Source organism: Phodopus roborovskii, unplaced genomic scaffold (assembly GCF_943737965.1).
Source record: "Phodopus roborovskii unplaced genomic scaffold, PHOROB, whole genome shotgun sequence".
Lineage (NCBI taxonomy): Eukaryota > Metazoa > Chordata > Mammalia > Rodentia > Cricetidae > Phodopus > Phodopus roborovskii.
Window position 1 is genome coordinate 20,216,407 of NW_026126514.1, and position 144,179 is coordinate 20,360,585.

The 144,179-nt window shown below is 42.9% G+C and overlaps 1 protein-coding gene across 1 annotated transcript; it reads right to left on the reverse strand.

Moving 5' to 3' along the window:
* Nucleotides 1–1,042: 1,042 nt before the first annotated feature.
* Rtn1 (reticulon 1) lies at nucleotides 1,043–99,881 on the reverse strand. The gene is made up of 8 exons (XM_051195978.1): nucleotides 99,116–99,881; nucleotides 91,175–91,933; nucleotides 13,141–13,348; nucleotides 9,833–9,971; nucleotides 8,143–8,212; nucleotides 7,501–7,547; nucleotides 7,355–7,413; nucleotides 1,043–1,289 (listed from the first exon to the last, which is right to left on the reverse strand). The coding sequence occupies exons 1-8, from the start codon at nucleotides 99,660–99,662 to the stop codon at nucleotides 1,247–1,249; spliced, it is 1,872 nt and encodes a 623-aa protein (XP_051051935.1). The 5' UTR covers nucleotides 99,663–99,881; the 3' UTR covers nucleotides 1,043–1,246.
* Nucleotides 99,882–144,179: the final 44,298 nt, after the last annotated feature.

Consider the following 144,179-nt stretch of genomic DNA (forward strand, 5'->3'; position numbering starts at 1 on the left):
ATTATGAAACTGTTGACTGATGACTCGGGCTTCTTATTGGCTAGCTTGTCTTGATTACGAACCCATTTCTATTAATCTAAGTATTTCCACATGGTCTTATCTTACTGGAGAAGGGTCCAGCACACCCTACCTTCCCAGTGTCATGTGTGGCATCTGCTGACTGCCTACAGTTCCCAGAATTTTCCTCGTATCCTAGTCCCACCTATCTCATGCCTCTATTGGTCACAGTGTTTCATTCGTCAACCAATAAGAAACACATGTACACAGAAGGACATCTCCCATCAGGAACAGGAACTGTGAACTTTGACAGACTGCAGGGTCTCACAGTGTGACCCAAGCTGGGGCTGGACCTTGTAGTTCTGGGGATGGGAGCTGGCCTCAGCCTTCCCTGCGCCGCCTCAAGAAACTTCCTCTTTATGCCTTTTCTAGCTTTTGCATTTCCCGGCAAGATCACCACAAGACGGGGAGGAATGTCTACATTTAGTAACATTTATTGATGCATTCAGTATCAAGTACATAAGTGCAAATATCCCAAGTCCATGATTAAGTCCATTAGGAACTACAGAGAAAGTAATACAAATTGTAATAAAGAACATGCTGGCACTTGTAGTTACCATACATGTAAATCAGCAGAGCCATCCCATACAATAAAAGTACTGTGTATTCATTTTGGATTTATTCTCAATGTAATCGTTTTACATATACAAAACCGATTACCATATGTACGGTCAACTGTTTTATATATATATATTTTAATGTGTGTGTTGGAAAAAATGCTAAAACATTGGCCTACAATTCTATATAGTATTATTAAAGATGAATCCAACCAGCAACCCAAGGACATAATAAGCGATTGCCACTATTGTGTCAGCGCACTTGTCAAGAAAGGCCTAGCCACAGGGACAGTAAAGCTACGGAAGCAACGCAGAGCTACGGAAGCAACGCAGAGAGGAGACCATCAAGGAAGGAAGGAGATCGTGGGCTCTCACCATCATGCACTTTTCTTTTTAAGGAACAGAAAATTAAAAAACACATCTAAACACACTTTTGTCTATACTTTAGTGCTTGACACAAGGGACTCAAATATCCTAAGAGTACAGGAAGAGCCTGAAAACACCAGTTTCGAAGTTTGCCTCTAAGATTATGGTACTGGGAAGGGGAAACAATCAATTTGCAGTAACGAGTAAGAGAGCTGTTACCACTCCAGACACTCCCATTTACATTCAGCTTCTCCGGCGATCTCCATCTACTCAGTGTGCCTTTTGGCACCAGGGATTTTAGCCTGGATCCTAAAAAGGCAAAACCAAAGGGTTATGTTGCAAACGGTATCCACGAAATCATTTTAAGTATTCAGCATGTGGCTTCACTAGCTGTGGACCAGATAGCAAGATTATTCTAGAAAACATGGTTTTATATGCAAATGGTGGATGATACCCAGGAAAGAGAGATGCAATTCTTTAGCACAACTTTTTAGTAGATGGGATGGCCAAGTGGACTTCTTCACTAGAAGTTGTGACCAAGTCTTCTGTGGAGACAGAAGACTTCCGTAGGTGACCACTGATGAACTCTATCACAGCCTCTCCACAGAAGGAAGCTGGGATAAACTCACCACTGGTTACTTAAACGTGGGCACTTCTGAAAGAGGAGGATCTAATGACTATACCAGGGAGATGAGAATAAACCGAGGCGGTTCCTGACAATGGAATCTCCACCCACAGTGTGACAAAAATCCCCGGAAGTGGAATCAAGTCTGGGTCCTAGTCCTACTGCTCATTTATCAAGTGAAACTTCTTCACAGCTCGGAGAGCCAGCTATGTGTGCATGTCCATCTGCCCATCTGCCTGTCTGTGTATATACAGGCGTGCGCATGCTCACCTCTCTCTCTCTCTCTCTCTCTCTCTCTCTCTCTCTCTCTCTCTCTCTCACACACACACACACACACACACACACACACACACACACACGGGTGCATTCTTCAGTTAAGCCCCCCCTCCCTTGTCTGCTGAGTCAGGATCTGTCACTGGCCTGAGGCCCTGCTGATAAATTGAGCTGGGCGGTGAATCCCATGATCTGCCTGGATTCCTCTGTCTCATTAGTATTGGAATTATAAATTCTCACTACCACGCCTGATTTTTTTTTAGGTAGGTTCTTATGCTTGAGTAGGAAATAATTTACTGATAAAGGAGCTACTTCCCTAGAAAATTATCTTTAACATGTGGGTCACCAGATATTGCCAAGGCTCCTAAGACCCTGTAACACAACCATGGTATATATGTTATCATTTTAGAATGTCATCACTCTAGAAGGTTTTTTATTTATTAATCTGAAGCCTTATGAGTTCTGTTCACAGACTAGAATTGCCATCTGCCTCTGCACTAGGCAACCTTCAACATTCTAGAATTTAGTGTTCTACAGAGGGATGAGGTAATTTTGTGGAATTTCATTCTCATCAGTGTTAAAGAGAGTGAAATAAACAAGGAGACACAAAGTTCATTCAGGTGGTGACAAATGTTATAGAACAATGCAAGACAATGTGGTAGGAAGTGAGGGGGAGCTCTGGGGAAGTGGGTGGAGCCCACTTTAGAAGTACTGAGCTGAGAAACAAATGCCCAAAACAGGCAGGAGCCAACAGGCCAAGATCTGGCTGTTTCAGGCAAAGACAGCAGCGAATACAGAGGCCCGAAAGGGCTTAGATGTTGAGGGGTACAGGTCTGAAAAGCTGGCAGTAATGGTGTTAGAATTTAGGGGCTATGGTAAGGGTTTAGATTCTACTCTAGGTAACGGGAAGCCACAGGCAAACCAGGCAGGGGTTGTTGCCACCTGATTCATATTTTCAAAAGAATCGTAATGGTTACTGTGTGGGAAACAACGGGAGAGATGAAAGTAGAAGCAATTATGGAGGGAGAGAAAGTTACAGAAATACAGGTGCTGGATGGTAATGGCCAGGATCACAAGGTAGACATGAAGCAGACAGGTGAACAGTCTGAGATTGAATTTGGAGACGGGGCTGCAAGGATCTGTTGGTATACCGGATGCTGTATGGGCAGGGTGAAGAGGGAGAATAAGGAAGACTGCCTGGTTTATGGTCTGAGCAACGATGAGCATGATAATATGGCCACGTGAATCTTAAATGTCTATGGGACATGTAAGAGGGAAACATCTAATAAGCAGATGGATTGAAGTGAGTGTCTGGGATGAAGACACGGTATAGAGCCTGTACTGGCTGGTTTGTGTCAATTTGACACAAGCTAGAATCATCAGAGAAGCAGCAGCCTCAGTTGAGGAACTGTCTCCATGAGATTCAGCTGTAAGGCATTTTCTCAATTAGTAATCAATGAGGGAGGGCCCAGCCCATCGTGGGTGGTGCTGTTCCTGAGCTGATGGTCCTGGGTTCTATAAGAAAGCAGGCTGAGCAAGCTAGAGGAAGCAAGCCAGTAAGCAACGCCCCTCCATGGCCTCTGCATCAGCTCCTGCCACTAGATCCCGCCCTCTTCCACTGGTGATGAACAGCTTTGCTGAAGTGTAAGCTTAATAAACCCTTCCTCCCCAACTTGCTTGTTGGTCATGGTATTTCATCACAGCAATAGAAACCCTAACCAAGACAGAGCCCTAGACCTGGAGACATTTTTGAAGCTATAGGACCAGATGAGATGTGGGTGGGAAGAGGAGGAGCTGGGGAAAACAAACGATAGTGGCCAACTGATTTCTGCTTGGATACATAGATGACTCTGAGGAAAAATCACTGTTCCATAAGACACTGATGTCCTTGCTAAACAGCTTTAATTATTGCTACTTCCCCTCCTGTTTTACATGAATTCAAGAGCTGGAATTTCCACTCACTGTTCCAGAAAAAAGGAAGAAAGACAGACAGGCAACAGACAGAAAGCAGATTCCTTCACAGAACCAGACTTCCAGATTCTTGAAGATGGTTATCGTATCCTTTCAAGGGCCATCATCTGTAGTGAGTGATGTTGGGTCTCCACTGGTCATTACTGCCAGACTGTCAATACCTTGGTACCCTGCTCATCTTTGTGGCATTACTGCAGTGTGATGGTGCATCTTTTAAAATGGTCAATTTACCACACATGAGACGGTGTGGTTACTCAAGAGGCTGAGGCAAAGCAGAGGGTTGCATGTTCAAGGTCAGCCCCTGCAATTTAGACAGTGTTTGTCTCAAAACCAAAAATACGAAGGAGTGGGGCTGGCGCTCAATGGTAGGGCACTTACATGAGTGGGGTCCTGGGATCAAGTCTCAGCGTGTGAGCAGAGGCCAGGCCTGAAATCGGTTGAACTCAGACGTGGAGTGATGGGGAGAATAGTGGCCACAGTCTCTTTAGATGTGGGGTTCAATCTTGCATCAGTAGCATCTAAACTTGCATTCATTTTAAAAAGATGCCTCAGCACATCACTAAGCCATACTTGGTCAATCCCCAAAGCTCATTCCTACACCTGCAACCTTCATTTCAGCTCATCTACACACACGCTGTTCTCTATTTGTAATGTAGGCTTTGGGAAAATCTGAACACTGAACTCTCTAGCTTGTTTTAATTTTCTCACTCTAGTTTAGCATTTAAGCCCAGTCAAGATCTCTGGGTTCATTTTAAATCTTGAGCTAGCCCTCTTCCAAATTTGCTTTTACTCCAAACTTCACGTGTTTGGCAGACATCTTTGATTCGTCTCTACACAGACGTGAGAAATAATGAGGCTGAAGGTGATAGAATCCTGTATCACATTACTTTATTTCAGGCAGATATGTGATAGATTAATAAGAATCCTTTGCCACTACCATTTACAGCCCCTTATAAAGTCACAGTCAGGTGGTTACAGCCCAGGTGGCTATAAACGCCTGCAACTTTATGTCCAAAATCCCTGGGTATTATTAAATAAATCCATGACTAGAGCTCCCTGAACTCTGAAATTAAACATGAGGTGTCCTAGTTTCCGAATGAGAACAAATGTCCAATTTCGAGGGAAATGCAGGCACTGAGCAAGTTGTCACTAAATGGAGAAACGCTATGGTGTCCTCTAACCACAGTTGTTCTGATTTCATAGTCAAGTTTTCTTATGTCCTTATGTTAAAAAAAAAATGAAGCCAAATAGTAAAAATGAAAATACGAAAACACCCTATCCATTCTCATGAGTGACATGTTGTTTTCATAGCTTTGATTTCCAACGATAATTTAACAATTATACTATATATGTATATTACATATATTACATTCAATTTCCTGCCATTTCCCTTCCCTTATTCCAGTTCTCCAGTGTCCAATTGGTTTGTTTGAACTGTGATAGCCTCTGAGTTGACAGCCACATATTTAGTCACCCCCCCTCCAATTCTCTCACTAGACTGTCACAAAGTGATTTCACACAAGGCAATTCTGATGACGTCAGCCCACGACTTGGCAGCACCAAGGGCCATTTTGTGTGGAGCTGAGGTCAGAGTGCACACCACGGCTTCAGCCTTTCTGTTTGTTTTCTTTCCAGGCAACCTTGCCACTCACTTACACTGCAGGCACAGTGGTCAACTCACTTCCGGAGCATTTCTATGAGCATAGATCAGTTCTTCTTACAGTGTGTTTCTCTCTCTGATCCCCTGGACAAATGCTAATCCACACGTCCTGGTCCATGTCAAATGGCATCCTACCTTAGTGATGTTCCATTATCTACTCTCAGAAGGAACCACATTTCCTCACTGTTCTGACACTAGAATTTCATACAGTTCTCTCATGGGGCTTAAATTTTCTCATAATTACTTCTTTATAATTTCATTTGTACCAATAGGCTGGGAACTCCTGTCAAGTTGGACTAAATCATCTTCATGCCTCTGTGTCACCATCCAAAACAAGTAACATTCTCTTTAGAACCAAGTATCCACCCCCACCCTCTCCCCCTACCCTCATCCCGACCTCCATCCCTACTGCCACCAACAAAAGTAATAGATGTGATTTCCTCAAGGTCCCTTAAATGAATAGTGTGTAATTTCGGCTCAAAACTTCTAGTTCCAGTTTCCAAATTCCCATTCCGGATTTCTGGTTCTTAAACATGGTTCCAGCTTCCCAAGTGTTGCCTGGGGACTTCATTGACATGTAAATTATAGGTCATCAAGCCCAGAAATTTTAATGCTATAGGTTTCTGAGTCTCCGCCTTTGAACTGAGTCTAAGCTGAAGTGCTACCACTTTCGATGCTAAGCCATTCCGTCATTTCTTCACATAAAGCAATGACTGGTTCTTTCTTATCTGTTGATTTTCGTTAAGCTGGCTACATGTGGGTTCTGGGTGATGTTTTCAGGCTTTGTGAAATGTGCTGAGAAGTGCTTACATATCAAAACTGAGCGTGGAACGGGACAGAGCTCTGTATGACTTTAAGGGGAAGAGTATAATGGCACAGTGGAGGTCAAATTATCCCATGCTTCAGGAGAAAACAGCAGCTGCACACAGGGCAGTATGTAGAAGTGACTGTGCTGCTGACCTGAGATACAGGGCAGGCAGTATGTAGAAGTGGGTGCTTCTTTACGGTTTGTTACCCTACAGTCTAAGACCATCTGAAATGCCTAAGACTAACTAACCATCACCTAGATTCAGCCACATAACTATTTGATTACTAAATGGAGTTGATGTTGACAAAGTCTGTTCCTTTCATAGCATACATCTGTAGCCGATAGTCCAAAAAAAAAAAAAAAAAAAAAAAAAAAAAAATCCTGACTATCAATGACACACAATTACACAATTATCACTATAGGTGGTAACAAACCTAAAAACACAACTGACCATGTGTTAGCTGTGGACACATAAGCCTGATAATCTTTATCGCTAAATGTCTTAGAGGCAGCTCTGTAAAGCTGGGTCTGCTAGAGGCAGAAGGCTAAAAAAAGCAGCGGTATGAACCAAACTTGTGGTATTAAAAAGTATATAAAAATATACAAATTATTCATGCACTCTAAGGTTTTCAAAGCAATTTTACTGGTTTAAAATTACTAGTATTCACTATTCAAAAAACTGAAGGTATTCATGGTTTCAGTGAGACTGTTCATGTAACATTTTCTGAATCAGACTTCCTTCTTGTCTCCATTGTGTTTTTTAACATGGGTCAGCCCATGGGGATAGTTTAATATTACCTAAGTTGTTAAAATATATTCATTATGGTACCTGAAATAAATCACTGACAGTTTTATTTAATTGAGGGCTTGAAAATTATACTTATTTTTGAAATATGAGATGAGGATGAATGTCTCACTCAAAGGAGTAGACTATAACAACCTATTACTTTGTTTCCTCTAAATTACATCTAACAAATCCACTCCTATGCCTGCTTCGGACCGTGACTCCTTTTAGTGAACTCCACTATGGAACTTACTTTGCCACGACAGTGTTTATGTGAGTCCTCACAAGTCCCAGATATTGGTCAATCTGTGCCTACAAAGAAGAAGAAATCATGAGTACACCCAGACACCATGAGGTCAAAATTTCCCATGAATGTCTGACCCCCCCCATAAAACTCACCTGGTGTTTAACATACACCACAGGTAGAGTAAACATCGAAACCACAGCTAGGGTAAAAAATACATATATACGCCATGAGAATTCAGAGAACTATCAACAGGAACAAGCTTATAAACACATTTTTCATAGTATTGAGACTAGCATTATTTTTTTGGGGGAAAATAGCACCATAGATAAAAAGATAACAGGGCTCTGCTTAGGAAAAACAAAAGAAGGCAGAGCCCTCTGCAGCTCTATCATTATTCCTAGGATGAAGGTGCAATGTACCCTTTCAAGATGACAATTGATTCACCCGCAATGTATATATACCAAAAGGCAATTTAGTGATGTGGCTGGGGGAAGAAACACATTAAAAAAAATGCATTATTAGCCTGATCCCAGCACTCAGGAGTTTGAGGCCAGCCTGGTGTACATAATGAGTGCCAGAACAACCAGGGCCACACTGAGAAATCCTGTCTTGAAGAACAAAACAAAGCAACAACAAAAAATCCACAGTTACCTGAACTACAGTTCAAAGGGAGCTAGATACTCTTCATGTGAGGCATCTGATATTCATTCCCAGCCAGCTACTAAGGCGCTGTAAGCCGACAGCCTCATACAGAAGTACCATGTCTGCAGTGTGTGGGCATAGGAAGCACTTACCCATAAGCAGCAGGGTCAGGCCATTGAAGAGCGCGCCAACGTAAGTCAGGAGCCACATGAGGACTGCAAACTTGATAATGAAAGGATGGTCAGAGAGTCCACCACCATCCCTCCCAGATGGGATCCATCTTTCTGGAGTTAGGATCTTAATAGTTTTAGTTTGTATTCCAATTCCCCCCACCAAAGACTAGAATGAGAGGCAACAGGAAATGGATTCCTGGGAAATGATTTTGACAGGAAATGAAAGTATAGTAAGGTATCCAAAGCTCACCATCCTGGTCCCTTGGAGACCTTGAATCATGCTGTCATAAAATTTCAGTGACCCAATGAAATCATAGGCTAAGTTAAGCATTTGGCACGCTGTAGCTCTAGGCCTGTATTTATAAGGGTTTTGTTTTGGTTTTTGTTTGTTTGTTTCATTTTAAATGGCCACTCTAAATAGTAAAAGTGTTTAATCTGTGAATTTATAGTAAGTTTCATTTCCAGTGTCCATCAATAAAGTTTTATTGGTACACAGTCATAGCCCTTCATTGATGGATTGTCTTTTGCTGCTTTTGTGCTGCAATGCCAAAGTTGGGTACGGATAATACAGCCTGAAGCACCTGATACTCTTTGACCTTTACAGACGAGGCTTGCCGACCTCTGTTCTGGCCCACTATTACATTACAGTACAGTCAGCAATTGTGATCACCTGACATGTCTCTAAGTATCTACAGCCAGTTCCTGCTCCAGGGTTGCTGGTCAGGCCCTTATCTCCCACTGTTCCCCCTGACTCACTGAACAATTACTAGGCAACCCCTGGCACAAGACCTCAGATACAGCGTGTAAACAAACCCTTTAAGGACAGAACACTCATGATCACCTCCCCTCCTGACCCCACTCTGCTGGTGGGCTTGCTCAGTCTTGTTTCGATGATTTGGGTTTTATCAGGAAGTCACAGGGGTCCAAGCAGCCTGTTCTAAGAAACCCACTAGATCAGTGGTTCTCAACCTATGAGTTGTGACCCCCAAAAGGCCATTGGAAAACAAAGGTATTTACAATTCATAACAGTAGCAAAATTACAGTTATGAAGTAGAAATGAAAACTTTATGGGTTGGGGTCACCACAATATGAGGAACTATATTAAAGGGTTGATGCCTTATAAAGATGGAGTGAGACTACCTGGAATAAAGCCCCCCTCCCTGTGTGTGTGTGTGTGTGTGTGTGTGTGTGTGTGTGTGTGTGTGTGTATCTGTGTGTCTTTGTGTCTATGTGTCCCAGAGCCTCCCCATGCTCTGTTCTTGGCATGGGTCTTCCCTCCAGATACTCAACCTGAGGAGTTCTTGAGGACATACTACCAACATCCTAGCACCCTCCAGAGTACACATGTTCTTCACATCCCTAAAATTGGTCAATTAGGAGATGGGTTGAGGTTGTGGTTTAAGAATCTATGTCCTCCTGTGTAACATGGCTAGAACTGTGTGACCTGGGGCTGATCCTAATGGTGCAACCCCAATAAGCATCTAAATGTCTCCAAGCCACAGTTTTGTCATCTTTGAAATGAGGGGACCAGCTTGGACACAACCGGAGGCTCTCAGATTCTAGACTAATCAGCGATTGCTTTGTAGCCTCTGAATTATAGCTGCCTATTGTATTCTTCCTTTGGGGAGAACTTCTAAGACTATAAGGCAAGGAACAGAAGCAGTCATACTTTTAAGGAATCCACCAGGTCCTGGACAAGGAAAAGCCTCCGTAGCTCTTTGAGCGTGCTGTTCACGTACAGCTGCAGGCAGTCAGTGTACTTCTGGATCTGCTCCTGGGACAGGGTGATCTCCAGCTCCAGGTAGGCCCTGTAAACAAACCATCCCAGGGGAATGCCTTTAGAGGGTTGAACACCGGCTGATGCATAACAAGGCCAAGAAAGTGCTTGTCACATTGGGAGGCTCATGGCTGGGTCACCTCCACGCAGCTGTTGGCTGTGGGACACCATGCACACTCATTTCCCAAACACTGGGAGTGCAGAAGTCCTGACTGGGGGATTTGTGACTCTATACACAAAACACAGCATTAAAGAGTGAGCTCATAATTCACAGAAACCAGGAAGGACCAAGAAATACTGATAAGCAGTGGACGCCATTACTGATTTCTCCACACATGAGGACAAAGGGATGAGTGTGTTTCTTAGATTCCGGAGCATCTGAAAACCCTAGCTGCCAAATTGTTCCTTGACAAACTCTAAGAATTCCTGTTTTAAGTCTGGAACTGACCGCGGTTTCTCTAGAGAGCAATGGTAACTTCGGTGGCCTAGACCATATTAAACTCGTCAGTCCTAGTGAAAGATGTTATTTATTTTTTTCAAGACAGGGCTTATCCGTATTGCTTTGGAACCTTTCCTGGAACTAGCTCTGTAGACCAGGCTGGCCTCAAACTCACAGAGGTCTGCCCGCCTCTGCCTCCCGAGTGCTGGAAGTAAAGGCATGCACCACCAATGCCAGGCAAAAGATGTTCTTAGTAATGAGATTTTTTCCCCCCTCATTTGTTCATGTAGTTAGATTTAACTCATGAATGTTAAATAAAATAAAATATAGAATATATTTTATAAAATACATAAGCTTTTTCTGGTTGGCCACACTCCTCCACTGAGCTCTGGTGCCACCCCCATCTGAAGGCAGCTGTGGACTTCCTGCCTAGCCTGGAGTTCTTAAAGGCATAAGATGAACAGAGATGAAGAGCCATGTAGGTTTTGTCTTGAGTTGTTGGGAGTGTTACAGACTAAAGGCTGTATTCCTCTAGAGATCCATGTTGAAATACCCTCTCTTAATGTTAGCCTTATCAGTCAGATACTTTAGAAGGTGATTATTCAAAAGGGCAGAACCTTTATGAATGAGACTGGTGCTTTTAAGAACCCTTAAACCCTCTTTATTGGAGTCCCAAAGAGTGCTTTCACTATCTTCATGCCTTGTATGGATTCAACAAACAAGACAGTGGTCTATAATTCAACCACAGGGCACTCTGATTACAGATTTTGCACAACTGGCAGAGATGCATTTTTTAAATCATTTACTTCAATGAATTATGGTACATGGTGATAACAACCTAAACTAATTTTGGCAATTTACATTTAAATGTTATGGCTTTTCTCCCCTCAGAAAACGTACATACTGACTTGTCCAGATAGTGTGTTGTGATTAAAAATACACTGAGTCAGGGGTTGCTTTGCTGATACAAGTGATTAGACTGAAGGAGTTTTAAGCTTTAAATTTGCCTCCTAAAGAACAATAGTCCAACTGTGGATAGCTTTAGACTATTGTTCCTGTAACTGGGTATCAGAAGAAAGAAGTCAAATGGGACTTAAGTGCCCCATATTTCAGCCTTGGGGGTGAACATGGAAGCTCTAGAGACAATGAAGTTCTAGAACAATGGATACAGAAGAATCCTGGAATGCTAAGGACAGAGGCTGGGGCAGATGAGAAGGAAAAGATGAAGACTTTGTCCATATGCCAGGGTCACTCAGACCTGGGTTGTGTATGTCTTGCTAGAAACAAAGACAAGCCACTTCTGCACTCTCTCACCCGTTGGGATGGGAACACGTGAAATCAAGCTACAGCCAAGATGGCCCGATAACTCAGCATCAGAAAGCCACCAGGTACGAGTGTGTATACTGCCATGTGTTTGCACTGGGGTCAGGACCAAGGTGCTGAGAGGGAAGTTCTGACAGGCAGCCCCTACATTCAGTCCTCTAGGTGAGGCACAGTAAGGGTACATGCTGAGGTGGCACTGGCGAACTCTGGAGATTGACCCAGAGCCACCCTGTGGCATCATCTTCCTGTCTCACTCAGCACTGCCCCTCAATTACATGAAATGAGGACACATGTAGCAGAGTGCAGGGCCAGTTAGAAGGTGTGTGTGACATGCACACTGAATTCTGTAGGCAACCAGGCTTACCATCTGAAATTGGGAGTGATTTACTATGATAGAGTTGGTTAGATGCCACTGGCTGGGCTATCACTGCTCTCTGCCATTCTCTGTATGTCTACACAGTTCATAGATTGCTCTAGAAGGGGTGGGGAGGGGAGGCTAAAGAGATGGCTCAGCAGTTAAGAACACTTTACTGCTGTGCCTGGGGATCAGAGTTCAATTCCTAGCACCCATAACCAACTGTAACTCCACTCCAGGGAATCCATGCCTCTGGCCTCTGCATGCTTGTGTGTATATGTGTGTACATATATGTCCACACACATGCATACACAATTAAAATAAAACATATTAAACAGATAAAGCCAAAACTTTCCTCCTTTGCAATATTCATTCTAACCCATTTTCCAGCATATGGCTGCAGGGTAGCATTTGGTGAGAGTGCTTGCACCCCTCAGAAGGTTGGGCCTCTAAATAAAACCCCAACACCTGCCATTCTACAGTACTAACTGGCCACCTGATCTTGCATGTGTCACTTCTTAGAATCTCGGTGTTTGCATCTGTAAACAGGGATTTTAGTGCCTGCCCTGCCTTCCTTATGGAGGTGGTTGGATTAAGTAATTGTTGAAATTCTCTTTAAATGGAAAAACAAAAATGATGACGTGCGACCAGAGAGATAACTCAGAGGTTAAGAGGTTAAGCATTGTTCTTTCAGAGAACCTGGGTTCAATTCCCAGCACCCACATGGTGGCCACAACCTTCCATAACCCTAGTTCCAGAGGACCCAACAGGCACCCACGTGGTGCACATATAAGCATGCAAACCATTTCACACACACAAAATAAAATAAGTAAATCTAAAAAAAAAAAGTTTTAAAGCATTACACATAGATAATGGGTTGTAATTACTTTTGTAACCCAGTAGTGTTGCTATAAGAATGAGTTTGTTACAGAAACCCACAAGCAACCTTAGGGGTTCAGGAGAGAACTCTAGAAGTTTCCTGGAGTTCCAGGGAAACATGTTCCAGAACACCTATGAGCAGCAACGAGGCAGAGAGAGAGCCCAGAGAGGCAGGGTGAGGGCTGGTCAACCTGGGACACTCACTTGAAAGGGTGACCCTCATCTGTCTTCTGCACAGCTTGTAGAACAGACTTGTAGATGCGGAAGCTGATGGTGGCTGAGAGGGCGGCCAGGGCCAAGTAGGCAACAACGCTCACAACGCTGAACTGGGTCAGGGAGAAGAGTAGCAGCAGGAAGCTCCCGAACACAATCCCCGTCTGCTTGATGTCCCGCCAGTACAGAAGGTCAATAGCTGTGGAAGGGAACACAGACACATACCACTCAACTCCAGCAGAGCCCAGGCAAGCTGAGGGCTAGTCTGCTGCTGCTGGGGTTGCAGCCTCCCACCCGGCATTTAGATTTCTAGAGAGCAATGAGTAGAGGGATGGTGACATCAGGGACACCGACTGATACTCCATTTTGGTTTGGACAAGTCCCCAATGCTAAGGAGCGTTCACACATTCACAGCCATGACTCTAGGGAGCAAGCTTATCGCTATGGTTGAGTCTCTGTGGGCGTTGCTACCCATAGTGCCTGGGATTTTGTGACTTTGAAACAGACTTGAAAGCACAGAGGACCCTGGGGAGGGCCTGTTCTTCCCTCTCATCACACTGATTTCACAGATAACTGGATGCCCTGTTGTCAATAGTTGGTCTCAACGGTGGCCTACAGATGCATAAGCGGCTTAAGTGCCCTGGCCACTGGGGACAGGCAGCAAGGGAATGGAGCTTGGGAAGGAAGGTGATGCCTTTGGAAGGAAAGTCAATGTGACCTCAGCCAATGCCATTTGCACCTGGCACATCGCTGTGGGACAAACCTGAAGTTGTCATCCATGTGCTAGGGATTGCACCCAGGGCCTCGTGCATGTGGGTGAGGCATTTGACCTAACCACTGAGCTATCTCAAACCTCTTGAAGTTTTTATTTTATCATAATAATTATTATCATAGGGCTGTCCTGACAGCCCCAGCTGACATTTGAATTAAACTCTCACAAACTCCTTGTTGTGGTTTGAGTGAGAAAGGTCATCATATGCTCATATGTTTGAATCCTGGGGTCCCAGTTGGTGGGATGTTTGGGAAGGATTAGGAGGTGTGGCCTTGTTGGAGGGGGTGCTTTGATGTTCAAAAGCCCATGCCATTCCCAGTGTCTCCCTCCCTGCCTCCTGCCTGTAGACAGAAACGCTAAGTTTTCAGCTGCTGCTCCAGAACCACGCCTGCCTGCTGCCTTGCTCCCCATCATGATGGCCACAGACTCTACCTCTGGAACCATGACCCTCATGTCTACACATAAAACCCATTTATGTTTCACATATGATATGCATACACAGCATGAAGGTCATTTTAGACATTTTAAAGCATTTCCGTGCAGGCTACAGAGTTTCTGGCGTGGAACTTGCCATGTGTGGCAGCGTTTCGGCATCTTGAGTTGTGTATGTTAGAGATGGACTGGAAGAGTAGCACGCCACTTCTGTTGATGATCAGAGGCCAATGAGGAGATGTGGGAACAGTGTACAGAAATGTGCCAAACCCTCTTCCCAGCAGATTTGTCTCAGAGGGGCTGCAAGGCAAGAGGCTCTTTCTCAGGGCCTCAGGGGCCCCCAACAGTGTGAGGCTGAAGAAAATGTCCTCCCCACCAATTGCTTTGCACCATCACTAGGGCCCCTCAATGGCTTCAAATCAAACTTACCAGCAGACAACCATTTGTCTGAAAAAAAGCATGAGTCCCTTTCTCTTGTGACACCTATCTGATACAAGAAGTAGAGAAAGAAAAGCTCACAAGCAAGCTTGGGAATTAAACAGAGGTTTTGATTTCCCTTTTAAAAAGAGCGCCGGGGCCACAGGTTGGTTCCAGAAGTCACCATTGTGCTAAAGCCTCTTTCTGCTTCAATCAGCCATCACACTTTTTGTCCCCAAAGTCTAGTCACCATTTTCTTCTTCTTCTTCCTTTTTTTTTTTTTTTTTTTTTTTTAATGTCAAGATGCCAGAACTAAGAGCTGCATGGGAAGATTTAATTTTCCTTAGCCATGAAATTCACACAATCCAACCAAATAATTTTCCCTTTAGAAGAGTACCAAGGTATAATATCTTTAGCTTTGGGAAGAAATGATCTGTGAGCTCCTGCAGCTCCCGAGAGCAGCTGACAGAGGGAGAGAAGGCAAGATCTCCCTTGGTCTGGCTCCTCTTGACAGGCCCAGGGGCATTAAGCTCAAGTTTGGCAGGGGTCTAGACCATCAGGCTGAAGGCCTTAGAGTGTGGGGAGCATCCATCAGGTCTCTTCATTGCGTTAGTCCCCAACAAGGAAGAGCTGAACACTCCTGGCTTTGTACTGGGAGATGGGACCATGGTGATACATGAGGTATGAGAATAGGGAACGATCTCACAGTTACAAATACATACAAATGAGAATCTATTCTGTTTAGGGACGGCACCACCTCATGTGCAGGCACACTTTGTAAGGAAGTCTAGGTTTTCCTGGAATACTCTTGAGTCCTGGGAAAGGTGGTTTACACCCAGCCCTGTGACTTGTGAAGGAATATGGGAAACTCTGCAAGTAGTTTTCAGACTAGAAAGAGATAGGCCTGGCCACTCCCACTTGAATCCCTACTGAATGAGTCACTGAACACCTGTCAATACAGGTCCCCTTAGAGAAGCTGTGAGTGGCTGGTACCCAGTCTGGGGCAATCATGGAAGAATCTGTGCATGGAGAGGTTGACTGAGCCCATGTGTTAAATGAAGGCATCAGCCAGCAAGTCTGCCCATCAACTCAAGGTTATGAGAAGCTTCCATTTAGGACATCAACAGAGGAAGTCAGGTAAAGGGTGGGCTGTGGATTCTGAGTTCTTTGTGTCAGTATTATCCTTGCGGATACTCTAAAATGTTCAGAGTGTTTCCATGTATTGTTTCATTTGAGCCTTACCAAAAAAAAAAAAAAAAAAAAAAAAAAAAAAACATTATATAGGCAGTATATCAAGTTGAACATGTCTTCTCAGTATGTAAAAAAGGTAGAGCCAACCCTTAAATTTAATGCGTTAGTTGCTTTTCCCCATTTTCTATCAAATGGCCCCCTCAATCCATGCAAAATCAATTTTGGGCCATAGGATTATATTTTAAACTGATGTCACAACTAGCTATTTAACTGGATTGCTTTTGTTTCAGTAAACTCAAGTCCTTACCAATAGTTTGTTGGTTACTGATTTGTGTAATAAGCATAGGGATCAAGCGATTACAAGATGTTCTTTCTCTATTTTAAGGGTGTGAAGGTCTAGCTGGGATGACTGGACAGTCACTTGAACTCAATGCCGGTCTATCTGTACAAGTTACAAGTAGATTCTGAGGTTGTTCTAGTCTTAGGGTGGGTGAAGGGAGAAGTGGGGGTGCTTTAAATTTGGGGCACAGTTTGTTAAGGGCATGGGGTGGATAAAGTGAAACATTATGCAGGGTTAGTTAACAAGAGTGGGGGCTTAGTGAGAGAAGGGAGGGGCTACGGATGATAAGTTAGCATCGCTGATAAAAAAAGGAATATTGTGGTGATTTGGGGGTGAAGATGTTTGTTTTCAAACCCCTAGATTTTGACATAGGACCTGGAGGTAGAGCCACAGCCTAGGGCATGATGTGAGACAGGAATCGCAGAAAAGTATGACAATGTACACACGGCTAATTTTTAAGCTTAGAAGTTAAATGCTTCTTTTAGGTTCTGTCACAGTGGTCTCAAGTTGAAATGGCGTTTCATGTCACCTATGTAGGGCAATTCAGGTGTCTATGCACAGCAGGGAGTTGGAAACTTTTTAGACAAGCAGCCCTGAAACGTGATAAACAGGATAAAGTGTTGACACTTGGGTACATCCGTAATGGAACACAATGGTTGAAGCCCTGAGAGTGGAGGGAAGCTGTGTGAAGCTGGAGGCTAAGGGGCACATATGAAGTGTAGCTATAAGAGCCCAGGGACTGGAAGAGGTAGACACAGTAGTGTAGATTTCAGCATCTATGAAGACAGAAGCTCCCCAACATTCCAAGGAGCATGTTGCAAACGCAAGGCAAGTGAAGACTAGGAAAGTCTAGTGGGCCACTTGACTCTGTGCACGTACTGCGTGTGGTACTGCAAATGGGGGCCCGTGCCGGCAGTAATGGGGTAGAGTAGTTAGGGGCTAGGGAAACGGAAATTCAGGGAAACAAGAAAAATGGCCACCTGTGGAGTAGAAGCTACTCAACCTACAGGGTGAGGGGAAAGCTGTGACTGTAGTGAAAACAGATGGGTGATGGTCTTTGAAACGAGAAGACGGGTGGCCGAACAAGGACTCACAGAAGAGGGGATTGAACCAGTCTTAGCTTCTCTCCTCAAGAAAAGAAGAAAGGGATGAGAGAGGCTTTTGGAAAAGAGACAGATACAGGCAGATATGTTGAAGTGACTTGAAAATGAACTCAGATTCTACACGGAAAGTGGTTAGTGGGTCTTCCTGAGTCTCAGGAGGTTAGGGGTATGGCTGGATGGCAGCAGGAAAGTTTGAAGCCTGTTTAATGCAAAACAATCGTGACAAGCCACACATGGCTACTGAGCACTTGAGTGTGGCTGATTCCAAGTGGGGCAGATGTTCTGCAAGTGTGAACTAAAATGCAGGGATCTAGACTGCCTTAGCTTTTAAAAGAGAAGGATGTAAAATAGATTGTTAATGACTTTTGTATTGACTATGCTATAAAGCTAATGGTTTTGGATATGTTGGGTTAAATGAAAGACAGTACCAAAATTAATATTGCCTACTTTTTTTTTTTTAACTTTTTAATGTTGCTACCAGAAAATTTAAGTTTTTACATGTGGCTTACATGATATTTCTGTTGGGTGGTGGTTGTTCTGCAGTACAGCGGGGACTCCAAAAGGGACAAATAGAAGGGTCACCAAAAAGCAGAGGGGCTTTGATGAAAGTCAAGGACTCAAGTTGATGGCAGAAACATGGTTCTATTTTGGGCGCTATGGTCTGCAGATATTGAGCTGACCTGCGGCTGTGAACTGACATCCAGTACGCAGTGTGAGGGGACTCAGATCCAGCTGGTCAGAAGTGAAGATGACAGTACCTGGACTCAGGCTTACAGTGGGAGACAGATGGGCTGGGAGAGTGCCAATAGCCATGTGTGGTCAGAGTGTAGACAAACAGTTCAGTGCCCCAAGGATGAGTGAAATGGGTGGGAGGCAATGAAGCTGTGATTTCAGAAGAGAAGCTATGTGGTCCACATTCCGAATGCCAACTTTTCAGGCTCATCTTATGGGAATGATGTGGATTTGTTAGCAAGCTCTATGGTGCCTGCTATGGTTTGAATATAGCTTGTCCCCCTCTGGAATTCACTTCAGAACTGAATCCCCATTGTGAAGTTTAAGAGGATGGAAAACTTAATCCAACTAAGGGATTTAGAAGTGGAGGCACAGAGAAGGGTTAGGATTAAAGTGAATAAAATCCTCAGAGTGGAGGCCCCAGGTTGAGCACAGAGGAGAGAGAGAGATCTGGACACACATACACAAGTGCGTTTCCAGTCTCTTGTCACTAGATGCCCTGTAGCACCTCAAGGCTCTGCCAGCAAGAAGGCTATCACCAGGTACAGGTACTGTGGACCTGGAGAACTGTACACCAAAATAAGTGTTCCTTTACAAGTTACCAAGACCATGCTACTGTGTTATAAAAACACAAAATGGAACCAGACCACAGTGGAACCAGAACACTAGGCCCTCGAATAAAGTTTCCTTAGTAATCCTACAACTGTAGCAAATGACCTCAAGTGCCTTGGATATAGCAAAGCAGACAGTTTCCCTCTAAAATTCTTCTTATGCAGAAAAACCGTGGAGACGTTAAACAGTGGAGTACTGAGCATGCTCATGCGGACAGGTACGTCACTGCATCACTTTGACAATTCTAATAATTACAGTCGCTTTGCTAAAAAGCCAAGCAGCAACACATCGGATTTGAAAGGGCGCATCAGTGGGTTCTATCAGTCTGATAAATGGGCTGGCCTTGATGGTCTCATCTTAGTCCTCAAACCACAGGTATGAGTGCACAGCTGCCTGGGACTAAAGACAGTCACAGATGAACTAAGAGATCTGGAGGTTCTCCGTATCAAACATTAAATCAGTGTGCCAGTCTCCTCTAGCATCTCACTACAACCAGAAAAGGCAACAAGAGTAGTGGTCCAAGTTTAGAACTGCTGAAAACTAAACACTATGTCAATTCTCTAGAAAGAAAGCCCTTCACTGTGACTCGAATGCTCTTGGTTTGGAAACTCTTTTAGATGCCTTCAGTTATATGACCCAATAGCAGCTGTGGTATCCAGAAAGTTTATTAAAAATGTATAAACGAAGAAGACAGTAGTGCAGCCATGCATATTTTATTTATAAAACAAAATGTGGCACAAGGAAATATAAAATGGCAATAAATTAAACAGTTGTCTGCATCATCGATCCCCTTTCTCTCTCTCTCTCTTTCCCGAGACAAGGTCTCTTGTAGCCAAGGCTCATCTTAGCTCACTATGTAGGTAAGGCTGATCTTGAACTCATTATGTAGGGAAGGCTGGTCCTGGATACCTGTTCCTTCTACCTTTGCATCCCAATGCTGGGATTAAAGGCATGCACTATCATGCCTAGCTACCTACTTAGTCCAGAAAAGATTACAGGCACTATTGTATAGGCACCAAGTTAATGCTACTTTAAATAAGGCCAAGTAGAAAAATGTAAGAAAATTAAAAAAAAAAAAAAAAGTCCTGTTGGTACAAATATCAGCATCTCAAACAGAAAATCACAGACAAATAATATATTAATGGTTATGAACTGTAGCCAACCTACAGTGCTTTGACTGCAGTGACCAACTACCTCATGGGAACTAATTGAAGGCTACACAAGCCCAGATTCTCTCCAATTCTTTCCAATGACTGGAGAATCTGTTTCTGAGTGATTTTCATGAGGCCAACAAAATATCACTACAGAGTGCTGACAGGAAGACACCAGCATGACTTGTTCTGCTATATCCCCATTTTACATTAAACAGGAGAACCATAATAGAAGTGTAGCAGAATGCTTTAAACACTCTAACTCCAAGACCTTCAAAGACGATGCCTTTTAGTGGGATAAACCGGAATTTCATTTACCAAGATCGAGTCTCCCACACAGTGGAACATCAGTCCAGGAGTCCTACACCCAGCTGGGAAGCTTCTGGCAGAACTCCTGATGCCATTTTCCAGGTCATACCACCTAACACAGCCAATCTGGCTGGCAAGTAAAAAAAATGCCAACACTATTTCTAGATGTTTCAGTAACCCTGTGGATGTTTTGAAAGGGAATGTGCAAGAAGCTTGGGATTTCCTACACCCAATAAAGGGGTCTGGGATTTAATCCCCTCTCTAAATGAGTTTTGGAGGAATAAAGGAAAATAAAGGATTTGTTGTCAAAGCCGCAGCCAGCAGCAGCGTCTGGCACCTTTCTTCCCTGAATGAAGATGGCTGGAGTGCATTGGCTATTTCTCATGTTAGAGGGAAGAGTCCTAGAGGCTTAGGCAAGCCTTGCAAGTCTTCCCTGTGCTGTGGAGTGATTCCGACTCCTGTCTTCAAGCTCTGACCAGCATTCCTGCTCTCTCCTTCCTGTGAGGGAAGTTTGGTAACAGCTAGGAATCAGAGTCACTCCAGCATCTTCTCTCACAGAAGAAAGGTGCCAGACGTTGCTGCTGGCTGTGGCTTTGGCAATCAAATCCTGGGCATCACTCTCTGGACAGGCCCCAGCAGGATGTACACATAAAAGACAAGTCAGTCAGAGTCACTTTCTTCTAAACTTTGAGTTAAGTCAAGGCCTCATGGGCAGGAGTCTCCCCACAAACTGCTGCAGGAAGGAAATGACTACATGAAGTGAAATGGTGAATGAGCCCTTGGGAGCACACTCTGAGGCAGTGGGTACTGAGGGTCTTCATCTACTTTTCCTTCCAGCTCTTTGACTGGATCAAAATACAAAGCTTTGTTCATCTGGTATTTTGGGCACCAATCATAACCATAATTAGCAACAAGATCTTAAGTCTGTCACATGCTGGCTTAAAGTTTGCCATTGCAGTGGACTTGAAAAGAACGGCGGAGGAGGGAGACAGTTGAAGTTTCTGTCCTGATTTCTAGAGCGAGTACTTGACTTCATTTGACCAAAACACAACAGCAAAAATGTTTCTTGAACTACAAAAGATGTAGGAAGAGGAATGGTTTCTCATCATATCTGGTCCCATTTGTTAAATTAGCATGCTCTTGCAAATGTGAGCTATCACTAGATTTGAGGTTTGCCAACCTGCAGTTTGGTGAATAGATTTTTGAAGGACAGAGGTAAAATATGATCACATCTGGCATGTGGTTACTGCAGAATGGGAAGCACTGCTATGCGTTTTTATAATTAAACCTTAATATGTTCATATTTTTTCATTTGTTCAGGATTAACACCAGGGTGGATGGCAAACATGAGGACAACAGAATTCCTTCCCCTGACCCATTTGGTAGCATACAGAAATGAGGAAGAATTTAAGAATTTTATTGCATACAGAAATGAGGAAGAATTTAAGAATTTTATTCAATGAAGCAATAAAACAGCTTTGTTCTGATTTAATGCGGATATACCTATTTTAGGAAAACAGAACTCTCTTTTGCTAGGTTCCATAACTACAGTTTTCTTACCTGAAATAAGTGCTATAAATTTATAACACAATTGGCTGGGCTGGTGGTGGCACAGACTTTAATCCCAGCACTCAGAAGGCAGAGGCAGGTGGATCTTTGTGAGTTCAGGGTCTACAGAGTGAGTTCCAGGACAGACTCTAAAAGCTACACGGAGAAACCCTGTCTCAAAAAAAAAAAAAAAAAAAAAAAAAAAAAAAAAATTGTAGCACAATTATAATTACTCTGTAAATAAGATTTTTTAAGCAGTCACCCAGTCAGATAATATCTTTATTTATTTACTTTATTTTGAGATACATTATCTCTTTGTGCTGGCCGAGAAGTCACTCTGGAGCCCTGGGTAGCTCCAAAGTCATGGAAATTCTTCCTCAGTCTTCTGAGTGCTAGGATTACAAGTGTGAGCCACCATGTTGGACCCAGAATATATGTTTCACAGAATCATCGATATCAAGCTTTTACATTGTGAGCTTAATTATAAGGAAGCCACATTTTCCCACATGGCTCCTGTAGTTTCAAAGGAACTGAAGAGCAGTGATATGGAAGGAATGCATGGGTGTGTGCCTTAGTCCAGGAGGGACAGGAATTTGTCCTGCTTTTTCTCATCAGTGACCTGATATTCTGAAAACCATACATTCTAGATCTAACTTAGGTTTTTTGGTTTGTTTGGGGTTTTTTTTTTTCCCTCTGCTGGGTTCTGTGGGTTTTAAATTTTAATGATATTATACACTAATTTAAAACATGACTCCATATTTATGTTCCAGAAAGTGTTAGCTAGTCCAAAGGTGCAGAATATCATTTCAGACATAAAACGGGTAGTGAGTGTGGGATGATGGAGCAGAGGAGGGGGGTGAGGAGGGAGAGAGACTTTCTAAAAATGAAGAAGGCCAGCTGGCTGGGGTGAGGATTTCACCCACAACCTCTATTATGTATACTTCCCAGGGTGCTGTGATCATAGAATAGGGCTGCTGCTTTATGAAGTAAGTATTAACTCAGGAAAATCTGAGAGAACAGATTCGAAGGCGTGGATGTAGGTCAGTATCTTTGCCAGTCCTTCTTACCCAAAGTGTTTATTTCTAAAATAAATATTGTGGAAAGTAAAATAGATACTGTAGTAAGTCCATCTATCTAGCTTAAATTGAAAAACATAATTAAAATCATCCTAACTTAGTAAATTTAATCTCAATTTTAGGAATAGCTCATGCTGTAGAACTACACCTGAAGTTCAAAACTCTTTCAGTCCTATTTAGTCCTTATGTTAAATCATTTTAAATTGTTTCTGAGCTGGGCATGGTGGGGCACACCTTTAGTCCCAGTACTTGGGAGGCAGAGGCAGGAGGATCTCTGTGAGTTCCAGGCCTGCCTCATCTATAAGTGAGTTCCAAGACAGTCAGAGCTACCCAGAGAAACCTGGTCTCGAAAAACAAAATGAAGCAAAAGAAAAAAAAAATTATTCTTGAGACCTTTACATCTCATTTTATAAAAACTCTTTTCCTTGCATGCCCAGCCATTTGCTTCATTTTTATGATGTACAAACCTGCAAGTATATACAGAGACAGACAGCATTTATTAGACAATGCTCAGCAAGTATTCACACCGATCAACTCTGTGGTAGGAACTGGGGTGATTTGTGTCTTTTATGGAACTTCTCTTTATAAAAATTCATAGGGTGCATGCATCACTGTTAGGGAAGCCAAAAAAAAAAAAAAAAAAAAAAAAAAATCCATTTCTACCTCAAACTCTGAGATATAGAGAAGATACACCCTTAAAAGTTTCTCTTGACAATGACAGAGACACTTCGATAAAGAAAACAGTGGATTTGATGGCCTAGACAGGACACATTTGAAATACTACCTGTGTACTGGAAGTTTTCCTTCACTAAGGAAAGTCCCAGCTCCCCAGGTGAACAGGTGTTCCCACAGGAGCTCATTAGCATCTGCACTGGGGAGGCGTTTGCTATATAATGTTATGCTGTAATATTTGGCACACACTAATAATGAGTCTAAGTAAAATGCTGGTTTGGCTAAGAGGCAAGACTGGTCCGTCTCTGTATGCAAATGTGAAACTGTCTCTACCAAAGTCATTTATTTACTCACTTAGAAGTGTGTGCAAGTGTGGACGCACAGGCCCACAGGGGAGCGTGCATATGTGTACTGGTGTGGAGGCTGGAGGTCAGCCTCTGCTCTCATTCCTCGGGAGCTAGCCATCTCACTTTCTGACACAAGGTCTTTCTCTGGGGCGTGAGGCTCGTGGAGTAGGTTAGGTTGGCTGGACAGTGATCTTAGGGACCCGCCCTGCTCCGCCTCCCCGGTGCCAGGGTTACAAGCTAACGCTGAGCTTTTTAACACAAATTCTGGGGATCCCCTCAGGACCGCATGTTTACACAGCCAAGTATTTTATCAATTGGATTATTTCTCTAGCTCTCAAATGCAATTAAAAAAAAAAAAGGCCATTTCTTTCATTTCCTGAGGCTAAAATGCATATGTTTGACATGTATTATGGAATGCCTGGGTGTTTAATAAATGTTTTGGCTAGTATCATTCAGCTCAGACAACTGTGGAACATTTTCAGAGAGCACTGAAGGCTACGGCAGAATTTCCAAACTACTTCATTTTGAACGAATAAATAAATACTTGATCAAAAGTTTGCATTCTGGTGGAGTCATAATTCGATAAAGCAGGAGTTGGGCCTTAGCACCAAGCCTGGAAAGGATGCACCCAGCCACCCACCACACTAGGACGCATGCTGCCCATTAGATTTGTTGAGCGCAGAGAAATCCATACAAAAGGGGTGGGGTCTTTCAAGAACAGGCATAGTCCAATGGGTGACTGTTTCTCTTAAGTCTTTGTCTCTCTGACATGGGATCATTAGATTTAAATTGTGTTGTTGAATACTAATGTAGGGCAAATTACCAATCCTCTCAGCCTTAATCTCTAAATTCTCGGCCCCATACAATGAGAGGAATGCCATGGTAGCTTAGGATCAAGTGCATCACTGGAGATTAGGACAACCACTGACAAGCTGCTAATGTTTACAAGAATTTAGAATGATCCATCAGTGATGGTGGTGATGAGGACAATATTGTAAGTGGGACATGAGCCCTGCATTACGGCTCGGTGTTGCTTTGTCGATACAGTAGCACCTCTATGAAAATATCTCAGAGAGGTAGATGGGAGTTCACGGTCTGTCGTCACAGCATCAGTAAGGGAGGCGGTGAGTGTTGGGAGGGGAAGAGCCCTGGATGTCACACTGGGAATCACTTTTTACTACAGCATTTACCACCCCTAATGAGATCTTAGGCACGCCTCCTTCACGTCTCTGAGTCCCCCACCATGCAAGAGTCAACTGGAAATTTGGAAGGAGATACTTGGCAAAATGAAAACTTGTAAATATGAGAGCTGTTCGCCATGGTCCAGATAACTCATCTTGACAAATCACCGAGGAAAGCACCATCTACCTCCAAGGCAGATGGCAGAACAGTGGGGAGCAGGGCTTGGGTTGTCCCTTGCTGTGCACCTGACAGAATCGGCATCTATCATCTGCTAAATGAAAATGTGAAACAAACGTCCATGCACAGGATTTGAGAGCATTGAACAAAAGCAGTGAAATGGCCTCAGAAATATTAAGATCGTTGTAAATGATAAAGTTAGCTCTATTAACTGAACCTATATCCTTTAAATTTTAGAGTTTGCTTGTTTGTTGTTTTGTTTTATATTTTGAGAGTGGGGTCTCACAGGCTGGCCTTGAACTCACTGTTTGAGCAAGGCTTCCTTGAACTCCTGATCCTCAGCTCAAGGATTACAGGTGTGTACCACCATGCCAGATTTAGCCTCTTTTCTGTGACGTTTTTGTGGGGGAGGGGGATTATGTTCTTTTGTTTGTAATACAGTGTTGCTCTACAATCCAGGGTAGCTTTGTACTAGCTTCCTGTCTCAGCATCTTTGATGCTGGTATTATAGGCATGAGCTACAATTAATTGCTGTGTTTAGCTGAAATCATATAACACACAACACACACACACACACACACACACACACACACACACACACACACACCTAACCCATGCACTCTAGTTTTATGATACATTTCAGGTGAAAAACTCTGATGTAATTTGAAGCTGAAAATTTTAACTGCAGGGGAAGCCCAAATTTCACATATGTCCTATGTAGGGAAAGCAGCCCAATATTTCCAGAGGACCTTTTCAGCTGTGTTCTACTGACTTCTCACCGTGCTGGAGCCACTCCTAGGTCACACCCATACCATTTGTGTAGTGGGCTTCTGCTGGCCTAAGAGCTGGGCACCCTAAGAATTACTATACGCTAATGGCTTTGACCCTGTGCACATATTAAACTCATTCAAGGAGTGTTTTTTAAAAACCATGATGCTAAGCTCTCAGGGTGGGGCCCAGCATCCTTAGTGTTTCCTAAAGCATTCCAGGGAATTCTAAGTTGCAACCAGGGATTAGAACAATTTGCCTTAAATGATAAGGGAACTGAAGTGAGCCGATATTTCAAATCTCCTGCAGTTTTAGTTTATGATCAAAGGTTTCACAGGAAGGGAAAGGGAGGACAACAAAGCAGTGATTCATTCTTACCTGGGCTCTTCAGGATCACTGAACTACCTAGTGAGCTAGTAGTCAGTTTTCAAGATAATGGCTTTGTTCTATTTGAGAAAAAGAAATCAATGACTCTAATGACAATCAAAGGTCGCTGGGTACAAAGGCTCTTCAGCAATCCTGAATTAATCTTCACAAGATGCTGAGGAGCTATATGGTTGGAAATGGACACAATTGCCTTCAGTGTGCAAATTATTGCATTTCACGCTAATTCCACTTTAAAACTTAAACCAATGCAAAACCCATAGCACCATGATGCTATAATGCTCAGTATCTACATAAATAAAACACAAAACCTGCCATCTTTCCATATCCACTTCTGTTAAAAGTAGAAGACACTGAGAATTAAAGCCTCATCACCCGGCCTCATGTCCATCTAAACTTGCTATTCCTATGAAGACACAGTTGTAGAGTGTGTGCATCCAACTGATGGATCTCCTCACATGGGTCCAGAGGCAACGTTACAAAGCATTTTCACAGTCACCTTCTCTACTCAACACATGCCATTCCAGGTAGCTGTCATCATTTTCTGAAAGTATACCCCTTGACTGAGCATTTCTTACTTACTGGCTTTCAAATTTATAGCTAACCTACTTGCTTTTGACAATCATATTTCTAATAGGCCCACATGATTTGAAGTAGACTCTGTAATTATGCCATTGCCACCCAATTCAACAAACAAGGACCAAAGCAGGGGTGCTTCTAATTCTGACATCTGTAGTTTTGCAGTTCCTTAAAAATAAAAGAGATTAAAAAAAAATCTGAAGCATTAAAGATTAAAGGAATAGTCTTCCCCCCCCCCCCGTGATGTATTATAAGGAGAAGATACTAGGTTAAAAGATAAAAAGAGCTACCACTCCGAGTGTTCTTGGTCCCTTAGGATGCTGCAAACCCTTGCAGGTTCCACCCAACGCATCTTCTTCGGAACTGTATTTATTAAATATCAAAAGACACTGCATCTGACCAACACCCCAACTTTACCTCACACAATTCATTCTTGCAAATCCTCCCTCCTCCTCAAGCAAGGTGAGGGACAAAGTCTTAATGTAACAAAGGAGAGATGGATGTGTGAAATATGAGGCTGAATAAAAATGGCTGAAAAGCAAGCCAGGCTGGAGGGCGGCCACACCCAGTGCTAATATGGACCGTTTCTAAACAACTCAGACCAGAGGGCAGCCACCACTGCTTTGTTATTTCCCTCCATTTATTGCACCGAAAAACCATTGTTAATAAATAAACAGCATAGGTTATTCCAAAGACAGTCACAAACACAGAAATATTTCAAAATGAACCACTCACATAAGTGGCTACGCCATCATATTTTCAGAAATTGGAGAGCTGGTCTGCATTTCCAGTCTCCTTTGTGTGATCACAAATAACAAGCCTGAAATGGGTGTGTCCCTCTCTCCTAAGGATGCCCTCTCAGTTAATGGCTCTGATCTCCACCTTTGGGCAGAAATAAATGTGCTTGGATGCAGGAACAATAAGGAAGCACTTTAACTCCGCCGCTGAGAGATTAAACAAGTCCTGAATGATCAGGCCAAAAAAGCTCCCGGAGGAGGCAAATGATGCATTATTTACAATACCACAATACACAGGAAAACAAAGGGGTGAACTCGGGGGGGGGGTGACAAAGGCGGCGGCGGGGAGGGGGGGGGATACCAAATATCATCCATGTCGATTTTGCAAGAACAGGTTTACTCCCCCCCAGCAGAAAGCTCCTGGGTAAAGCATGCATGGGTCCCACAGGTGAAATGATGCACAATGGCCGAGTCCGGATCGCGGTTCCGCGTGCGCCGCAGGCATGCACTACCGAAATAAAGAGAATACCCTGACTTTTCCAGTTGCTCCACACACAGTCCATCTTGGTGGAATCGGCAGTGGCCTGCATGGTGCGGGCTTGGCGGGCTCGCCGTGGTCAGAACTCCGTGTTGCTGCCCGGCTGCTGCGGTGGGCTCCGGTGGCCGCGCGGCTGCAGACTGAAGCGTCCCCAGGCGCGCGCGTAAAGGGCGGGCGGGCGCGCGCGCGCGAACGCCGCAAAGCGCAGTAGCGAATCAGCGCGATCCCGGAGCAGCCGGCGTGCGCGCGGATGCAGAGGCTCAACCGGATTGCGATTCTGGGCAGCCTTGGGGGAGCTGCCCTCCCCCCCCCCCCCAACGGTGGAGCGGTGATGAGGCGCGCGCGCAAGCTAGATATGAAGGAAAGGGTGCGGAAGAAGGGAAGAAGGGAGGAAGGAAAGGAACACACTTGTGGAGACCAGGACTATTCCTGACCAGCTGGTGCATATTCTAGAAATTTCTTAGAAACAAGGAACCTGTTGGCCAAGACATGTGGCAGTACATAGGCCAAGCTTACAGCATAATGCCCACTAATCCTCACTGTTTGCTCACTTCTCCTGTCCCCAATTCTAAAAATGTTGGACACAGATTGCTGCATGGTATCTTCCAAAGGATTGCCATATTTTGTTCCTTGTTTGGAATATTCCACAATTACCTAAAACCGTGTGGATAAAATTGTGGCTTCCATTTTGCAATCCTAGCAGCAATCACTGGGTAGAATCTTACTGTTGTCCCAAGGGACTATAATTCTTCAGTGTACATTGAATGAATAAATTTGGGAATGTTGGACTTTGAAGCCTGTAAGTGTTGGCACATTACATGGTCACTGACAGGGACGATCAGTTTAGGGGACACTAATCAGAACTCAGAGAAGCAAAGGGCATTCTATCAACAATGTAACCTTTGGGATTGGGTACAGTGGGGTAAGGGGACAGCAAGTGAGTATAATTTGATAGAGAGTTCAGGAGTCCCAGCCCAAATGTAAATGTAACGAGAACAGGTGGTGGCTGAGTGTATTAGTGGCACAGCATGCCTCAGCAGTAAATACTTTATTGGAATATACACAACGATCTTGGCAGACTGGGTAGACGTATTGTGTTTTGATGAGGAAAAAGTAAGGTAGCAACGAGATAGGAATGGAATGTGGACACTGTTTGAAATGGGGTCCGCGAGGAGAGGAGACAAACATGATGGTAGGAGATGCTCTGCCTTGTGGAATGGGATGTAACAGAAAGATAGCAAAGGAAGAGTTCCCAGCACCAATGTCACACTTCCTGTTTTGTTTTCCAGTGACACTTCACTCTTGTTGAGTACTTTTCAACACTTCCTGGGGGAGTGAAGCCTTCTGGATTCTTTCCCGGTTCTCCAAGGTGGTCTGGCTAGACTCAAATCTGCATTTCAACATCCTGTATTGGCAAAGTCCTCAGCAGCCTGAGCTTGTGGACATGATTCAGCCTTCATTTCTAAGAGGATGTGGTCTTTAAAATATGAACTTGGGCTCATGCATATTCTTTTCAGAATACAGGGTTCCAAAGGGAGCAGTTGGACCCCTCTGCCTCTGGTTGTAGTGTCTGAAGCTATGCCTGAGGAATCTAAGTAATTATGGCTGCCGGGGATGATTTGACCTTTCCTACACAGGACGAGTATAGCGTCTCTTCAAAGTGGGTGAGGAGCACATTATAAGAAAGCATTTTCCAGACTCACCTCTAGAGGTGTAGTGACCTCATTCTGTGTGTATCTCCTACCTTCCCTCATTTCTTTTTTCATATCACAAGCAGCTATTGCTGGGAATTCAGTCAGCAGGTTCCTGAAAAATCTGGTAAACGCCCATGAACTCACCAGAACCAAAATCTCCACATCTGATGTAGACTCTGAAAGGAGCGAGCTGGGCAGGAGCTGCCTGGAGTCTGTTGCTGCCCCAGGCACCTCTCAGTTTTTGGAGCCTGGGCCACCACTAGGAGGCACTGCCAGTCCAACAATAGCCTTGGGATTCTAGGTGATGGGGCCAGGTAGGCGCCTTCCATTCAGTAGAGGGACAATAGAGAAATAGCCACTTTGCAGGTGTTCTCCCACTCCTCCCCAGCAACCCTGTACACTACCAATCAGAATGAAGAGCATATATCACTGATCTCAGCAAGAAAGCTGAGTTCAGCACAGCCCCAGCAAAGGGCAGTGGTTGGAAGCAAGTTCTTTCACAACTAGAGGGGAAATCATGTCAGAGTCCTTGGACTGCACATTTTTATTGATCACAGACCTGACTCATAAAGCTCAGGTTAACTGACCAACCACATTTTTCTGAATTGTCTGAAAAAAGCCATTTGATGGAAGGAAAAAAAAAATTCAGCCAGTAGGGTAGTCAGATAGTGGAAGACTGGGGAAATAGACTGCTGGAGGATAAGGTAGGATTGCATCGCTACTAGTGACTCAGGAATTGAGAGGCTTCAGATTAGTGCACAGGAAATAAAGGAAACAGAAATGAACTTATGGCACAGTAGAGAGGGAAAATCACTGGCCTGAGGGGCTCAGACCCATGCATTCACGAGACCCACATGTATTGTAGCAGCTGCCTACACGGCCATCTCTGGACTCGCAAACTCTCAAGATACTCAAAAAGTTCTAGCTTCACAAGTTGCCTCCACCAAATAAGGCTTTACTTCCCACAGACCTGGGGATACTTTCTTTGCTTGCATCCACATAGACTTGATTGACAGCTCTTGCCAAGTTCAAGTTCGAAATGATAAAATGAGTACAAAAGATATGTAAATTTCCTTAAGAGGTGAAAGGAAATGGAAAGCAAAAGAAAGCTTGCTAAGAGATGGCCACAGCCTTCAAGGCAGTGGGGAACAGAAGGGCTTTTTCCATAGCCAGCTCAGAACTCTCCACTTAGGTGCTTGCCAGGAGAGGAAGCGATGGCTTTAGTTTTCAAGATGAAATCATGCATTTCTCAGTCTGTTTTGAAGAAAAACAAAATAGCCAAATTCTGTAATCTCACCCCAGATTCAGATCAATGCTGGGGGCTGGTGTGCCCAAAGATGGTGTGGTGTCTATCTCCCAAAGGTAAAACAGTACCACCTACACTGATATATTTATCCAACAAATATTTATTGAGCACTTACTCAAACTGCTCTGGACACAGTATAGAGTTCCCAGCTTTCAGAAGTTCCTGTGCTAGTGTGTGGATGAGGACAGATAATAATGGAAATGTTAAGTATACAATATACGCGTGTAGACAGACACAACAGAAAAAATAAAACAGGCACAAAGGAGAGAGATTGAGAATTGTGGATGGTTGCCGTTTTATAAGGAGGGTCAGCAAGGGCCTATCTCATAAGGGAAAAATCAGAGTAGACCTTAAAGAATAGGCAAAAGCCCTGTTGCCATCTCATTCCAGTGCGCATGCGCTCAGGTAGAATACAGAATGTAAGGCCAGCTGGGGCTACATCACAAGACCCTGTTTCAGGGAAGAGAGGAGGGCAAACAAAAGGAAGGAAGGGAGGAAGAGGGAAAGGAGAGAGAGGGTGGAGGGAGAAGGAGGACGGAGAAAAATGAAGAAAAAGAGGAGACAAGATGAAAGAAATGTAGGGGGAAGGAACATTCAGAGACTCGTTTAATTTTTATACCAGGATGTGGGAACTGTCAAGTCATATCAGGCATTCTCCTAGAACATCTTGATTTTTTTTTAAGGTTCAGTAAAGTATTGCAATTGGAAGTAAAGACACAGAAGTAAAAATAGACTTCATTGTGATCAAAGAACACTAAGGATTTGGCTCTGTGCTATATGGAATAAGAAAATTTAAAGAGACAGCCAGTCTAGTCCTTAACTGCTGTAACAAGGCAATGCATGAATTGTAATTGTGGAGACTGAGATAATGGATTAGCACTTATAATTCAGGAAGTGTATTTTCATGTGTTCTAGGCTACAACATCTCTGGGAAGTAGAGACCATTGCTTTGATTGCTGCATTCATTCATTCATTCATTCCCTCACCCATTCATTTTGATCTACAAATATTTATAGAGGCCATAGTAAGTGTGTGTCTCTTACTACAAAGGAGCTATTCACAGGGGGCTGTAAATAGATGGGTGCAATCAGATAGCTGTCTGAATAAGAAGAGTGGATACACAGGACAGAGTGATGTAGAGAGGAGCTTTCGGGACAGGCATCTGAGTGTAGGTGGCAACAGAGCTGAGTTCTAAAAAGAAATAGCACAACTTTGAATGATGAGAGTTTCCAGTCAGACAAATAGGAAATGTGAATCATAATTACAGGCACATACAGGGGTCACTTTGTGACAAGCCTGAGGAATAGTAATGTCAGGAAATGAAGGGAAGACTGAAGAATTTCAAGTAGCAGACCCACTGAAGAAGGTGAAAAATTGATCTACATTAGAGATTTTACAGATAAAAGGGCATCAATTTGAGGACTTATGATGACCAATCAACTCCTCAGCAGGACAAGTAATCAATACCATGACCTATGTCATACTGAAATTGAAAAATATCAAGACAAAGGGATGGTAGGGAAAGGTCATTCAGCAGGAGTAACTGGGGTTAGTGTCTCAAGTCTGGGGTCCCTACATGAAAAGGGATGCTAGAAGGGGACATATGATTCTCTACAAGAGAAGTAGAAAAGCTTAAAATGAAGCATGATGAGAAGGTAGATTGTCCTCTAAGACTGTTATACCTACAGGTATTTCTAACAGAATGAGAAGATAAGATAGTAGCTCAACATTAATGTTCTCAACTATCAAGGGAACATAGCTGTCATTCAGAATTCTGCATCCACCAAAGCTAATACAGAAAGTTCCAAATACATAAGAAATGAAAGAAGCTAGCACTCACAAAACCAGAAGATAAACCTACCAAAGTTGTTACTTTTGGAAGAAGAAAACTAGATATAGAATCAACAAGATGCATGAAAGAATATTGATCATAAAAATGGTAGTGGGAATATCAATAAGTCATCAGGGGTTGGTTCAGTACTATGTAGGTTCTCCTGTAGGGCCTATGACCTGCCTAGCCTCAGGTTTATGGCCCAACAATAGTGCCAGTTCTGAGTTTCATCCTGTGCAGTAGGACTTATATCCAACCAGAAATCATAGGCTACTTCATGATCATGCCACCATTGCATTGTTGAGGACACCTTGCCAGGCTAGTCATTATTGTAGCTTACAGGGTTTATACCTGGGTGGGACTGATGACTTCTTCTCTCCTTCAGTACCATTCATAGCACCTTCTAGCACTATTAGGATGAAGCTTTCATGTTAGCATTAGCTTAATCTCCATGCTCCACGACTCAAGTACATGGTGTTTTTAACAATAGGGGACTTACCATCAAGTTCTAGGTGACATAATTATTGTTGTGCACATAAATTAATGCATCTCTCAACCTTCATTAAAGAAGCTTATATGGGCACCAGGTGGTAAATAACACAGAGCCCAAGATACAGAGGCTAGCCTATGGAATTTGCTCAGCCCTACATGGAACATCTCTACTACACACACACACACACACACACATACACACACACACACACACACACACACACACCATGACTCAGAGGTCATTGTGAAAGAAGGAGTGGAAAGACTGTATGGGACAGAGGAGGAGAATAAATACAAGAAAACAGTGTCCTCAGTACACAGCAGGGCAGTTATGGCAGCACGCACAGACACCATGAAAACTCAAGCCAGAACCAATCCCAGAAGAGGAGGGTAGGTAAATATGAAGCTTTACCCCAGTGGAGGCTATTAGCAATTGGTAGCTGCTAGGAAAGGGAGAGTTGGTTTTCTTTAAGGGTGCTACCACCAGTAGGTAAATCATACTCTAGTGGGAGGCCACACATCTGTGAATATATGGTCATCATCAAGATGGGTATCTAGGGAAGGGGGTGGACCTGGGAGAAGCTGGGGAGAAGGTAAATATGGCACAAAATTCTCAAATATTTAATTAAAAATAATATCCTGGTAATGGGGAGATGATGGCTCTATGCTTAAGAGCACTTGCTGCTCTTTCAAAGGTCCTATGTTCCCAACATAATAGCTAGCAAGTGTCCAGGGAGTCTGATGTCCTCTTTTGGCCTCTGTGGGGCACTACAGCATTACTTGTACATGGTTATACATGGTTATACATGGTTATACACACAAACTTGCAGGTAAGCAGTCATACACATAAAGAAAGTCATTGAGGAACTGTTGATGATTAGTTTGGAGATGCTTTTAAAAGAAAAACTAAAATGGAGAGCACAGTGGAATGCAAGGTAGGAAAGAGTATTCAAGGAAAGCATCCATCCCACCGTCCTTGGCTTGCTTGTGAGGAGGAAGATCTACTGCTTTCATCTGATGTCTGCCAAACATGTACATGGTATACATGTACACATACATGCACATGGTACACAGACATATATTCAGGCAACATTCTTACACATAAAATAAAATACATAAATCTAATTTTAAAGTTTTTTTTTTTCTAAAAAAAGACCAGTTTTGAAGGAAAAGATCTTAATGTTGGATGGCCAACCTTGGTTGTTAACTCAACAGGATTGACAATTACTAAGGAAACAATCTCTGGGCATGTCTGTGAGATTTTTCTAGACTAGATGAATTGGGGTGAGGGATGCCCTAAATGTAGGCAGTACAATTTCATGTGTTGGGACCCAGGATCTGAATAAGAAAGAGAAATGGAGCTGAGCGGCAGTAATGAGTCTCTCTCTCTCTCTCTCTCTCTCTCTCTCTCTCTCTCTCTCTCTCTCTCTCTCTCTCTGCTTCCTGACTGGGCAACCATGTGACCAGCTCCTTGATGCTCCTGCCACTCGAGCCTGTTGCTATGCCTTCCCTGCTGCAATGGACCATGTCTTCCAACTGTGAGCTACAGCAGACCTCTATCCCTTAAGCTGCTTTAATCAGCAGCGATGGAACAAGCAACAGATGCCCACGTCTTCCTTCATTCCTTCTCACCAATTTTCTTTCTTCTCTTCTATAAATCCAACGTTGACTTTAGACCTGCTGAAACTGTTTCAAACATACCATCTACTTTGTCTGTGTTTTTATGCCTTTATTCTTTTTACTCACTACTTGGGTAATGCCTGTCTCTAGGTTCACTGATTCTGTTTTCTGTTGTTCAACATCTTATTGAGTGTTAAGTTATTGTTTCAGAAATTTTGTTACTTCCAGAAATTTAACCTTTGTAGATGAAAATTTTTATCTTTTAAATCTATTTTCTTTCACCCATAAATAAACTATAATAGTTTTTTAAAGTCTTCTATTTGTTGTCTCTAATGTGTGGCTCATCTGTGTGTCTGCTTATATAATTTCCCAACTCTCTTTTTGCTTGATCATTGGCCTGTACGTATAAAACAATTGATGCTATTAGTCTTCAGAAAAAGTTTATCCATCATTTATTTAGTCAACCGGATAGGTTGTTGATCAAATTTAGAAACTGAACTGAGTCATTGTGAGTTTCAGGGGTTTTGCTTGTTTGTTTTGAGACTGTCTCAGTTATCCTAGGCTAGCCTCGAAATCTCCATGTCACTAAGTGACCAAATACCTTAGTTGGGGTTTCTTTTGCTGTGATGAAATACCACAACCAAAGTACCTCTTATAAAGGAAAGCATCTAACTGGGGGGGGGGCTGGCTTACAGTTTCAGAGGTGAGTTCTTTATCACATGGCCAGGAGTGCAGAGCCAGACAAGCAGGCATGGTGTTGTGGCAGTAGCTGAGAGCTTTACATCCTGATCCACAGGTGCAGGCAGAGGGAGAGAACCCTCAAAGCTTACCCCCAGTGACACACATCCCCCAACAAGGCCACACCTCCTGATCCATCATCCTGAACAGTTCACCAGCTGGGAGTCAATTACTCAAATCTATGAGCCTATGGGAGCCATTCTCATTCAAACCACCGCACCAAGGATGAATTGACACTTCATTCTCCTGTCTCCTGGGGTTTCAGTTTTGACTGAATGCTACCCATCTCTGGTTACAGTTGCCTCGTGGATGGCATTTATATAATACGATTCTTTTAGGTCTTCATACCAGCAACATGCAAACATTTATTTCCAACCCACAGTCAACACTAGCTCTCAGTCTCATATGCTACCTCAGCACATACCACGTGCCATTCAGAACTCCTCAAGATTCCTACATGTATCAACACCTTCACAAGTTTTCTCTCATTCAGTGTAGTCCTTTCTATTAGATCACTATATTAGTTACTGTTTGGTTGCTGAGATAAAACAATGACCAAGGCAGCCTATAAAAGAGTTTATTTGGGCTTCTGGCTTCAAAAGGATGACAGTTCATTCTGGAGAAGAACATGGGTATGCAGCAGCACGCGGCTGGAGCAGGAAGCTGAGGGCTCACATGATCAACTGCAATTGCAAGCACAAAGCAGAAGAAGAGCAAGCTGGGAGTGGCGGGGATTTTCATCTCAAAGCCTGTGTGGTGACATTCCTCCTTCAGCAAAGTCACACCACTGAAACCTCCCCAGACAGCACCATTCACTTTGGACCAAATGTTCAAATGTCTGAGACTGGCTGGGGGCGGGGAGCGGGGGGTGCTCTACACTACACTACACTACAATCTGGTATTTAGTTGGTGCTTGAGGTTGGTATCTGTTCCTACAGAAGAAATTGATGGGTGACATCTGTTCATCTGGGAGCATCTCTCTTTCGTGTTGAACTTTAGTTGGTCTCAGGGTCATTAACCCTCAAACTGCCGGGTGTCTTTACAAAGGTTACTGTGTCCTTCATTTGCTCATTTCCCTAGTTCCTTTAGAAGAATATATGATGCTCTGCTAGTAACCCCTCCTAGAGATGAGGTTCACATTTAAAAACACCAAACAAGAAGCATTCAAAGTAATTACTTCATTAAGGAATATCTTACTGGAAATTTTAATTGCTTTTGTGTTGTTTTTTTGTATTTTAAGAAAACATTGAAACACTACCAATCTGTCACATGGGGTAAAACTAAAGGAGTATTTTATTAGAGATTATGTCATTAAATGTAGTTATCAGACAAGAAAACAAGTAGGAAATTAAGCTAAATGGAAAACATTAGAAGTAGAAAAAGTAAGTGCACAAAGGATGCAGATGAAAATCACAACGAGTATGGAAGGCACTCAGTGAAATAAAAAGTAAAAAAATAGTGCTAAAAGCTTGGAGGGCAAGGCTTCCTAGTGTGTAAATTGTTGAACAAATGGGAACCCAGCAATTTTTCCTAGGTCTATAATCAAACTCCAGCAAATGCTACTCTCTAGATTGGAGAGGTTGATGGGAAAATCTTAAAATGCAAAACCAAGTAAAAACAAGCCCCAAACCACTAAGACAGTTCACCAAGGACATTGTATAGATGGTAAATAAACGCACGAGAAAAAAAAATCTCGTGTGTCCTTTTAGAAGGACATTTTAAAAACAGAAAGAAGTATTATTCCAGACCTGTCAAAATGGTCAAACAAAACTCTGCCATCATCAAATAAATGCTGGCAAAGGTGTGTGGCAACAGGGGCTCTTATTTTCTGGTGAAAATGCAAAATAGTCCATTAACTTTGGGAGATAGCATGACAGTTTCCCATCAAAGCACCCTTTCTGTAGAGTCAGCAACTGTGATCTGACATTGACCTTAGGGGTGAAAACAATGCATACTCCAAACTCTGCACACAGATATTTAGAGTGGTTTTTATTTTTAACTGCACAAACTTAGAACCAACAGAGTTACGTTTTTCACTAGGAGGAGGTAAATGAACTGGTAAGTCTAGGCAATGAAATGTCATTCAACACTAATAAGAAATGGCCTCTCAAGTCATTACAAGACATGGAGGTTAATTGAGCATAACTAGTGAAAGAAGCCAGTCGTTTACATTGTATGATTCCAACTACATGACATTCTAAACACCAAAATACGACGGTACAGTCGGCGATCGGTGGCTGCCGGAGGTCTGAGGCTAGAAGGATGAATAAATAGAACACTCAGCACCTTTTGGACAAGGAAATTATTCTGTGTGATGTTATGATGTCGTGTCTCATTACTGTAACTCTGTCCCAAACCACAGAATGTACAGCGCAAGAGTGATTCCCTGTGTAAACAGTGGGCTCTGGGTGATAATAAGGAGCTAGCATGGGTTCATCAACATAACAACTCTGGTAGGGGCTGTTCAAACCTGCAGGTTAAGTCTGTACCAGGCAGGAGGCATAAAGGAACTTTCTATAGTTTATTTTTATGTGATTGGGAGAGAACCTAAAATCGCTTTAAGAAATGAAGTGAAAGTGATAGCCTTGAAAATATGAAGACTGGAGTTTGAGCCCCAGATACCACATTGACATGGCCAGGCCTGGTAAACACACTGGCCAGGAGAAGAGTGGTGGGTTCCTGGGGTCCACTGGCTTACCTGGTGAGAGATGGCTGAGTAAAAAGACTGTTCTGTTTAGAAAAATAAAAGGGGGAAGAATGGCATCTACACCTGGGGAATGGCATCTGAGACTGTCTTCTGGCACAGGCATATATGTGCACACAAGTGAGTATACACAGGTGAACACACACAAAGTTAGAAATAAAATTAGAAAATTAGAATAAACCAATTGCTAGGTCCTGAGCACAAAACATGAAGATCTTTGGCATTACTGACTGGGGAAAAAAAAAAAAAAAAAAAAAAAAAAAAAAAAAGGATGAAAAGGGTTGTATATTTGCATATAGATTTTAAACTTTTTTAAAGATTTATTTATTATGTAATTATGTATAGAATTCTGCCTGCACGTGTCTGCAGGCCAGAAAAGAGCACCAGATATTGTTGTAGATGGTTGTGAGCCTCAATGTGGTTGCTAGGAATTGAACTCAGAACTTCTGGAAAAGCAGCCAGTGCTCTTGACCTGAGCCATCTCTCCAACCCCTGTAAATAATTTTTAAACTATAGGAAAGTACCATTATGTATTTGACAATAAAACAGAAAATTTAGACAGAACATATGCTTTGCCAAAAATTTAACTCACCAAAACAGAGTCAAGAAGCTATAGCAACATGGCTATTGCTATAGTTTTTAAATAAAAAGCCATTGTTGTTGTTATTTTAAATCTATGTTCTGGGCTGAGGAGACAGCTCAGTAGATAAAGTGCTTGCTTATGTGTGTGTTATAGTTCATATTTGTGATAAGGGGCCATTATTGGTAACTTCCACACATTATCAGTTAAAGCAGTTCACTCTCAAATGGACAATGACAATTCTCCAAGGAAGATGACAAAGCATCACCTGAAAAGATGTGTCATCAACTTGGGTCAGACTATGAGCCAGCGCTTTGCACTCATCCTATTGGTTGGCAAGGGTGTGGAGCAACTGGAATGCTTGCACCTGATGGTGGGAATGGGGAGTTATACAGCCACTTTGGAAGATGGTCTGGCAGGTCCTCAGCATTTCCATTTCCTCATTTATATTTAATGGCACTGAAGACCTGCACGCATGGAATATGTACATAATTAGCCACAGTGGGTCTATTTACCACAGTCAACAGCATCTACGCTATGCACCCATCAGTCAAGGGCTGGGCAAATCAGCACATGCAGCACATGGAACACTTCTCAGCCATAACTGCCCAAAGTAACTCCATTTTGTCATAAGTTTTAGCTAACTTCACCCAACGCCAGCCTGGGCTGAGTGTACCCTGCTGAGCAGAGCACCCTCATGAACTGTACCTGCAGTTGAGGATAGGGGCTGGCTTTACACATTTTGTTTAATGAACTGAACTGTTTTGAAAGTTCTGTCCCTGGTGGGATGTAATTGTGGGTTTGGTCTTTACAAACCCTACCCTGCCTGCGTTGTGAAGTCTCCTCTGATGGCAGGCTTGACTATATAACAGAGAAGGAGGCGCTGATAGGAGCTACAAGATGAACAAACGAGCCTTGAGAACACTCGCACAGGAGCCCATTAAAGGTTGGTGGCGGTGACTCTGTTTATACAGAATCTTCAGGTGAGGCAGGCAGGATATAAAGTAGACGAGGCCAGGGAGGGGAAATGGAATGTGATGGCTGATGGGCCATGGTGTCTCTTTTGAGGAAAGTGAAGTGTTTTGAAACAGAAGGGTTGTACAACTGTGAGACCAGATTAAACACAAATCATTTACATACTGTGAAAAATGTGATGAGGATGCTGAAGTGTAGCTCTTTGCAGTTGATGGCTTCTGGCAGGGGGTGGGGGACAGAGAAGGACTCAGTTTTCTTTTTAAGGGGCAGGCCACTGGAGTCTGACCATGCTCCAACGAGTATATGGGCAACACAAATTGGACTTGGCATGTTTTCTTTTTCTTTCTTTTTTCTTTTTTTTGGTGTGAGGGGAGGACATGACAGTGTGCGGGGAGACCTAGGAGGAATGGGAAGCGTGCAATTGGGTTCATTGTATGAAATTCCCAAGTAATCAATAAAAATGCTATCTTGAAAAAAAAGAAAAGAAAGAAAGAAAAATTTACCTCCAGGTTCTTTCTTAAGGACACTATTCTGTATGCTTTTGTTAGTTCAGATTTTGCTCACAATGAGTAAAGAATGGAAGTCTGAGGGAAAAAACGGGGGGTTGTGGTCTGTAAAGTATTTCTCAAAAAACAAGAATCAGAAACATGGAGGAAGAAATGAAGATCACTCTCGAGGAGGCTTCTGTCATGTACCTTGAACAGTACCTGCTGCAGTCCTGTTGCATTTGCAAAACCACCAGGCTACACTTACAAGAGACATGAAGAAACAGCCTGGATTACCGCATAGCTCACCTGCTGGCTAACCTTGCTCCTTACCCCTAAGACAGCACAGCTTCTTGCACAGGTGGGGATGCCTCTACTGAGTGCCTGGACAACCTGAGCTTCCAGCTCACCCTTCCCTGGGCCTCCTTCCAGACACATCTTTCAGAAAACCACCTGCTGGGCTTCCCAAGCTCATAACTGGGGCTGGTTTCTAAGGTCTGCAGTTTTAGCCAATCGTCTGTCAGTTTTCTGGTTTTGTTTTAACTTACTTGTTATTTTGTTCTTCAATTTTTGCGCACAGCACACCCTGCCCTCTGCCCAGGGGAAATTCTTGCCATTAGCCAGAAACTGGTTGGTTTACATGAAAGAGCACAATCTGTTTTTGTTTTTCTGTTCTTCATTCTTTTTTGCTTGCAAGCACAAATAAAACATGTCATGGTCTTATAGCTGGGAAGAGGGAAGATGGTGAAAAGTAATAAAAATTTTCACAAAATAATCACAGTACAATAAAACAAAATGCATCCAAGGAGGCTACCACCAGTTATGTTGAGGGAGACTTGACAAATAGCAATCTGATAAACCAAATTAATATCACAGACTATTAAAACTTTATCACGTATATGTATATTAATCATGTTTATTTTCTTTATCATATGTTTTGCTCTGTGTGTTTGTTAGATATTCAGATTTCTTTTAATAATCTTTATTTAGCCATATACTTTTTAAACTTAAAAATCTGATCACATGTATCAATTGAACATGTTAATGGCTTGTATTCTTGATTACAAGCATACAACGGGCTCTGATTAAACCCAGCCCTCCTCCTCTCTCCTGCCTCTGCCTCCCAAGTGTGGGGTTAAAGCCACGACCTGGCTTGATGTGAAAATTCTTATGCTTATGCTGCCAGTTTTGCAGTTGGTGTCTCCTGTGTCTGGGTTATGAGTGGACTTGCTCAGTGCTGAGTGTATAGGCTGTGTTTCTTTCACCTGCCACCCCAAACATTCCTACTAATAAACTTAAGACTGAGAGTCAGCATCACGGTTGTTTGTCACTGTTAAACATTTTCCCTGGTCTCCTTGGTACAGGGAGGGGCAACATCACCTATTTCCTGCCCATGTTTCTATCCATAGATGAATTAAACATTGTCTTTGAAGGTCAACATTGACCATTTTGACAGAATGAAACAACCAGAATATTTAAATGGATGGTTGTTACAAAGATGTGCCTTGTGCATTGATGTAAATATTTTCAATAAATCATAGCTGAGAAAGTTTCTTTTGAAGCAGTGTCTCTCTGTATAAGGTAATATACATAAGAAAGTCGCTTTTTGCTGAACATGCATTAGTGAACAAAGACCAGAAACTACATTGAAAATAATGACCTCATTAAAAATTAACAGCACAGCGGTAAAGTTTTTCGAACACTTGCAATTTTGCAAACCTCCCCTAAGATATCTAGGGGGAGCTTCTATTTTTTTAAGTACTAATCTTAAAATTTGGGCACCACCTACATAGCAATGGAAACCGCCCCCAACAGAGGCGACATGAATCCACAAAGACAACCTCTTTACTTAAGGTGCAAAACTTCAGGAGTGCATTGTGTTAGGAAAAAAAGTGAAAAAAGACAAGAATGGTGGATTATTGCAGAAGAGCTGTGGGCAAACTCACTCTAAAACCCAGTAGCATACAACCCCATGAGCACAAAAGGAACAAAAGCAGCAAGATTGACTGGGGTTGCCTCCTGAAGGTGAGCATCCCCCACAAGTAAAAAATTCTCAGCTGCTGTTTTCAGGAGGTAGAATAGTCTAGAAGTTTTAGGAACAAGAAAAGTATTCCTTCTTTTATGGTAATGGAAACATCAAGTCCTAACTCAGCTTGAAAAATGGTTTTTAAGTCTTGAAAGTAAAAAGCAGTGACCTGATGCTATTCAGTAAAACTCACATATTAACATTGAAATTAAAGAACTCTGACACATCTTTAGACCAATCTTCTTCAACTACAGGCTCAGCACCTCTGCAGGATACATTTCATTTGCACAATGATGGCAGCTCTGTGTTGGCATAGGCTAACTTAGTCTTCTCCACGAGTGTATTTTTCTCAAAGATAGAGAGACATCCAAATGTAGTAATACATAGTAAATTTTTTGCAGGTGTTTTGTGAGTCATCTCAGAATAGGTTTAATAAGAAATGGCTTCCTGGAAATGCTTTTGAAGCAACTCTTATTAAAATGCTGATGAGTTTGGAAAGTTATTCCTTTGAGAACTTTCTCTTCTAAGGTGCCTCACATACCTGGAGGCGCTGTCCTTTCTGACCCACTAAGAGCATCCATCTTCCCACTTTTTAAGTGGTTGTAGCGTTTACAAAAAGACTCACTCGCTACTCTGGCCAGTGTATAGGTATAGTGAGATTTCCACCCCAACTGCACCTACTGCAGTGGTAAGAATGTGCCAGGGAAGTCTGGGTCTTGCTCTCTTGCTTCCTGGTCAGGTTGCAGAGAGCATCTGGGTGACAGGGTAGCATCGCTGGAGCGGGAACCCGTGGGGGTCATCTGTTTCATGTGTAAACGAATTCTCCCCAGATAAACCTCACTTAACCTATACTGAGTCCAGTGAATCCTAATTCCCACGGTTTATGCAGGGACCCAGAAATGCAAACACAGGGAGGAGAAAGGGTTGCTGTCTAAGGTTTTTTAAAGGCATTTGTCTTGAAAACATATGAAGAAGGCACACTTCTGAAAGGGAAAGGAGAAGATGCCAAGAGTTTCACAGTATTTGTGAAGGAGGATTCTTCTTGCACGCTAGTTTAACTCAATTAAAGATCAACCATCAGTTTATATAGTATGTCTCCCTTAGTTATAGCTTTAAAACTGCCAGATAATTGGGAGTGGTCTTTTTTTTTGTAACTCAAGCATAAATTAAAGATCAGAGAAAACATCCCACATGAATGGTGTAACACCAATGGTAACACATACTAAGTCACAGACACTGGGTTAAGTTGATCACATGGATCATTTCTCAAGGGAGGAGTATTCATACACCCATGCTACCATGGGAGAAACTAAGCCTTGAGCTGGGTGACTTGATTGGCTTCCTAAGTCCCTCTTGGTGGAGGCCGATTTCAGATCTAAGATTGTCTGGTTTCAGAGCTCCTTCTATTGCTCCAGACTGCCTTACTGTCTACTGACATTCCTAACCACCACCCACTCTCTGTGTCACCGAGGTCAGGGCCCAGGCAACAAGGGGCTGCAGTTTTGAACCTGAGAAGGTCCAGGTTGGGGAACAGCACCAAGGCTCCTCGGTGCGTCATGCAATTGCTGAGGGTGGGCTCAGAGTTTAACAGAGGGCTGGTGTGTGGCTGTACTTTCCATCTGCAGCTGTGGCATACAGGGGGAACAGGAACCTTATGCACTATACTTCTAGCATCCAATTCCTGCATTTCCCTTTCTTGAAACAGACACTATGCAACTACAACCTATCACCACAGGAATGACAAAGTGATCCCCAGAAGCCAATTTGTTGGCAGTCTCTCAATCTACCTCCAGTCTCTCTGGGCTTCGGAATCAAGTCTGGGTAAGTGCAGTCTGCTGCTACTTACCAACTTCACTGTTTACACATCCTCTGTCTCCTCTGACCCTCTCTAGGTTCACTAGGAAATAGAAGGTATCACCACACATATGTAAATAGGATAGAAATTTAAATATAAATTTACCAGAGGATGACCGACAGCCATAGCTCAAGCCATGGCCAGGGCCCTGGGATTTTCAGACTGGTTAAGTTCCAAGGTGAGGGGTTGGGAAGAAAGCTCAGTCTATGAGAACTATGGGAACCAGAGTTGGATCCCCAGAACTCACAAATAAAAAGCCAAGCATGGTATTTGTTCATTCCAGAGCGGGACAGCAGGGCCAGGCAGATCTCTGGGCCTTGCTGTTTGGCCAGCCTAGTCTACTGAGTGAACTCCAGACCAGAGAATAGTTGAAAAAAAATTGAAGAACAACTGAGATTGTCATCTGGCCTCCACATATACACAAGTGCATGAACACCAACACATGCGTGAACACTCACATGCATACATAAACACACATATAGTTCTAAGAGGGAATTGCTATCTTTGTATGTTATTGTTTTATATCACTCACAGGAACACACCATGTGGAAAATAATTTTACAATTGATATTCAAGGAAAGTCTTGGCTCTCTTAAGTGTTTTATTAGCTAATGATGCTTACTATATCCATTATTTATTGAATGAAAAAATAATTTTATTAAACAAATAATACAAACCATTTCTTTTTTGTCTCTCTCCTCTAAATGCTCAGTCAGGTGTTCAGAGATCCACCTCATTGAAAAGAAGGTACTGCACATGGCATGAGTGATTGTGAGTTGACAGATGCAGGGGCTGGGGTGTAACTGGGCGGTAGAGCACTTGACTAACATGTGTGAGGCCATAGGTTCAATTTCCATTACTGCTCCCCTACACCAAGAGAAGGACAGAGAGATGGAGACAGAGACAGAGATGATATAGGACAGAGATACACAGACACACAGAGAGACAAAGACAAAGGAAGAGAGGCAAACAGACAGACAGACAGACACACACATGCACACATAGGACACCAACAAACTGTGTTAAGGATTGGGTTTCTTGAAGAAGGTAGCATCTACACTGAGCTATGGCAGGACAGTTAACTAAGCCACACAGATGGGCTGATGGTGGATAGGAATGAGAAGCAGGGGAGAAATCAGCTGGCCACAGAAAGTCTTTGAGGCCAGTGTGGAGGAAGTTAGTGTGTGAGTTTATCAGGGAGATAGGAGACTAATTTGCAGGGAAGAACTCTAAGGTAAAATCTGATCTTTTGAGAACTTCTGTAGAAGGAGCTGTAGAGAGAAACTAGATGCTTTCTGTTTTTCCATTAATTTTTCACAACAATCTTGTGATTTAAGATATTATAACCTGTGCTTCATAGACTAGGAGCCCACAATTTGGAGACGTTAGTTAACTTCCCAAAGTCACACCAAATACAAATGATGGGACCTGGATTTATACCCAAAGGAGGCCCATTCTTACATGTAAGGACCACGGAGAATCACATTACCTTTTGTGCTTTTCCTTTGTGTGTATACAGTGTGTATACAGATAGGTATTTGTGTGTGTGTGTGTGTGTGTGTGTGTGTGTGTGTGTTCAGGCCTAAGGTTGATATCTAGAATCTTCCTTGTTCTCTCTTCTATCTTCTTTTTTTAACTCTATGTATAGACACGCTTTTGCATGTGTGAGGTGCACATGTATGTAAGTGTTCATGAATGTGTCTGTGTACTTGGAGGGCCGAAGTTTTCAGGAATCATCCTCCACTGTTCTTTCACTTTATTCATTGAGGCAGGGTCTCTTGTGAAACCCAGAGCTGCATATGGCTAGTCATGTTAGGCAGCTCGCTTTGGGGATACTCCCAACGCCAAAATTAGAGGCACAACACCAGAGTCCTGAGAGTTTACATAGATTCCTGAAAATGCAATCCTAACACCCCATGCTTGCCCTTGCAGAGCAACCATTTAGTAGGCAACCCATCTCCCCAGGCTTCTCCTTATTCTTTTGAGATAGGGTCTGCCAATCAAACTCAGGAGGGCTCTCTTATAGAGTTAATCTTGAGAGTCAGCCTGCTCCTGGATCCTCTGTGTCTTCCTTCCCAGGTTGAAATTACAGGAAGGCCGCCACACGTATACATCATTTACAGGGTACTAAGGATCTGAACTCTAGCGGTCTTGCTCGCTAACTGCTCAACTATCTCCCCAGCCCCTTAAGATATTTTATATTCTGAATTTATATTCAGATGCAAATCACAAAAAATGTAAATTCTGATGGTGGCTGGAATTTTGTTTTCTTATAAAACAGCAGTGGGGGGGAGGGATTGAAGTCCAAATCTTGCACATTCTAGATTCTCTGTACACATCAAATGCTATTTATTTTCTGTGGTATATAAATGAGAACATCACTTTCCAGTCCTCGTTTCTTGTTCTGCCCCAGGCCACTTTTTCCCAAGGGAGGAGGCCTAGATGTCACCTCAGAGTTGTGGAGCTTCAGAAGCCCAGTATCTGAGTATTTCTCTATCCTTGGGACTCGGATTCTGTGCCTTCACAGTTGCTACCTGTTTGAATTTACAAAGCAATGTCAGTTTGATGTTTCTTGGATTTGCCCCAGCAGTGGGTCTTTCCGCTTGGCTTTTGTTGTAGCTGCCTTAGGTCATTCATGACAACTTCTCCAGACAGTAGCTATCCTTTGGAGATAAAAGCAACAAGTAAAGATACATGAAACATTCAAGTTTATTTCCCAGGAGACATGAGAGAGATTTAAGGTTTGAAAATGTGGCACAAGAAGACCAATAGTGCATTAAATAAGTAAGAGTAAACAGTACAAAGAAACAAAAGAAAACAAAACAAAGATTGATTTTTTTTTTTTTTTTTTTTGAGGCAGAGTATCCTGTATCCAGGCTGGCCTTGAACTCACTATATAGTAGCCAAAGACAGTCTTGAACTCTTGAACTTGTGATCCTCCTCTGTCCATTTGCTAAGTGCTGCATTTACATTTTTGCCCAGTTATGTGGGGCTGGAGAGCAACCCCAGAACCCATAAAGATGACTTTACTTCATCTTGGGTCAAGGTCAGGGAGTTCAAAACTGTCTTAGGTAAATCATAAGACCTACCGGTCTAAGGCATGGCTACAGTAGGATGTTTGATCTTGGCCTTGGATGTCTTATCTAAATAACAACAGACTTGGTCTTGACCCTCAAGGCCAGATAAAGAGAAATTAAGTCTAAGGTGTGGTTAGCAAATGCTTGGAGATGCTTGGAGAATTCTGGAAGAAAGTCTGGTTGTTCCACATACATGTTATCAAGTTCCCCTTTTTGGTTCGGTATATAAGAAGGATGCAGAATAAACTTGGGGTGTCCAGTATTCACTGGATTGCCCTCCTGTTTCTATCCTGTGTCTCTGTCTTTTCCTTAGCATCTTTACCTGCCCTTTCTCAATCCACACTCCCCCTCTCAGGTATGAACAGGGCAAGCCAGTTGGATCCAACTGAAGGCCCTTAAAGCCAGGTTCCCACATTCATGCCTGCTGGGTAAGCACTCTTTCAACTGAGCTACATACCAAGCCTAATATGAGAGATCATTAATCATGAAACAAAGCTAATAAACAGATAAACAACAACAAAAGCCTGACTCTAAGGAGGGAAACAGTAGCAGGTCCAGGCATAGTTACCATGGCAAAGAAAGCTGTGACCCTGTGTGCTATAGGAAAATGGGGATTGGAGAGGGAACCGCTTTGTCTTTCTCTTGAGTCAGCTAAACACCTGCTCATATCTTACCTATCCCCTGGCTTTAGAACATTACTGAAGTTCAAAACCATGACCCCATTTGAGAGGAAGGGGAAAACAGCTATCTAACTGACTCAGGAAAGGCAGTAGCATTGGTTTTAGCGTTTGCTCGGAAATTTCCTAACAAAACATAACGGCCCATTTCTGTCTCTTGGTGTTCGGTGTCCCTAAAATAGTATTTCTTACAAAAATAACACTATTTTCCCACTCTAAGTGTCTTGGCATCTAAATGCTATTCTAAGCATTTTAGAAGGATAAATTAGTCACTGCTATTTACGACAATGACTGCCATGCTGTGGGCCGAGATAGCTTCCTTCACATTGCCAAGAAGAGAACAAGAGTGCCGTACAAATGCTGGAAAGCAAGCCGAGGGGGCAAGTCCGGCTTGGGAAGATGTGGAAGGCAGCCAATGCCTGGCAGTGGGGGGGGGGGTGTAAGGGAGTGTGAAAAAGGGGTCTTTTCTTCTGAAGTTTTATTTTAAGATTGAATGCTGCCGATAAAGCCTCTTGGTGCAATTATTTTAGCTACTCCTTCCTGACCTTCTGATAGCAAATACAAAGCCCAAACTTCCCCTTGTTGTAAGAGCTTGGGGCTGCTCTTTGTCCAGTGAATGTCTTAGTTCTACAAATTCGAGAAAAGAAAATGGATGTAAGTGCTCGGATCATTGCAGATGGCACACAATGCCTCAGAGAATAACTCATTCAAGGGCAGAGTTCTGTGCTCCCATGGTACTTTCAGCCACTCTTCCCTGGGAATGCTGAAGTCTTGTTGCTTTTCCCATGCTGAGGCCTCCGAGGGGAAGGCTCTGGGCTGGGCAACCAGGCACAGAGGCAGGCGACCCATTGTCCGCTGTGTTTGGGACTCTAGGTGTGGGAAAGGCTGGGGTACTGCTCCTTCAGTTTCTCAGCCTGCAGATCAGCAACCTCAGAAGCATCAGCGGACCTCATTCAAAAGACTGGATTACTGGAAGGTTACTGAGTCAGAAGTGGGGGCTGGGAATCTGTCATTTACAGGCCCCAGGTTCTCCTTTAAACATGTAACTTCAAAGATCACAGATAGGTGCAAGGACTCTGTGTCTAAATCTCTCTCGGACCTTGAGTCCAACAGTGAATTCTAAGAAGCATCAGAGAGCATCTGAATTATGTTAAAGGCAGAGGTCAGATTGCAAGGCAGAACAGTATTTGTAAAAGATGGAGCAGATAGAGAGCCAACGGGAACTGTGTCTTGTGTTTTGTGGAGAGCATTGTCTCTTAGTGAAACTGTTGGGTGGCTTGGGCACCACTGGGAGAAGTATGCTGATTCTCCATGAGAGCAGGAAGAGTGTTGGTGCCCTCTCTACTGTGTTTCCATTGCCCGGGACCATAGATGAGAACCACACCCTTCTGATTTGGGCTATATCTTTGTTAGTGTGTCAGTGTCCAAAGAATGCGGGAGGTTGGACTCCAACTGTTATCAAATAAACCTCAGCTTATCCTCGGAAATCATGGGGGTCTCACTTTTTGCTCTATACCTCCAGTTTCTCTGTAGTAAAACAACCATGCTTATAAACCACCAGCTGTTTGTAACTTTCAGGGTTAAACAGGGCACAAGGTAAGCATTAACATGGTAAGAATTAACATTGGCCCGATGATGAGACGTGAACTGCCTAGGTAGTCTGGGTCTTGCCTAGGAATTTGAATTGCTTACTCTGTACTTGTTATCCATTGCCAAAGACAGCTGTCGATTTCCAGGTATCCTCAATATGATACAGTATTCTGTAGATTCCATACAGATCTTTGAATATTGTAACATTTTTTCTCATTTTTATCTTGGGTCTATTATGTTAGGATTTGTTTTTGCTTACTTGTTTGTTACATGTGTGTAATAAAGAAGGAAATAAGGAAGGAAGGAAGGAAGAAGGAAGGAAGGAGAAAGAATAGAGCTGGTGGACTGCCAAGATTGTTCACAGGGTGAAGGCACTTGCCACCAAGCCTGACAACCTGAGTTCAGTCCCTGGAACGCATATGGGAAAAGGAGAAAAATTACTCGTACAAACCGTTTTCTGACTGCCATAGGAATGCTGTAGCACACACATGCAAATACTTCCACCCCAATAAACAAGTAAATATTTAAAACAAACCCTAGATGCACATACTGCACAATCTCTCCAATGTAGCAACGGTGATTCTCTCCCAACTGCTGCATACCCCAAATCCTCTAGAATGCTGCTGACAAGGCGTAGCTGTAGCTGTCACCATGGCACCTGTCACCATGGCAGCTGAGAGCACTCCTGATGGAACAATGAAATCACTAAGAAAGCTCTTGGCTACGCCCCCTAGCAGCTTTGCTCTCGGATAAATGGAACATTTTCTGTTGTTTGTGTTTTGAAGAAGTCATAAAAATCTTCCAAAGGAGAGAGCTACTGCTAAATATTGCTTAATTGACAGTGTGCAAAATCCAAAAACAAGAAAACCAAAATCCATTTTAATACCAATTAGAGAAGCCTTGATATAGGTATGCATGTATGTGTGCACAGATGTGTACATATATATGCACATATGTGTGTGCATGGAATGTATTTATGAGTGCATGCCATTGAATACATATGGAGGTCAGAGGACAACTTTGCAAAGTCATTTCTCTCCTACTTTGTTGTGAGTTGCAGGAATCAAACTCATGCAGCCAGATCTGCATGGCAAGTGCTTTCACCTGCTCTGTCATCTGACCTTTGGAGGAACAATTCCACAGTAACTGCGCAAGCCCAGTTTCAATGTTCTACACATAACAGTGAAACATGGACAGAGACAGTAGTTACAATTTGTAGGAAGGCCGCTTGTACATTTAAAATGACCAGTATACTCCTCACACAATAAAATACAGGAGTAGTTCCAATCTACAGTGACCCCAAATACAGGGTTTATAATAGGCTTCATATTTAGTGTTAAAAATAGAGACAGACACAGCACTGGACATGAGTTGTAGGTGACAGGCTGCAGAAAAGACTCAACATGTCTTGCCTGACCTTGCTCCTCCTCCCAGTCACTGGGAGGGCAGATCAGAAGTTAGCTGGCAGACTTTGGGCATGCTTTACTTTAGGGTAACAGTGCCTTGCAGAGCACAGTACCCGTCACGGGAGGGTATATACATAACAATCAGTTTACCAATCAACATAGGACAAGCCGCCCAAGCCTGGAAGCACACCGATTCTGGGGCTGTTGTGTACCCCTAGACATCCCTCTTGCTCTCCCCCAATAAATTCCCTACTTTGCAGTCCCTTGCAGTCCTTCTCAGAGCTGCCTGTTGGAGAGATGAAGGGTCCAAGTTAATACAGTTAACTCATTAGTAACAAAAGACTCTTTGCTTTTGCATCAGAATGGGTCTCTTGGTGATTCAGAATTTGGGCACAACATAGATACCCATAGATGACAATTATTCTGTCTGTGCATTTCTGCATGTATCATATGTGTGTCTAATGTTGTCTTTTTCTTTTCCTCTGCCTCTTTTTTTTACCCTAAGCAACCATAACTAAAGGTAAAGTCAGTATTAGCCTCTGACTATAACTAGACCTTTCCATGCAGACAGTCATCACACCAGACCCTAGGACAACTTTTAACTTGAACCTAAGAATAGATATATTCTCTAACAAAAGATCGAGTACTTAGCTTTTCAGTTTTCCTGCCTTCCTTCTTTTATTATTGATTGATTGATTGATTGTGATCTCATGTAACCTAGGCAGGCCTTGAACTCCTGCCCCTCTGCCTCCTTCTCGAAAGTACTGGGGTTATAGGCATGTATCACCACGCCTGGCCCATGCTTCCTTCTTAAATGATTTTTTTTTCCTTGATGGTTTATTGTCCCTCAAGATTTGGGAATTTGATTTGTCATGAGAGAAGAACACAATAGTTTGTTTCTATGGAGCAATGTTTTCCTAGAACTCGTAAGTCAGCAGTCCTTAAAAGGGACTTGGTGCTAAAAATACAGATGGGGTTGAACAGGGAAGGAGAGATGGCTCAGTGGTTAAGAGCACTAGCTGTTCTTGCAAAGGACCCAGGTTCAGTTTCCAGAGTCCACATGGTGGCTCACAACCATCTACAACTCCAGTTCCAGGAGAAACGATGTCTTCCTCGAGCCTCTGTGAGCGAGCACTGAATACATGTAATGCACATGTGTGGGGGGCAAAACACCCCCACACAAAAAAATAATAAATAAAAATGGACGAGTACTGAAAATGTGTTGAAATTGGGTGGCGGTGGTGGGGACTGGATAGTGTCTTAATTCCCTGAGGGTCCATTGGTTAAAATGATAGATCACAGTGCTCTACTGTAGTCCGTTTAATTTGTAATCCCCACTGTACCTTTGGTTCAAAGACTGGTTCTGTAGATAATATAAAGACTGTGTTTCTGTAGATAATATAAAAAGTCCTGTGACATAAAATACTTGTGATACATGCTGATTGAAATATTAACTGGTCAATTTAGACTCAATTTAGACACTGTAAGCTGTCTTTCAAATGTAATCTTGCACCCTTTCAGTGGGCAATTGCTAATTGGAATCTATCTCTGTCCTTTTGCCACTGAATAAATACATTTGTCTTTTTAAATATGTACAGAGGTGGCATGCATTTTCTTAAATTCACAGCCACGGCTTATTTTTTGGGGTCTATTTATTTGCAACTCAACCTTAGATAAGGGACAGAAATGGAACATTTGTAGTCTGAGTGACATGGAAAACATAAGTTGCAGATTTGAAATGGTGAAATCAGCATAAATGTCAGTTTTTTTTTTTTAAGTGTTTAGAACTAGCATTTCCTTTTCTTTATATATACACACATACATACATGCACACACACACACACACACACACACACACACACACACACACAGGAAAGATGTTTATTTAGGATATGTTTTCTGCCCAGTCCTATAACACTCTATAGTACACTTTCCTAAGATCCATCTGCTGTGGGATTAAATGCCACAAGAGTTTTTAACCGCAACTGCTGAAAACGTTCTTTGTTCCTCAGCCAGGGGAGGCCAGTTACAGATCTGTTTCTCCAGGCCCACTCCCTGCCAGGTTAGGTGCCCCGTGCTGCAGCTGCCTCTCTGAAGGCCTCTTTTCTTCTCTTATTCGCTGACCTCCTCAGTTTCAGGTAGCAGCTCGTATTAAAAGTTCTTTTGGCTTCTGTGGGCAGTTAAGGGTAGGAACGATCTATCTGATTTCCTCTTCTTGGGTTTTCTGTCCCTGTCACTAGGAAAACTATCCCCGTGTTTTGATAGTCTCTGTGCAGTCCTTGTTATTGGGATTGTTTTGAGTGAGTTGCTAATAGTTTGGGTGGCTGACTTTCTGAGGGCTCCTTGTAAGCCCTTTCATCTCATGTTTGATGGGGAACAAGCAAAATATAAAATGTGCATCCGCTTTGCAAAGGTAAAGTCATGCACTAGAGAAAGAGGGAGTGATTCTGATTAGAATAAGACAGGCCATCATCATCATCACTACCACCACCATTACCACCATCATCATCACCACCACCATCAGCACCATCATCATCACCACCACCATCATCATCACCACCATCAGCACCATCATCACCACCACCATCATCATCATCATCATGACCATGGTCTCCCCGCCTCCTACTTATTTTCTACCTTTCACTTATGGTTGTTATTACTGTTCATTTAAACGATCTGTTTCATAGCTACTTCCAGATTTGTTCATTTTGGTTAGTACCTGTTATATAAAAAGTATAAAACTTGAGGAGAGTGGATGGGGACAACAGAGGAGTTGGAGAGAAGACAGGGAGGGCTAGAAGTGACGTGAACACAGTAGTCTTATATGAAATTTTCAAAGAAAATTAAAAATCCTAACAAAAAGATCACAGTTCAGGCTTTGAAGTTCAGTTGGATGTCTTGGCAGCTGTGCTCAGCTGAGCCATAACTCACCAACATCTGTACAATAAAGTTTGAAAAAAAATGAAGCACTTTCACCACCGTTCTTAAATATTGATTTTTAGCATCTAGATGTATAAAATTCACTTATTTCCAGGAGCCACAACTAAGACTCTTCTATTTTATCTGAATGATTCTAAAGTTTGTTATATTTACAGAACCATAGAAAACTTAAATATAACCTGAGGAATTACATTATATATCACTGTGTGACAAATAAGATTCAGTAATGATATATAATCAATACCCTCTACTTAGTATAGAATGGTATAGCATAGTATAGTATTACAGCCACTTAGGTGGTATTTACAAAGTCGGCATGTTTAGACTCATGCAAGAGAAGAACCTTGGCTTACTACAGCAGAAGAAGGCTTGTAGCACCTAGTTTCCCTCTCTTGGGTTACTATAGACTTTCTTCAGTGTTTTTGCATGTGTATGTGTGGGTGTGGAGTACGTGTGTGCATGTGTGCTCTGAGAGTGGGAGATGTGTTTATATCCATTTCTTCCTTCATTGTATCTTGCTGAGCTTAGAGCTTCCTCTTTTGGCTACTCTGGCTGGTTGACTTGCTCTGGCTTCACCTCGTGGAAGTTGAGATCATATTTGGGCAGCCACACCCATGTTTTAGGTGGGTACTGGGGATCTGAACTCCAGCCTTTGTGTGGCAAGCACCTTAGCTAGTGAACCATCTCCCCAGGCCCAAAATTCAGCTACTATTTGTCTTCATATTTTATTCTATCAATTTCCTTGATTTTATTCTTAGCAAGATAGCTTCCTTCAGAATTTATTTTTATCTGAGGCACAGGTGAGTTAAAACAATAGCTTGGTTTGGCATTTTCCTATAAACACTGGTTTGGGAAGGTGTAGAAGTCCAGGTTTGAGACACAAGTCTGGGATCTTTTGATCCGGCTCGTCAGGCACAATCCAGCTGAGCAGGCAGTGGCAGTAAGGAATGCATTCTCGTGTGTTCCTCTCCTCTCCTGAGAGTTCCCTGGCAGGGCTCTCTCTTGACAGATTGACATCTTCTCAAGATGGCAGCCTCTTGGGGCCCTGTTGGGATGATGTAGCTACAGCTGTTGCCCTGGACGGGCTCCCACCTCTGTTCTGCTACCCAGCCTTGCCTGTTGCCTGCTGTTCACTTATTCGCCTGGTTGTCTTGTCCACTGAGTTCACTGGTTCATAGTTCCAGTGTCTAAATCAATCTATTGTCAAAAACTTACTTCCAGCACCTCAGTGGGAAAACGGATGGAGAGATGTATGGATTTCCTACTTTGTTACCTTGAGCCAAGATCCCCACAAGCCTCTGTGTAGTTTTAGCAATACATATCTGCTTCTGCTTGTCTACAAATTAATTGTAATATTGGGTAAGCCATTTTAAAATCTTTGTGTTAACTTTCATTTTTGAAGCAAAAATGCTAGTGAAAGTTTTTGAATTCTCTCCCCAGTATACTACTTAAGGATTCTACCATTCTCTTTAGTGTCGTAAGAGTCCATCCTTATCTGGAAATAATATAGAGACCTGCATAAAGTACCCAAATATCTCCTTAACCACGGGAAAGCAGTGTCTACACTCATTATCCAATTAGAAGCCTGATGGCTCTGCCTTATTGCCCAAGCATGGGTAAGGTGAAGGCCACCGCAAATTTTTTTAGAGATGCACGCTTATTAATAAGCAGCCTTCACTGTAAGTGTGGCGAGGCCCCAGTAGGAAAAGTTAGCCAATAAACACAGTCAAATTGTTACAGAGAAATAACCTAGAGAGGCTAATATCCAGTGAACTGGTGGCAACTCTGGACTTAATGGTCATCTGTTAGATGGCACGCAATCTGCAAATGGAGTAACTAATCCAAGCCATGAAAAGATGGGAGATGGGGTGTGGATGTAGCTTAGCTGTGGAGCACTTGCCTGGCGCAGGCACAGGAGTGTAGCTCTAGCACTTAGGACGCTGAGGCAGGAGGATGGAAAAGTAGTAGAGGAGGCAAGAAAGAAGAGGGCAGAAATTGATAGAAGAGTACACAGAGAAGACTCCCCCCCCATTCATAAAGCACCCTTAGGGTAGGAACAACAGTGTGCTAGAGACCCATGAGGCCAGTGTGGGTGGGAAGCAGATGAGGTAAACTGAGGCACCACTAAGTGAGGAGAGTAGCATCAGGAGGACAACAAAGGGTTTCAGACTGGCTGATGAGGTCTGAATGCCACCCATATAGCATGGAGACCATCCAGTAAGGAATGTGAGTGGCAGCAGGGAGGCCACTAACAGATACGAGTGGCCCTTAAGAAGGATGTGCTGGCTGCTGAGTGGGGTTTGTACCTCCTGTTTCCTATGCTGAAGTCCTAATATCTGATGGGATGGTATTTAAAGGTGAGGCCTCGTTATGTAATTAGGTCCCAAGGGCAGAGGACTATGAGTGGGTTCAGGGCCTTCATAAACAGACTGTGAGTGCTTTCTCCATCCTAATGTGTGAGGATGTACAAAACAGCACTGCAAACCGGTAAGCAATTCTCACTCGATGCCAGCTCTGCCGCATCCTCGCTTTTGACCTTCCCCGCCTCCAGATCCATGAGAAATGAATCTTTGTGGCTCAAGGCACTCAGCCAGGTTCGTCATCACAGGAGTCTGATATGACAAAGACGGTATTGTTAAGAGCAAAGGTAAGTGTCTGCACAACCCTCCCCCTCAGCATCCGCTGGAATGGGTGTGAGCGGTTCTGTGCTCACTTAATTGACTTGACCCCTGGCTTCTCAGGGTACAGCGGTGACCCGAGACTCCAGGCTCCATTCAGTGCTGCCACCCAAAGTCGATATCCTCCTGTGACTGACTTTCCCCATGATGCTCCACACAATGCTGCCACAGAAAACTGTTCACAATGGAAGATATCCTGAGTGTCCACAGGGAGCTCTCTATGGCAGCGCAGGTGAGTAAGTTCAGCCAAACAGGAAGTGAGATGGGCCTTGGCAATGAAGTTCCACTGGAATCTGCTCAGGGACAGACTGATTTTTTTCAGTTCCCCTTTGGTTTGTCTGCATTGTTACTTGGTTTAAAGAGGATGTGTCTGAGAGAAAATGGTCCACTGGAGTCCTGAAACTTTTTTTTTTTAATGAGAATTTTTTCTTTCTTAACTCCTACCAGATCCTCCCTACCCATGCAACTCTATGACTTTATCTCTCATTAGATAACAGGTAAACAAAAAGGAAACAAACTAAAATAATAATAATAAACAAAGAAAATAACAAAGAGAAAACACAAACACACACACCATAAAAATTCACAAAATTGGAAACCATAATATATAATCAAAAGACCAGTAAGACTGGAACTTTTATCGAAATGTTTTCCAGTGTGGAATGTTTTTGCTTTGCTTTGTTTTTATTATAGTAAGCTCTTAATGAAAGCGATTCTAGCAGGCCAATTAAAAACAGGTGATTAGGGGCGAGGAGCTGGCTCAGCCAGTAAAAAGCTTGCTGGACAAGCACAAGGGGCTCATTTTCATTCCCAGAGCCCGCTGCAAAGGAAAAGGAAAAGGCAGGCAGCGGCTGGGCCTGGCAGTACCCAGGACCCACTTGCAATCCCAGAGCTAGGAGTGGGAGTGGAGAAAGGTGAATGTTTAGGGCTTGCTGGCCTTGGCAAGCTCCAGGTCATTCAAATACTCTGTCTCAAGGCTGGAGGGGTGGGGGTGGGGGTGAGGAACGGGGGTAGGGGATAAAGGACTTGGTGTGGTGGAGCACACTCTTAATCCCTGCCAAGATGGATCTCTTTGAATTCAAACCCAACCTGGTCTACTTAGCCAGTTCTAGACCAACTAAGGCTACAAAGTGAGACCCAATTTCAATGATGATGATGATGATGATAAAGAATGTTGGATAGCCACTGAGGAATGACACCCACGGTTGTCCTCTGGCTTCCACATGCATACATATGCACATACACTCCTGACAGGTGTACACCTACATACATATAAATACACACACACAGCAGGAGATGATTTATGTGGAAACAAGTGGCTTCATCATTCAAGACAGGTAAAGGAAAGGGGAAATTATTGCCATGGGTGTAAAAGATTAGCAAATACCATAGAAATGGAAGGAAGAAACAGCCAGTATATGTTTACACACAGAGAACACTCCATGTTTGAAAGCTAGGCTTTCATCACAGTGTATTTCAGCAACAAAGGGCAATTAAATACTTTTCAAGAAACACTAATTGCAGGCTTCTAGGAATATTTTTGGAGATTTGCATCATGCAAAGACATTAAAACGAATCAACTAAAATCTCAATGTCCTATGGTATTTCAATAACCTCAAAGCTTCAGGTTGAAAATAAAATACCTATGGTTTCTTTATACCTTCGCTGCTATCTAAAGTTGATTGCTAAGCTTCTAATGTGATGGGTCAATTTATAGTTAGGATGTACAAATTACTGGTTACTTAGTTCAATAGAGCTTAACAACACTGTCAACTCATACCAACTGCTAGGTGCCTCCCCCAAACCATCCGAGGGGATGCTTCAGAAAAGCAAAGGAGGCTGAGCAATCTCAGAAACTCATCTGTAAACTGAGGAAGCCATTCAGGAGAGTGGTTGGAGTCCAGTGTGGACTGCAAACATTGGGCTAGAGAGTGGAGGAATGACTGACATGCAACAGTAGGAAAGTGTAACAAATGTTCCCTGTTTCAAACTTGAGTGTTACAAAAGCAGCAGTAACGCCAGTTCAAGGAGAATTGATGGCTTCAAGAAGGAGACAACAGAAAAGTAGGAAAATTGGAAATTAAGCTTTTTGTTTGTTTCTTTTTTAAAGGTTAAAATATTTGCTCAAGAAAGGGGAAAAGAAATAAAGAAACAAATTCAGCATGGAAACAAGAGTTGTGCATACAAAAGAGATCATCAGTCCTATTATGAGCAACTGTATGCTGATAGTTTGGAAATAGAATAAAACAAATACATTTGATAAAAATGTACAAAAATTGAAATTGGAGCAAAGAAAAGTGTCAAAGTGTTACATCAAACAACAGTCTTTAGAAATCAAGTTGGAATGGTAATGAAAGGCTTCCTCCAGGAAGAATTCCCACAGATTCAGGGAGTTTCACATGCTTACAAAGATCAGATGGTAGCTGGTTTCCCAAGTTATTCCAGAAGCAGACAAAGAGAGAAAACTACCCAGGTCAGTCTGTACCATTGATGCAATTTTGGTTCCAAACCAGGAGGCCAGGACAAGAAAAAGTAATTGTAGATTCTATTCATTGACACATAGTGTAAGGCATAAGGTTCAGTGACTGCCTGTCACCATGCCCCAAAAGGTGACATCATGAGAGCTACTTAACTTCTAAGTACCCCAGTTTCTTTACAATTAAAATAAGCATGATAAAACTCAGTCTACATGGCTGTCATAAGGCATAAGTGATTTAACACATGTAAAGCCCTTGACTAATATCTGATGTGGGCAAATGTTCTATAGTTATTAATAATTAATACTAAGTGGATGCCAAAGTTATCAATAAATCTTAGTGAATCAATAGATACTGAAATGCTATGGAAGAGAACAATCAATGCTTTATTTTAAAAAGGCATGATGGCAGATGTCATTCTGTAAATGTGTTTCTCTTTTTGGTTAATGAATAAAACACTGTTGGCAAATAGGAAAGCAAGAAAGGCAGGACTAGGAGACAAGGAGGATGCTGGAAGATGTAGTAGAAAAGAGTCATGATGAAGGGACATGAGAGAAGAGGTCTGGACCATCTCTCCAGTAAGATAAGACTACGTGGAAACACTTACATTAATAGAAATGGGTTAATATTTAAGACAGAGTTAGCCAATAAGAAATGCTAGTAACAGGCCAACAGTTTTATATCTAATTCAGTGTCTCAGTGTGTTATTTGGGGCTGATGTGACTCTGGGACCAGGCTGTCAGGGAAAACTGATGGTAACAAATGCAAGAATGGTTTGATGCTAGAAAATCTGTCTGTTTAATTCACAGAATTGATAGGTGTGGTAGTTAGAAAGGAACTGGCCCCCATAAGCTCATAGGGAGTGGCACTATTAGGAGGTGTGGCTTTGTTGGGGAAGGTGTGGCCTTGTTGGAGGAAGTTTGTCACTATGGGAGTTGCCTTTGAGGTCTCCTTTGCTCAAGTTGTGCTCAGTGTGAAACTCAGTTCACTTCCTACTGACTGTGGATCAAGATGTAGAACTTTCAGCTACCTCTCCAGCACCATATCTGCCTGCATGCAGCCAGTGTCTGGCCATGATGAAAATGAACCAAACTTCTGAAACTATAAACCACCCCAATGAAATGTTTTCCTATATAAGAGTTGCTGTGGTCATGGTGTCTCTTCACAACAACAGAAACTCTAACTAAGACAATTTGTTAAAAGATGATCACATTATATTAGTAGATTATAGATTAGTGTATTATATTAGTAGATACAGATAAAGTGCCTAAAACTAAATAAGTAACCAGAACTAAAAACATTATAGAGGTGGAAATCTGGAAATTTGCTGGGCAGTGGTGGTAGATGCTTTTAATCCCAGCACCCGGGAGGCAGAGGCAGGTGGATCTCTATGAGTTAGAGGCCAGCCTGGTCTACAGAGTGATTTGCAGGACAACCTCCAAAACTACAGAGAAATTCTGTCTTGAAACACACACACACACACACACACACACACACACACACACACACACACACACTTTCTTCCATAAAGACTATCAATCAAATTATTCACATAATATTGAATGGAGAAAGTATTAATGTGTTTCTTTTATTGAAACAAGTATTGAAATAAAATAAGTATTGAACTACTTAGAGTCAGTCTAATGCTGGAGGTCATATTCAGTGCAATCAGACAAGGGAAGAAAAGAAAAACCAAAGTGTATAAGTATATAGCATTATAAGGAGAGACTTACTGTCATTATTGTGGTATGTTATGTTCATGTATACAGAAACTCTCAAAGACGCAAAAGATGAACTCATCCACTACTTAGGCAAATATGAGGTATAAATGTTCATGTGTGTGAACACATGCATGCATGTTCACACAACATTCTCTTTACCAGCAACATCCAGTGCACTGGCTGATTTTGTGTGTACACTTAACACAAGCTAGGGTCATCAGAGAGGAAGGAGCTTCAGTTGAGAAAATGCCTCCATGAGATCCAGCTGTAAGGCATTTTCTCAATTATTGATCAATGAGGGAGGGCCCAGCCCACTGTGGGTGGTATCATCCCTGGGCTGGTGGTCCTGGGTTCTATAAGAAAGCAGGCTGAGCAAGACAGGGGAGCAAACCAGTAAGCAGCACCTCTCTATGGCCTCTGCATCAGCACCAGCCTCCAGGTTCCTGCCCTGCTTGCATTCCTGTCCTGACTTCCTTTGGTGACAAACAGATGTGGAAGTGTAAGCCAAATAAGCCCCTTCCAACCTGGCTTGCTATTTGGTCGTGGCATAGCAATAAAAACCCTAACTAAGACACCCAGTGAGAACTTTGCTGCAAGTTCTCACACTCAACAGACACTACTGGAATTAGCTTTACAAGTAAATAAACTTCAACTCCACAAAGTTCCTCCCCCACACTCAAATGCAAGGACCTGAGACATGCATGAATGAGAAATTTAACTTTGTAACAATGTCCGCTCCCTCCTGGTAAATCTGAAAAAATGCACTCTAATTTACATAAAAAAAAGAGAGCCATGAAAAATGTAGCTGGTTCCCAGAAGACAGAAAGGAGAGAAACTTGCTCCAGTGAGAACTAAGACAAACAGTAATAATAACAATAAATATGATTCTGACACAGGGACCACAAATAAAACAAAGAGAGAGACTTAGATGCTGGGCGGTGGAATCATAGGGACAGGTGTTTCAGAGCTGATAAAGGTATCCCTACTGCAGAAGCTTTGGGCTATCCAATGGACGCTGTTGAGAAAACCTAGTCAGCATATAAAGAAAAGAATGCAGAATTTACATCCTGCTGTGCTCAAATGTTAAGCTGTGTGGACATTCCCAAAGTCTAGATGGCGAAAGGAATTGTAAAAAGAAATGGAAATAACTTTGGGGTTTTGAAATTTTCTCTAAAGCACAAACCAAAGAGAACAAGGCACAGAGTGAGGTAAGAGTTTCTGTTCAGCAAATGGCTTAACTGAGCTCATGAGCAGCTGTCAAACTAGAAGATCTGCACTAACAATAATATCAACCAGTGCTGAAAATGAGCAGGGACCCAGGGCTGAGAGAGAAGCAGAGTGGGAAACTTTAGTGTAATCAGCTGAGTGAATTGTAAGACAGCCCAGGGAAGGAGCCAATCTGTGAAGACATGTTCACCCTCTTTAGTAATTCAGAGGGAGAAAGGAGTAGGGAGTGCTTGGGAGGGCAGAGGGAGAAATCCTCTTGCTTGTGTTAGACCAACAGAAGTCTGAAATTCAACACCAAGTGTTGACAAGGATGTTAGCCTCACTGGTGGGAGGGATGGAAACGGAATCTGGCAAATTGATGAGGAAAATATATAAGCCACTGATGTAGCAATTCATCACGTATAGAATGGCTTATAAGATTCTTTACAGGCTTATATGGAGTTTGTGTAAGACCCTTTTGAAATTTATTTTATTAAAAAATTTATGTAATATATTTTGGTCATATTCTTTCCCTTCCTTCAGCTTCTCCCATATCCCAACTTTACAAAAAAAAAAAAAAAAAAAAAAAAAAAAAGCAAACAAACCAAAAATAAACAAACTATAAAAAAAGCTAAACAAGCAAAATCAATAAGACAACAACAAAAAAAATATTCTAACAAACAAAAAGTGCACACACAGAAAAGGATGGAGTCCATTTTATGTCGGCCAGCTCCTCCTGGGCATGAGGCCTGCCCTGGAATGTGGCGGATATACCCACTACTCCACTGGCGAAAACAGATTTCCCCTTTCTGGGCAGGTGTCAGTTACAAATAGCTCCTTGGTTAGGGGTGGGACTTGGTACCCACTTTCCCTTCTCAGCGCTGGGATTCTGTCTGACTTGAGTGGGATATTCATAGCACTGCTGCGTGGGTGGTACTGAGCAGCTGGAAGCCACCTGGGAATCTATGATAAAATCCGATGGGTGCACTCGAAGAGATCGTATGCAGTGACAAGGAGCAATGGGTTCCGTGCACATGCGTGCTGTCTCAGTAACACTCAAGTGGAAGATACGGAAGAAGGAAGGAGAATTAAAGCACAACGTCACTTTTTTTTTTTTTTTTTTTAAACAAAGGGCACATCAGACATAGGTCTTCCAGACACATCCAAAGGCGCCAAGGGAGAGAGGGGTGAGTGAGTGTAAAAACGAAAGAGTAAAATAAAACCAGGAGAAACCTTCCACTGGCTGATAAAGGTGCACACAATTCTCAGGACAAGGACAAACTAACTGGTTATGTGGGACATCTTCCTTCTCCACAAAACACAGTAAACAAATAAAAACAGATGAGCAAACGACTCAGGTAAAGCAAATTCATATATATTCAAGCGGAAGGGGAGGCTTCTAGGTTAAAATGTTTATCTTGTTTTGTTTGTTTTTGAGTCAGGGAATCTCTGTAGCTTTGGAGGCTGTTTTGGAACTGGCTCAGTAGACCAGGCTGGCCTCGAACTCATAGAGATTTGCTGGGACTAAAGACCTGAGCCACTGCTGCCCAGCTATTTATCTTCTTTATAATAGAAGACATACCCTATCACCTCTCTATTTCTTTATGCTGAAGCATGTTCTTGACATGTAACAGGCTGACTTTGAACTTTCGATCCTTCCTCCAGCCCCTAAATAGATTACAGGCATGTGCTACCACACCTGGCACTCAAATCCACTTCTTAAAAAAAAAAAAAGTCAGCTATACACTTATAGGTGTTGTGGTTTGAATGAAAATGGTCCCCATAAGCCCATATGGAGTGACACTATTGGGAGGCATGGCCTTGTTGGAGGAAGTGTGTCACTGGGAGGGTGGGCTTTGAGGTTTCAAGAGCTCATGTCAGGCCAATGTCATCTTCTCTTCCTGCTACCTGAGGATCTGGATATAGAACTCCCAGCTACTTCTCAAGCACCATGTCTCCTGCTACACTTTCTGCCATGACAACAATGAACTAAACCTCTGAACCTGTAAGTGAACACCCCCCCCCCCCATTAAAATGCTTTCCTTTACAAGAAAGTTGTCATGGTGTCTCTTCACAGTAATAAAACCCTAACTAAGTCAGGTGTAACCAAGCTTTGTCACTTGACAGTGTCTCTACTGTCAAGAACTGAGCAGATTAGCCTCCAACTAGTCATTCTGACATAGCCGTGCCATAGTATAAATGTCTCAATAATGTGGAACACTGAAGACAGAGTTAGCAAGTGGCTTGTGGCCGTCAGAATAAACCACTCGACTAAGTTTCTAGCAACTCAGCTATGTTGTAAACCTTTCTACTGCCAATGGCAATTTGATGCCTGCATTTACCTACCAGCTGGTAGACAAGGTCGTGTATCTTCACCACTTTTCAAAGCTACAGTGTCACAGCTAGATGTTATGAATACTCCCAACTCAACGAACGGCTTGTTTCATGGCAGAATTACCTTTGTGTCTTCAGATGGCTTACTGCCCAATCACTCACTCATCCTTAAGTGTGTGTACAGTAAAGGTTCATATTACAACTTAACAAATGGACACATGTTTGTGTGTTCTCAGATGTTTTCTGGGGGAAGAGGAAGACTTTTAACTGTGTTTTTTATTCATTTTCTAAAGGATTAAAATCTCCCGTGGAATTGACTGCCTGCGTAGAAACACAATGGAAAATGCCATTCATTACAGTTACATGAGTTGATTCCTGGGGGCAAGGCTGGCAGGGCCCAGTGACAAAGCCACATGTTGTTACTGTTTAGTTACAGGATCTCTAGCTGGGTGTGAAGCCCACTGTTATTGCCAGATCTCACCATCAGTTTATGAAGCTAGGAGCTTCTGTAGCCCAGAGGTTGAAGGATCAAATCAGGACAAGAGCTCTTCCTCCTACACAAAAGACTTTCTCAAAGAGCAATAAAGGCATATTACCGAGAGGGAGGTTTCCAGAATTTTCTGTTTTTACCCCTAAACATAAGGAACTCTGTTGAGTGTTTCTAGCCACTCCCACAGAGAAAACGGTGTGAAAACATACATTCCCTGCCTTTTGAGTGGAATGATTTTAAATGGGGCCTGGACATAGCTCAGTGGCCTAGACTTGCTCAGTTTGCACAAAGCCCAGGGTTTGTGCAGTATCACGCAGAATCCAACTGTGCCTGATGGAGCACCCTGCACTTGGGAGGAGCAGGCAAGGAGATCAGAAGTTCGGGGTCATCCTCATCTTCATAGTGAGTTGGAGGCCAGCTTGGAATACATGAGAACCATGTCTCAAACCAAAGCAAAAAGAAAAAAAGGAAAGGAAAGGAAAGGAAAAAGAAAAAAAAATCAAATGAATTATCCCTTTCAGCGAAAGGAGCTTGCTTTCACGTTGTAGCTGAGCCAGGTACCGGTCTGGTAGTCTGAACATTACTTATAATGGGAGCCTTGAGTTCTCTAAGGGGTAAACTACTAGGAAAATGTCACTTTGCTTTCCCAGGAATTGTGCTGATTAGTGGTTAGTAGTCACACTTATCTCCCATTCTTCTTAAAGTTACCTTCTCCTCTTTAAGAGTTGACTTGATATCATCTCAGCTGGTTTGCGTCACTGGCCACCCCAGGTAATTACAGGCCTCCCTGTGCTCCACACGCACACCTATGCTATTGTGCTTACACTGTTTGATGGGCATCTTGCTTCCTTTGTAGAGTAATGATGAACCACCCTTGCCTGTTCATCATTGAATCCCAAGCCTAAATGCAGTTCATTACAAAGTATGTGATGAATACATTTACAGAATTGGTTTTGAGTTTGGGGAGAAGTTTCTAAAAGCCACAGTAGGATTTTGGCTTTATGTGTATGTGATGTGCTCATGTGTGTGTGGCTACCCATGCATGTGTAGGTGCATGTGTACATCCTGTGCATGCTTGTAGTGTACAGAGATCAGTCTGAAAGGTAGTTGTAGTGAGATACTCACTTTGTCCACATCTATGGCACTGACCACGCCCATTGGGGGTGGAGACAGGGGCAGAAGTTATCTGGAGGAACTTGGTCTGAGGAGGGGCCCCAGAGCAGTCTCTGCTCTCTTGCTTGCAGCACTGGGACAGGAGAGCATCCGGAGGCATCCTTGGGACCAGGAACCTGCTGGTGTTCATCTGTCTCTGTTGTAAGTTATTTCTCTTCTCCCTAAATAAACATCTATTTGTTTCTCCTGCTCCTTATTAAACCACGATAGGTAGTTCTTTAAGTGCTTGAGCCTTCTGAGGCAGGGTCTCTCACAGGCCTAGAATTCACCAAGTAGTCTAGGTTACCTATCCAGTGAAGCTCCATGGTCCACCTATCTCTGAATCCCCAGTGCTAGGAATGTAAGTATGGGTTCCTCCACTTGTTTTATTGTGTTCTTCTTTAAATACAAAACACAAACAAAAGCCTGGGTTCCAAAGATTGAACTAGGCAAGAACTTTACCAGCTGAGGTATATCCCCAGCCTGGATTTGAGTTCTTAGACATTTCATCTATGATATGTAAGAAGTCATATAGAGGCTGTAGAGACACTAAATAGTAAATGTGTTGAGAAAACTATACTCTCAACTCAATATTTCATTCATTTTTTTTTTTTTTTTTTTTTTTTTTTTTTGTTTTTGAGACAGAGGCTCACTAAGTTGACTGGCTGGCCTTGAACTTGCAATCTTACCTAAGCTTTCAAAAAGCTGTGATTACAGGCATGAGCCACCAGGCCTAGCTCACCCAGAATGCTAACCATAATAATATGAGAGAGAAAGAAAAGTACCTTGGTCATCAAAACATTATGCTAAAAGAATCAGACACACATGAGCACATCATAATAGGCAACTCCAAAGAAACAGAAAGTAGATTAGTGGTTGGCAGGGTCTATGGGAGAGGAGAAAGGGGAACTGTGAGCTAAAAGGAATTTCCCTCAGGAATCAGGCAATGTCCTGAAGTCACACTGTGGTAGCAGCAGTGTAAATGAAGAAATAACCCGCAGACCGTGGATGTCAAAAGGGGGGAATGTTTGGTTTGTGAATTGTGTCTGAATATAGCTGTTACAGACACAATGGCCAACTGGCTGCAGTGGGCTGGTCCCAGTGTCAGGTTCAGATAAAGTTGCTGGTCCCTTGTTCACTCCATCTGTAAAGGGACAGCTTCAATGAAGTGGATTCAATGTCCTCTGGGATTGTTTTTAAGGGGGAAAAACACCTCCCTCTTTGAAAAGGCATCTATCTTATTCACATGGATCATGGTTACTGAAAATGTCAGCAGCCAGACAATTCACTTCAACATGTTTGTTTAGATAAGAGTACTACTAGATTGGGCTAAATTGTAACAGACCCCCAGACCTTATACAACTGACACCATGATGGAAGTACCATCCAGACCTTGGAAGCCAGCATGTAGGCAGAATCACCTGCCAGGACGATAACAAAAGCCTAATCCATCAAAGTTCACAGTCCTTGGAAAATCTCCAAATGGACTGACCTCGCTTTTGAGTTTTGCAGTTCTGCTTCCAGCTAACTGTTCTTGTTAACTCAAGTATGTCAACCCAGGAAGTGGTTTTTATGCCTAAAATCCCACCCTGAGAAAGGGACTACAGTAGGATCCCAAACATCCAGTGTAGTCATTGGCTGGCTAATACATTGTTCTTATCAACTTGAATCCATGTCCAGGTGACCTTCTCTGGGGAAGCATCCCCAACAAAACAGTTAACGATGGACATTATCAATATTTCTTTTGGAAGGATATTTATGAATGAATGAGAAAACCTAAGCCTGCCTTCTCCTGAGCATTGCACTCTTCCTGAAAGCCAATGCTAGAGAAGGGACCCCATGTCAGTAAGTCTTATTAAAGTGACGCTGTTTTTCCTTCACTGCTATTCATTATTTCCATCTACTGTAAGAAGTATTTTTTTGAGTATCTGAGGTTTAATTACTTAAGTCAAACTTTTAAAGTTCAGTCCAATGCATTTTGTTCTACAAAAGTCTTGGGCCCTCATCCTTGTGAGACTATTCAGTCTCAGAGTTTCAGATATCATTTTCTGAGATTGTTGAGGCAAAAATACCAGGGAGTCACTACTTGTTCTTTTCCCACCATCAAGAAATGTTCCCAATTCTACTTTCATCACATTTCCATGATTGCACTGACCACCATCCCCTCCACTGCAGCCACTGACCACCATCCCCTCCACTGCAGCCACTGACCCACCATCCCCTCCACTGCAGCCACTGACCACCATCCCCTCCACTGCAGCCACTGACCACCATCCCCTCCACTGCAGCCACTGACCACCATCCCCTCCACTGCAGCCACTGACCACCATCCCCTCCCACAAGGGTTCTGGAAAGAACCTACTGAACATCTCTCCAGTTCTGCCCTTATCCCTCCATACACAGCTCACTGCACAGTGACCAGAGTGCCCAGAAAAATGATCCCACAAAATCCACACATGCAAGTCCTTCAGAGATGTGTGGTCCCTTCATTAGAACCTTTGAACATGAATCTCCACTTTAGGGATCTCTGCCCCCAAATAACGATCAGATCTCTGCCAGATTCAAAAGACCTAGAAACTGCACAAAGATCCCATGCAGTGTTCAACAATGTTCAGTCTTTGTGAGGATGAAGTGCATGAGCGTTGGACACATAGGATCCATTGTCAGGGAAGGAGAAACAGAAAAGCTCAGAGTTTAAAACTTGCCGACACCAGAAGGAGTAAATTCCTGAGCCTTTAGAAGCTCAGAGTTACTAGAACCCGGAGCATCATGAAGCATCCCCAGTTCACAGACTGTGTCTGTGCAGAGAACTCAAAGCTGGCTTCTTGCTTTTAATTGTGTTGCCTGCATAGCCAGCAGAGATGTGATGGAAACTGGAGATAAAATCTAACTGTGAGCCACTGAGAGAAAAGAGAACTTGTGAGCATGCTAGAGGAGCAGCCAGGGAGACATAGTGCTGGCTGCTTCTCCCCAACACCATGGTTGGTCAGTAGGAAAATCTACCTCTCTAGAAGGCTGCGCCCCTGCACAAGCACAGCACTTGATGCCAACCCCGCATACTGGGCTGGGGGTAGAGAGAAGTGGGTAATCAGGAAGCCCAGTCTGTACTGTAAGTGCTCAGTGAGATGCAGGTTTTGCAGCTCTTATTGGCCAAACAAATTTTTTTTTCTCATTCTAAAAAGCAGTATACAACCGACAGAAAATGCTCTCTGCAGTCAAAGAAATAGGACTGGCTTAAATCTCCCCTTTGTGCCTGAAGTTATCTTATTAAAAACACTCCTAAGAGCAGAAGATAATGAACTGGACATTCAACGCCTTCCTCTGTTCCCAGACTCAATTTTACTTCAGGTTCCAAGGTCCAGGGCAGGAGAGTCTATGCAAACCAATGAGAGCAGAGAGCTTCCTCTTCACTGCCCCCACTTTGCATGTGGCCTGTGACAGCCTCTATAGAGGTAAGCATGCAAACTCAACTGTACAAAGGCCTGTTGAGCTTCTGAACGTACCACACAGTGGGGAGAAACTGGACGGAAAACTCATCTGCTTCCCTCCCAGTGGTGCATTACCACTACAGCATCTGAAACTGGTACCCAAGCTATGATTCCTTTTCTATTTGCTCCCCACCACCACGAGTAAGCCAGTCATTACTTCAGGACATCCTAATCTCTTCCCTTGAAGTAAAAAGAAAAGGGAGAAGGGTTGAATCATTGTTCTGTTCTGAGTCCTTCCTGCCCCAGAGTTTTTAGAAGATCCGGATAAGTAGGTACAGAAAGATTGTAATACACACACATCTCAGCTGCTATGATGTGAGTGAGACACAGCCAGGGCCAGGATAAGTGGGGCCTTCAATGTGCCTGTAATGCTACATCATTGTTTAGTTGCACGTCTCTATCAATGTCTTGTTGCAGTTCATCTTAGCTTGCTAAAGGATTTCCTGCCCGGCTCTAAAGCCTCCTTGCCCCAAATCAACACATGTACGCCATAATTAATTAATTAATTGGCCAGTGGCTAGGGCTTCTTATTGGCTAGCTCTGTCTTAATTATTAACCCATAACTATTAAATCTATGTATTTCCATGTGGTCTTGGCTTACCAGAGAATGCTTGATGCATCCTCTCTTCCTGGGCTCACGTCATGACTACTTCTGCCTATGTTTCCCAGAATTATTCTCCTCTCCTAGCCCTGCCTATCTTCAGCCTGGCCAATCAGTGTTTTATTCATCAACCAATATGAAAAACATATACAGAAGACATCCTCATCAGGCAGGTGACCTCTGATTTGAGGCCAGCCTGAACTAAGGAGAGAGTTCCAGGACAGCCAGGACTTTTACACAGAGAAATTCTGTCTCAGAAAACCAGAGAGAATCAATCACAATGGTATGTGGCATAATTATATTAATGTGTTGTGATGGACTGAGGGTTGGTGAAACATTCCATTAACAGCAACTCCTGCTAAACAGGTTCTTGGGTGCTCTGAAGTGAATGTAGCAAAGAGTTAGACAGACACATATTCTCTGGCAGTGTGTAATGCTGAGTAAAGCTCAGTTTTACCTAGTTTCGATGGAAATTTATGGATTCTAATGGTAGAGTTTATTTCCTATCTGTGTGGTATTCCTGGATATTGCTGAAATACAGTTACATAGCTCACAATGAGATGTGTCTATATCTACCAAGAACCTCAAGACAGATCTGTTGGGCAGTGTGTCTGCTGTCCTTCTAAACAATTTGTACATATTGTTGACTTGCATTCCATTATTTTAATTTTATTGTCTATCAGGTTTTCTTTAACTATTCTATTTAAAACAGTTCCCTTTGGCCTATTTACTCACTTAAACACACACACACACACACACACACACACACAAACACACACAGTATTACCATGTCATTGAAGCTGGCCTCAAGCATGGGCATCACCTGCCTCACCCTTCCATGTGTAGGACTACAGGCAATGGTGCCACCATGCATGGACTTACTGTAATTCACACCACACAGCACCACCTTAAACTGAGTTGCATGGGTTCACTGATGGAATGTCAGGGCAGCGGTAAGTCTGTCTGTTCACCTTGCCCTCCATTCCAGTGTCTAGTAAAAAGCCTGGCATGTACTCAGTTCTTAACAATTATTTATCCAGTAACGTTACTGAACTGGCAACTGTTTACTCACTGGGAGTTAGGCTGTTATTTCATATAGAGCAAAGATACTTAGGAATGAACTGACAGCTTAGTTAAGTCACATGCACACACACAGCCTTCCTGCAGTGGAAGCGAAAGTCTCCAGGAAATGTATACTGAGAGCCAAGAGAACATACTCCTTGGACAACAGCCCCATGCAGTGATCAGCAAGAAGAAACAACACCATCGCTATGAAAGGTTTGGAAAGAGATAGACATGCAGCATTTAAAAAAAGAAAAGGGAATTGCTGCAAGGAAGCCAGATGGGCTTGAATGCCATGAAATGCACAGCAGATGGCTCTCAAATATTAAGCTAACATTTGCTTATGCTCCAAAGCTAAGCTGTGTGAAGGCTGGCTCCATGATGTCTATTTAGAAACACACAGATAAAAAATAAATCCAGTACTGCTAAAGTTTTCTGCTAAAAACAAACCTAAGCATTACCACCCGGTGCATTTCCATAGGAAGGAAATGTAATTATTCAGGCTAGATTAAGCCTAATGAAGCCGCCCAGAACAGAGCAGAGGGAGACCACTCCGGAATCTGTTCAGAAAAGGTTCTGTATGATGACACTGTGAAAAGCTTCTTTTGTGAACCATAACAACAGCAGCAGTCCTCAGACAAACACAACCCAGATTTGTTTTTCTCCCTTCTAAATACCTTTGTATGATATTTTTGGATAATGTTAAAATACAACCGACATCGTGTAAGGTGTAAACATACTGCCTGTTTCAAAAGCTTCTGTTTTAGATAGGGTATTAACCCCCGATGGTGATTCTGTGGGTAACCTTGAAGTTCCTGGCTCTCTCTGGGGGATGCCCCAGGAACTATTGTCAGCTAAAACTTAGACTCGATAATATTTATAAATTTCAGGCACTTCCCAGTCAAAGAGGACATTCTCAAAATTCATAAGCAGGGCAAAGTCATCAGCATACTGCACATCTACTTTGCATATTATTTTAGACTTCATCCCCCAAAAAGGAGTCGTAGAACATTCTTTTACTTTCTCATTAAGTCAGAAGTGTAGAGACTATAAAGTCTTGGTCACCAAAAAGTCAAGGAGAGAAATATCAAGAGACCCATGCAACCAACCATGTAAGCCCCAAAGAACCAGATCAATTATTCTGCATGTGTGAAAACTTTCCTGACAAAAATATTTATCATGAATAAAGGAAAACTTCTAATAAGTAACATACAGAATGTTGTACTGCCTTCTGCTATTCCAGTTACTATAGCAGAAAAAACAGAAATAAAGAGACATTTGTTCACAGGCTAATTAAAATAGAGCCTGAAAGGGGGGAATTGGAAGAATATTAGAGAAACATAACATTTATTCAATGTATCAGTAGTCCTAGGTTTACGTAGGAAAAGTTTCTATTTGGGATATGCACAATGAAACATTTGGAGGTGAAATATCTTGATGACAACAACTTAATTCTAATATAATCCCACCAAAACCAATACCATCATCACGACAGAATTCTATTGTTAAATTTTGCTGACCTATAAATGAGAATTCATTTTCTCATTCTAATCTGTGAATGCAATTTTGCTTAATGATCTATGTTAAGTATCTTGACATATAGACGGTGGAGACTCATCCCAAATCATAAGTTAGAGTAAAGTATTTGAAGGGTCAGTCTTCGCCTGCTATCAATGTGTATCTTGCTTATGGGTGGTCATCCCTTGCTGGTGATTCTGTGAAACCCTGTGAAGCTGGGTATGGATTTTTGAAAAGCTGTGAAGTGGGTAAAGAAGCATCAGCCCAGCAAGTTCTTGCAATAGCCACCCCCACAAAGACAGAAGTTCTGTATGAAGCCTGCTTCCTGTCTGTCACATTGCACCATCCAAAGACTGCCCTGAACTAGAGGCACAGAAAAACTCAGTTTCTATTCAAGATAAAGTTTTGTTGTTGTTGTTGTTTGGATTTTGTTGTTGTTGGTGGTGGTTTTTTTTGGGGGGTGGGGGGTTGCGACAAACTCTTAAACCTTCGCCTCTCTAGTCTAGAGAGATCATTCCATCATCAAATCCTGCCACAATATTATTTCAAATGTCCCTGAAGAACTGTGTACCTGAGAAACCTGCTCTTCATCATTCCTGAAAAATAACCCCGACAAACCTTTGTGTGTGAAGCTACTTATTTGAGGGGGAGGTGGAGTGGGAGGCAATCTACCATGTACCACGCTGTATTCAACTAAAGTGAGATAATGTCCTTCCTGTAGTGCCTTCTAGCTTGAGAGACATTTATCCTGAATGCCTGGCCACAGCTGGTAAAACCAGAGTTGGAGCTTGATCTAAAAGGTTGAGCCCAAGAAAGTAACTGTGGCAAGTGAGCTTCACCAGATCCGGACAAAGTGGCTGGCTCACACCCTCTTCCCATCTGGGGGAATATGAATGCTGAGGCTATCAAAGGACAGGCTGCTGACTGGCAGGCGTGGGGCATGGCTACCACCACAGCAGTGTTCCATAGTCCTGTCATCCAGACAGTCTCAGGAATATGGCCCCCAAGGGCTTGTCTACCAAGGACATCTCCCTTGCAGCCTCATAGTTTCCTGTGTCCTTAAACAAGCCCGTTGCTGACTGTGACCTGAGCATGGAGCATTTTAGCTAGTTAACACTAGCTAGTTAACAATTAAAAACTGTGAGTGTAATTGTTGTGCTTTATGATGTTGCCATATCAACAAGACTACTTCAAAAGCATCAATGTAAACCTCAGTACAACTGCAGAGGGGACAAAACATTTGCCTTCTTTTATATTTAGATAAGGCTTGGAAGTTCTGGGCCAGTAAGTGATAGATGTGGATTCACACTCACATTCTTTTTATTACAGGGCCACTATATCATACATCTAATATCTATAATCTCCTCAATAACAAACTTGGTTTTTAATAGGGTTCTTTTGTATTCAGAACGAAAAAACAAAAAAATAACAACAACAAACTCAAAAAGAAAAACCCCAAAACAAAAACCCCACTTAGAAAGTTTTCCATTGTTTAGAGGTTATAAAATTTCAGTAGATTGGCCTTGTACACACATGTTCTATAGGTTCAGTTCAGCAAAGAAAAGGTTGCATGTTGGCTCATAGTGATGCTGCCTTATGTCTCGTCAACACAAACCTATTACTGACTACATCAGTTGACCTTAGAAAGGGTCTTTCCCTGCTGACTATGTTGCCCTTTCCAGAGTTGATCACTCCAGGGAGTACAGCCAAGAGGCAAAATTCTTCATGAGTAACAGTAGGTGATCCACACACAATGTTCTCTTCTTAATTGGTCCATTATTCTTTAACCTTTCACTAGATGCAATAACATTTAAATGGGCTTTGTGGAAAGAGCATAAGCTACAAAACACACTGGCATCCAATAAAAGACTGCGGTATAATATTTGTCAGCAACTGCACCTATATGTCTGGAGTCATGATTTGAGATCCATTTGCTTGTCAAATATTTATTGAGTAGCCACTGTCTATCAGGCATCATTAAAGAAGTTAGAGACACCACAGTGAACCGAAGGCTGATCTCAAGAGTTTAAAGACATAAGCAATAAGCAGATCCACATATTGTTGAGTGTTAAGTGCTAGGAAAAACTCAAGCAAGAAACCATGGCACTAGCTAAACAGCTGTTTTCCACTGTGTGATCATGTGTCAAGACAGGCAGGGTTGTGATGTTTTCTTGCCAGCAGGCCACACTCTAGTTCCATTACTGTCGTTATGATCAAATACCCTAGAAATGCAGGGGAGGGAAGGTGTTTTGGGCCTACAGTTCTAGGTTCTAGGTTCTGGCACATTGTTCAGGAGCATCAAGGTTCCTGCCCAAAGCATCACACCCATAGTCAGAGGAAAGCATGCACAGCTTAGGCCGCAGCCTATGAAATGGTATTGACCACGATGGGTGGGTCTTCCTACATCGAGGTGAGGACCAAGAAACTGAAGACGACAAGAAACCTCACAGGATAGATGAGATGAACTTGGTGGTTGGGAACTCTGACTCTGGGTCTGTAGATGTTATGTCCAGTGATTATATCTGGGGATATTTAGAGTACATGAGTTGGGTCACTTGGCTTTAGGACACCTCTCCTGCCCTACTCTATGGGAAGAGGTTTTTAGTTAAAGCAATCCAGCTTCCTTGAAATCAATGGAAACCAGCCAATCAAACTGGGACAAATGGAGGAAACCTATCAACTTATTTGAAATTTTATGAATTAAAAAAAAAAAAACCCTTGTGACAGAAACTACATTAAATGAGTAACTGGAACATTCTCCCACAGCCCCCACCTTATCATTATGAATAACATGAATATTTGAATAGCAGCAAGCAGCAAAATGAATACTAAACACATAACCTAAATTATCCCAATTAATCCTCGCACGATGCCAGCAGTGTAGGCATTATTTCCCTTTGAATAGACAAAAAAAGTGCAGACAGGCTTCCTGGTCCAAAGCCACAGAACTGGCAATCAGTGAGCAAAGCAAAAGCTAAGTCCCGGTGACCTGTGGGATGACCAGCTGCACGGTGACAGTCTACAGGGGATTTGACAAGACAGCACTGCTCAGGGAAGGCCCTTGATTCCAGCACAGGGGCGAGGTTTTCCCACCTCACCTCACCTGTGGATCCCTTGCCTCTGAGAACAGAACACTTTGAAGGCCACCAAAGAATGATGGAAATTTCCACTGAGAACAGTTCCCTGTTCGCCAAGCAACAGTAGTGTTCATCCCGGCAGTGAGATGGAGGCCACTGCTCCTCTCCGGGGTAAACTACTATCTGGGCATTTGGAGCTGGAGCAGCCCAGCTGAGTGGTGGAGCACTCACTGCAGGAGGTGTTAGGGTGAAGGCACACTACGGACAGCAGCAGGTCAGCCTTACTCCCAGGTGGCTCACTCACTGGGACCCTTCTGCAGAGCCAGGCACTGGGCCTAAGTTCTAAGCCTCTTACATAGGATGGAGCACACACTAGCAACCGAGGCACAAAGACAATGAGCTGGTTTATCAAGGGCAACTTGCAGAGTGCCCACTGAAAAATAGAGTGTGTGAAAGGTCCCAGGGAAACAGCATGTGTGATACATATTATTTGAAAGGAAAACTGGCAGAGTTCGGGGATGTCAGGCTCCAAACTGGGAACTTTGAGCAGCTGAGGTATTAGTGTGAGTTTGCACCAGTGGGCAATTTCCAACCTGGTAGTCCTTCGGAGGTTTCCTATTTACCATCTTCACTAGACCTTGAAGGAGGAAAATACACAGTTGTGTCTCAGATATGTCCTTGTTCCAGATAGGACTTATACCAGTACCACTCATTTTCTATGGAAAAGAGATTCTATAAACTCGATGGATACAGGGAGATCTGGGAACTGAAGACCTTGATTAAGGAAGCCACTTTCCAGACATGGGATGTACAGATATCGACACAGGGAACAAGCATTAATATGCTGGCAACTACTCCCCTCTACCAGCTACAGAATGTGTATCATATTGAAGGCGGGTGCAAATGGTACACAGAAAAAAGGGCTGAAACTATAGTTCAGGAAAGAGCTGTATGTCTTCTCAGGGGAGTCAGCCCAGATGTGACAGATGAATCATAAGACATGAAGGAGAGTCTCTCACAGAGGATTTTACTCATATCTAAGGTTTGGGTCCCAAACTTCCCCATCAGTTTCCCATTGGGCTTTGGGGAAAGATGTACTCTTCATATAAACCACAAGCGACTTTCTACATCAAAGTCAAACTAAGATTTTTGGCCTCGTGATCATAGCACATCTTAGTGAGAGATATAGGGAGGTGAAACTCATTTCAGAAACCTCATTTTCATAGGAATAAGAAGGGACATGCAATGTGTACATCAGCCAAGAAAACATCATAAATTAACAGTAAGGTCATTTTATTTGTATCAAAGTTATCTAGAATCAATTTATCTATGGTCTGGTTAGCAGTATTTGAGAGAACCATGCCTTTGTAAAATTGTTCCAATTCGTGACTTGCTGATGTGGACAAGCCCTTTCCACCAGCTGGGGCCCTGGACTGAAAGGGAGTTGAGCAGCAGTGTCTCTCACTGCTTTTGGTTGTGGATGCCATGTTGACCAGCTGCTTCTGGCTTCTGCCACTGTGGCTTTCCTGTTGTGAGCCTGCTAACTTTAAACTCCTATTAAATACTCTCCAGGTGTTTAGACTGAGCTTCCAGCTGACTGACCACACTAACACTCGAATTAGCTATCATTATGCATAGCATTGTGAACTCCCATTGACATCAAGGCTCTTTTGTGACCTTAAACCCCCACTCTCCAAACTCTCAAGCCACTTGTCTTACAAAGGAATTTAATTTCACTTAAAGACAGGTCAACTATCAGGAAATTAGTTAGGAAAGGGAGCCGAACAACAACTGAGAGCTCTTCTTTTGAATCTGAGGCTTTCTACTCTGTGTCACCCAGAACACTACTGAACCTCAGGCTATAAGAGCCTTAGTCCCACACCTCTGATGATCAGCTTCAGAGAGCCCACTGGGTAATATGTGGTTTGGGTAGAAGCCAAATGGCTTAACATTAATTCTGCTGGAAAGCTAAGTTACTCAGAAATATCCTGGAAACTCTGTCCTTGTGTGCAGTCCAAGGAACATATGGATGGTGACTTGGGTGGCCAGTCACCACATAAACAGCCCTGCCACAGGGACATCACAAAAACTATTAGAAGACCTTCTTTTACATTACAGCCCAAGAGAATGAACTGGGAAGTTCATATGTAGAAGGTTTTGATCAGCTTAAAAGTTAAAAGCTGGATATTTTTGTTGCAACCACTGGATGGCATCAGACATTAGCAGTCCACTAACCACTTCTGTTTTACCTGATTTCCTCTGGAGTTTTTGATGAAGAGTCAAATCTCCTAGAGCGCTCAGAGATAGGTAAATGACAACGAGTTTGAATGTCAAAGAACTTGGTTTTGAAAAAAAAATACATATATATATATATATATATATATATATGGCAAATATGTATATACATACATACATACATACATACATATATATATGTTTGCATTCAAGGAAATCCTGTAAGATTTCAGTACTCAGTCAAGAGTTGCTAAAAACTTCCAGGTGGTGGTGGCACATGCCTTTAATTCCAGCATTTGGGAGGCAAAGATAGGCAGAACTCTGAGTTCGAAACCAGCCTGGTCTACAGAGCTAGTTCCAAGACAGCTAGGGCTATTACAAAGAGAAACACTGTCTTTGGGGGTGGGGGGGAGTTGTAAAAACCTGAAGAGCCTACCAGAAGAAGGGAAGCATTACACTGTGTTTACTACTGTTAGGAATAATGAGCATGGGGACCTTGGTGGATTCCATGGCAGGCAAGGGTGACCTAGGTGGAGGGACAAACATGACAGGGTGTAACGTGTACGGTTTTTCTGCCCGCCGACGCCCGGTCTTGTCCTGCTGCTGCACCAGCCCCAAATAATGCACAGAGACTCTGTATTTGATACAATGCTGTTGGCCCTGTTACTTGTTTCTTATCGGCTAGCTCTGCCTTAATTATTAACCCATTTCTGATGATCTATGTATTTCTCTTACCGGGGAGCCGGCAGCATACTGCTTTCTCCAGACTCTCCATCTTGACTCCTCCTTCCTACTTCCTATTTCCTCCTTGTCTCCTAGTCCCTCCTATCTTCCTTTCCTATTGGCCAACAGTGCTTTATTATTAACCAGTATGAGAAACATATACAGAATGACATCTCCCATCATCTCCTCTTTTCTGTCTAAATAAAAAGAAGGGTTTTAACCTTAACATAGCAAAATATATCACATAACAGTTATCAAATAAGAATCACAGTTAACACTATTTAGTCCATTAACATTTAGCAAGATTTGAAGAAAATATTCCATCATCTATCATATCTTTGTGTGTCTAAAGTCTAAGTAACTTATATTTAATACTAAGGAAAACTGTAACCATAAGTCTCTGTCTTCAAGTCCCTCAAAGACCACAGAAGGATAGTATAAACTCTAGAAATGACAGAGACAATTCACTGCCTGGTCACCCAAAGTTCTTTTGTAATCTTCCATCTTCAGTCCATAGGCCATAGTGTGTCTGGCAGACTCTTCAGCAATGCAGGAAACTTTAAACTGTCTTCTTATATTGGCAGTTTATCAGTCACTTTTCTCTGTGTCCTGCATACTGTCTCGCAGACTCTTCCATGAAGCAGGAACTCTGTAGCAATGTCCATCGTGAATCAGCAGTCACTTTTCGTTGGGTCCTGCATGTCCAGTTTATACAGCATAAAGTCAAACAGTCCAGACAAGAGCAGTATCTTGTCCAAATGGCTAGTCTTGCCATATTGGAAGCAAACTTCATAATGCATTTCTTCGATGTCCATCTTCCTTTCTGGTGCGGGTGGTATTACCAGGAGCAATTATGTCTCATTGTCAAGTAAAACCCTAAATCATTTTAAATGCCATATTCTGTAGGTCTTTGAAAGGTTTGAAGAATGCCTATCCATCTCAAATATATGTCTGTATATCTAGAAATACTAACTAACTTAACTATAAGTTCTAACTATCATAGGTAACTATCTATAATCTGTACTACATTATACATTACATTTCTAACTGAGCTCAATAAACACAATACCTAAACAAGAGGAGAAATATACATATCACCTTATTGACCTTAAATTGTATCAATAAATGAAAATCCATTCCAAAACAAAGTATTCATATCTATACCATAATTCCCTTTTTACCTTTAAAAATAATTGGCTGCGATCATTACCCATTTAAATGAAAACAAACATTTATAAACAATATTTGGGAATTTGGGCGTCGTTTTTTCCAAACTACTTCCTGCTGACAGGGGGCGCTGTCATGGGGATCCTAAGAAGTTGCAGAAATCTTGGCTGTAGTCTGCAAGTCTGCCTTGTTCAAGCTGTTTTGAATGTTGGATCATCAGGAACTCTGTTTTAGGGGGTCTGGCTTGCTCAAACCACATTAGTCTGGAAGGAATCCACAGCTTTTTATTTTCTGTGGAAACAAAATTAGAAATCCTTTTCCCCAGTAACTTGTCCTTAAACTTAAATGTTGGAGTCAAAGCATTTTTAAAATATATAAATTCAATTAATCCAGCAGCATTTCCTTTATCAGTTGTTATTTTCTCAGCAGTCAAACAATGTAGAGACAACACAATAGCATACAGTAACCAGATTCTCTCTGAGCTTTTCATCTTTATGTGGCTTTATTATTACTCTGTTTCTTTTACTTTTTATTTTTTGAGACAGGTTTCTCTGTGTAACTCTTATCTGTCCTGGAATTCACTCTGCATACCAGGTTTACTTTGCAATCACAGAGATCTGCTTGCCTTTGTCTCCTGAGTGCTGGGATTAAAGGCGTGTGCTACAACACCCAGTTCCTCTTTGTCTCTTTAAAACCATCTTTCTTTTCATGTCTACGTATATTTTAAAACACACGGTAAACCTTTAGAGGTTTTTCTTAATATGAATCTGTCTTTACTGTAAATCTTCATCTTCGTCTGGCCACAAGTCTTTTATCTGGTAAACAACAACATTGCTAAAATGAAAGTCATAGCTGTGTCAGCCGCGGTTTACCAAAGATGGTGGCGGGTACTTTTACCGCCAGCACGGAAAGCTGTGCTCACCACCTTGGTCTGCGCTGCCACCCAGAAAGCATGCTGCCGGCTTGGAGATGTGGTCACTGCCATTGCCATCTCTCATACACACCAATAAATTGTTAGCAGAGTTATTTAAAAGCTGTGCGGTTTTTTGCCATTTATGCTGAGTCAGGAACCTTCCCTTAAAGGAGCCGCGCGAATATCTGCTTGTCTCTAGCAAGTCAGAGTCCAACCAAGAAAGATGCTGTTACCAAGAAACCTTGATTGTCTCTGTTCTTTTGTTTCTACAACCATTTTTTAACCTTTTGTTAAATTTTAAGTGTCAGTTCTTACTAGCCACGTGGGCGCCATCTGTAAGAGTATGGTTTTTCTGCCTGCCGCCGCCCGGTCTTGTCCTGCCACTGCGCCAGCCACAAATAACACACAGAGACTCTGTATTTGATACAATGCTATTGGCCCTGTTACCAAGACAGCTAGGGCTATTACAAAGAGAAACACTGTCTTTGGGGGTGGGGGGGAGTTGTAAAAACCTGAAGAGCCTACCAGAAGAAGGGAAGCATTACACTGTGTTTACTACTGTTAGGAATAATGAGCATGGGGACCTTGGTGGATTCCATGGCAGGCAAGGGTGACCTAGGTGGAGGGACAAACATGACAGGGCTTAAGTGAGAAGTTTTATTAGAAAGAGGAGTGGGGGTGGGGAAGGAAAGAGCAAAGAGGTAAAGAGACACAGAGAGAGAGGACAGAAGAGGGAGACAGGAAAAGTCCTGTCTGCCCCAGGGGAACAGCAGGAAAAACAGAGAAAAGAGAGAGGGAAAGAGAAGAGCAGAAAGAGAGTGTAAGTGGGCAGAGGTCTGTCTTTTAAAGAGGTCCTTTGCACCAGGGTGCACACTAGAAGTCATGGAACCCTGGGCTGACCTGAGTGCATTCTGCCAGATGACAGGGGCAGGCCAGCATAATGCCTGAATCCTTATAACTAGAATATGCAGTTCAGAACTGAATTATTCATCAGTGGTAGTAGTACAATCTTTGCTTGATAATAAAATCATCTCTTCTATTTAAGCCCTTAGCAAAACCCTGCCCTCAAACATTAGCTGCAATTGAGAAGAAACCAGCATTAGGGAGGCAAAATCTCCTTGGGGTCAGCACAAAGTAGCTGTGGTCCAGAGGGAGCCGAGGCTGTACCTACTGCAGGCAGCGGAAGGTGGTAATGTGTAAGTGTCTCTGAGGTGGTACTGGCTTTGAAGGCATGAAGGGATCATGGAGAGCAACTGAGGATTAGCACCATGAGAGGTCAGGAGAGGCCATTTGGTGCATATGCTACCTCAGTTGAAAGGGCCATGGAGAGAAATCAAGGCTTGGTACCATGTAGCAGGGTCATAGTCCCTGAAGAGAGCCCAGGAGAGGCTAATGAAAGTGTGTCTCAGTTGCAATAGAGCCAGCATTTTGGAGATACCACTACCATAGGAAGACCACCAAGGGCAGACGCAGCTATGGAGTGGAGCTGAGCCAATGAGGTAAGCTGTGTTCTGTGGCAAGTCCTTTGGAGCCTGGAAGACTGTGGGGCCCAGCGTCTGACACATTGTTAGACTTTTGTTTTGCTTTGATTTGAATGTAACTGGATCCTGGCTGGTCCTTCTTGGAGTAAGAAAGTATTTAACTTAGTTTTGATTTTACAGGAGCCCACAGTTGAGAGATTTTTGAATTTGGAGACTTAAGAGTTTTAGAATATGGCTATTTTAGAGGCTTTGACTTTGAAAGGGGTTTTAGATGTTTTAGAGAGGCTGACCTTGTAAAGTGTCTGAATTTCGGAAGACCATGGGACTTTTAAAAGTTGAAATGTTTTGAATTGAAATATTGATATTCATATGAGCTCTTATGATTGAACAAGAAAGAAAAGGTTATAGGTTAATAAGTGATTGATGTGTTTGTGTATCAAGTTGACAAGGGGTAAATTGTGCTGGTTGCATTTTGTTAACCTGATTCAAACCTAGGCATATCTATCTGGAAAGAAGGGATCATCATTTAGAAATGTCACTATAAGATTGGTCTGTAGCCAAGTCTGTGGGGGAATTTCGATTAACGATTGATGTAGGAGGGGCCAATGCATTGTGGGCAGTGCCAACCCTGGGCAGGTTATGCTGGAAGGTATGAGAAAGCATGCTGAACAAGTCATAAAGGGCAAGCCAGCATTTCTCCATGGCCTGTCCTTCAGGTCCTGCCTTCAGGTCCCTGTCCTGAGCTCCTATCCTGAAACTTCCCTCAGAAATGAAGTATTACCTGAGAAATGTAAGCTGAAATAAACCCTTTTCTCCCCAACTTGCTTTTGGTTATGGTGTTTTATCACAGCAATAGACACTATGGGACATAGTATAATTTTTACTTATATTTGAACTGTTCTTTAGACATTCTGGAGTGTTGTCATTTCCTGGCCCTATCCAAGCTTTTATATAACTCTATTTAAAGAGACAACTTTGCTGTCCATAACCCCTGTCTCTTCGTGATGTACCACATTTAAACTGCAAAGGGCTAAATCTGACCCATATTCCAGATCTAGGGTCAGCCACTTAACTATCAAGGTCATCTAAATGCAATAATCCCCAGATGTTTGCCATAAAAAAATGTTAGTAACACCATGGGTAGTTAGTTTTCCAAAGCAAACACACACACACACACACAACCACGGGGGAGGGTCTAATGGCTAAAGTAGTAATATCTACTGTCATATGCATTTCCTTTCCCACGTAATATATTTGCATGTTTGTAATTACCATGTTAACAAACACTGCAATATCATTTAGAAGGCTTTGGAGATCAATATCTCCCTTTGATGCAAAGTAAGTCCTATACATCAACCTCCCAAATAGCTCCAATACACCACTGCTCTCCTTCTTCATTACTATTCCTTCCTCTCACCCATCACCATCTCACTCTTGCAATAACCTCTGTTACCTTTTGTCTTCCAACTCATCTCTCCCCAGACCTTCCTCCCTAGATCACCAAGATGTAAAATGCCAAGAAAGCTGTGTCTTTCCCTAATTTGAAGCTCTTTCACATCTGCTCAGACTGCTTGGGAAAGACCTAACTCAGCACATGGTGTGAGAAAGAAAGGGCATCACTGTAGTGAGATATTTATTCTGTCCACACCTGTGGCACTGGCCATGCCCGTTGGGGGGGTGGGGACGGGGTGGATGTGACCTGGGGATCTGGGGAAGGGGCCCCAGAGTGCTCTCTTGCTCTCTTGCTTGTTGGACTGGGACAGAGAGCATCCAGAGGCATCCTTGGGACCAGGAACCTGCTGGTGTTCATCTGTCTCTGTTGTAAGTTATTTTTCCCTGAATAAACATCTATTCAGCCTATCTGTTTTTCCCGATCCTTATTAACCCACAATACATCACCAGCCTACCAACTCCTTTCTGGACACTCTTTGCCTGAACACCCTGCTTTTGTCATCATTTCTTTTCCATTTCTAGAATATGCCTAGGACTTGCCTGCCTTTGGCCTTTGCATTTTCTGCTACCCAGAACTCTGTTTAATCAGCTCTTGCGGTAATTGACTCCCGTCATTTCTAAGACCATCTCTGACTTTCATACCTGTCAATAAATGCCAGCCTGGCCAGGTAGTCTTACATCGCTCTGGGAGTTTCCTTTTCAAAGTCTGCCCTTTTCAGTCCATACTCTCACTCCTAAAAATGATTCATTCACATCTGCCTTGGTTGTAACTACATTGTGTTACACATGTGTGCCATATTGGTTGACTCAAAGCATAAGGGATATACTCACACCTGCTTTGGTTGTAACTACATTGTTTGTGTTACATATGTGTGCCATGTTGGTTGACTCAAAGAATGAACAGACAAAGGTCTTGCTTTGGAATGGCTGGCATATCTTTGAGTGAAATTTATGCTGCCAGAATTTCAAGAGTGTTTTGTGTGGTCAGAAAGATGAACTCTACAAATACAGACAATGACTATGGTTATCTCAACATTAGTGGAAAAGGGGTGGGGAATCCCTTGGAGCCTCTTTTGGCTCTGAAAATTAGAAGTGTGTGATTTATGTAAGTGAAGATGGTTTGTATAAGTTACAAAGAGCCTGGATAGAGTCATTATTTATTAGAAGAACAAAAATCTTTGCTATCTGTGAACTCTTTCCATGGACAAGTTCCAGACTAACTGGTATCCATCTTAGAAGCTAGTCTACATGCCTTTCATACCCAGGCCAAATTTACTAATGAGTTGGGGCTTATTATATCTCAAGATTTGACAGTGAACTATTACAACAGTACAAGAACCATGCTCCGGAGAAGAAGTTTCAAGATGGTCCTATAAATAATAAATGTCAGGAGCTACCACAATTTGGAGCAATTTTATCCATGCCTGAGAAGGACATCTCCCCCAGCCCCCCAAAGCCAGTGTTTTAAGAGTATCAATCCACATACCATTTGAGCAATTCTAACTTCTGTATGTTTCATAAGGAAAAGCCAACAAAGGGAAGACAACAGATGGAGCTGGCTACCAGCAACCTCATCCCAGGGATGCTCAGAGGACAGCATTTTCTGTCACTGGGAAAAATCTAGTGAAATCAGCTTAGATGCTCAGAAAGGTCTATGGTGGGAAACTTGATGTCCCTAAGGATCTGTATGGTTGTGATGGGCATCATGTTTGTCTCTGGACAAACTTGATTGTCTCTGGAATAAACAAAGAGACACTCCCTTGGATGGGATGCGTCTGTGAATACACCCCCAGGAAAGATGAACTGAGTTAGGAAGACCCTTTATCAGAGAATGCATCTTCCAGTGGAAGCCTAGATATGAAGAAGTCCAAGGCTTCTTGCTTGCCTACTTTTGTTTCTTGCTAAGTAGTGTGTCTATCCTGTTGACAATACAAGCATCTCAATACAGCTTCTTCAGCCTTCCCATGTGGACTGAGGACTAGCAGCTCTCTAGAAACCCTCCCCACCGTCAGTGGCAGGTCAGGAATGCCGAGGCATGCAGGCTGTTGACCTGAACAGCTCCAGGTCTCAGCCTCCTCAGCATGCAGACAAACACTGTTAGACAACTCATTGCCTCATGTGTAAGTCACTCTAATAAATCCCCTTATGTAATACATATCCATTGTATTGTTCTTCTCTCTGGAGAACCCTGACTGATACAATGACCCACACTGACACAAGAGGCAGACTGTATCAGACAATCACTGGTCCATCTTGATGAAAACTGACACAGAGCAGCCGCTGTAGTGGATGCATGTCAGGGCCTCAGGGTGATGCTGAAATTTCTGCTGTGAAAGGAAGAGACTTCCCAAGAATCTCTAGGGCCTGATTTATCAATGTAATTGCGCAGAAGCAAATACGTGTAATGACTTTGTTAGTTTTAGAACTACAAGAAGAAAAGCAAACAGGACATGCTGATTTGGGTTCTCTGCCAAGAGACACAAACACACTGTTGTGCAATACTGAAAAGTGACAACAAAAGCCCCATAGACACCCAGCAGGTGAAAATCTAGTCTATATCACAAGACTCCCCATCTTCTAGCCTTCCTGTAAACTCCACCCCAAGGAACACACAAACTTTCTCCTGCCACAGTTTGCTTCCAAACTCAAGCTATACAGCTGGTCTCACAGAGAGGAAGGGGTTACAGAGGTCTGCCCCCAGGGGACAGGAGCCAGGGGAGGTGAAATCAGATGCAGCTCTAAAAACATGTGCTGAGACATCCTTGTTGAGAGTACTGCCCACTGCTCAGCTCACCAGGCTACAGAAGCAATTCTCAAGCTTCAGTGTACTTTTTCCTAAGTTTATTTGTATTTCCTGTGTGCCTGCATGCCAGAAGAGGGAATCAGATCCTATTGTAGGTGGTTGTGAGCCACCATGTGATTGCTGGGAATTGAACTCAGGTCCTCTGGAAGAGCAGTCGGTGCTCTTCACCTCTGAGCCATCTCTCCAGCCCCTCGGTGTACTGGTTTTAATTCCATATGTATGCTCATTTTAGTGGTGTTTTAGGTATCAAGGGCATTCTGGATCATTTCAGAGATAGTTTTATAGACAAACACTGCTGCAGACGCAAAAGTGTTTACAACAGGGTCGGCACCAAGTGCTTTTAGATTCACTACTCAGATGCAGACTCAACAATGCCTTTACATGAACCCCTTGAAACCCACTGTATGCTCATAACCCTATCCATGGAATGTTCCTCTCAAGACTTTTATTATTCTCAACTACGCTATGTAAAGGATACTCATATGTATAGCTTGATAAATAAAACATACTTTCACATGTATCTAATATGTATTTTTATAACACACACACACACCTGCCTGTTGTAGGATTTCAGAGGATAAAGTCTTTACAGTATCAAAGGGTATGGCTATTTAAGACTGCAACAGCTATTATCAGAGTGTCCTCCTAAAGTCTTGGCTTTGGTAGGACTGAATAGAACCCAGGGCCTTATAAGTGTTTGACAAGCTCTCTTCCAATATGCTGCAACCCCAGCCCTAAGCAAGTTTCAAATAAGAGAGTTATAATCACGGGGGTTGGGGAAGGTGAGTGGAACTCAAGTAACATCACTTCATTTTCTCCCAAAGGGAAAGAAGGAAAGAGAAGATTCTGACAAATAATATAGATGTATCGAATTCAGGAAGTCTACAAGTTGTCCAACCACAGTGAGGAAATGCACTTGGAGCTGAAAAGGGATGATGTCTCCAAAGCAAGAGACTGAGTACTCAGCACAGAAAATGCATTAGCCGAGGAGAGGTTAGCCCTGAGGACCTGAAGAAGGAAAATAGGCAAGGACTCTGGAACACATCAGCCACAAGAGATTGGAAAGAGGTTGGCTAGTAAGATGTGACCCAGGAGGGAGAAACTTGAGTTCAATCAGAGAAGAAAAATCTCTGAGAGGGAGTTGGTGACACCCTGTGTCAGAAAAAATAAAAATAATTAATTAAACTTAACAATACTTGTAATATTACATCATTCGAATAATAAAAATCCATATAAAATTACTCACTGCTTTCTTAGTCAATATTTTATTTACTTTTTATAACTTTAGTTTTTAAATTATGTGTATATGTGTGGGTGTGTGCTTGTGACTACAATGCCCTTAGAGGCCAGAAGAGGGCATTAGAACCCCTGAAGCTGGAGTTACAGGGGCTTGTAAGCCATCCAACTTGGGTGCTGGCTGGGAACTGAACAGTAAGTGCTTTTAACTGCTGAGTCATCGTTGTGGCCCCTTAACCAGGTTTTGGTGTTTTGTTTTCTGATTTATTTCCTTTTTTTTTTTTTTTTTTTTTTTTAATGAAAGCAGGTTTTACTATATCTTAAAGATTGATCAGGACTATACCACTAAATTACCAGAGAGAACAAGAAAAAAATAGACAGAAAAGAGGCTATGGGTTTGGCAAGGAGTGAGTCCTTTGATTTTCAGAACAGCCTTAGGTGGGACTTTGACACTTTGACAGCTAACTGCCATAGTCCAGAACTCACCTATCCTGATGAGTCACTTTGAGTGTTAAATGCTTTATTGAGGAATTTTAAAATTAGCCCTTCATTTGCACATTCCTGAGAGTTGAGGTGACCTTGCAGAAATGGATCTCCCCCTTTTGAGTGTGAGGGCACTAACAGAGTGTTCTGGAGGTATAGAGGGAGAGTACTGGGAGGGCAGGCCTGCACAGGAGGGATAATAAGACAAGCAAAGAACAATATTTTATCTCCAGCTCCATAACTGCAAGATGACAAAGTTCCAAATCACAGGCCGGGTTCCGCTAAGCCTGGTGCCCCTGTCTCACACACCGCGACACCATCAGTCAGCTGAGTCTTTTTCTAAATGCTTTCAAATCCTGAAATGTAGAGCAGCGTCAGTCAGAAGGCTCCAAAGCTGGAGGGAGGGGGAAGCCTACCTGCGAGGCACAAACCGGAATACTTGTACCACTGATGCTTCGCTGGACATGGGCAGGAAACTACAGGTGACCCTACAGTTCAAGGGCACTCATGCTTGGCCTGAGCACCAACCTCCTGGCTAGCCATGATCATTAAGAACAGCCTAGGCAAGCTTAGCAGCGAGTTTGCTTTTCACCTGCTGAAATGGAGCTGCCAAGACCAGAGGGAGCCTCAAAGCACAAATCACCTCCCACTGAAGCTGACTCACGCCCCCCCAGGACTCAGGCTTGGCTTCTCCAGAGTGGCCTTTTCAGGCAGAGCAGTGGCTAAGCAGTGAATTTCAGTGGGGGACTAGATTTCAAAGGGCTCAGCAGTGCAGAAGGGAGCGGAGGTTATTCACCCCCCAGGATCTTTTGAAAAGACTGCCATTCTCTTCTCTTTAGTGTGTAAATTTGGCAACAGAAGTGTGAGGAACTTGCATGGAGATCTGAAGTGCACCTAAGGCCCTCCATTCAGGACCCTGGCTTTACAGGTCATCAGCAGAGGTCTGGGAAGTCAGCCTCGGCTGTTGTGCAGGGTTAGGGATTTCCCAGGGAAAGCAATGGCCCTGCAAATTTCGCCTCTCTCTGCCGTCCTCAGACTCACTTATTTTTGAAGAAAAACGTGTTTGAATAGCATTGTGCACATAGCAGCTGCTTAAGGAACATTGGGGACGAAAGTGGAGATATGCCTGTTACATGTTACTAGACATGAACACAGGCAGCATGACTCCAGGTCCCAGGAGACTGCAGTTGTTCATGCTGCTACCCGCACTCATGCAAGCCACGGGGCTCTTCTCCATCCCAGGCAGAGTGGTGGCAAAATAATCTAAATTAATTTCAGCAGTCACCAAACAAACACATTTGAGTTCAAATATCCTCCTATTGCACACTTGAAATTCTGGAGATAGTTATTAAAATTCTGGAGATAGTTATTTGGATAATCAAGAGTCAACAGGCTCTTAATAAATCAGTGGCCCTGGGTTGATCCCTCAAACTGCAACAACAACAACAACAGCAATCCACTTATCTTGACCCCCACCCCATCTTGTAATACAGTTATCTTTTAATTTCATCTCTCCAAATCATCCCAACATAATGTGATAATTTTGTTTCATGTGTTGGCTTCCAGTTTATAATAAGAAAGATTTGTTCTGTTTTTATATGAAACACTTCAGGTTAGCAAAGACACAGCCAAGACGGTATACTTTGAAATAACTTATCTTCAAAGGGCAAAATATCTGTAAAGAAACAAAAAGAAGAGATGGCCAGGAATGGACCTGGAGTGCAGGTGTGCCTTGGGAGTAAACAGTGCTCCATCTATCCATCTGGTGTTTTTTTTTTTTCTAATGTTTTAAAAGATTTTTATTATGTATACAATGTTCTGCCTGCATGTATCCCTGCAGGCCAGAAGAGGGCACCAGATCTCATTACATGTGGTTGTGAGTCACGACCTGGCTGCTAGGAATTGAACTCAAGACCTCTGAAAGGGCAGGCAATCAATGCTCTTAATCGCTGAGCTTTACCCCCCCCCCCCCCACACACACCCTGGTTCTTTTAGCCCTAAAGTGCCAGATGAATCTGCAATCAGGTTCGGCGGGCAACTTCAGACAGCGGAAGAATGTCCTTTATTCCCACGGAGTCTGAATGATAAAATACTGACTTCTTTCATTTAAAGACTTTCTCAGAGGGAGGCCCTAATGACTAGAGTAAAAGAATTCTAAATTACAAACAATTTTTAAAGATTATTGAGTCATGTTAGGTGCTGCTAGGGATAGAGAAGCCGTGGAAACAATTTTGATTCCTGTCTGTTCTGATTATCTAGAACTCGGAAACAAATCTCTAGTTCCTTGGGTTTAAGAAAGAATGGAGCTGCCTCCACATGGTCCATTTAGGCAAAACTGAGCTAACGGCAGGTTTAGGGATGAAGGGATCTAGCCACGTCCTATCTTTAAATAGGTAGACACTGGAAACAAGCCTGGAAGATTCCAAGCAATGGAAGGAAGAGTTCAGGTCCCCAGAATACACAAAACCATTTGTGATTGGGGCGTGGGGCCAGTGGTCCATTGCCACTTTGGGCTGACCCATTGTGAAGCCTCCTTTCTCCCACCATCCCCACTATAGCTGTGTCCCCATCAGGACAGCTTTCACTTCCCTGCAGATACCTCAGGCCACCCTGGGAGGATTCTGGAGGGACAACCCTGGTTGGACCAGAAAAGCTTCCCCTTTACCTTTTTGCTTGTTGAAGAAGGGCAGAGCAGGCGCGAGGCTGGGACCAAGCTGCTCAGGGCTCTCAGTGGCCGCGGTGCTTTGGCTGGAACTCTCAGCTTCCTCCTTAGGCTTCGGCGGCTGTGACGTGGGCGGCTCGGGGGCTGGGGCTCCGTCGCCCAACGACGGCTCTGGGCGGGATTGGAGGGCAGCGGGGGTGAAGCTGAGCACAGGGTTGGGCTCTGCAAGGCCCTGGAGGCTGGGCGCCCGCTCTTCGGGGGCCCGAGTGCCGGTCTCCTCGCGGATGGCGTCCAGGGAGCCTGGCTTCATCGGGGGCGAGTCCTGCTCGCGCTTGGGGCTCTCCTCTGAGGCCGAGGAGGCGTCGCAGGACTCGATGATGAGCTCGCTGTCTAGCTCGGCCTCGCGCTCCTCCCGCAGGATGCTGTACTGGATGGATGGCGAGGCGGGAGATGGGGGCGGGCCCGACACGTGGCCAAAGCTCACATAGCCCGAGGACAGTGCATCCTCGGAGGCCATGGGGTCCTCTGACACCAGCTCAATTTCCGAGTCTCCGGACTCCGCACTGCTGGCCTCATGGTCCAGGGGGCTGGGGATGGTGGGCAGCCCGGACCTGGCCTTTGCTTTGGGTCTGTCGGTCACCTGGCCCACCGGCCTTGAACTCTCGGTGGTCTCATATGACAACCCCTTTGCTTCTTTAATGGCAGCGATCAACTCATCCTCGGAGACACTGCCTTTCCCCTGGGACTCTGAAGCAGATGGTTCTGTCGTCCCACAGAGTGACGGAGAACCAGAGAAGCACACACACGGACAGACAGATGGACAGAGAGAAAAGAAATAAAACAAAATTCCATTAGGGGAGATGTTTTGTCGTCGCTTGAGAAACACACATCTCATTAGTACAGAAATAGTCTGTTTCCAGGGCTTTGCTGGAAAGACAGGCCACCTAAACTAAGGCTAATTATTGTTGTGGCCCAATTAATCAGTGTTTTACATACCTATCCATCACAATCAGCTGTTTTTTAAAAAAATGACCCTGTCATTTCTTAGCAACAGAATCGTGGCTGCTTGGATGCACCAAAGATTCTAGAACTTTTAATTTTCGATTCCTCGGCGGAGTTTCTCAGATTTGCAGATTTCATTAGATAATCAAATGGACAAATACCCCTGAGTCCACCAACATTAAGAAATAAGAAAGTTACCCCCCCAACTCCCGCCCATGGCTGCTCATGCTTTCTTCGTTAATAAGAGAAGACAAACTTGGATAGACTTGACTTCTGAGCTTTACATTTTCCGTAAGAATGTTGTTACTTTTAAAGCCTAAAATTCAAGGGTTTTGCCCGTTTCCCCCAGTGGATCATGAAGAATATCAGCTCTGCCATCCCATGGAACTGCTGCTGTGGCAGCCCACTATTGTGTCCCCTCCCACGTGGTCTTGAGAAGATATCATCTTAGAGTCACCCCAGTCCCTGGGGCAAGTGTCTGCCTTCTGCCTGATGCTCTTCCAGATGGCCTGGAGACCACACTGACAACCCTGCTGAGCTTGGCTGCTGGGATCACCATGACAACAGTGTTCAGGCTTTTGCTACTGTCTTGCCTTAGAGCAGCAGGGCCTTTCTTCTGGACATTTTAGACAGCTATCTTCAGACCCTACTGGCAAAACTATCCAATGCTTCCTGCAAAACACTGGGGTCACTGTGGGGTCCTAGGGAGGCAAGAGGACCAAGTTAGCTCTGACCACATCACCTGCGGCTCTAGGATGCTGTGAGAACCTGATAAAATATTTTAGAGTTTTTTTTTTAATGTTCTATAAAGCAGGGTCAGATTTACCCTACACATCATCACTCTAGCTTGTAATGTAATGGTAAGGGATCACAACACACAAACTGTATGTGTAAAGGTAAGTAACATGCACAGCATGCTAGGTGATAGCAAGTTCTGTGAAAGAAAAGCAGCCAGGTAAGGGAATCAGATGCTCTGGACATCCGGGATGAAGGTTCAGCTTTAAATAGGGAGGGCAGATGAGGCCTCTGTGAGAGGCAGACACAGATTTAACACTTAATTTCCAAAGGCCTAGAGGTGGGAGCCTCAGTGATCTCAAGAAACCACAATGGCTGGAAGGACTTGTAAGGGGGTGCGGTGTGATAGAAGAGAGAGAGGCTGGGATGGGTCAGAGCTCATGCAGTTTCTAACCCGGGTGGTAAAAGCAGTCATCAGAGTAGAGAAATGATCAGCTCTGTGTTTTAAGTGTCTTAAAACAACTGCTTCTCCTGAAAATATACAACTAACCCTATATGGTCTGAACAGGTTATACTTAAGAATATATGTGAGTAGATATATATGCATGCAGTAAGAATTAATGAAAAAGGTCAAGAATTTAAAGGAGGGTGGGAAGGGGTATATGGGAGAGTTTGAGGGAGGAAGGGGAAAGGAGAAATGTAATTGTATTAAAATTCATCTCAAAAATGAAATCAAAAAAGCAAAACAACTGTCTCCAGTTTTTGACAGTTTTATTGTAATATCTCAAACTACTTTCATAATTCCAAGCTCTCTAAGTCATGTGATTACTTTTTTGCTATAATTCTGAACAAAATAGCAGTATAAAAGTTACATCAAGTTACTTCATAGTGAGCTAATGAGGTCGGGGAAGGACCAAGGGTGTCAATGAAGACATGGTCTGTGCCTTCAGAGCACAGTGGCAGTACAGCTCTCCACCTTCTAGCAGGGGCTGGGCACTTTACATATGGAGCTTACAGCCTTGTGACAACAGCTTAAGCAAATGACTAATAGTGCTACACTCCTGTTTCTCTCTCCACCTACTTTAGTCCAGGCCTATCACTTTGTACCTGTTCTGTAAATTGTCCAGGATCCTTTCCACACTGGCTTTTGGAAGAAGGGAGATGTTGTAGTGCTCCTAACTCACCATATCTTCTGAAGCTCTAGTTTTTAGTGGGTTTCCAGAATCATCCTTTCCTGCTCCACTAGGTCCAGGGATAGTAATGACTCTGGAACAGCCTCAATAACCATCAGCTAATAAGTGGATAAATTAAGTGTGATATGCCCTTATAGTGAAATATTCTTTGGCCTTAAAAAAGGGGGGAGATACAGATGTATGATTAAACATACCTCAAGTTAGTGTACTAAGTGAAATAAGTCATGATGAACTGCATTATTATATTTCATTTATATAAAGTGTTTAGAATAAGCAAATCAAATCCATAAAGATAGAATATAGGTTGATGGTTTCAAGGTATGGGAAAACTTGAAGGTAACCAAATAAGGTCCAAGATTTTTTTGGGGCTAATGAGAATACTCTAAAATGAGGTGATGGACCACAACTCTGAGTATACACACAAAAACAAAACAAAACAAAACAAAACAAAACAAAAAAACCCCATTGTAGAGAACAGTTTCAGTGGCTATAGAATTATGTTATTTTTAAAAAGCAAGATGAGATGATGCATGGAGACTTGAATTTGATCTCCTCTAATGAACTACCCCAAATTACAATGGGCTAAACCATGAGCACAGTAAGTCTAATCATAGCAAAGGTATGCATATCAAGCAGGAAGTAGTTACATCAAAACTGCAGCTGAAGTACTGTGGGGAAAGATCTGGGTGATGTGTCTGTAAAGGTAAGCAGGCCTCTGGCCCCAGAAGTCAGTTTGAGTCATTGTCTTATTGGTATTGTGGATGCTGGAGTAAGTTCAAGAGGGAAACAATGATCTGCAGTAGCTAAGGGCAAAAATTAGGGCAATTTAATGACTTTGGGGGACCACAGCATGGAAACAGAAAATTCAAGAAACACTGAGGCATTGTGGGATATTTGCACACCGTGTGAAGATGTATTGCTGTGACTGGTGTAATAAAAAGCTGAATGGCCAACAGCTGGGCAGGAGGTATAGGCGGGATTTCCAAGGAGAGAGAGGAAGAGGAGGAGGAGAATCTAGGTGCTTGAGAGATGCCAGGGAACACGGAAGAAGCAGAGTAGGCATTATGTGACAATGTAGATGAATAGAAATGGGTTGATTTAAGTTATAAGAGCTAGTTATGAATATGCCTAAGCTAAGGCTGAGCTTCCATAGTTAATAAGTCTCCATGCCATTATTTGGGAACTGGCTGGTGGGACACAGAAAGACTCACTACACTGGAGAGAGAGAGGGAGGGAGGGAGGGAGGGAGAGGGAGGGAGGGAGGGAGGGGGAGAGAGAAAAGAGGGAGAAATAAGGAGAAATAAGGTCCTATTTATATAAGCGAGAGAAAGATGTTAACAGTCATTCAGAAAGATTGATGCTGGCTGAATCCATGGGCAAGGATTCCACAGCATAGGAGGATAGAAGTCAGATGATGAGCTGGTCCAAAGGATGATGTGTGGGCAGGGCTCTTGAGTGGGATGTGTCTTCCCTTCCTATTGTGATGATATATTGTCTATGATTTATTGAAGCCACTGGAGATCAAAATAGCAAAGCAGCCATACTAGTTAGCCATAGAAGCCCAGGCACACACCTTTAATCTGAAGACTCAGGATTAATAGGTAGATGTATCTCTGTTAGTTCAAGGCCACCCTGACTACACTAAATTGATCCAGTCCTAAAAAGAAACAGCTCACACAAAGGCGATCTCAGCACCTGGGATCACACACCTTTAATCTCAGCATTAGGGGGATATATAAGACAGGGGCAGGGTCTCAGAGCTGGCATTCAGTCTGAGAGTTAGTCTCTAGTCACGTTGAGGAGAGCATAGCAGACTGAGTCTGAGGAGCAGTGAAGTCGGGAGCAGTTCGGTCTGAGCTGAGGTAGAGCTAAGAGCTGGCGGCTGGCTGCTTTGCTTTTCTGATCTTCAGCTTGAACCCCAATATCTGTCTCTGGGCTTTTTATTTTTCGTGCTACATCCTATGGCACATCTCCTCCTGCTTTCTTCTGGTGAAGGCTCCTGATCACTTGAGCTGGTGGGACTGGCTCAGCTCCTATTATCTAGCATTTCTGTGCCAGTTGGCCTGCTGCTACATCCTGCAGAAGATGGGTGGGTGTCTACTCCTTCTGCAGAGCTGCAGCCTTAAGGATGGTGTGATGAGTCTGTCTTCATTATCCTCCACCCCACTTTGAGTGACCATTGAAGAGTCACAGAAAGAAAGGAGAGCCAAGGACTATGTATTCACTGTCAGTACTCTGGCATTTTTTAGTGCCTGGTACACGGAGGTTGAAAGGATACTCACAAGAGAGTTACTTCAAAATGTCAGGACAATAGTTTATCATCATCATCATGTTATGTTCATACATGTATGCATGTGGGTGCATGTAGAGGTCAGAGATTGATGTTGGGCATCAGTCTCTATGTTTCTCATTGGAACCCAGAGCTTGCCAATTCATCTAGCCTAGATAGTATATTCTGATAATTCCCTGTCTCCATTCCTCAAGCATTGGGATTATGGGTAGGCCAACATACCACCCAGTCAACATTTGTTTGGGTGCTAGGGCTCTGAATTTTGGTCCTCATGCTTCCACAGCAAGCACTTTACTCCACAGCCCAGACCCAGGGTTCTTAACTACAGTTCATATCTGAAGTATACAGCTTCAGGTTGCCCTCAGAAATTCTAACTTAGCAGAAGGTCTGGATGGAGCTCAGACACCTGCATTCTGCAACTCTGCCTGTGACTCTAACAGCCAGGGTTGTTCTTCCAGACAGGTTGGTAGCAAACAAAAACACAAGACTTTGCCTCCTAAAAGGGAAGAGCCTATTGCTGGAGTTAGCACATACTTCTGACCAAGACTTAGAGCCACTGAGCAGGGACTCCCTGAAGCTGCCTCTCTGAAGACTAGCTCTCAAGTGCTATGCACACTGACAAGGCAGAGCAGCAATCAATAGTTCTCTGCAGCTTTAAGGCTACAAGCCACAACAATGACCAGTGCAGGAAAATGCCTCCAGAGTTACGGTAGTGACACTAAGTCTCAGAGCTTACCAAAAGCTATCCAACTGAACTTAAGGCCTGCATAATAGAAGGGAATATATGCCTACAAATCTAGCTAACTGCTCGTGGCTAGAAAGGCCCGAGACCCTAGAGATCAAGCCTTTTTTTCTTGAATAAACCCTACTTAGAAGTTTTCCACTGACACCTTCGTAAATTAATATAGTTCCTAACTGTATTCTAAACACATCCTTACATCCACATTTAAGTGTAGCTCTCACCCTTCTCCAAAGAAGCCGATGGAGGCTTGTTCAGAGATCCACAACTGGTCCAAAATACAGAGAATGAATTACCATGGGGGTCCAAGTCTCATTATGTCTACATTTCAAGCTCTACTGTTAAGGCTTAGGGAACATCGTGAAAGATTCAGCAGAAACATTGTAACAGCCAGAGGACCAGGATGCCTACTGTTAGATGCTGTCATCTAGATGTGACAGGAAGGCTGCACCTATTAAATCTCAGCTATATGGCTTCATAAATAAGACCTACATAATGGCAACACCTACCTACCTGCCAAGAAGGATGGGATGGGTATTCAAAAGGTCCCACCCGTAGATAAAGAGCTACAAACAGCTGGCACAGTGTGGTCTCCTAGGAATGCCAGATAAGCAGGGGCTGGGCCAGGCCCATTCGCTAAACCTTGTCTCTCTCTGCCTCTGTCTCTCCCTGTCTCTGTCTGTCTCTGTCTCTCTCTCTCTCTGTGTATAAGTTCTGCATGTGTGTGTAGTGTGTAGAGGCCAGGGGACAACCTCAGGTGTCCCTTGGAAGTCATCCATTGCTGTGAGATAACCCTTCTTTATGCTGTGAATATGTTTTATTCCTGTTGTTTAATAAAGAAGCTGAATTGCCATACAGCAAGGCAGCATAAAGCCAGAAGAGGAGATAGAAGGGTAGAGTCTGGGACAGATGCCAGCAAGACATGGGAGCAACAAGATATATGTACTAGAGAACAAGTAATGCCACAAGACACAAAGCAAAACATAGATTAATAGAATGGGTTAGTTCAACTTGTAAGAGCTAGTTAGTAATAAACTGGACCAATAGGCCAAACAGTTTGTAATTAGTATTAAACTTCGATGTGATTATTTTGATACTGGGTGCCTGGGAAACAAAAGCACTGCCTCTGTTTACAATCCATCCCTCTTGTTTTGTTTTGTTTTGTTTTGTTTTTTTCCTGAGATAAGTTTCTCATTGAGACCTCTGGCTCCCAGTTGAGTAGGGCTTGCTGACCAGCAGCTCCAGAGATCCTCCTGCCTCAGCTTCTCCAGTGCTAGGATTCCCAGAATGTGCCATCACACCCATCTCTTTCTACCTGGGTGCTAGGTACCTTTACTTACTGAGCTATCCCCATAGACTCTAGGGATTCCTGTTTTAATCAAAACCACTTTTTAGTTTCAAATATACCATTGCAGGTAGACCTCCAAGGAATGGGCTCTGGGATTGAAGGGAGCAAGAAGGATCATCCCTCTGAGTTTTCCTTTTCCTGACTCTACCACCCCTAAAGGAGCCTAAGCCCCTCCTAATCCAACACATTCTGCATCACAGTGGCAGAGCATGTATTAGGCATGTTACGTGTCCTGTACAAGGTCACCCAACCACGGTCTTCTCCCCATAATGCCTCCAAGAGGCCCAATGGATCATGGGAGAAGAGCTAACAGCAGTGGCATTTCCCTGCCCTGAGTTTCAGGGCTACGGGAGACCATTGATGTTTTCACTGTGTCATTCATAATGTGTCATACATAAATAAATACAGAAACACTTTACAAAGGAAACCCAAAAGGACTTTAAGGGTGACCACAAACTGAACAATGGGCACAGACCTGAAAGGGCTGTGTGTTAATTAAACCAGTTAACTGAAAGTGATTTAAAGGGATCACAAAAGCAAGCATTTTGGATGGAAGTCTTTGTTCCTCCGTGCCCTGGGACTTTAGCCCTCCATAGGCTTGGGGTTTCCCAAAGTGGAGAATTACCAATGTCTTTACCTGTTCCAGAAGATGGAGGAGTGACAGATCCGGGACTGTCATCTTCAGGCTCAGAGACGGTGACAGTAGGGACTGTGTCAGGACTTGGCTTCAGACACAGGTCTTGCTTCTCTGGGGTCGTCTCGTGTGTGGCAGTCACGACAGGTTCGATCTCTGTCAGTGTAATCTTGACAGGGGCAGAGACCAGAGGCACTCTGTGTTGCTCATCAGAGAGATCATCTATGTAAGAGGCAAAGGTAGACTCTTCGAATAAGTGGTCCTTGATGACCTTGCCCTCCACAGGAACTGGTTGGTCGAGTGCACTAACTCCTTCTGGATTTGTAGAGACTTCAGTGTCCTTGCCTTTAAAGTCCAAGTCTTTATCTTCTAGCCCAGGGTGAGGCTGCTCCTGGCCTTTCGCCTCCTGTGGCCTAGTTATGTCAATGTATTTATAAGCTTCTGCTTTCATCTGGTCCAGGGGGTCAGCTAGGATCTTGTTCACTTCAGCAGACTCTGCAGGAGTCATCTCTATTCCTGAATCAGAACTCAATAAGCCATGTGGCTCCATCCCAGGCACTTCTTGTAAGGAGGGTCCAGGGGTCCCCAGCTCCTCAGGGCTCTCTGAAGTGGTGATGTGACCATTTTCCTTCTGAAGAATTCCTGTAAAGTATGCAGGGTCCTCCTGAGGTGGGTAACAGATGTCAGAAATCAGCGATGTGTAACATGCCCCTTCCCCATCTTTTAGTGCTGAGGAAGAGTGGTCCAGGGCATCAGGAACAGCTGCCACACCTGTCAATCAAAGTAACAGCAGACCATGAGTAGGCTCCTGGCTGGAGGTGTCTCTCCTGTCTAATCTACCAGCTAGCCCTTGTTGAGAAAATTCAGCATCTTTTCTCAAGACCTTGGAGCATCAGCATGCTGATTTTCCTTGTCTATCGGAGTCTACAACTCTTGGTATTTTCCAGGCAATAGATCCCGGCAGTTCACTCGCTTTTGGCATCTAGTACCATAAGACAGTCTGACTTCGTTGACTCAGTTTTGATAAAAAAGAAACTATCCCCACCTCTATAGTCTTAATAATAGCCTGTGAAATAGGGTGGAAACTGAGGTGACTCCCGGTTTGTAAATGATCAATGGTGTAGACAGCTGGGAAGGGCCTGCCCTTGGAGGCTCACAGATCTGTGCTTCAGAGGGCTCTAGAGTCTGCCCCTGCGCTCTCGGGCTCCTGCTGCTTTTAGATTAGGCCCATCCACTGCCTAAGGGAAAAGGTACTCCTAGTTTGGACATCAACACCAAGTGTCATTATCTCAGGAGTATGCATCTATATTTCTCCAGTCCCCCACGTTTGCTTCCATTGAGCTCATTCGCTTTCCACTAACCCCAAAGCACCGCCCTGGGAGTCCCTTCCTTCCCCTGGAGCAAAGGGGAAAGTGGGCAAGTTAGAGATTACAGAATGTTTCCACTGAGTCTCCTTTCCAGCCCCTCCAAGGCATTGGGTGTCAGGAGAAGGGGCCAGTGAGATGACCCCTTGTCAATAAGGGCACTTGCCACCAAGCTCGGCGACCTCAATTCAACCTTCAGGACCAGGACAGTGGAGAAGAGGACCGCCTCTCACAAGCACACCATAGCAATGTAATTAACACCATAAAATTAAACGGCGTTAGTTTACTATGATGAGGAGAACAGCCTCCATTTCTCACTGCAGGTAGAAGCAAGTAGGTGTCACGTACTGTATATTCCAGGCAATGGGGTGTCCAACTGATTAGTTCTCACAAGAGTTTTATATTTTAAACCTCAGAGTCTCTATGTCTATATACAAACTACACACATGTGTAAACACACACACACACACACACACACACGTGCACACACCCACACAGCATGCACAAAAAAAAATCCTAGACACACCTCAAAACTATTCCAGACAAAGTTACCATCTTCTGTGAGAGTAATCAGTGTGGGCCTGCAGAATATATCTAACTACAGTGAAAACCTGCAAATCAGAACCCAGCAGTGTTCACATGGAACATCTTGCCTAAGCTACAGACTGGATTGACACTAGCTAACTTCCCCAATAATGGAGCAGGCTGTAGCAAATGCTAGATGGAGCTGAGGCCTAAAGCATGCCCATGGGAAGCTTGCCAGCTGCTTTCAAGTGCCTAGATACAGAAAGCTACCTTTAGTTAAAGCCTACAGCCTACAGCCCGGACTCCACAGCGCACCCTCTGGTTATAGATGAGCAATGCAAAGATCAGCACAGGAATCACACCACAAAGAGGTTCCACTCTCATGGGATGACACCAACTTGGGTAGACAGGGAAGGTCAAGCAAGGTGGTGTGGAGGCAGGCTCTGCAACTCTGCTCTGGCGAGTGACTGCCAAGAGAGGCACACTATGCAGCATCTGATTTCATCTTGGTGTTTCACTGTGTTTTTCTCTCTCTCTCTCTCTCTCTCTCTCCCTCTCTCTCTCTCACACACACATACATATCTCTCTCTGTCTCTGTCTCTCTGTCTCTGTCTCTCTCTGTCTCTCTCTGTCTCTCTCTCTCTCTCTCTCTCACACACACACACAAACACACACACACACACACAAAGCTTTTCCAAAGGCCGCAGAAAGGCCACAGATTGACCTAGCCTTGCGGTCTCCCTGCCTGCCTTAGGATCTACCTGCTTCAGCCTCTCAAATTGTATAATTGAGGTTTTTAACCTTTTATAGTTTCTGTTTAGCTTTAGAGAGGGTTCATTTTCTTCCTTTTTGCCTCCATTTACTTTCCCCAATTGTGTGTGTGTGTGTGTGTGTGTGTGTGTGTGTGTGTGTGTTTCTATTGCTTGAATCCTAATCCCCAGTCTTACTCTGCTTAGTTTCTTTCCAACCTTACCCTTAGTAATTAATATCTTAGTACATACCATCCTGGTATTTGAAAAATGTATGTGTCCTTGCATATTTGTGTGTGTGTATGCAAATGTGTTTGTGCAGATGTGTGTGGAGGCTAGTGGACAACCTCAGATGTCATGCTCAGGCGTACTGTCCATCTCTTCTAAGAAAGGCTCTCCTATTGCCTTGGAGCTGGCTGATTGGGCTAAACTGGCTAGCCAGCAGGCCCCAAAGATCCTCTCCCGTCTGCCTCTCCAGCACTGGAATGACACACATGCTCCATGGTGCATGGCTTTTCATGTTGCTTCTGGGATCTGAACTTGGATCCTCGTGCTTGGGTAACAGGCCAGTAGGCTCAGCTATCTTCCCAGATACTATTCTTCTTTCTTTTTTAAAATGATATTTTATTGAATTATTATTATTAATTATTATTTACCTCCCAACCACAGTCTACCTCCCCTCCTCTCCTCCCGGTCGTCCTCTCCAACCTCTTCTCTGCCCTACCCCATCCACTCCTCCTCAGTTTCTATTCAGAAAGGGGCAGGCCTCTCATACATATCAACCAGCCATGGCATGTCAAGTTACAGTGAGACTAGACACCTCCTCTCCTGTTAAGGCAGAATGAGGCAGCCCAGTAGGAAGAAAGGGTCCCAAAAGCAGGCAACAGAGTCAAAGACAGCCCCCATTCCCTGTGTTAGGAGTCTCACAAGAAGACAAAGCTACACAACTGTAGCTTACATGCAGAGTCTAGGTCAGTCCCATGCAGGCTCCATGGTTGTTGGCTCAGTTTCTGTGAGTCCCTATGAGCCCAGTTTAGATGATTGTATATGTTTTCTTTTGGTGCCCTTGAACCCTCTGGCTCCTACAATCTTTCCACCCCATCTTCTGCAGAATTCCCCAGGACTCAGCCTAATGTTCGGCTGTGGGTCTCTGCGTCTGTTTCCATATGTTGCTAGATGAAGCTTCTCTGATGACAATTGGGCTAGGCTCTGCTCTATGAGTATAGCAGAATATCATTAGGAATCATTTCATTGACTTTTTTTTTTTTTTTTTTGCTAGTTGTATTTGGTTCTATCCTAGGTCTCTGGGCGATCCATTCTCTGTGTCCTGACCCTCCAGTGTCAGGGGGGTGGGTGCGGGGTGGGTGTGGGTCTCAAGCTGGACCACAAGTGGTTGGCCACTCCCAAGATTTCTGTGCCACCTTTACCCCAACACATCTTGTAAAAGGACAAACTGTAGGTCAAAGGTTACACTGCTGGGTTGGGTTCCAACTTAACCCACTTGAAGTCTTGCCTGGTCACAGGAGATGGCCAGTTCAGGTTATGTATCCCCTATGCTATGAGTCTTAGCTAGGGTCACTCTTGAATATTCCTGGAAATTTCCATTGCACTAGGTTCCTACCTCACCCCCAAATGTCCCCTTTTCTAGTCATCTGTTCTGGTACTCTCCTCCTCCATTCCCCTATCCTTATCTGCTTCCTCATATTCCCATTCTCACCAGCCTGCAGTCCACCAATGAAATCTATTCAATGTCCCTTTCCCAGGAAGAGCCAAGTGTTCCCCCTTGACCAGATCCTATTCTTATCCACACCCACCCCGTTACCTTCTTTTGTCCCCCTCTCCCTCCCATGGATCCCCTTCCTGTTCCCAGCAAGCCTTCCTGTTCCCAGCAAGCGTTCTACTGTTACGCTTTTAATGTCCGAATGAGTTTCACTAGAGTTGCTTATAGGAGCATGAGTAAGAAGTTGTTTACAGGAACTTGGGCACCTTGCCAGCTGCATGTGTGTGAAGCCCCAGTGTGGTAGGAAGGGGGATAGGTGGATCTCAAGGGCTCTTGGGCCACACAGCCCAGCCTAGTCAGGGATGCTGGTCCACATGACCTAGCCCTCTTCACATACCACCTCCATGGTTATAGATGCAACATATAGATGCTGGAGAAGCCTGGCATTCAGACCATAGCACTGATGGTGCTGTGAAAGCACCCCCTCCCATTGTTCTCCCTCTTCAGTCTTACAGCGTGGGTAGTGACCACACACTGCATGGCTTATCCCTACCCAAGTCCATGGCACCTTGTGATAACTTGTCAACTCTTGGACTTTGAGGCTCGTGACTGGCACATTATACTGTATAGTAGGCATCCTATATGAATGAATAAATGAATGGGTAGGCCGACTGACCAATCAATGACTAGATTCATGGAAATAAGCTACTAAGAACAAAGTAGAGCGAATGGAAGAAAGTTACAAAGAGTACGTTTTAGCCTTGCACTTGGAAAACAGTGAACAAATGTGAGTTATCTGGCACTGGAGCAAGTGTGACCCCGGCAGATAGTGTGACAAAGGAAGGAACCTTTACTTTGCCTTTGTGAAAGGTTGGATAGGACAACTACAGGGAGCCACTCTGATTTCTCACTATCGTGATTTTTTAACTGAGTGACAGTTACCAGTCACTGTGCCTTGACACAGTGTCCTTACTTTATCCTTTCCCATAAAACAAAATCAATGTGATTGTCCTGGCGGTGATGCCTTGGAGAATAGGAGCTTCCCAGATGTACCCCGAGAGGGACAGAGTCCAGACCTTATTGGCAGTATTTGAGAGAACAAATAAATAGAACCCACATTAGAGAGGACTCTCTGCTCTAAAATTCTGACCCAGACAATGTGATCTTAATGAAAGGCTCTTAATCTTAATTGGAAGAATCATTGCCCCACTGCAAATACTGCCAGCCAGGGGAGCAGTATTTGAAGGCTATAGTTCCAAATACCAACAATCCAATGGCTTTAAATTCCCAAAAAGCAAAACTCCTAAAATATGGAATTAAAAAAAAGAAAAACCAAAAAACCAACCAAAAAAAGAAAGAAAGAAAAATCAAGAATCCTAAAGAGTTACAAAACCAAATGCTGAAACCCTGAACAAATTCTGTAAACCACCAATTCCATTGAACAGAACTGGTCCTATATGAGGGGTTGAGACTAATGGCTGGGGAAGTGTGTAGAGTATTCTCAGCCACAGGATGCATGAGTGTATGGATACCTACTAATGCCCCCCCCAGGGAGTTTCCAGGAAAGCCTATGCGTGAGTATTGGTGTGAGACCTACTCCACAGAAAATAAATGTGAACATCTTCTCTGTGGAGAGACATGCCCCCCCACAAGAAAGCCAACAATAGATATTCATTGTGATGTAAGATATCAAAATAGTGTTAAAGGCATTACATAAGCCTGCTGTAGAGAATGCAACTGTGTAATAGCCTATAATCTATCTCTACAATATACTTTTTTTGGTGATTTTTATGTTATTTCAAATTGTCAGCATGTGTGTCATAATTTGTTATACCACATATTTCGACCTCACATCAGTTCCAGAGTTACTGGCATAAATAAATTGTGTATTAAGAGGTTTTTTTCCCTAGTTTTTGAGAATTTCGTATGTGAGAACTATTCCTCTCCCTCCCCACTCCTTCTGAGTCCTCCCACTGCCTCTCAAATTCACAACGTCTTCTTTAATTATTATTATAAATGTGTTATATAATATATGTCACATAATATACAATGCAATATATAACACACATGTATATACATCTCTACCTATATCCTGATAAGTCCATTTAGTGTTGCTCATATATACATGTAGGATGACTGCTTAGGATAACCTATAATGGGGTTTGTCCCTGTAGAAATTATTTCTCAGATGCCATTAATTGCATGTAGGTGTTTATTTAGGTGTGGGCCCTGTGAGATCTACCCCATGCATGTTAACATGTCAGCTGGCCTTGTCATTGTATGGGTCCTGCTTAGGCAGCCGTATGGTTAAGATTTCCTGGTCGAAGCTTGCCTCTGATACATGGAAGACACTCTCTCATAGTGGACATCCCGGTCCTCTCGCTCACGATCTTCCTGACCCTTCTTCCATGATGTTCCCTGAGTCTCACCTAAAGGGTTGTGTGCAGAAGTATCAGCTGGGCTGCACACCCCATGGTCAGCTGGTCTTTGCATGTGGCTGCTTGTGGATCTCTGTTACAGTTTCCATCTTCTACAGAAAGAACCTTCTTTGGTTCAGCATGAGAGCTACACTTATCCATGGGTATAAAGATACATTCTTCAGGATGCGGTTGGGAATTATACTAGTTCAGAAAAGAGGCAGTGGTCAGTTCTCCTCCAGGTTCCATGCCCTCTCCAGTCGGGAGTGATTTGCTGGGTTTACAGTACCAGGCATGATCGTTTCCTGTTGAGCAAGCCTTAAGTCCAGTTAGATGGCTTTACCCACCCACCCCCTTGGTATAAACAGCCCTATTGCACCCTTGGGGATATCTTCCCGTTCCAGTCACTATTATGGTTGTAGGCTTCACGGCTGGGCAGAACTATTGACTGTTTTTCCTCCCTTGGGCAGCTTGCATAGAATTTTAAGAAACTGTGAGAGCTCGCCCTCAGGAAGGAGCTTTTAGATCAGTTCCAGTTGGACTCCTCCAGTCCTGTGTCCAAAGAGTACGCTGTCTTCAGCCTTGGGATCTAACCCTCCAAGTTCTGGGAATCAACTAAAGCAATAGCCTATATCACTTTGGGATTTTCCCTTTGTATTGTCCCCCCCTTCCCAGGAAAAATCCCCCGCTGTTTTCCTGTGCCCCCCCATAGTACCTGTGTCCTACTGTTACCCTCTCTCTAGAGCTCCCCAACCCGATGATTCCTTTTTACTCTCCTTGTTTCTGCCATCACCCAGGGTCGATAGTCAACACCGAAAGAGTCAAATAATATAGAACATACAGTGTTTGTCCTTCGGAGTTACTGTATTATTTTCTCCATCTTTCCATCTACCAGAAAATTTCATGCTTTCATTTTTCCTTACAGCTGAAAATAATTTCATTGTGTAGAGGTGGCACATTTTCATTATCCAGACATCAGTTGAAGGGCATTTCAGTTGTTTCCATTTTGTAGCTATTGTAAATAGAGTAGCAGTGAATTGGACTGATCAAGTATCCCTGGAGGAGGATGTCAAGTCCTTTGGGCATATGCCAAGAAGTGGTATGGGAGGGAAATACAAATCAAAACTGCTTTAGGATTTCTTCTTACTCCAGTCAGAATGGCTAAGATAAAGAAAACAACCGAAAACAAGAGCTGATGGGGGTGGGACACAGGCTCAGTATTGTGAGATCGCAAACAGAGGAAGCCGGTACGGAAAGCGCTGTGGAGGATTTTCAAAAAGGATTTAAGGCTCACACCCTAAGATGGAACCCATGCCTGACACTTCTCGATAGTCCAGGGACCTAGGGGAAAACCAAATACTTTTGTCCTGAGAAAGGAACATAGCAATTAAATGACTTCTAACAACATTCTGCTACACCCATAGATCAGCCATCATCTGTAGAAGATGGAAACAAATACAGAGACCCACAACTGAACAATAGGAAAAGAGTGAGTAGGAGACCTTGGAATACTCAGTCCTGGATGGGATGTCTCCATCAGATTCCTCCCCTCAAGGCACAGGAAGCGGAGGCAGAAAGATGGTAACAGGAAGCCTGGATGGAAGACGCCAAGGAAACAAAGCCTTTCCAGACAGAACAGGGCTGATGTACATATGAACTCATGGAAACTGTTGCAGCATGCACAGGGCCTGCATGGGGACAAGTACCCATCCCTAACCAAGAAGCTATCTCCAATTGACAAGTGCTCACAGTTTTCTCCATCAGTCTCACCGAGAGCACAAACCACACTAAGTGCAGGCCCCATGCCCAGCAGGAGATGGCTAACACAAAGTGAACTCAGTGGTATTTTTAGAGGGTTTGAGTTTTCTTTCCATATAAGGCTTTTGCTTACCTATTGTAGTTTCCAATGTTATGTTTTTATGGAATGTCTGTGTTTCTCCTGCCTTCTTTTTCTATTTGTTTGTTATAGTTGTCTGACTTCTATTGAGAGAGGGAAAGAAACGGTGTGGATTCAGTGTGGAGAAAGGTGGAAAGAGCCCGTGAGGAGTTGCAAGAGGGGAAACCATAATCAGAATACATTGTATGAAAAAGAAAATCTACTTTGATAAAAAGTAAAATGTAAATAAAAAAGTTCACTGCTTTAGTAAAGAAAAAGAATAGACTGCAATAATATTTTACTAAGTTAAGTGTAAATTGATATAATTCTTTTTTGGATAAGTTAAGAAGATTAGTAAAATTTTAAACTACATAATTTTAGTGCAGTTACATGAATGTAATATGTAATTAGCAGAATCTAATGTGTTTAACCTAGCAACTGTGATATGGGTGAGAAGAAGAGGAAGGAGAATCAGAAAAGTATATTTTGTTTGAAAATGTCCCCCTCACCCTAAGATCTAACAAATCGCCTCTAGGCTTGTAAGCAACTTTTTGTAAATAGAATGAACTAGAACAAACATCAATATAAATCTATCATATCTAATATATAAATAAATTTCTTCTGCATATTTCAATTTAAAAAGTTGTCTAGATACCCCCAAAATTAAATTATATCTGGAAGATTTTTATTTTTCAGTATTTCATACTTCAAGGATTCTTTTCAACACCCTAGATTATGGCATTAAGAACCATCATTTAGAAATATTGCTCAAACTTGTGTAAAGCACAGTTTATTCTTTCCATTTTTTGCATGCATTTTAGAAGGGACCAGGTTACAATCATGAGATGAACACACGTGACCCAGATGCTTTGGATGTAGCGTTGTCTAGTTTTCTTCGAGGGAGATGCCCTAACAATTTCTCAAGATCCTTGAGTTTGAAATGTTATAAGCATTGTGCAATGCTTGTTAGGTGGGGACTCTCACAGGCAGAAGGCCCTCTGGAGAGCAAATTATGAGACAGCAGAGCCCTGCGGGGATGGTTGGAACCGAGCTGCAGAAAGCCAATTAATTCTTGTCAGTGTTTCCTGCAGAGCTGGCAGATGTGGGTACTGAGGTGTCCGACTCAAGCAGCTGCCCAGGTGGATCTGTCCAAATCACCTTTAAATATGAATCCATTCAATGAAAATGCTTTTCTTATCTAGCCTACTACATATGCATGCATCACTACTATATGTACCCACACATGCATATACACATATGTTAAGAGGAAGCTTCTGGGAGAGATTAATGTGTGAGCCTCAGTGGAGCAGGTGGGGAAGATCTTGCTCATAGAAGATGAATGTGAACATGTTGTCTGAGGGGACCACACACGAATGGGCATGGGGTAAGGGCAGTGAACAATAGCGGGCCTGTCTGTATCTATCCTATAACCCACCTTTTCTTATGTTGAATTTTCTTCTGCTCTTTGAGGCTTTTGTATTGTAATTACAAATCTGCTTGCCCCTTAATGGTTCTTTTGTCTTTGTACCCCATCCCCAAATTCTAAATAATTGCCTTAATTCTTTTTTTTTTTTTAAGATAGAAGCTTTTCAGAGTGTACAGAGACCCCCTCATAAAACACCTGAGTTCAGCAATTCTTTTGCAGGATTTAGAAGCCTGGTGTATGCAGAGGCCACTTCACATCAGGAATCAGTGTGTAATCCCACGGATGCCCCACAGATGGGAGCCAGGCAGGGAAGGCAGAGAAAATTCTGTGACTTACAGGCAATTGAAATGTCATTTTCAAATTTTCATTCTATAAGGAAATTTGATATCAAACACGGAAGGACCCATGGGTCACAATATTTAGTCAAAGAATGAAAGCAAATTGAAACTAAAACCATCAAATCTCTCAATCTCTCTCTCTCTCTCTCTCTCTCTCTCTCTCTCTCTCTCTCTCTCCACTCCCTCTCACATATGCATGCTCACCCATGCCTGCAGCTAACATGAGATTTGGTCATAGATGTGTGGGTGACCACATAGGCAAGCACAAAGGGCAGGCATTTGATTGACACTATTCTATTTTTAATTCTCTGGCTGCAGAAGAATAATGGAAGGACAAAAATGCCTTCCTGAAAAATGGCTGTGATTGAGGCTTAGGTCCTAAGCCCCCAGCTCCATGCTGACTCCTGCTGCCAGGATGGAGCTCATTCCAGTGGGCAGCCTAATGCTTAGGCAGTTTGTATCCTAGCTCTGCTAGAATTCCATCGCTGTGAGATTGCACAACTTAGCATCTTAGAGCTTCAATCAATCAGTCTTTAAGATGGGGAGAGTAGTAATAGTGCCTACCTCTCTGTGCTACTGTGAGAATTAAATGATATGATACATTTAGCTTTTTCTGACCCATAGTATATACTCAATAAATCAGAGCCATTGATTTGCTTGTCTTGGTTTTGCAGGAAAGACATGATGCTTTGTAGCTGACTACTACCCATTGGTTGGTTTCTTTATCTCTAATAACATGCTATAGGGGTAGCTTGTACCAGAAGGAGTTTAATGTAAATGACCCCACTTTCTAGGATCTTTCTTAGGATCTGTCTTAGATGCTGAGGTCCCCAGAGGACAAGATCACACTGTTCTACATGACTTCCTGGGCTAGTAGTGACAGGGACAGTGGGCTCTGTTAACAACATACAGATGACTACGATGAACATGAAAACATGAGATTCAAAGCTTTGCACAGGAAAGGTGTGGAGGTTCTTCATCCTGGCTGGTCCCACCACCTTTCAGCACACAGAGACTTATATTAATTACAAAACTGTTGATTGGTGGCTAGGGCTTCTTATGGCCTAGCTCTGTCTTAATTATTAACCATTTATATTAATCTATGTATTTCCACAAGGTCTTACCTTACCAGAGAATGCCTGGTGCATCCTTTCTTCCTGATCTTTACATGGCAACTATCTGGTGGGCTCACTCTGCCTACCTTTCCCAGAATTCTCCTTGTCTCTTAGACCCACCTTCTTCATTGGCCTAACAGTGTTTTATTCATTCATATATACAGAAGGACATCCCCCATCAGAAAGAGGTGTGGGCATTCAAAACCTACAGGTGAGTTTTCTCTGTTGTGGACAGTGTCCTTTTTAGTTATGGGAGCTGAGATGTGTGGCCTGGGGCTTCTGAAGACAGTTTGGTAACTCCATGCAGCCCTATCTCACTGTTCTGAAATAGAGGTGGAGAACACTAGCAAAGAAAGATTGATCCCAAAAGTAGGGGTGTACTGGGGAAGCATCTGCTTACCTTTCTCCTTTATGTTACAAAAATAAACAACCAAAATTACCAAGAACTGTTCGAATGGAACCACTATGAACAGGCACAAACTAACAAACAGTAAGGACAATGTTTGAAAGAGAAGTTGAAACTTAAGGATATAGGGTCAGAATGTGTGATTGGGGTGAGCATGCATTAATTCCCCAGACTCAGCTCTAGGCTGCCAGGTGGTGGATGGATGCTTGTGACCTTCTGGGGGTCAGGCAGAGGTATTGGACCTGAACACTGCACTCATCTTTCACAGGTGCTACCCAGCCAGCAGGCTGGGACTAAGGAGGCTGTGCTGCAGATGTCAGCAGAGCCCTCTGCAAAAGGATGGGTCCACATGGAAGCCCAGAGGCCTTTATGTCATCTAGACAACATTGCCCTGGAATTAAGCATCTTGTGGGTGCTGAGAATGCCAGGCACACCCTTTCTCTGCCAGCTTTACCTATGGGACAAGTGAACAGAACAAACCTTTTACCAAGCCTGCCCAAGACTCTAAGCCAAGGCTGACAACCTTCTCATGGTTTAAGCATGAACGTCTATTCTTTCTCCCTACAGCTCATGGCTTTATTTAAACCTTGTCTGCTGGGTAATAGGTTCAGCTCTGGGGATTGGAGATTCATGTTTAATAAAAACTGACTTGAAAGATTTCTCTTTATTCCTGCAAAGTGCCAGGATTTGCTTTGCTGAGGAGTTTATAATTTAGCCAAAAAAAAAAAAAAAAAAAAAAACCCACCTCTGTCTGAGGAAACACTCAACTTCAACCTACAGTCAGACCACACCTGTGTCTCACTGTGTCTCAGGCTTCTCAGCAATGCTTTAAAAGCAGAAGGCTGAACAGAGCTGAGAAGAGCTGAGACAGGTCCTGGGCAGCTTGGAAGGGCAAGGCATTTGTTAATGTTCTGTTTGTTCACTCATTTTTGCCTGCTGTCTTAACATGGAAACGTGTTTGACTTTCGACGGAAAATAATCATTTTGGAGGTGCTGGTGGAAGTCCACATATGTAACTTATTTAGATCTTAAAAGTTTTCTGAAACTCCCCATGGATCTTCTGTTGATTTTATTTTTAAGCATCATTGGTGTAACGCAATCCACATAGCATTAATCCATCATTCACATCATGCAGTTCGGCGGTTTTGTATGTTCAGAGTCACGCACCCATTCCATTACCTTCTACTCCTGCTCTCTGTGTTTTCAATGAAGAGTAAGTACTAAGTACTAAGTTCTTTCAACCATAAAAAGAACTATCTATCGCCTTTTAGGACAAAAACAAGGGCCATCAACATTGTCTACATGGACTTAAGACTCAACAGGAGGGAAACCTACCCAGCTTCCCAGGGCTGGTGATGTCAATGATCTCAGAAAAGAGCCCACTGCTACTACTTTGCTAGGCCAGCACAATCCCTTGCTACATTATAAATCTTATCCTTATGCCAGGTAAGAGAAGCCTCTCTTTACAACAAACAGAGATCCTCACAGAAAACCACAACTGGATACAACAGAGGGATCAGCAGATCATGGGGGAGGCTACCCCAACAGATACATCTACACCACAGCTCCTGCATCTCTGGCTCAGGGAATGTGGCAAAAAACAAGGGGACAAAAAGATTGCAAGAGCCAGAATACCAGGAAGTCTCTCCTAAAAACAGCTATATAAATAGGACCAGACCACAATGGCCATGTTAAAGTGGAAGGGAAAATTTTCACAGGGCCCGCCCCTTGACACAAAATTCACAAGCAACTAATGACTGCTGGGAGAAGGAGAATTAGCCTCTCCAGGGGACGAGCCCCCCTCTTACTGGTTGTCCAATGCACAGTGGAACCATGTACACACAAACGACAGTAGCAGATCCAAAATGTTGTATTTTTATAGATTTGTGTATGCACCACACACACGTGAGCTTACACACATATAGCTTACACACATGTTGAGTGATAATTAAAGAAAAACAAGGATATCAATGAGAGTGGGTGGAGACATGGAAGGGGTTTGAAAGAGGGTAGCTGGGAAAGGTTGAAAGAAGGAATGGGAGGAGGAAACGTGAGTGATGTAACTCCATTAGAATTAAAAACACAGTAGCCATGTGGTGGTGGCACTCACCTTTAATCCCAGCACTCAGGAGGCTGAGGCAGGCGGATCTCTCTCTGTGAGTTCGAGGCCAGCCTGGTCTACAGAGCGAGTTCTAGGACAGCCAGGATTGTTACACAGGGAAACCCTGTTTTGAGAAAACCAAAAGCAACCAAACAAAACCATATTAGTGTGGCAATGCTGGACATGCGGTCCTGCTGCAGCAGGGCAGCATGGTGAGAGGTGCAGCTGCGTGCTTTGGGTTGTGACAATCTGATGCTGAAACCTCACAGGTGACAGAAGATTTGGTGGGAGACTGTTCCTCATCAAGCAACTTAACTGCAACAAGCTAGCCATTCTGCTCTCGGGAAAGTTCAGTTGCTCATGGGTAATGGAAGATAATAATAACCCTGTGCTTGCTACTTGTTAAATGAGACACTTAAATGGATCATCTCATCCCAACCTTAACAATCGGCAAAGATTACACGCTGCGCCACCGTGCCAGGAGGATGCATTGTGAAAAAGTCAGGTCTGTCCCATTCATGAAACAACTGGAGCTTGAAGCTGTTACAGAACTTGCTCGGTGAGCGTAGAGCAAAGTGAAGAACCATAACTTCATATTCTGGGTCACATGCCTCCAGAGCTGATGCTGACAGCCCTGCTCTTGCAATTGCTGTGAGGACTGAAGGAGAGTGGACCACTGGTGGCAGGCTTCTTAAACAAAGCCAAATGGCCCTAGATTTAGCATCGCATCCCAGCTAATGATGCCAGTGGGGTAGAAGGAATCTGTCTCTGTCAGTCAATGTCCGTGGCCTAGGAAAACTGTTGCCATTCGAACAAGAAAGTGTATGGCAGGATGTTTGTTGGCTCTAGAGTACATTAAAGTGGATTTCAAACGCTCACAGGATGGACACCTTTTTGAGGAATGTCTGCAAGAAGACTGCTTTACTTTTGAAAGCAATTGTCGTCAGCTCCTCCAGCACTCTGCCCTGGTGCAGCGAATGCCTTCTGCCTAGTGTTTTTCAGGCTGCAGCTCAGAAGCTCTGCTGTCACCAGGTGCCTGAAACTTTAATGTGGAGCTTTGGGCAGTCCTCATTTCAAAGGCAGCCTCCTATTGGAATGCAGGTTCTAAAAATAGAAATGGGTGAGTGACATCTTGGGACAAATTTGCATAAACCTGGAATTCAGGATACACACCACTTAAGAGGCAAACCTTTTCCTGTCAGGAACACATACATATTCTCTCTTCTCTCTCTCTCTCTCTCTCTCTCTCTCTTGCACACGCTCAAAGTAAAAGTAGAGCTAGGGTGGGGATGCAGCTTAGTGGCCAAGGGCTTGCCTAATATGTGCAAGGCTCTGGGTTCCATCACAGAACTTTAAAAAGAATACATATAATACATGATATGCATGACTTATTAAATTATAGATAGATCTATTTTATAATTACATATAAACAATATAGTGTATACATTTATAGTTATATAAATTATAAATTAATTTATATAAATAAAACCATATATAATTTTTAAATTATTACACTATAAACATACATATGTAGTATAGAATTTATCCTAATACATATATAGAAAACTGGCCCTAGCGTAGGTGACCAGAAAGATTCATGTCCTCTACCAACAGCATCATTCATTTTACTCCTCTGAGATATCTGATACAGGCCAAGGTAAACTGTGCTTCTATGACAGGACCATAACTCAGGACTGTGGATCTAAGTGGCTCTCAGTACTCAGGAGATCCTCCTATTTCCTTTTGCCGTCAGGACGATGAGTGCAGTGAGTTAAAAGCATGCCTTGAAACTCGCATCCTTTCTCACAAAGATGCAAAGTTCCTATTTCAATCAGGTACACATTTTAAATAAAGTAATTAAAATACCGCCTTCTAGTGTGGCCTGCTGGGCAGTCAACAAAAAGGCAGTGTGATTTGAGGGTCTGGGCTGAGGGTTGCTGTTGTGATAGAAGTGAAACTTCTACTGATGGTTCTAGAAAGAAGAGGGAAACAGTGACAGCCATTTGAGGAGATGAAGTGGTGCACAGGCAGGAATTGCACTCTGGTAGGAGAGACTGGGAAGTGATGGGAACTGTGGCCAAGAGCAGAGGCCAGGAGCACGGTTGGCATTAGAAAGGCGGTATAGGCCGGGGACAGCAGAGCAGAAAGATGGTACAAATGATTAGCCCCAAAATAAGTTATCTTGATGGGGTGACTAAGGATTGGGGTCATGTCAAATAAATTTGTGGGCTTTAGAAAAATATTTTTATGTGATACATACTTTGCCTTTTGTGTGTTGTGTGCCACCATGTCCGTGTGGGGTCAGTCCTCACCATGTCCGTGTGGGGTCAGTCCTCACCTGCTACCTTGCTTGATACAGGGTCTCTTTGTTGTTAGCCACTATGTACAGCCATGTCTGCCTCCCATCATGCCATGGGAGCACCAGATGGCAGGGTCATGTTCCTGTACCTGGGTCTGTGTGTTCTGAGGATTTTAGCTCAGGTCCTATACCTGCATGGCAGTCACTTTATCCAGTGTCATCTCTCCAGCTCCTTATTATTTATTTTTTTAAATGGAAATATTCAAGTTTAAAAAGTCAAGTCCCCATCTCGACCTAAGTTCCTCATAAATACCAAACATGCTATCAGGTAATTAAAGGCATCTTATGTTTTTCTATATGAAGGGGATCATTGTACATAAATTCTATAGCAATTCTCCTGTGATATTCAGAGTCGTAGTTCCGATTAAGAACACAGAATCTACCTTACATATTCAGAAGTCACTACTTCATGAAAAGGATGGTCTCCAATTTAAGTGTCTCTACTTATATTGGACATTTGTAATGTCAAGGCTAGTTGCTTTACTCTGATAATACTACAATGGGCATCTTGAGTGTGTAACTTCTACATGACATTCAGAAAGAAACTGTAACTCTGTTTCTTTTATTTAATTCTAAGTGTCTTGTTTTTTAAAAAAAAAATGTATGGCTTAAAGATAGATGGTTCAGTTCTTATTGTGCTTGCCTTACAAGCATGAGAACCTCAATGTGGTTCCAGAAATACTAATGACTGTTCTGTTGCTGGGAAAAACACAATGACCAAGACAACTTATAGAGGAAGGGGTTTATTTGGACTTACACTTCCAATGGGATAAGGCTCCATCTTGACAGAGAATAAATAATACCAACTAGTGGCAGCTGAGGTTAAGACTCCTAACTCAGCCATGACCGAGAAACAAGGAGAGCAAACTGGAAACCGTGTGAGTCTTAAAATGCTCAAAATCCTCCTTCAGTGATGTACTTCCTCCAACAAGTCACACCTTCTAAACCACCACCACCTTTGTGTCAAGTGAATGAGCCTATGGGAGATATTCTTATCCAATCAAGCCGGTGAGCCTGGTGTGTACCTGTAAGTCCCTGGCTGGAAGGAGAATCCTGTGGAATGCTGACCAACCGATCTAGTCAGTGATCTCCAAGCCAGCGAGAGACCCTGTGTCAAAGAACAGATTGTGCTCCTGCAGATGATACCTAAATTGTCTACATGCATACACACACACATACACATGAACATGAATGTGCACTGGCATTTTAAAAATGTATGTTAGCCAGTAATTGGATGGCCGTTACTAGCTTTATTTTTTTCTTTGTGTCAAGCACTCTGATAACAGCAATACATACAGTTATCCATTTACATTCTATTAAAACTGTGTGAGCTAAAAAGCGTCTTGAGTGAGATATTGCCCAGGATAAAGGAATGCCCAGAAGGTGGGGTTTTCTGAGTTTGTGGGCACATGGGAATTAGTTCATCATCCTGTAAGTAGCTAAGAAAGAATTTGAAAGCTATTGGGTTTTTAAAACACTTGTTCTCAACTATTATGTATGTAACTACATTATGTTATATGACTTGATTTCCCTCACCCCTACACTTTCATTAGTAAAAGTCCCATCTCTTGGGTATCAGTGAGCATTAAGGGAAAACTGCTCCAGCCAGAAAGTATTTTAATGTGAGGCTATGCCCACTGCGCACTGCAATCTCTTTTAGAGTGCTTCTCAAAACACTGTCAGCAGATGCATGTTGGGAAGATGCTTTTTGCTGTGCTGTCTGGGACTGGTGCACAGCAAGCATTTCTGAGGCTTAAGACAATGGCCGTATACAAGGAAGATGAATATGAAGAAATTCACTTCAAAGTCTCGTTAAAAATGAAAGACATTTTTTATGGTTGCTAAACCTCAGCAATATATTGTTTGGCCTCTAGAAACACAGAGTTGATTAAAAAAAAATGCTGGAATTCTCAAAGAGGTACCCCCTGCCCTTTGTGGGATCCTCCCATGAGGTTATGACCAAATTGAAAGTTATAATACTGACACACATTTTTGTAAGATGCTGGTAAGATTTTGTTTAGCTTTAACAGGAAAACAGAATAAAGATACAAGGGTCACCTTTCTCGTTCATTTCATTATGCAACAGTCTGCGTATACCTTGACAACATCTAACCTAGGCACAGGTGCCTCCCAGGTGGTTTAAGGGACAAAGCTGCTTAGATTGATTACATGGTCACTGAGAACCCACTGGCTTGGCAAACACTTGTCATGACTCTAAGGTGACCAAGGCAGTCTTCTGGCCTCCAAGTATTTACAGCAGCACACTGGTACCAGTTGCTGTGAAAGGCAATGCATGGAGACACAGGATGGATAGGGATTCGTGGGAACAAGAGGTAAGCAGGGAGTGTCTGACTGTGGGATGATGGGTCGTTTCCCAGAAATGGGATTTCACTGTGTGGCTGGAACATTACAGCAGATATGAGTTCCACCTTCTCCAGGCAGAGAGTAGAGTTTCAGTGTCTTAAGAGAAGTCTGACCAAAGTATTTGACATTACATGAAGGAACCCCCTAAATAACAAACCAAATGCCCAAGATTTACAAATGAGTCCATTTTGTTTAGAAGTTTGGACTTTGGAAAGTTATCTTATTTGCAACAAGTCAGTTCAATATTCTTGCATTCTCCTTATTTCTATGGTTCAGAATTTAGCACATATCATGGAGAACCGTAATGTACGGTGAGCTCTTATGTGAGTTTGTGTGTCTGCATTGTTTGTTTTTGTAACTCAGTAGCTCATTGAAATTAATATTGATCAGACCGATGCATTCAATGCAGATGTATTCACACAGGAAAATACATTTTCCATTCAGGCTCATTTCCTTGAGGATTTTCCAACTCTGAGTGTTTGAAAAAGTATGTAGCAATTGAACTTCCTTTCCTAGATACTATCCATCACCCACCTGATGGGTTGTTTTTATTTATCTCCCTAATGGTTGTGATGGATGTGGATGATCTATATACGTTCTCACCCCATGGCTGGCATTCTGGTCCCATACTTACAAAGTAAGTTGGGTAAGAGCAGGGAGCCACCTGAGGCCATGAACAGGTTTAAAAATAACCCAGAGTTTCTGATAAACTCACGTCTGAATTTTGCGGAAGGAGTTCAAACATTCCTTTGTAAGGTGCCAAGCTGGCTCCTTACCTTCTACAAAGCCAAAAATCCAAACGCATCTTTGAGCACCGCAGAGATGTGTGAATCATAAGCACTGAGAAAATGTCATGCCTAAATTAAGTCTTACCATCAATTAGTATTTATTAAACACCCACATCCCGCATACACATGGCAGTGTGCCAGGTGCAGTATAGCAGCTGAATACGGAATCTTCAGCTGCAAAAATACTTAAAAATAAAACACCAAGCAGCTTCTGGAAGTCATAAAGACAGTCCTCATGGCAAGTATACCCACCATAAATTCCCAGCGAGCCGTGGCTCGGAGTAGCATCTCCCATACGGTGAAGCCTCTGCCGAAGCGCCTTGTGTTTGACTATCCTTATCAGTAAATAAGAGGCTTATGGATAATTCCAGCTATGCTTCTCCTGGATGTGACAAGACATTCCCGGAAGAACTACTCAAACATTTTGTACTGTGCTTTTGAAAATTATGAGGCAATTAGTCACGGCATTAGAAACAACATCTACATGTAGGTTGTCGAAGCACTGTTTTATTTTAGACTCTCTATCACACTAATAACTATTTATTGGTACTGCATTTTATAATTGCTTGTGAGAATATTTGCACTAATGGAATTCATAAAGGGTGAGCAAACTGAACATTTGGAAACAATAGCTCTGAAATTACTTTTTATAGCTAGAGGCTGGAAGCACACACAAGTGAAAAATAAAATTGTTCCTCCATCAACTGGTGTTTTGTCTACAGCACAATAGAAAAATCTGTTGGGTTTATGCTGTGCAGCTAACTTTCCAAAGATTCACTGTATAAATCAATCATCTGGAAAGAAGAGCCTGAGCTGTTTTTAAGTCTGGCTGTTATGTCATCGCTCTGGAATTTTGGACCATTTAGTCACTTTACAAATGTATGTATTACATGCCAATTCCATTGATCAAGTTATCCTCATATGCATTCAACTGCCTTTAATATGCTTAGTACCTCACTGAGGGATTTGAGAGTGACAGAGAGATTAAAAGAAACCTAGACAGTGTCATTTAGCTTCTCTGGTTCTCACACTGGTATAGCACATTAACACCCTCATCAGTCAACAAAGGACCCTGCTTTACCATTTTAGAGATAGAAAAGTTGAACTTCAAAAAGAATGAAATGACATGGTACCTACGAGACCTCTAAGCCATGCTCCTGGGACCTCTGTGTGAACACACTGGGCCAGGCTATAAGTGGAGCACTTTTCTATAGCATTTACTTAGACAAGGCACAAGATTTGCCTGCTTATGCAGTGTCTGCCTAGTGAATAACACAACTATAAAACAGCAGAACCAATGATTTGAGGTGATTTACCGTAAATTAATATGATGGCAGAGTTTTTAACTCAGGAAACCATTCTTTACCTTAAAACAATTCTTGGCTATATTATCAGTTCTTCAAGTGGCTTGTTTAAAGGAGTTTCTCATATAAGCATCCCAAAGACAGGAAGTCCAAATCCATGAGACATGGTCAGAGTGCTTTTATTATCACTGAGCTATGGCTATTTCTAGTTGGCTACAGGAAAACAAACAAACAAACAAAAAACCCAAAAAAATAAAAGAAACAAACAACTTCCCATCTATTTCTTTTGTTGTGAAAACACTATCTTATCAAGCCCAATAAAGGCAAAAACTATCTCATGTCATGTGGTCCCCGGTATTGCTCCATAAGTGCAAGAGTATTACCTATCTGCTGTGTGTCCTCTGCTTTTAAGTGCTAATTTCTGATCATCAACCAGCACACGAAAAGAGGGTTCATCTGAAAGCTGTAGCGATGTTAGTTTACAGATGATAAATATCCATTTGGAATTAGGCTTTCCATTGTCACACAAAACCTCGTTTCCCCAACAACTGGCACCATCAGCTGAGAGGCTCTGGGAGAAGACAGTGGTTCACCCGAGTTACCGGCTTGTCTTTCTGTGTCTCAGATCCAAGAAGGGACAAGATGACAATGTTCATAGCATTTGAAAACACTGCTGCTTCTTTGTTATCTAAGGACGTTTTCTCCTGCCTTTTCAATTCTTCATCCTCCTGCATCCAACATTCTCAGTAACTATCCTACTCAGGAGGAGATGGGAGAAAAGGATACAAGAAACATTCTGTCCACCTCTAGTATTCATTTTCAGAAAGGGGTATCCAGCTGCACAACGGCGACCAGCTGCACAACGGCGACGGCCGCAGTAACGGAATCATGGAATCATTTCAGATTATCTGAGTGTGGTGTTCAGGTCCCCCCTTCTTCCTCTTTTCTGTGTGAATAGTTACTGCTGTCCCTCCAGGGCTGCATGGTTAAGATAAACCTGCATTGTGCTTGCTAAATAGCAAGGCACATTTTCAACTCTTGGGATAAGTAGGCACACTCTGGGAAAGTTCCACTTACACAAGCTGTGGATGCCATAGACAGCAGAGTTAAAACTCAAAGCGATTGCTGAGTTAATGAAGGCATGGATCTATTTTGCTAATTTTTTTTTAAGTGTGTTTCTTAGTGAGCTGACTTTAAACACCACTGGGTCCCTCAAAGCAAAACCCTGTCTGTGTCTCTCTTCAAAGAATGAGGAATGAATTCCGAAGTTTAAAACTGATGTAAAGTAACACATAGACTATAAAACACTGTAGATAATTATAGTTGGCTCTGAAAGGCTGGTTTCTTTCAACCTCTGCAGTTTTCGCTGCTGCCCTGCTGTTTTAGCTGTGTTGACATGGGCAAAATTGAGAGGCCGAGTAATTCGGAAACTAACGCAAGCCACGAAGTGTGATTGAGAAAGAAGCCATTTGGCAGCCAGTTTGCAATTGCCTAGCTCTCTTGTTTTCATTGCTGTGGTTTTTCTCCCCCAAAGCCTCCAGTCAAAACAAGTAGCACAACGCAATTCAAATCATATTCCACTCAGAACTTTATGTATCTACTTTCCATGCTCCCTTCTCATGCTGGCTCAGTCTGTCACCACAGTTCACCATCACCGTGCTGAGACACGAGAAGCGCCATGCCAATATCAGCCAAGAGTAGCTCATGGAATGTTCACAGACACCTCCACAAGTCCACCACATGAGTGGAAGCCACCCCTGAAAATGTTTCTTTAACCAAAGCACCGTCTTCTTTTTCTTACTTGCTGAAAGGGCAAAGATTGCAATCGGAGTCTTCTGCCTTGCTTAGAACTTATATCTCAGAGGGAAATTGCTACAGTAATAAATACAAAAACCTCCGTTGAGTGAACAGAGATGGCTAACTGTCCCCCTACTCATGCCCTTCCACATGGTAATGTCAGGATGTTGCAAGCCAAACATTTCCTTGCTTCCTCAGTTTTGTCAAGGTCCATAAATACAATAGGACCTTCCCGCCCCCTGGAGGAGGGGTGGGGGTGGGACATTTGGGGGAGGGCTCGAGGAGGTGGGGTGGGGGGATTCATTCTAGTCTCATTTGAGATTTCCTACAATCTTGTTTTTTCCTGCCCTCAAAAGGCTGAGCCAAGTTGTTTGTCTATTTATTGGTTCTAGCCCCTACACTAAAAGCAATACTGTTGCCATTGTTGATAGGCTATATTTAGTGAGTCAATGTTTATCACAAGGCGGCATGCCCCCCACCTAGGAAGACTGAACATGTCCTGTCAACACCACCACAGGGGTTCTTCAGGCATGGGAGCCTCATTAATGGAGTCCTGTCCTATTTGCCGGAGCACGTGGACTCTTCCTGACACTATCCTCTGAGGTCATGCATGCTATTGGAGGAGGAGAAATGCTACATAGCAAGTTCAATTCTCACCATTTCCTCTTTGTTTCTTGGGAGTCCCCTTGTGTCTGTTTACCCAGTGTGCTGGCTTGTGTGGAGGCTGCTGCTGTCTGTGAACTTCACGAAAGATGGAGTCATCTGGAAACTGGGAGGTGCAGTTTCAGAATTGCCTCCATTGACTTGGGCTATGGGCCATTTCCATCACTGGAAACCGATGTGAGTGGTGTCAGCCCTGGGAAACTGATGGATCCTGGGTTGAATTAGAAAACAACCCCCACAGAGAGCAAGCGAGTGCCCCTCCCCCCACCACCCGTTTGCTTCAGTTCCTGCCTCCAGGTTCCTGTCTCACTTCACTTCAGTCTTCTCTCATTATGGACTCTAAGCCGAAAGCTGAACACAGAAAATATTCCTTTCCTCCCTGAGTTTCTTTTGGTCATGTTTTATCACAGCAATAGAAGTCCTTCATACTGATCTAGACACTTGCCCCTCATCACTTGCCTGTCCTAATGGGAATGAGAAGACATTGTATCTGCTACAGCAGTGGCACCAGGACCACAAGCTATTTTTTTTTTCTTTTTTCTTTTTTCTTTCAGCAATATCTCCTTTGAAGTTCCTGCCTTCCTCTGGCTTTGATGTCTAATCGCTACTGTGACTGGTACCGACTACTGGCTATTCCCTTTCACTGGGTGGCATTCCTTTGAAGCCATCTCACAGCAGGACAAAACTAAAGTCTCAGTTCAGATGAAGGAAGTTTGAGTACTAGGCTCCAGTCCACAGATGTTTTCTCTTCCTTTTAGGATGGTTTAGGGGCCTAAACAGATGTCTTTCTTTGGGGGAAGAGAGTATGAAGGGATTGACACACTTTTTCCAGTAAAACACTGCTACTTCCTCTTCCCCCAGCCTAGATTTTTGGAAATCAAAGATAGCAGCAGTCAAGACAAGGAAAACTAGTGTTCTGCATCTTCCCGATGAAGGCAAATGCCTCTACTTGACTTCAGCTTCTTCCTGCCCTTTGTCTGCTTTCTGACCCTAGGAACTGGCTTTCTTTAGGAGGTGCTAGCTTCTGATATACTCTCCTATGCCGGTTCCCGATGATAAAAGTATTACTTCAACACTTTTGCCTAAGGGCACCTCCCCATCCTCCCCTTCCTCCAGCCAGGCACTTCTGACATCTAGGAGCAGGCCAGGGCTCCACATGGAGACTCCCCTACCCTCTGAGGCCCTGCTTTAAAGCAGCCACAGAGCCATCCCATTGTTTTGTGGGTGTTTGTGCCTTCTTTAAGTAGACCATGTACTACCTGACATGTGGGAATCATGAATGGTTGTGCTTATCACAGTATTTGTAAGCCATGTCTTGAATTCACAAATAACATTCTTTAGCTTTCAGAAAATCCCACGTTATACGTCTCTTTTTTAAAACCTCGGTTTCTTAAAGACGTGGCACTATGTGTTGTGGTGTGATAAATGATTTATCTAAGCCATTTAATTGGACTAATTAACATGAAGGGCATTAATGAAGCACATTACAAGCCAAGTGCCAGCATTCCTTCTTGATGTGCCCAGATGTGGGTGACCAGCCCCAAGTTCCTGCCTCCACAACTGACAGCTAGCTACTCCCACTCTCATGTACCCACTGATAGTCATGATGGACTGGACCTTCCATCCATGAACCAAAATAAACTTTTCTGCCCCTAACTATCTTCTGCCACATACTTGTCCCATAGCAAGGAGAAAAGTAATTAAAACACACAAGAAGTGACAGAGCCTGAGAGCATATTTATCACTCATTCCTCCTGTATCTGTTGAGCACAGAACATACGTGGCTCTATGCAAGATTTGAGAATAAAACTGCAACTAAGGCACAGTTCCTTGAGGAACCTCTGAGCGGAGAGAAGTATAAACAAACATGTTAAGCCGACTACTGCACAGGTTAGGATGTTTGTCTAGCATTCAGCAAACATGTGGAAAAGAGGGCTGCCATTTCTACTGAAGGACAGTGGATCCTGATAATAAGCATGAAGTCATCAAAGAGCAATGAAGGCATTAAAGAAGCCTGCAATGGAAACACACAAAGACCAGGGGAATGAGGCTCCTGTGCTAGAATAGACTGCTCGGAAGTATGAGAACAGAGGTAAAGAGGTTAGGAGGAAGTGAGCTGGCTCCGAGAGCAGAGGACCCTGTGTGCCACATAAGGAACATGGGTATTATGGGATTTGCCTAAAGGACTTGCACAAGAAAGTTCTTCCAGAGTTCAGAACAGTTAATCTGGAACTAGAAAGCAGTAGACAGATTAGGGACAGTCTACAAAGTCAACCAACAGAAAGGGCAGCAGATCCAGCAGAGGTGCCAGAAGATCAATGATGAGAACTGGAAGGAAGGCATTGGTGGTGGGAATGGGGGAGGGGGGAGTGGACACAGATGTTACAAGAATACAGCCTACAATCCACACCACCAGAGAAACTAGGTAACTAGGATCCTAAGAGAAAAATACATTGTCCCCTGAAGAAAGGGACAGAGACATGAGCAAGTTGGGAGCATCATCATATGAAAGTAAGCATCTAAAATGTCTCTTCTGTCACCAGCTGCTCAGGCTCCGGTACACTGCTTCCCTTTCTGATGCTGCGAATGATCATGTGTTACCTAGGATATTGTTTTCAGTCCCTGATTTTTCTATTTAATGCTATTTCCTGACACAGTATCATGTTCTGCATGCCTCACATTTGTCATTCCAGTGGCTGGAAGATATTTGAGTATGGCCATTATTTTGTTTCCTTTAAAATAACCGTGGATAATTTTCTATTCCCTTTTTGCTATATCCCTAGTATTATTGCCATTTTGACATTGGGGATTTCATAAATCATAAGAATTTACAAAGTAACAATAATCTAAGATCTCCCACTTTGAAAATTGAGCACCTCAGCTACTACAGTTTTGAAGGATCTGGGAAGATGGCTCAGCCAGGAAAGCGCATGCTCAACAAGCAGGGGCACCTGAGTTTGAATCCCTTGCACTCATGTAAAAAGCCAGGCATGGCCACACATGCCTGTAATCCCCGTACTGGGAAACCAGAAACAGGAAGATCTCCAGGCCTTTCTGGTCAGCCAGTCTAGCCTAAATGGTGAGCTCCAGGAAGTTGTTAGATTACATCAGAATTATTTAAAAAATAAGTTAATGGATTTTTTTTGAGGCACCTCAGGAGCTAAAGATTTTGTCAATGATGCAGTGACCTGAGTATTTGAGTTCCTCAAAAATTCATGTTGCAATCTTAACGCCAAAGAAAGTGGTATTAAGTGTTATGCTGGGGGGAGGGATGTCAGGGAGTTATGAGATTATGAGGGTGAAGATTTTATAAACTGGCTCCATCACATTACAAAAAGAAACTGGAGAGTGAGCTATTCATCGGCATCATTTAAGGGTATGCAGAGACAGCAACAGCTCGATGGTATCTTGCCAGACACTGGCTCTGCCCCTGTCTGCCACACTTTGTAGACATGGATGAAACAGGGTCTAGATTATATTGCCCGGGGAAGATAGACACATGAGGGATACTGCCACCTGAATTTTGGGAAGGGTGGAGGATGGAATGGTTAGGGATGTGGGAAAGAGGAAGAGGTGGCCAAAGCTGTGTTGTGGGATGTGATTCCTTCCCTATGGTCCCTCTGATTCAATTGATATTGAACTCACGGAGCTCTGTGTGGGATTCCTGTTAAAAGTGCTAGGTTGTTCCAGATAGATTTGGGTGCCCTCTGGACTCAGACATCAGAGGTGAATAGAACCAGTGGATGAAACCCTTTTCCCTTCCCTACAGAAAAAGGGATGGGGGAGGGGGTGGACCAGGAGGTCTGAGCAACAGTGGGTAGACATCAAGGACACTGTTGCTACTTTTACAAATCACAAACACATAAAAGAAATATGGAGGTGGATACTCCTCACCAACACCACAAAATGCTCTAAAGACTGAACAAACGAGATAGACAAGTAAAGGAGTCATATCCCACCTGGGAGAGGGAAGTTATGGTTTGAGTGTGCATTTTCCTGCTTTCAAGATATTCTCACAAATCTCATTGGCTAGCTGTCATTCTTACTCTGCATTGACTCATGATATCAAGTAACCATTTTCTGTAGGTCAATTTTGTTTTTATACTATTCTGTTAGAACTCATTTTACATTACGATTATTAGTTTTTTCCATTTGTATTTTTTTTTTTAAGTCTTCTCAACTACTACTTTTTCAACTTCAACTGTGGTATCCTTAGCTGTAAGAAGCTTTAGTTTATATGACCAAATCAGTAGCTCTCTGATGGTTGTTTTGGGAGCTGGGGCATTGTGTGGAAAATATTACTTAATATTGTGAGAACATGCTTAGGGTTATGCTGTGGAACAGCCTTCTGGGAGAACAACTTAATAACATTTCTTTCTTGGGTTAAGATTAACTCTATAAACATGTTATTCTCTCTTCATTTGAAGATTTGAGTGGAAGAAAACTATGTTTCATATGAACTTATATTTGTTTCTATTATTCCTAGAAACAAAGGAGCAATTGAAGACAATTCTATTTCCGAAGTCATCAGGACATCTGCAACAAAAATGATCAGTGGAAGAATAAGAGTAGGAACTGGCAGATTTCTTAAACATATTTGTCAAGCCACAGAATTCCAGTAGAATTGATAGATTTTGATAGCAGGAAGACTTCCCGAATCTTTCTTGCTTTAGATCTAATTCTGTTCATCAGCTTTACATCTCCAATGTGATGAGTTCTCATACTCTTACAGCACAGAATACATTGTTGCAGAGGATTCACTGTTGCAGAAGATATAATGTTGCAGAGTAGTCAAAGGATACATTATTATAGAGGACACACTGTTACAGAAGATACACTGTTGCAGAGTGCCCAGAGGATCCATTGTTGCAAAGGATACACTGTTGCAGTCTGTTCAGATAATACATTATTGTAGAGGGCAAACTGTTATAAAGAGTTCAGAGGATACATTGTTGAACATTGTTGCAGAGAGTACACTGTTGCAGAGGTTCCCCTCACTGGATAAACCTACAGTCAAGACTTCAGGTGAAAAGTCTGGGGTTTATGTTCCAACATTCAGTAACCCCAATGCTGAAGCTCATACCTTCTGCACCTTTTGTATTTACAAAGTTATGTATTTTCTATCCTGCTATCTTAACTTAGTCCATAAAACTCATCAGTACTCAAACTGCTTCATTCGGATTCTTCCAACAACACTAATTTTCAGTTCTTTCTTCTAAAGTTTCATTTTTGCATTATGTTAGTTAATTTTAGTGCCTAATCTTAGGAGCTCATGGCTAACGCCCATAAGAAAAATTATAACAAAAGCGAAACTCTTCAGATCTGGATGCCAAGATAAATGTTGTCATCTGGTATTCTGTCTCTACCTAAATACATTTGTTTCTTTACCATCTGTTTGGAAACTTATTTAAGCAAATTAACATTTCCCTCAGAATTAATCTGTCTTGCATATCAAATGGCAAATATTTTTATTTGAAGAAACTTTGCCTTCTTTGTCACTCTTCCTCATACCTCTATGCCAAAGCCATTGTTATTCCCCACGTGCATTTATTTGCAGGTGTTTTATAATAAGGACTGTTTTAAAGAGAAAAGAAGAAACTGATACTCAGAAGATGGAGTTAACTTGCTCAGCACCATGCAGTTGCTCCTCCGTGATGTGGCTGCAGCTACTTTGCCCAGAGGCAAGGCAGGCATGCTGCTGGTTTCACTGCTCACCCCTACTCTTTCCAAAACACCTCACTTCCCCTCTTCCATTCATAAAGATCAAAATGATACTGCCATTTCTCCGTGACCCCAGGATTAGGATTCTCAGTGTTCTTTACTAGGTGATACATCTCAGGGTAATTTGAGAGCCCCAGTACTCCCTCAGCATGGGAGACAACAGGTCATCTAGAGGTGCACCTTATTTCCTTCTTTAAAAAAAAAAAAGCCTTCTGTACACTGCGTCTTTTTGGACAGGATGGTTAGCCCCCTCCAATCAGCAAGCAAAATGGTATAGGACATAGCTCCCTACCTCATCACTCACAAAGTAGATTCCTAGCACTTAGAGACTTCAGAAAATGTTTTAAGTTCAAGGTCATCCTGAGCTATGAGGTCCTGTCTTTTTCTAAAGGTCGAAGGAGGAGCCTATCATCAGACGCTACTATCCCATTGAGGACCACCGGCAGCACAAGGTAAGAAACAGTCAGTGCCTGCCAGACATTATCCTCTACATCTGTCTAGGCTGATGCAGTTGGAATCCTGTACCAAGGAGAAGTCTATGGAAAGCAGAACAGGCTGGTGTCCTTGCCACCCTCATGCCGTAGCTATTGTTATTCCCATTCCATATTGCTAGCTCCCATTTATAAGAATTTATAAGACAATAACTTTTGTTGTTTGACACAAGCCTGTAGAGACAGCAGCAGTTTTGCATCCTGGAAAACTGAGTTTGAATCTCAAAACCTTACTTGCTGGTCTACAACTTTGGGTGCATCCTTTGAGAAGCCTTCTTCTGTGACACCTTAGGACCAGAACTAATGGCTTTGTGCTGGTATTCTGTAGGATTAGGATGGGGCCTGGGGGGGGGGGTGTTGTCAGGAATAGTTCTGCAGAAGTGGGAAGACAGGGTGGAGGGGGGAAAAAAAACCAACAGTCAAAAACTTACAATGAATGGAAACTTTTCCTTTAATTTCTTCCCAGAGTCTGAATGTGTAATATTGAAACCACCATAAGTTCTGGTTCATGATTCTCCTTTGCTGTCTGAACAATAGCCATGACATGGTGTGTGTGTGGGGAGGGGGTGGGGGTTGAGGGTCTTGCCTGGAACTGTGTTTAGCTATGAGTTACCATGTGAGAGCTTAGTAAGAATGGCAATGAGTAATACTGAAAACACACCTTTGTAGTACCAAAAATAGTTCCAATAATGACTACAAAAGTAAACAATTAGAAATTCTTTGGAGAAAATAATGAAGAGACAGAGCGGCACTTAGGGAATCTTAGGGAATCCTTGGCTGCCCACGGATCATTGAAAAGATGGGGACAGTAACTTCAGGAGGTGGGCTCTGCTGACAAGATAGTTATGCCCTAGCCATCACCCCCCCAAAAAATTGAAGTCAGTGGGTATGAACCCAAAATTACCATTAAGAAAATAAACCATTAAGAAAAAGAACTTGGGCTGGGTGGTGGTCGTACACTCCTTAAATCCCAGCACTTGGGAAGCAGAGGCAGGTGAATCTTAGTGAGTTGGAGGCCAGCCTGATCTACAGAGTGAGTTCTAGGACAACCAGGACTATTACACAGAGAAACTCTGTCTCAAAAAACAAACAAACAAAAAGCAGTTATAGATGATGAACTCTGCTCGGCCTGATTTTATAGTTGTGCTATAGGTTCATGTGTTTGAACACGATCCTGAGCTGCTGGTGCTGTGTAAAAGATTGTAGAATTTTGAAGACCCTGGTATAGCTACCTGAGTGGGTTTCCACAGGTGAGCCCAAAAGGTGATATCCACATCTGGTTCTAGCTAGAGTTCTATGCTTTCTAATCCACTGTAATGTGTAGAGTCCCAGCCCTAAGCTCCTGCCAGGATGGACTGACCCATTCCCATCACCATGCATTGCCTCCCTGATGAACTGATATCCTCTGAAAGCACAAGCCATAACAAATCCATCTTCCCGTAAGTCAGGTATTTGATGCCAGTAATATAAAGGAATTAGCATACAGGGAGCTGAGCTTTTCTGTGTTACAAGGTTGGGACAGAACTGCAGAGACTCTGCTGCTGGCACTGGGGGTCTAGGGTCTGAGGCTTTTCTCTTCTTCCTAATAGGAGGTCCTGGCCAAGAGAAACCATGTCTTTATAGTCCCTAGTCTGCTCTTTTCGCCAGTGGTTGTATATACAGCACCATTCTCATGAAGAATAACTAAGACTGTGGGTATGGAGTGGTCAGTACTTGGAAGATACACTAGCTACTACTGCAGTTGGAATTTTTTGGGAGGCCTCCAATCAGCTCCCAAATAAAGACATGAAGACGTATTATTAATTATAAGTGATCAGCTTTAACTTAGGCTTGTCCCACTAGCTAGCTCTTTTAACTTAATTTAACTTGTTTCTATTCATCTATGTTTTGCCTTGGGGCTTTTTTAAATCTTTCTCTCATTCTGTATGCACTACTTTTCTGCTTCCTCTGTGTCTGCCTGGCTGGCCCCTGGTGTCTCCTTTTCTTTCTTTTTTCTCATGCCTAACTCCCTCCTCCTACTTGCTCTCCCTGCCCAGAACTCCTGCCTATACCCACTCCCTCGCTATTGCCCATTCAACTTTTTATTAGACCAATCAGGCGCCTTAGGCAGGCAAGGTAAAACAGCAAGACATCTTTACATAATTAAACAAATGCAACACATCTTTACATAGTTAAACAAATACTTCACATCATAAACAAATGCAACACATCTTTGCATAGTTAAACAAATAAAACACATCTTTGCATAGTTAAGTAAATACTCCACAACATACTACTGTTAGTAGTTAGTAGTTAGTAGAACTAAAGAAAAGGACTTGAGTGTGGTATAATCGTCCTCTCCCAACTGGAGAAAAACAGGTGGAGACTTTGTGGAAAAAGCAGCCAGAGCTACAGAACTGGGTGATGAAGGAGACTGTGGCAGGCTGGTGAGCCTGGGGATCCATGTAGACTGAATGATTTGTTAATCCTGCACATGTGCAGGATTTAAAACAACAGTAAGACCAAAGCATGAAACAAAGCGTTCCTTCTTCCTCTCACCCCCGCCCCTATGTATATATGAGCCTCATTTGGTCTAGTGTCTGTCATATCACCATGGGCATAAAGCACGATGGAACAAATTAAAAGAAGAAAGGTTTGTTTGGGCCATTATTTGAGAAGACCTCAGTGAATCATGGGATGGAAAGCATGGTAGTGTTCTACCATGGGGTGGGATCTTGTGATGAGGGATCACTTATGTAGTAGCAGACCAAGAAGCAGAGAGTGTCCAGAACCAAGATACAGCCTTGCAAAAATATTTCCACCAGTTAGAGAACACGTGTCCAGAACATAAGCCTGAGGGAGACATTTCAGATTCAAACCATAACATTTCACTCCTGGCCCCCAAAGGCCCTTGGTCATTTCATAATACAAAATGCACTCAGTATAACATCAAGAGTCCTCATAGGCTTAACAGTTCCAACAATGTTCAAAAGTCACTGCGTTTAGATTCAAGACAATCTCTTAACTGTAAGTTCCTACTTAATAAAAGGGAAAGTCATGACATGGAGTAAACACCCCCAACCCAAAAGGGAGGAAGAGGAGGACAGGAAGGAAACACTGCAAGACCAAACCCCACCAAAGTAAACATTAAACCCTGTATCTTAATGCAGGGCATCTGGTGACTGTGATGGTGTGATGTAAACTCCAAAGGGCTTGGACTGCCCTGGCTCTATGGCCTCTGGCTTTCCCTTGGGTCGACTTCACTTCATGCCTGCAGACACTTTGTGTTTCTAGAATCTCCTACATCCTAGGGTCTCCATCAAGACTCATTTCCCACTCAGAGACTCTTTGTAAGGAACACGACACTGCTACACATCCCTGGGCTTTTCTCTGGCACTTTGGTTCAACCTCCATGTAATTCCCTCATTCTGTATGACAACAAAACCATTACCATGTGGACGATGCTGAGTTCTGTTGCCCACTTAGGATGTAGCCAGGTCCCCTCAGACCAAGCCTGCAGTAACCTCTGAGTGCCTGCACAGGGGAACCTGGGAAAACACTCTTCCAGGCAGACCTCCTTTGGTAACGCTCCTGGGAAGCTCTCTCGGGCCTTCTTTCTTCAAATCAAACTCAAATGAGCTTGTGTTTTACACATTGGAGCCTTTCAGTGAGAGGGGTCTTGCTCTACATTTGGCTTTTCCATGGTTCAAGTACAAAGTGTGTAGCTTCTCTTTCATAGCACCGATCCCTTTAATGCTTGTGTTATTTGTGCTTTCTTCACCAAGATGCATGGTTTTCAAATCCTTCTGTTTCATTTTTGTTCCTAATTCTCACTGCAAACCTGATTAAGAATGGTCAGCTATGACCATGCCACAGCGTGGGTGCTGTGCTGCCATGACTTTCATTTCCTGTGCCGAATAATCAGTCCATTATCTTGAATTCAGTCTCACTCAGATTTCCAGAATGCAGGCAGGACATTGACAAACTCTTTGCCAAAATATAATGCAGAAAGCCCTGGCCTGGTTCTCAACAGACACCTTGTTCTTGAGACCTCATTATTCATAATCTTCACCGTCCATATTTCTACCCCCTACTAGTCTCCCAAAGCCCCACAAGATTCATCCACTACACAGGGGCTACGTGCTAGCCTGTATCTCCAAACCCTTCCACATTCCTCCTGTGACCCAGCTCAAATGCTTGAGAACCGAGTCATGTTTATCACAGCAAAAGCCCTGTTACTCTGATACCCATTTTCTGTATCGGTCACTTTTTCATCATAACTCATCAGAAGTAATTTATCCTAGGAGACATTCTTTTTTATTTATTTATTAGTCTGGTTCTGACAGGTTTCTGCTGATCATGATGGGGAAGCCATGGAGGGGACTGGTCAGTCTGTGGTGACAGAAGTTTGTAGGGTGGTAGCTCTTCACACGGTGGTGAACCAGGAAGCTCAGAAGTGGACAGGAACTAAGGTCAGGCTATAGCCCTCAAAGGACCAAGCTTAGTTCCCTACCTCTACCATTCAGAGTCTGCCTTCTAGATTCTCTACAGTCCTACAAAGCAGTGCCACCAGCCAGAGAGTATGCATTCAAAACACAAACCTGTGTGAGACCTTCCAGAATTAAACCAAAACACATACCTAGGGAAAGGGTCATGAAAATGTGGTGAGACATTGATAGTGCTTTTTGTTGTTGCTGTTTTATGTTTATGGGTTCTTTGCCTGCCTGCATTTCTGGGCACAACTTGCTTGCCTGGTGTCCATGGAGGCTAGGAGAGGACATTGGAGCCTTTGGAAGTGAGGTTATAGATGGCTGTGAGCTAACATGTGAGTATTTGGAATCAAATTCAGGTCCACCAGAAGAACAGGCAGTTCCCTTAAATTTGAAGCCAATCATTCCCTCCAGTCCCAACAGTGAGACCAATGGAGATTTGTGTGATTTCTGGCCTTTTCTTTCTTTCTCTCTCTTTCTCTTTCTTTCTTTCTTTCTTTTTCTGAGTTTTTAAAAATGTTTTTTTCCTATATTCTGTCCTATTTGTCTCCGGCTTTAGTTGATGACTCAGCTAGTTCTGTTGTGGTGAGCTAAATTTTTTTCCCATACACAGGTAATTTGTCCTGTGGGTAAATGATGCCTGGAGTCCCCATTCTTTACCTTCAGATCTTAATCAGAGACTCCCAAGTCTTCACATTGAAATTTCTCTTCTCCTCATTACATCCTTATGCATGCTTCCCATTTCCCATGTTCTTTCAAAGCTATGTATAGCTAAAAGCAGCCACTGAGGTAGTATGCTTCCATGCCATGACTAATCTCTTGCCTTTAATCAATGCCTTGGAACATGCTGTGGTGGACTTGATTTTCTGCTTTGTAGTTGATCTGTGTGTGAAGGAGACCCAAAGAACTAAGTCTCTGCCTTGGAAGCATGCAGTCTCCATCTCCATCCTGCCTCTCTTTTGATTCTATTTGAAAACCCCTCCTAATTGCTATGTGTTTTCTTCTCCCTGGACATATCTTCCAATACTGAGGGATTGTCCTTGGTTCCTCTCATCTTTTGCTTCTTTTGCTTGTCTTCTGTTATGTTGGTTTGAAGCAGAGTCGCACTACAGCTTTGGTTAATCCGGCACTATGTGGCATAGTCTGGCTTCTAATTCCTAGGGCTCTCCTTGCCTCAGTCTTTAGATGCCAGGATCACAGGCATGCACCACAATGCCTGGCACTTTTTCATCTTTTATTTTCAATCTGAGGGTTGAGAATTTCAGGATCTATCCCAGGACAGCTTATCTAACAGCATGGATAGTCACAGCTGTTGGAACTGTCCCCTATAATCCCACATGGGTTCCTGAAAAATAAAGATTGTGCATTGGGCTACACTATCTAAGTCACCCTGCACCAAGAGGCTTTGGCCCCATTATGACAATTCTGGGCAAAGTCGAGGAAGCATCATCAAGAAGGACCATAGTGTTGGATTTTTTTCCTATTTTACCTTCCTGTCTACTAAGGTCTGTCCCACTGTCTTCCTTGCCAGGAGGCCAAATGTAATCTGGTACAATAAGATGTGTGTCTGGCCTCACTAACACCATACTGAGGTCTTACACATGGACCACCCACAGACTTGGTCACCAGGCTGTCCCTTTGTTCTAGCTCCTGTCTCCATCCAGCTCGGCCCTTAAAATGGCTTCAAAATCCTCCATGTTGAGTTTCCTATCAACCCACTTCCATCAGAAAAGCAGAGGTGTAGTCAACACACACACACACACACACACACACACACACACTTTTTGAGACAAGGTTTCTCTGCATACTAGGCTTGAATCTCTTGGAACTCCCTCTATAGACCAGGCCTTGAACACAGAGATCCTCCTGCCCCTGCCTCCTGAGTACTGGGACTACAGGTACACACCACCATGCTCAGCTGTCAATATATTTTTTTAACACAATCACGAGTAGTGTCAACTGTCATAGTCTCAACGCTTCAAAAGCAAACTTTAGAGGCAGAATGCTTCTTCAGAAGCTTCCCAAGAAATACCAGTAGGAAGCAGGAAACGCCTCCTTTCCAGACTTTCTGGGAGTTCCAAGAAATATTTTTCTGTCACGGAAGAAGCAGTTAAAAGGGGCCTCACTTCTGCAGTCTCTAGAATGAACACAGATTATTTCATTCTGTAAGTTGCTGGGTCGAAGGATGTGTCAACAGCAAAGTAAAAAAAATGACAGAAATTATGTAACAAACTTTGCCTGACCTTTTTTCTTTCCTTTTTATTTTTTTTAATTTTATTTTATTTTATTTATTTATTTATTTATTTTTTGCTATGAAAATACCACTTTAAGCAATCGATCTATCCTAGCCTTGAGGTCAAACCATAACAATGCAAGAAACAAATGACTGAAACTGGCAAGATGTAAAGAGCAGAGCCTGTGGGAACACCGAGAAATGACCATGGCGGTAACACAGCAGCGTTGGCTGACAAACCCAGAGCGCAAGCGTCGGAAGCAGTTCAGTGTTCATTTCATCTGTCAGAGCCGGCTCACAGCATTATCTTTCTGTCCTATGCCAAGCCCGGTATAAGTAAATACCATTCCCACCAGTGCTCTCAACTGCCCTTGCAATGAAAGGCAGGGATAGACTCATTGCAAAGCATTTTTCTGATGTTCAGGTTCAACCCAAGGCAAAATCCAAGCAACAGCAGTAAAGGCAACTAAGCGCACAGTACAGAAACCCTTCTAGCAATGAGTAACCACTGTAGGTATTTCAGGAAGCAGATGGTTTTAATTATGTTTTCAGCCCCTGTGCCCAAAGCTCTTTCACCAGAGCACTTACTATTCTATTCTATTAGTGTAGAATTCTATTAGTGTCTCAGGACACAGGCACAGAGTAAGGAGAAGAAAAAGTTACCCAGACACTCATTCATTTGGATCCTTCCTAGGTCAGGATGCTAACATTCCCACTCTTTTACTCCAGTCAACAATTCCGCTTCGCAGAGCCCTGCTTTCTCGGTCCAAATTCCTAGATTGTATGTGCAGAGTCCTAAGCACGACTTTCCAGTATTACCCCAGTAACAGACCCTCTCTCACTGCTGTGCACACAGTTGCTAAAATACAAAGCATGTGCCACACCCCTGTGCCTGGGAAGCCCCCATGATCTCGGGGCTTCTCGCCTTTAGTAGAGGACCCAGTCTGGATGTTCCCAGCACGTCTTTCCTGCTGAGGAGCAGCCAGGAACCTTGAGCTAGCCCAGTTATTCCCACTAGTACCACAGATGTTGACTGGTTTGAGCTACTCAGGGTGGTACCATTCCCTTTTCAATAGCAAAGGAGTAAGTATCGTGAGTGGTTTGGGTACTGATAATTAATTCAAATATGAGTTAGCCTGATCTAAAATTGCTCCAGTCAAAGTGGAACCCAGTGTCTTTGCTCAATAGTCAATGAACAAGTTTTCAGCCTCTGCTGATGCTAAGGAAACATGTAGTTTCAGGAGCTACTAGCAGGGTCTTGCTGACTAGGCAAATAAAAGAACTACTCTTTCTGTCCTTTCCTTTGCTGGCCAGGCAAATAAAAAAAGTGTGACAAGAGTCACGGAGTTCTAAAGGTAGATCAAGTCACCCCTGAATCCTGCCCACTCTAGACTTCCCACAGTCCCAAGCTTCCTTACTGGTTTGACCATTCTGGATTGAGTTTCTGTTGTTTGCAACATGGAGACACTTGACGGACACATCTCCCTTCTGTTTCCCAGTCATACTAGAACAAAGACCCAAAACAACAATGACTTTTTTCAGGGTTAATATGTCAGCTTCATGGTGTTAGGACCCAGGTTTCTCTAGTGTCTCCTTACACCTAACATAGCATGTGCGAGGTAGCTACTGACTAAGGCTTTGTTCTTGGCTGGAGGATAAAGAAAGGAAAAAAGAGAGGACATTCCATTTTCTGTTTAAGAGGCACCTTTCAAAGGTCACCTAGTGTCACCTTCCTTTGACCCGTGGAGTGGTGTTTGGCCACACTGAGCTGCCAGAGAGGCTGTTGTTACAGATCTTTCTGGAATAAGCACTCCAACACCCATCAGCGTGAAAAGAGAAGAGATCCCACCCATGGACCAAAGCCGGGACACTTCTGAAAGGCTTCAATGCCAGGTCCAGTTTGTGCTCTCATTTTATTCTGTAAAACCACAAGGTGAGGCAGACAAGCAAATGAGATGCTACCAAAGTGTAAGTGGCAGTCAGCAGGTTGTTAAGGGCAACAGCCCATTGTTTCAGCTATTTATTTCTCCAGGTCATTCTGTTCCAGGTAGCAAGTGAAGTCATCCTTGGCAAACGGGAAGTAGAAGCAGTGCTGTGAGTCACTAAATTAGTCAGTGAGTCAGTATCTAATGCCTGATCAACTGGTCCTTCCTACCTTACTTTACTTCACTATGACATGCTGTCTTTGTCTGGACAGCCATATGGGTCCAGCTTAAAAATTCTTCTACTGTAAAAGAAGAATGGATGTTGGCAGACCTTTATTAGGCATGCTCCATCCTGAGGCAATAAATAACCCAACTCTTATGACAGACTAAGCCATTTGTGTATTCTATTAAACTACTTAATATCTGCCTCAATTTAGCAGAATCTCAATGCCAGCTGCTGAGTTCTACATACATATAATTTCATGTTGTGTATACACTTGAATGCATCACAGTTTAAGTTCAAACACTGGCTAATTTTAAGCTGGGCAGGCTGGAATTAGGCCAAGTTGAAGCTGAAAAGGATAGTAATATAACCATGGGGCACCCTCTCTCCCAAGGCCAAAGGAGGTGCTTTGGTGCTTGGCCACTTTGGAGAGCTGTACTAATATTAACTGTGTGAACAAGCAACAATGATGGTCAGTAAAAGATAAAAGGTAACTTTGACACTGATACTTGTTGTGGACGTAGCATATAGGAATCTGGGTGGACAGATTTAAATGAACACAGCACTAACTATTGCTGATGATTATCAAAGAACCAAGCTGTTCTAGTTCCCCATCCCCACCATGAGATCTGCTCGTGAATACAATATATTTTTAGGGATGAGAAAGATATCAGAATTGGGTTATCACTATATCATTAAAATAGTCTATAGACATACAGATGCTATATTAACCACTAAATATATTCTAAATGCTATGGACAGTGTGGGGGCAGACAAGGTCCCTACCCCTACGACAGGCAATATGATACCATAAGCAATGTAGCACCTTTTACAGTGATTTATTTTTATTTGTGTGTGTGTGTGTGTGTGTGTGTGTGTATGTGCGCGCGTGTGTGTGTGCATGTGCCACATGAGTGCAGGTTCTCACAAGGCTAGAAGAGGGCATCAGATCCCCTAAAGCTAGCACTACAGGTAGTATGAGCCACCTAACACGAATGATATAAAGCAAACTGTTCCTCAGGAAGGGCAGCAAGTTCTCTTAACCTAGACATCTTTCCAGACTAATTCATAGCATCATGGTTTATTTAAAATGTTCAGTGACCCCCACTGTGAACAGGAAAACATCCCTACCTCTTATCAGGATATATAGTATTCACTTCAATTGTATACATGATCTCATCTTGTTAGCATTTTCCTATAACACATTATACCCTACTTGTTACACAAACCTTCTATGTTGTCTCATACCTTCATGTCATTATATAAAATCCTGTCTTGGCCTGAAATTGTCTTCTGGTCTAATAAACTTATATTCATGCTTTAACATTCAGCTCAGTTTTCATCTCCATTGTAAGACAGTTTTTCCTCACCTCTGTGAACATTATTAAATATCTTTTATAAGGCTCTCACTGGAACAATTTCTGTTTAGTTGCATCTACCCCTAGAATCCATTGGGATTTGGGGCTCTGAAGGACAGCATTTTATTTTGTCCACCAAACTGCCTGTCCACAGTGTCTACAATAATGCTTTGCACAAATTAGTTCAATAAAGGCTTGTGGAACTAATGAGTGATCAGATGCCCTCAGTTCACACATGAACTCAGTGTGGATTCTGTTGGCGATGAATAACGTCACATTCTGTGAACCACTCCCCTCGAGTCTGAATTAATGTGAAGGTTTAGCTTCCGCTTTATGATTTACTGCCCATGAATCTGTCTGAACTTCTTATTCCATGCAACAAACGACTTCAGAATACAAAACAAATCTTCATCACTGTCTTTTGCCACTGTTTTATGAGCAGCTTCTATAAGCATACGGAGAAAGAAAATCCCCTAGCAACCATTTTGGGCTCCCAATTGCATTGGTAACATAACCTTCTGTGCCATTTGAAAATCAACATTGAATCCCAAATGGGGAACCTGTGGATTCTGACTGAGAAAAGGCAGTATGAATCTGAGAAGCTTCTGTCATGGCAAGCCAGGGAGAGCCCTTTCTCTGTAGGCATACGAAAGTCCAGTAACCAGAACCTACTGTTCAGTACTTGGGGGGCTCTTCAGCATGGGCCGAGAAGCAGATACCTATGTGGTAGGACACTGTCAAGATACCAGAATGTCTGTGCCGCTAATTACCTGCCCTGACTCAGTTCCTGCCACAGGGATGAAAATTTTTATTAGAGTCATTTATCTGACTGGAGACATTGTGTTTATTTGTTCTTTGCAGAGAAGTAGAAGTATAAAACTGTATTAAAAATGGAACTCTTCCAGTTTACATATTTTTTTCCCAGTGCCATCCTTTGATTAAGTGAGGAGCAGTGTTCTGGAGTGACAAGGAACAAAGACTTGGAGGTGTATGACCTCCAAGTTCACTCATTAGCTGCATGGATTTGGGCAACTGGCTCTCTGAGCTTCTGTTCCCTACAAAATAGGAATAAGAAGAATGCTTCTAAAATTATGAGCTTTATATAAGATAAGCATAAGCTTTTAACATACATGGCTCACAGTAAATGGAGAATGACTAGTTATAGATGTTGTTATTATGACTAAGTAAGGGCTTAGGTTTCAGAGAGGCACTCATATCTTTGCCATGAAGTCTATAATAAAGATACTAAACACTAAGCCATTAAAACAGGAAATATGTTCCTCACATAAGGATTAGTTGTTTTCATATTATTTACGATAAAACAATGCAATATAACACACCTTTGGAATAAAGGCTGGTATATCTATTTGCCTAGCACGAGGCCAGGAATCATGACTGTTTTTCCTACGAAAATGTATATGATGCTGGGGAAATCCACTAGGCAGCTCAGATCATAAAGAACCAGTGTCAGGACCTCCAACTAAAGCTCACATGGATGAAAGTCTTTTCCAATGGCTGAATTCACTGGGAAACCCCCTTTCTTATGCTATGGAGGCACAGTTTTCAAATCTGTGGAGCAATTGGGGTTTATATGAATTTCATATGGCCATCGTAACAACAGCAACAACAACAACAACAAATCCAGTAGTTTAAAGGCCATAAGCTTAATTATGGGGCTCAGAAGTCCTAAAATCAAGGTGTGGCTAAGAATGGGCTCTTCCTAGCAGTGGGGAGAGAGACTCGGCTTCTCTCTTTTCTGCCCTCTGAAGCTGGTTAACTATTGCTTGTCTCACACTATCTTCAAAGCTAACACTACAGACTTTTCTAATCTCTCTAATTAAGGTCTCTGCTTCCATCCTCACATCTCTTTTCCCTATTGATCTTCCTACCTCCCTCTCTCAAGAATTCTTGTGTTTATGTTGAACCTTCCAAGGCGATCTCCATATTTTAGTGTTTTTAATTTAATACTAACTCCAAAATCTTTTTTGTCACATATAGTAGGGGATGGCACTGTCCTGTCTACCACCATGGAGAAGTTAATACATTCATATATTAAACATTTCAAATACTGAGGACTTGAAAAGCCAGGTAAGCTATTAAAATGCCAATGGTGGACTATTCCTCTCTCCCAGTGATAGATATCTGCTGAACTCCTTCACAGTTCTCAAATTTGTCAAGCAATTGGCCATTTGATTTTCTAAAACGGAATGAATTAATTTCTCTCTACTGTAAGCTAGTGAAGTATATCTTGACTGCATATATATGCAACCCTAACCATGTGGGTATTTTTAACAGATGTAGAGTATCTTTTCATGGTTTCAGATGAAAGAAAAGGATATGAAACTCTTTCAAGTTGAATTTAGAAAGGAAGCCAAGAATGGTATAGGTATTCTGAATTAAAACATGTTTTCTGAAATGAGCCTCACTCATCGAATTTCACTCATACATAATAACCCTGCTGGGAAGAATTCTTAAGGTATGGAAAGAAAGCATCGAGGGAACATGGTTATTACTTAAGCATCAAGACAGGTTTGGGTCATCTACAAAATCATAAATTTTCTTAAGATCATGAGACAGTCCAGGTTAAAAAGCAACCAAGGAAATTGAATTTCAAGCCAAAGCCCACAAAGGGAGTGAGGTGTATGAGCCGCTGATCTGGGACAGAGCATGGGGGAAGAGATAGCCACCACAAAAAGGGTAAATCTGGAGGTTGTGCAAATGTGAACACAAACAGGCACATCATTTCAGAACCATTCTTCTCCACAAACCCACACTGGGTGCTCACATGTAAGACCGAGAAGAGTGGAGGAACCCTTTTGGTGGCCAAGTAATAAACTCCTGGGGCGTGGCGTGGGGGGACCTGTGTGAGAGAGAACCCACATCTTTTCCACTTCTCCCTTGGGGGTGGGGGGGGACAGATAATCCCTTAAAGTGCCAAGGACAGCACAGGACAACTTCCCCGTTGTCAGGGTTCAAGGGAGAGAAACTATCTTGTCTTTGGAAATACAGAAACTAGGCACGTGTACTCCTAGAGGGAGAGGAAGCGTACCTGGGACCAGCATATGCATCTTTGGATAGGTTTGCTCTCTGGGGCAGGGCTGAGGGCTCCAAGAAGAGGGTCCTTAGCTTCTCCTAGGCTGCCAAAAATACCAGGCAGGGTTTGGTAGAGAGGCAGGAACACCAAGGAAGAGTTTCCTGAAATTTCTAAGCGCAAGAAAATCAATGCTAGGAATCAAAATAATTAAATAAATAAATATAAGTTGCAAATTTTATCACTTTTGCTTTTCATTATGTTTTGTTCCAGAAATCTTTCATAAACACAGATCATGAATTTTTGAAAATATGCTTATTTGTTACTGATTTTATACACGTTTGTGTTTAATATATGCTCATACTTTATCTGTGGATATAAACATCTACATTTGTATGAGCATATATATGTATGTGATACTTAAGATATATATGCTATATACATGTATGTATGCATATGTTAGAATTCTGATGAAGTAAAAACAATCATCTAGCTTATACATGCTTGAGTTATTAAAAATTTAAGCACTAACATATATCATGTAACTACTTAACATGCTTCATATCAAATTAGCGACTACAATTGTTTTCCTAATTATGTTTTGGTTTTTACTTTTGAATTCCGAGTCCACATTTTGAATATACTCTTTAATAAATCATAACATTCTTCATAAGAAAAAAATTCTAAGTGCAGAGAGCCTGACTAAAGCTAAAGTTGGAACAGAAGAACCTTACATGTCCACCCCCACAAATTGGTATCAAGTAAAAAGAAGAAAAAAAAAATCTGCTGGTAGAGAGAGCTGAGGGTGTGGGGCAGACACGCAGAGCCTGCTGGGACCTGACAGTGAGGCAGGAAGATGGAAAACCTTTTGTCTGGGAGATGACCACAGGACAAGAGGACAACAGCAACCCACTCTGAGAATATGAGGCCTGTGAGTCAGTGATGGTAACCATAGAAACACCAGAAACCAAGATTAGTCCAAACACTAAGACTGACTCAACCCTTCACACTGGAAGAAGAAACATACTCATTTCTGGACATCGGTCCTATTTACTTCTTTCTCTGTATTCCTTCTCTGTGTGATGTTTGGCCTCTGCCCAAAACTTAAAGAAGACCACACTTTTAAGCGGTGGGAAATAAAGCGTAAGAGACAAAGCACACATTAGCGACGGACTCAGCAGGGACACAAATGTCAGAATAAGAGAATTACAAGCGATCTAGTGGAAAAGAAGGCAGAGTGGGAAATTTAAGCAGAAGTGTTGCAAATGTTAAAGATATTTAAATGTGAATGACAGAAATCAAAGATGCTTAAAAGGCTAAAGGGGCGGCTCAGCAGCTAAGAGGAGGTTTTGTCCCTGAAGAGGACCTGAGTTTGATCCTAGCAGCCCAGAGTGGGTGGCTTACAACCAGCTCTAACTCCAGCTCCCAAGGATCAGACAAACCCTCTTTGTGAATCCACATACCTAACACATACTTACACACATACATATAATTAAAAATATGAAACCTTCAACAAGTCCATCAGCTTACTAGACACAATTGAAGAATTAACAGAGAACTGCAAAATGGGGAAGGAGAACTTGTCCAAGTCGAGACATCTTTGCAGACAGTGGTGGAGCAAACAAGTAGGGCATCCAGAATCAATGGGACAATGTGACCCCATTGATGTACAAGTGGTCAGAGCCTCAGAAGGAGAATAGAGAGCAAGAGTAGAAAAGAAGGGTGTTTTAAAAGATGGAAGCTGGAAATTGTCCAAAATTGACAAGGACAAGCAAACAAAATAACTCAGCCAGATGACAATTAAGTTGTTGAGAACTAGAGTTAAGGTTGGAGTCTTTAGAACAGATAATGAGTCACTGTGTTATGAGAGCAAAACTGAGAAGCATGTTGGCCCCCATCGTGGCTAAGGGAACAGCATCTTTCAGTCTGAGAAGGAAAAACCAAAATCCAAACTTCTAAATCCAGCACAAGCCTCCCCTCTCCCCACCCAGGCCCCTGGCAAGCTACACCTATGAGAACTCAGTCATAGTAGATAAGTAATGAGAGCTGTAAAGGGTTCTCCAGGAGGTGGGTAAAGTGTGGAATTCAGAATACAAATTCATATACACACAGGAAAGATCACTAGAAATGGCCAAAATGAGGCTAATCGTAAAAGGCCTTGAAGGTCGGTCATTTTAAAGGATAATTGTCTAAAACAGGAGCATGAATGGGACTCTCACCCTTCAAAGACACATCAGACGTATCAGAGCAATGGGAATGTACATGTGTATTCATACATGTGCCCATTGCTGCAGGAACATGTGC

What these genes read in the sequence shown, in the direction of transcription:
- Rtn1 (XM_051195978.1), bottom strand. Translation starts at nt 99,662, where the DNA reads ATGGAGCCACATGGCTTATTGAGTTCTGATTCAGGAATAGAGATGACT. An exon ending in CTTCTTCAACAAGCAAAAAG is followed by an intron (nt 13,349 to 91,174) that starts GTAAAGGGGAAG and finishes TCCCTTCCACAG; the next exon opens with CTATTGACCTTCTGTACTGG. An exon ending in TGGTGTATGTTAAACACCAG is followed by an intron (nt 7,414 to 7,500) that starts GTGAGTTTTATG and finishes TCTTCTTTGTAG; the next exon opens with GCACAGATTGACCAATATCT.